The 121,589-nt window shown below is 38.8% G+C and overlaps 1 protein-coding gene across 3 annotated transcripts; it reads left to right on the top strand.

Annotated features, from left to right (window-relative positions):
* The first annotated feature begins 4,805 nt into the window (after positions 1–4,805).
* On the top strand, positions 4,806–118,308 carry lrfn5a (leucine rich repeat and fibronectin type III domain containing 5a). Of its 3 annotated transcripts, none has more exons than XM_034858399.1 (11): positions 4,806–5,784; positions 30,380–30,490; positions 59,504–59,614; positions 93,821–94,044; positions 96,493–96,621; positions 96,812–96,992; positions 97,651–97,806; positions 98,443–98,702; positions 100,184–100,651; positions 115,771–116,044; positions 116,817–118,308. In XM_034858399.1, the coding sequence occupies exons 4-11, from the start codon at positions 93,848–93,850 to the stop codon at positions 117,753–117,755; spliced, it is 2,604 nt and encodes an 867-aa protein (XP_034714290.1). In that variant the 5' UTR covers positions 4,806–5,784; positions 30,380–30,490; positions 59,504–59,614; positions 93,821–93,847; the 3' UTR covers positions 117,756–118,308. The 3 variants fall into 3 exon arrangements, with proteins under 3 accessions (XP_034714290.1, XP_034714291.1, XP_034714292.1); XM_034858401.1 differs by lacking the exon at positions 4,806–5,784 and adding an exon at positions 29,760–29,836; XM_034858400.1 differs by lacking the exon at positions 30,380–30,490.
* The last annotated feature ends 3,281 nt before the right edge of the window (positions 118,309–121,589 follow it).

Genomic DNA, 121,589 nt, shown 5'->3' with positions numbered 1-121,589 from the left:
CTTTTAAAAAAAAAAAAAAAAAAAAAAAAAACATTTTTCCTAGACATAAATAAGTAGTTTTTCTGCCTAAACCTAACCAAACTGCAACGTTAACCACATGCCACCGCTAGGGACATATTTATTATACAGGAAAGTCAAAACTGATCCTTGTTTAGGAAATGTTCCTCTGGGTTGTATTAGAGGGTAGGAACAAACAACCTATGTGGTCTTATGGGTTAGAAGACTTATTTCGTACTGAGCAATTCAAATATAAAAGGTTTCTATAGTGTGATTTACTTTGTGAGTTATGTTCTTTTATTATAATAGATAATATGTTGTTCAACATGCCAAATTACTTGAAAGTGTGTTTAGTTCAAGTGTAAGATTCATGTATGTGTTATAGTATATGCAGTCCAAAACTGTTACTGTTGATATTGTGTGCCTTCCTGCTTTACATGTCAATACATTTTAGAGATTTTAAAACACTAATACAACACTTGATCTCTACTGATGTTTATTTGTATAAGTCTTTAGCTTACTGAGTAGCTGAAAGGCCGGTATTGTTTCCCTGAACATTTCAGAGCAATTAGATGCCCTTAAGGTTATACCAGAGGCCATTACACCCCACAGAGGGAAAGAAGAATGTGTAGTTAATAGACGCAATGGAAATATTCCTGGATTGAGGGTTTAAGGCATTGCTGACTGCGTACTGTCCTGACCACTCATCTGTGCGCAAAAGGATTTCAGCCAATATGACCTGCTTCCGTCTGCAATAGCCATAACAGCTAATCAATAGTGTGATCCATGGTGACAGAAGACTGAAGCTTCAGCAGCTTATGTTGATACTGACAGCGCCTTTGTGCTTCCATCTTCAGCTTTGGCCTACAGTGGATAGACTTATGACACAGGTTTAGTGTTTTCAACTTCAGTGGCAGCCAATTCTACAAGAATAGTGTCTTACCCAATCAAATGCTCGCAAGTGAAGATAATATAAAATATTAGCTCTAAAGAGTCCGGGTTGACAACTGCAAATGTTTCGTAACATGTCCAGGCAATATTGGTAAAGCTTTATAAGATTCATCATGATGTTATAACAGGTGAAGAGTCTTCTAAAAGGCTGGTATGTTGAAGCAAATGTCTTGCAATGATGACATTGTAGAACGTTTTCACAACCTTACAGATCAGACCTTATCTTGAATCGGTTACTGGATGTCTACCTTTCTGCTCACGGATTCAAGTGTCACTGAGGAGGTTTCTACCCAACCATCCAATTATTTCAGTCTTACCCCTGTTTCCAACATGGTCCCTAGATGGTCAGACGATCAATGCACTGATCAGCACCAATGGAAGCCTACAGTTTTAGTGGCTTAGTGTATCAAGAGCACTCGTCAGTGACCGTTTGTGACACTGTGCTTGTTAAGGACAAGCCCCTTGTTATAACCGTATAAAATGTAGGTTTGAATGATTTTAGGTTTTTCAGAGAGGACATGATTGTCAACAAATCTCTAGTGATCTATTTGTGGAACCAAGACACCATTGCAAGGATCTCTTTCCACCGAAATGGGGTACATTCTAGAAAACTAGGGTTTGAGGATTAAGTATGTGCTGAGAGTCTATTTTAAAGTCAGCTATGGTCTGGAGAGGAATTTTGTGAGCCATGTCTGTCCCATACATTTCCCTCTAATAGGTCACTCCATGTGTGTGAACAGAATTCAAAGGGATAAGATGAACTCCTGGTATACATATTTCCCATATCTAACGTGATTTGTTGAAGCTCCTTGAAACACCATAGGTTTATTCTGACTTAGGATAGATGTCCCTTCCTCTGTTAGCTTCATCAGAGGATCAATTACTAAACTGACAACAATAACCAGTAACCAATAATCATAGTCCCTATTTTTCTAGACCATCTGGTGGCACTAGATGAAAAGTCATGGGACCACAAAAAGTCAGTAGGATGCATGCCTCTGGCAACCATGAATGTTGTACAAAATATCATCAAACTGAATTTAGTTTGACTCAATGGATGTAGACTGTTGTGATTAAATCTGCCATTGACCATTGGGATTGCTTTGGTCACTTCTTTCCTTGGCACTGTAAAACAATAAAAAAAGAAATAGCATTAATTGCTCCCAAATGTCCCTTAACCATAACAAAGTGGTGTGCTAGGAGTAATTATATAATTGAGACACAACTTGAAAAAAATTGATTTGGCTTTGCATTGTTAACCAATAGTCTATTGCCCACATTTGTAATGGATTAGCTAACAAATGAATAGTGATTACAGTATGGAGCTATCCTATCAGCCACCTGCCAATGTCTCATTGACTTTAACAGCTGTTAAGAGCTAATCTATAAACTGATTGGCAGCAGCCGTAGCCTGAAGGTTATTAGCCCAGGTTTATTGTCAAGACCAATCTTTCTGGGGTGTTAAGATAACACTGGCCACATGTTGCAGAACTACATTTAGCTTAAATAAGGCCACAAGTTTATAGAGAAATGAAAAGATGAAAGTTTAAAAAAAATAATAATTAGATATTCCCGAAACAGTTTATTGCGATCATTAGGACTGATATTGCCTTTAACAAGTATCGCACTCCTCTGTGATTTGGATATTGCACTAGTTCATATTGAGATTTTGATAAAATTGCGATAAATTGTGCAGCTCTAATGAGAAATTCCCTATCTTGAATATCAAATCGAGTCAATCCCATCAAAATACCACTTATCACAATTTTATTTAAGAGCCTTAAACTACTCCAGAATAATAGCTGTCTTTTATTTATAGTGTATTTGATAGCTATTGTTAGTCACTCTGCTATGTTGTGTTTGTTTTATTGAATCATTGATTGACTGGTGACAAACAGGCGGCTTACCAAAACATTAAAGGTAAATGCAAGACTCTGGGGGAGCTCGTCGGTCTGTGTTATCCAGTAACTGACAACAGAAAGGTTTACAATCACAAACAATAATTGTAAAGAGATCAAAATAATTGTGAATCACAAATGTATTTCACTTTCTAATTTAATGAGTTAGTGATTCAAAAATGCTCACTCAGCAATATCCTGCTTCGAATTTGAATGTATTTACGAAGCACTAGGATCATAGCTATTCCCTTTGCTAGGAAATATTTGTTTACTTTACCCTCCTGAACCAGGGACCCAAACCATAGACCTTCCAGTCTCAGCGTTAACAGACCACTAGTCAGGTTTATCAGTGACCTGCAAAAACTGCCTATCTCCATTTTTGTTTTTATGGCACTGAAAGCTGAACCTCAGATGTTAGCAGAGGAATCAGCTCAATAAACCCCTGTGAAGTCCTGAATCTGACATTGGTTCCAAACTTAACATAAAAAGAAATCCACCTTAAAAAAACTAAAAAAAAAAAATGTTAGACCATCAAACATCATTTGTGTTTCTTTAAATCGTTGCCTTTCATTATAATAATATAATATAAATATAAATGATTAAAAAAAAACTTAATTGAAAACAAAATAAAAGAATCTGTTGTACCTTTCATTTTAGCCATCTCATCATCATTTCATCAGAGAGAGAGAGAGAGAGAGAGAGAGAGAGAGAGAGAGAGAGAGAGAGAGAGAGAGAGAGAGAGAGACATTCTATTAGACTTCATCCTCTTTTACACAGAGAAACGTCATCTCAAAAACCAGATTAGAAATGGTTGAGAGGGGATTTGATATACAGCCTATCTGGTTTTACGGTAGTGTACAGTTCCAAAGGGGCCCGGAGAGGATGGCAACCGCACTTTCTTTTCAATGTCTAACACGCTCTAGTTTATCGACGATGTGCGTAATGAATGACAAACAGGGACTGCACAAAGAAGACTTAAAGCACACTCACTGACAACTGATAGGGTCGTTACTTTATATCAACATTCAAAAAGATGTTTAGTATGAGTTAAATGTGAGCCCATGGCCAGTCCAGCTGCACGCAGAGTGTATTTACAGTACCCATTACAGGGAGGAAGAGGGGTTTCAACAACTTCCATGCAGCAAGCTCAAAGTCGCAACAAGCGCGACAGGGTTATCAAGGTGCAGTCCGGAAATAAGTCGATTTCTGCTTCAAAATAAGGGCATAGGTAAGTATTACTCGAGATTATGAAGACTGTCCTATACAGTAAACCTACATGTTTATGTTTGGAAAGGCAGGTTAGGGTCATCACATCCACCTACCCTTGTATCTGTCTTGCTTGCTCGTTCTTTCTCTCTCTTCTATTGATGATGCATGCAGAAACAAAGCCTGTGGGCAGCTTGGATGGATCAGAGGCCTAATCTAGAAAGAAGGTGATCCCTAGGTGATAGTTTAATACAATTACTTAATGATCTAAGACATTGTCTTTTGAGTAATTTTGGTGACATGAGAGCTATAAACTGCCTTGACATCAGTTGTTTGATCAGAGGGTGTTACTTTTATAAGTTATTTCATTTGAACCAGTACATAGGTAGACATAGGCAAGGTATGTAAGGAATAGCATCAGAGTCCAATATGCACTTTTAAAATAAGTCAAACATGTTTTTGACACAAAATAAAGTGGTCCTACAATTAGATGGTATACAATTAATTTGTGGTGTTTGCATTGCAATGTAGTGGAGCATTTTCCTCAACATAATTGCAATTCAACACATTCCCACACACCCTTAGCCTGCAAACAGAGAACCAATCATGTGTCCCCTGATGTCACATTGGTGCAAATATAATGCATGATTATAGAGAAGTGGTGTCAAATATATGGGTTTTATTTTGAAATCTGCTTTAGGAAGTCTTACGCCACGATTTCATCAAACCTGACAGATGCCATGCCGGCTGCGCTCTACGGATTAACGGTGCGGGAGAAGCGACCGTTGCGGAGGATTGCGGATCAGCGGGACTCTACCGTTCAGATTTCAGTGTAAATCACCGGAACACAGCTTTTTCTGGGACGTTGGTCTTTATGTAAATGTATTAAATTCTATCGTATTCTATTATTTTCTTTTCTATTCAATCAAGCTCCTCCAGACTGCAGAGGAGACGCACAGAGTCGAGTAAACAGAGGGTAGGCGACGTAAGCAGAGACTCAGAGAGAGAGAGAGAGAGAGAGAGAGAGAGAAGCTCGCCACTGTGAAGTTGAAATCCAAAAAAATCCGTCATTGCAAAGGTGTAACGCGTCCAACAAAGCAGGAAAGCTACTATTGTGGATTTTTAGGAATGTTTGACAAACTCTGCCTAACCCGCCTAAATGTTTCACTGGAATAATTAGACTTTAGTGCCCATTTGCCTGGGATATTTTTTTTTTCCTTGTAGTGGAATTCTTCCAATTGCACCTGCACGAGGACAGCGACCGGTGGGAAAGGAGGAGGAAGGGAGAGGAGGCACTGCCGAGAAGAAGAGGAGAACAAAGATTAAAAAAAGAAGAGGCGGTTGAAGGGGAGGGGGGATCATTTCAGTTTCTTTCGGATAGGATTCTTCCCTCACCCCGCGGATGGAGGGATGAAACCGGGAGAAAAAGACGGGGAGAGAGAGAAAGAGAGAGGAGGGAGAAGAGGAGGATGTAGTCGTCAGGCGATGTGAGAATACAAAACGGACGCACCCCTCTGGAAGACAGGATTGAACTATAAACCTATACGGAATTTACCGCCAGCCAAAGGATATTACACACTCATCTCGATATATACACATATGGGGCATATTCTCTTATCTGGAACCTATCTGTGTGGAGTTACAACAAGAATCACCGCAACCGTTCAAATAATGGGATTTGAAAAGATAATTGCGCCCTGACACCCAGTGAACGAAGGACATCCGTAAAGAGGTAAAGTTTAAACTCGTTATGGTCTCTTTATACTTGCAAAATGACGGCTCAGTTTTCTTCTGCCCCTGTCTATCTTCATCTCTCTCTTTCTTCTAATGCTTTCTTTCTGACTGCGTCTATTGGAGCAGAGGAATGGTGATTGAAAAGGGACAGGGGTACAGTTATTTCTGGATTTCCTTGTAGACATTTAGTCTGGATGCTGAAATAGGGCGGGAGGGGGGCAGAGAGGTGGATTTGGATAACGTGAAGGGGCTGGAAAACCTGCACTGAGTACATTGCAAGGTCAAAAATGAGCTCGAGTTATAGAAGGTGTTTGTGTGTGTGTGTGTATGTGTGTGTGTGTATGAGTGAGAGAGTGAGTGAATGAGTGTGTGTGTCTGTGAGTGAGTGAGTGAGTAAGTGTGTGTGTGTGCGTGTGTCCGTGTGTGTGTGTGTGTTTGTCCGCGTGTGTGTGTGTGTGTGTGTGTGTGTGGGCGCCTTCGCGCCTGAGACCGTGGTTGGTGGACCCAGACGTAGGCTAGTTTCAGTAAGCTACATTTCAGCAGCTCTGCGCCCAGTTGTGTGTGTGTGTGTGTGTGTGTGTGTCTGTGTGTCTGTGTGCGCGCACGCACGTGCACGTGCACGGTGTGTCTTCAGCATTGGTACAGGACCATTTTAGCGGACTTTAAGATAGCTAAGGCACACACGCACGGAACACACACTTTGCACCTGTACCGAGAGAAAGAGAGAGAGAGAGAGAGAGAGGGGCAGATAGTGTAAAGACACTGTGCACGTGTGTTCCTGTTAGACTAAGGTTTTTATGGCACTCGACCCTGAGCATTTAGAATCCGCAAACATAGCCTATAAGGTGCATGTTTCTGTGCGTGCGCGTGCACAACTAAACCCTAGCCCCATTATCTTGTTGGCACAAAGCTAGGTGATGAGCTTTCCCTATCCGCCGCATGCTTTTTGCGCGTGTTATGTGCGTGCGTGTGCACGTGTGTTTTATGTGCTCGTGTAAGTCTCACGTCACTGTCAGTTTCAAATTATGACAGGTGCGTGTGCACGCGCGAGTCCTGACATTCAATAGCTTACTGGATATGTGACACCAATGAACAGAAAAGGATCCAGTACATTGCAGTTCAGTTTGACGTTACTGTTGTAAGAAGACAAAACACTGGTGCTTTATAGTGTGTTTCAGCAAGTGTTGGTCATGTTATCAACATTCACCTACACACTGACCATGAATGTGTGTAATTTGCTATTAATATTTGTGGGCATACTCAAATGTTGTAGTAAAGCATATTACTTTTAATTTGTGTTTTTCATTTCAAATGGCAAATTACACTTTATACATTTTTCTGCACAAACACTGTACTTTAACAATGTATGCTTTCTGTGCTTTGAAAGATTTTGTTGTCATGTGCTGTTCTATTTGTTGTCTTTGTGTTAGTGAAAGGATACTGCTATATTAACCTTATAGTGTATGTGAACTTGATTGTCTCTGCCTAGTATGTATGGTCAATTTCAATAGGGATCTAACTGTACTGTATATACTCTACATCGGTATTCGATAGTTGGAAGCTTTGATATTGGTTCCAGCCCACAGAGTGAAATTGTATCCCCCAAAAATAAAAGCCTTTCAGAAACGCAATCAAATGTATTGATTCTTTGTTTTAAGAATTTGGATTTGGGATTTTTTTAATTAAACATTTTGCTGTGACGTATGGTTTCTGAGTAGATAATACACAAAACATAGCAAGGGCTTAAGAAACATGGCACCCATCCCAATGAATGAAATAAAAAAATTGCAGGATATATTAGAATGTTGGCCATCTATGTATGATATTGCTGACTCTGTGAACTGACTTTACCGACTGTGCTGTGCCAAGTCCATTGGCCGTGTAGGTGACTTAAGAAGGTATTTGAAAATGAATGATGACTGTATGCACCATCACAGTCTTCCATCAAATCAAATAGCAGCTTAAAACGTGTGTTCCTGTACCTGCACTGAAAAGAATGACATCTACTTCTATACCAGTGGACATCAAAGAGTTCAATGGGAACCTCAGCAAATGAGAAGTTATTTAATTCAATCAAAATTGAAAGTGCAGTAAATCAGTAGAAATGATCTCAAATTACTAATAACCATTTCAATCAAACCTTTTCCGAATGAGGGCCCATTGAGTTTAAATTGTCTCTAATTTTGGACTGTGGCATGGCATGTTTTTATTCTTTCCTGTGGCTATCTTTTTCTAGATTGGCGTTGCATCAGTTTGTACCGGCACAGTGGCTCGCATTGATTGATCAATGCCATAAATTTATGCACACGAGCCACTCATGCTGGTGCTAATGGCCCGTGGATATGGAGGCATTATGCAAATGAGTCCCTGGCTCTCGAAAAAGAGTTTGGGTTACTGAGCGAGGGAGAGAAATTGGTGCTTTTCAGTCCATAATAGTTGTGTTTAGCCTCCTATTTATGTCTAAAAGGTGTGGTTTACTGTGCCATTAGGTTCAGGATGAATGGCAATGCAATTGTGTTACAGATCGTGATTTGAGTTCTTACCGGGAAATGTAAGACAGCAAAGAAAAAAAAGATAGTATTTAAAGCTACTCCTGGCTTTCACATAGTTTTGAGATTTAATTTGCTGTAGTGGCATCCGTGCCAAATTAATAGCTTTTTAAGTGTACTGAGCTTAGGGGTAAACATCTGGCCCAACGTTATATAATGATTATAGTGCTATTGATCAAGAAAGAGAAGTTCGTAGTCCATAATGACATGTTTAGTTGAGTCAGTAGCAATATGTCTTGGATCCTCTATTTTTTGGGTCTCTCGTGATTTTGTGTCTTTCTCTCTCTCCCCCACAACCCTCCAAAAAACTAAATAAAACAATGTAAGGACTTCTTCATAGGGGCAAGGGAGGGGAGGTTATTATACCTGTCTTTCTTCTTGCCCTTTGTTTATCTCTCTCTCTCTCTCTCTCTCTCAATCTCTCTCTCTCTCTCTCAATCTCTCGCAACTCTCTCTTGCTATATATATATATATATATATATATATATATTCTCTGTTTAGCTATCTGACAGAGGGGTGCAGGATCCAGCGAAGTGGGTGGTGGAGCTCTAATTCAATTTATTCTACTGCTCAAAGACAGACAGAGAGAGAGAGCAGAAAGAGCCAGAGAAAGAGAGAGAGAGAGGCACTGAGGGAGAGATATAGAAAAGGGATGAAGATCACAGATGTCAGGGAACATTTCCTATTAACAATGGCAAGGCAGGCCTTATAGGAAACTGCCCTGATGCTGTGACATCTGGATTGATCCTGTAGGTTGTATGTGTGTGTGTGTGTGTGTGTGTGTGTAGGTATTGTCTTTATCAACTTAAACAATATGTCTAGGGAGAAAACTAAGACAAACCCTCTTTTATTCCTCCAATACTCACTCATATGATTGACAACTCATGTCAGATGGCCTTAACTGAAGATATGTCCATGTCCAAGTTATCATTCCTTTCCAACGTTTAAGAAAGAATATGGTTGGGAAATGAGTTGCGAGATATGACCAGAACTGACAGTTTGACACTTCCACTGTGGTCACTAATGGTACCTCATAAACAGCAAATGCAAGCAAAACCTCAGTGTTGGTTGGGGTGGTGGCTTCAGCTATGGTCGGGCAATCCAACTATTGCCGCCACACCACTTACATCATCGTAGCTGTCTCTGTGATATCTCTGCGGGTATTAGGCCATTGGCGTACATTTTTATTTTTATTTTTGCTACAATGTATGACTAGGTTTGGGTACCTAACCACTGTGCTACTATGGCACAAGGTGCCTAAACAACCAGATTTTAGGTGCCTCATTTCAGTGCCACTTAAATGCCGGTGCTACCCTCTGATGCTCCGAAACTGATGTTAGAGGCAAAAGAAGCATTGCTGCACATGACGCTAGTTAAGATTACACTTGACAGCAGGTAACGTTAGCCTACCGTTAGCTAGCAGCTGGATTAAACATTAAAATGCTGACAGCTAACGTTAATCGGTGTAGAGTGTGACTGTATTTAATTTTAGAGGATTCTAACACCGGGACGTATCAGTCTGCTCTGCAGCTGCTGTCAGAGAAACAACACAGACAGTGTGTTCAAATGAAACTAGTAGCCTTAGCCTCTTGGTGCATTCAAAGTCATTGTAAAATACCCTTTTCCCAACTGGTGGTTGTTGTTTTTTAGCAATTTACGGGTGAAATAAGGTATTGTTACTATTATTAGAATATTAATGAATAATTTAGTTTTGACCAGATGGCCTTAGCAATAGACAGGCGTTCTTTAATGTTGCCGACTGTCTTTTTGTGCTCTTCTTTTGAGTATTTTAGTATTGCTTTTGCACCCATATCAGAAAAAACTCACACGATACCCAACCCTAGGTATGAGGTACCTTGATTTGACAAGTGTTTAATTTGCTGGATTGTCCAAAAACAGACATTTCTTTGTGGTTGTTTTAACCATTAACAATCTTTCATTTGAATGTCCAGAAAATCTCAAGATGCATATTAAATTACATAGTGTGCTGGCTTATTTTATCCATATTGCTCACCCCGTAGGCTACTCATTAAAAGGACTTCTATTAGGGGGTCAGCTTCACTGTGTCGGACCTTGTCTGTCTCTCAAATCGAACTTGCTAAATTAAAAGAGGAAATTCCACATCATCTATTTACAAATTGCAAAATACAGAAGCCTCAGCATTTACTTTGTTAATGTTTAACCCGTACATTTCACGATGTGACAAGTTAGCGTTAAAGGCATTTGAAGTAACATAAAGATATAAACAATATATTTCTTTGTGGAAATACAGAAAGTAGTGCTGTGTTGGCACTGCTGATAAAACACACTAACTCCAAATGAGTGGCCTTTGCCAAAGCAAATTAGTCTTTGGCTGGCTGGTAGTTCAAGTTGAGTTCCTGGCTAAATCCATTAATAAGTCATTAATCACATTAGAATAGATCTGTTTGTCGTTGTTTATGTTGATGTGGCATTTTCTTGAAAATTCAGCTCCTCTGCTGTGTAACTGCAGTTCCAACAATCATTTTTGTAAAACATGCTAAATCCATGAATTTGAAGGGGTTTGTGGTTTGATTTTCTCACCCACATGATCAACCGACACTACCCCTCCTCTCTTTTCACACCAGCTGCTTCAAAATCACCTGTGATGTGTCTAGCACTAGATCCTGTATGAACGTGTATGATGTGAGCATGAGAAGTTGGTTACATGACAGATGTGAGACATGTTGGGAGACGGATCACTGGGGATGAACGTGATGCAGACCAGCTTCTGGCTTATTGCCTTACAATCCCACTGCAACTTTCTGTCTATCTGTCTATATATCAAGTAATTGAGAAGCATAAATAAAGTGTATTCAGGATGGACTCAAATCCACGACTCAACAGACAACTTGCTTCACAAGATCTTTTGTATAAGTACAAGTACAATCTAAGCAAGAGTGTCCAAATCTTAAAACAAGAGCTTATCCAAAGGACAGGGACAGTTCAAAATCACTAGGCTAAGGTATCCAAAATCACTAGACAAAAAAGAAAAAAAAAGAAAAGAAAAGAAAAAAAAAACACGTGTTGGGGACAAACACTTTTGCGAGGTCTTGACTTTGTTTTGCGAGATATCAAGTTTTATTTGCAAGTTCTCGGAAACCCAACAAACAATAAGGCTAACCTAGCTAGCTAGCTAGCGTGTATCCAGCTAGCCAAAGTGAAGTGTGACAATGGACATTGTTGTTTCCTCCATGTCACCTCTGGCGCTCCGTAGTCATCTCATAAATCCCCTTAGATTAATCTTGTAACCCTTTTGGTGGACACTTGTTTAAGTCATTGCACATACTGTATGTGTACATACAGTATGTGTGTGTACAATGAACAGTTTCAAATTGAAGGTAGGAGAAATTTAAAGCAAAAATGGTATCTCACACTATGGGTTATTCTATGAAGTTTCTTTATCTTTTCATAAAATTTAGAACTGATGACGGAGGTAATCCTGACAGTCTAATAGCTCCATAATTATTAATTAAATATTTTTCTATGGAGGAAGGAATAATGGCTGCTTCGAGCGGTGGCTATCTCTGCCCTCATTAGGCTCTGCAATTTTGAATAGTTTTTGTGGTTGTAGCAGTATGCTAATAGGACATTTCATTTTTTCAGCTTTCATGGTCACTGGATGTTTTATGTTGTGTCTTATTTTATGTTCATGCCATTTGCTCTTACATTTGTTGGTTTTGTCTGATTGTAACTTCACACAGAATAAATCCCAGTTCTGCCCCTGTGCAACATCTGCACAGTGAAGTCTTAAAAGAACAGCTTTAACATCTGTATAAACTCTACGTAAGACGATGTCAGAGAGAAGAATTCTGATTCCAGCTTTCTAGCCCATACCTGACTTGACATGGGCTATCCAGTGAAGATATTACTGGTATAACCATTACCCACTAATTATAAATATTGCAACATAGTTTTCACCTAGGGATTCTGCCACCAGACCTGGCACTTAATCTATGATATTGGCCCACACTCAATAACACACTGCTTTAGATTACTCAATCCAACATTACAGTACTTACATAATAGTTCTTAATAAGCATCAGGTACACATGATTGTGTATGATAATAATAAAACTAATACTAATAATAAACTGCATTTCTGGGCTAACTCTAGGTGTGATTCTTTTTATATTTTCAGTCTATGTGTTTGGTTTTATCTCTTTGGAAAATACTCCTCCAGGCTATTTCCATAAATAACGGTGCATTCTCAACTTGTCACATTAAATAAGCGATAAAAACAATAAAGACCACCCCTGCCTTAAGAAGGCTTTCATATGTGCTTGTAACAGTTGGAGCATTAAGACAACGAACAAGGAGTAATGTTTAGTAGTGGATCGTTTCAATCATCAATCCGATACCCTCTATTTATTAGACACAAAATATATAGATTTCTCATGCCGACATTGGTCTCAATATAGGACTCCATTCAGTGGACAAGGTGATTATGGACAGTAAATGAGTACACTTAAATGCTCCATGGAAAATTGGTTACTGCAGCAGTAGAGGAAAGCCTATGTAATAGAGAAGCAGAAATACAGTGAAGATAACGTACAACAATTATATCAAGAGAATATACTGAAAATTTTACAATAGACAAAGTAAGATAAACTGAAACCATTCAAAGTTAACTTGTTTTCTCTTTTTAAATAACAAGAAAGTTTAAGGGCTGGCTTGCCTTAAGTGTGTTCAGCCGTTTTCAAATCCATATTGAGTGAACTGTGTTGAACGCAGAGCCATCGGGGCACCTTTTTTAGCACATGGACATTCTTCAATCAAAGCTTGAAAACAACACATGTAATACCAGTAAATGACTGCACTGTATCACTCCATTTTCCTCATATATATTTAATGATGCATGTTTATGATATAAGATTATTGAGCACCATGGAAAGCTACAGTATGAAGGTACAGTTGAAAGAAAAACATTTCCATGGACAGCGACACCATGCAGGTACAGCTAAAAATCAACATTTGAGCACCATGCACAGGTACTGTATGAAGATACAGTTTGAACTAGACATTCAGGACTGGAACAGTATACACGTACAACTTGAAGTATACGTATCAGAACCATGGACAGCGACTTCATGCAGTTACATCTTGATGTAGACATTTTCAGGACCATGGACAGCTACTGTATGCAGTTGCTGGTCCACCTCCTCTGGTTGAAACTATTTAACTTAGTGACATAAACTGTTCATTCGTTGTACTGCATGGCTAAAATGATACCCAGCGCATTTAATTGTTTGTGTTAAAAAGCACTGCCCTTGGGATAATTTCAGAATGGACATGTTGGTGCTACATTGCTGCAAATAATTTTCGCGATGCGGACGTGGATGATTCTGCATCAATGCAGTGACAGACAATAATTGATTGTTGTCTACTGTTGCTGCTTTTTTATTTAAAAATGGTTTTAGTTGGTGCTTGCCTCAGATCCAGCGGAAGTTGTTTTCAGCAGAAGATTATTTATTTCCGTCATCATCAACAACAATATAATTATGGGTCATGATGATGATCATTTCTGAACAACACTACCTGTAACTGGGCGTCTTTCTGTCAATCTGATTGGTACAGTTGTGTTGTGTTCTAATCACTAGGGCGAGCAGGTCATCAATGAAGAACAGTGTTGGTTTTTGAGCAGCAGAAGGACTGAAAACTGAATAGATTAAATGGTGCATTTAATTAAGAGGCTTGGGATCAGGAAGTCAGAGATCAGTCTTTGTCCATGCCAACAGAAGCTACATTTAGCCTAGCTTGTTAGCGCCTGCCATCTGTTCACACACACAGATTAACGCTACACGGCAGTCGCTAGCTGTGGGTACATTATCTGTCGGTTTTGTGTTTTTTTTTTTGTCAATAAGCAGTGTGTGACTCTTTGTGACGAAGACGCCTATTTCACCTCCACATGCATTGCGTCTAACCTTAATAAATGAGCTGGTGTGTGTCTCAATACACTCACCACTCACTAACTAGCAGCATGCCGCCAAAGTGTCTTTTATTTGTTATTTTCAGCTTTTTTATGTTATAGCTTTTCATTATTACAGCTATTGATGAACCCCATTATCGATTTATTTGTAACTGGTATGTGTCTTGTTCTAGGTGATTTTCTTTTTCTTTCTCCTCAGTGCTGTGATGGAGTTCACATTCCTTTTGTTCTAATGGAGGTCTTCTTGTAGTACTCGTTGACACTTTTCTGTCCTCTGCAATGTTCATTGTCAGTAAAGGCCTCAAATCACACTGTCTTAGTTTACTGTCATTCATTTGTTGTTTTAATAAGAAATGGTTATTCACTAACATTTACAATCACTACCATCACTCATGTTGTTTTGTTTCCTTTAAATGACAATTTAAATTCCAAGTCACACAGAATCAATAACACAGTTTTATGGTGTCTTTGCTTTTACATCAGTTCTACAGTAGGCTGTTTGCTCTGGTTAATTAAGGATCTGCTTTACAAGCAGGGATCACTCCAAATCATTGCATAACACTTAGCTATCTTTTACACAAATTACTATAAAAAGCAGACATCTAAGCCTAACTGTTGGCAGTATTTGTTCTAACCTGAGCTCAGCAAGCTGCTACTCACCAACAAACACCAATCTGACGGCTTGATATAATTGGCTGAAGGATATGAATGTGATTTGAAGCGGTTGCCAGTAAATTCAGGGAGTGTAAATGATACTCTTATGATATTAAGCAACCCAGTTAATTATTTTTTAATAAAAACAACCCACAGCTGGGGGACAGAACAATATGTATTGAGAAATTGAATTAGAGTGAATTTGAGCAGTTTTTTTTAGGATGAATTACATCTGAAATAAGTACTGAAACATACCTTTAGATAAGCGAATGCAATATCAAAGTAAAGAAATGTGGGTAGGTCCAGAGATTAAATACTTTCCGCCAGGCATTGAATACCAGCACTTGAAACCAATTCACTGCAATGATCCTGGTGGCGGTTTCCTTGGAAATCCTATTTTTGTGGCGCTATTACTGTCATTCCTTATGAGATGAGTATGTATCACATATCGCAGCCTGTGCGGAGGGGCTCCCTAGGCCTTTTTACTAATCCATCCATGTTCAATCGCTTGTTCCCTGTTGACCAGGTAACAGCAGATACATTATTTTGCTTAATGTGGTATACAGTGAATGGGAGTTTGAGCTTTGACTTGTTTTAGATTAGACCACATTGATCCTTTAAAATAATTTAAGATAATAATCATTGTTTGAAGAAGGTTGCTGTATAGATTAAATAACAGTTTTATTTCTTAGGGAGTGCAATTGAAAATGAAAAACTAAAGGTACCCTATGGCATTTTTATTTCAACACAATCACTTCAAATTAAGAATGGAATGCAATGAAATGTTAACGTGTATTTTTAAGTAAAGAGCAGTCGGCCAGGAAGATTGAGCTGAGTTGGAGGCCTGTAATCAGAAAGACCATTTGGTTTTATGAGCTGGTAATAATGAAAATGGTCTTTTATCAGGAGAATACCAACAATTGTTGTAAAAGCAGAGGAGGACGAATTAGAATGAGAGAATTAGTCACCAATCAATATAATTAATCCTTAACGTACTCGGGTAAACTGAGGTGTTTAATGCCAGGTGTGTCCAATCCTCTATTGGAACAGTGTGGGTTGTGTGTGTGTTTACGTGTGTCTACGTGTGTGTGTGTGTGTGTGTGTGTGTGTGTGTGCACCTGCCTGCCTTCCTATCTATAGCCTTATGGGATGTTTGTCCCAGCTATTGAGCTGTCATTTATAGAGTCAGATGTAGTCAGTTGCTTTTGTCCATATGCTCTATAATAGTGCCCGCTATTGTCTTCAAGCTCTGAGCCTTCCCTACTACTGTGCAAATAAAATGTTGCATTTGACTGGAGTGCCAACTACAAATAAGTAAATGTAGAGAGGAGTTTAGGCAACAGAAAGGGTAGCAAACATAGGTGTAGACGTTCAAGTCTTTCCCCACATTATAACAATAAGGTTCAGGTTGAAAATTGGCGGGCTGGCCCTTTAAGCCTGATATCATGACATACAGTCTGCTTATCTAGCACTAACAGCAGTATACTGTACGCTGCTTTGAAGAAACGGATGAATGCACCATGATTTATGGATAAGATACAGAGAGTAGTAGGGTGTGGATTCATAAAACAAAAAACCTTCTTAAAAGACACTGCGAGAGCTTCTCTGTGAGTCCCACAGACTGCAGAGTACAGCATGCACGCAAAACTTCTACTTATGTAGGCAAGTATCTGCCCACACACACAAAAACTCAGCAAGTGGGCCTTAAAAAGGATATTCAACATTAAAGCAACTTCCCTCTAGGAAATAAATCGAAAGCATGACTCAACCACCACACAATGAGTCAACATATTTACAAGACATGGATTATAGTGAGATATCCATTTCACAATACCTATTGTGTACCCATATATCTATACATGTATATATTGTATGTGTATATATATATATAATATATGTTTAAGATGGACAGTGTTACATTGTGGTAGAGATTATTTTCATTTAAAGAAAATTGCATATACAGTATATAAATTCACATACACATTTACATTATACAGTTTTAACTATAGGTTTGATGATGTGTACTTGTATTTCTTTATTTGTGGGGCTGGGGATCATTTCTTAACAACCCTGCGTTAGATATTGATGGAGGACTGGGTTTGCCTTCTATGCTTTGAAATATATCACTTGTCAACGTATGACCTCACCCTTGATCAAAAGCTGTTTACAACAGGAAACAGCAATTCCGGACCTTATCACTACTATTTTAACCGATTCCCAATCAGTTCTTGTTTAGAACTTGGCTTTGAGGGGGCCTCCCTACTCACGTCAGCTCTTCTCTCTAACTTTTCCAGTATGCTGATGCCTTTTGCGAGGTGTGGGCTTTACTGAGTCCAGGTATACTGCAACATGCAGTGAGTCACAGCCTGTGACCCAGTTGAGCAATGTTGCTCAGCATGACCTCATTCTGACTGCACAGTTAAAGAGATCCGATGCTAGTTCAGGTGTTTTTGTCAGGCACATTACTGGAATGCACTATTATTGCTCCAATTATTTTAGCTGGATTTAAAATGAAGTTCACTGTATTTTACTGTGCAATAAAAGCAATGTTGCTACTTTCAAGGTGAGCAATGTATATCATTAATACATTCAGTCATTTGGGTTAGCATTATTTGCTACATGATACAACAGTATATTAAGACTAATGCGTGGGATCGCCATTCCTGACAACTGACAGTAACCCCAGTGTGTGATCTTAGGTGATGTCCTTAATCCTGCATCAGAACACAAGTATAGCTGTGTGTGTGTGTGTGTGTGTCTGTGTGTGTGTGTGTAATTCACTTCCCGTTCCTCGCCTTAAAAGTTCAATTTATTTTTAACTTTATCGCGCATCCCTGTCCCTATTTTCACCTGAGTAACGTACATACATTGACATCCCATGGTATCATGAATGTAGCTTAACTGTAGCCAGCTCCTTTGTATTAATTAACAGTAACAAACATGCAAGAGAAGCTTCATGCTACAAAGCAGCGCCTGCTAGTTGTTTAAACCGCTACAGACCTCCATCGCAACTCGGTAGTATTGCATTTAGTAGATGTGTTGAGCCACTACAGGGCTCCGCAACACCCGCTCCAGTGCTCCACATGGCGCTCCATCAGGTCAGCCGCAGATGGTCGTTCAGTTTTCTCAGAATAGGTGTCTCTAAGTCAGGTACATAGCACCGCAAGCTGCCGGTCATTTCCAAGAAGATTAGGGTTAAGTAATCAAAACAAACTAATATTAGTCCCTGCCATGTTGTTTGTGTATCTCTTTGGCTAACATATGGGGGAAGGGCTGAGCCCATTCAGTACTGTAGGAGCCCAGAGGGGAGCATAGGCTGATTTGAAAAAGAAAACCAATTTAAAAGAAAACCAATTTTCATTAAATCAAGTCGTCGTAAACCACACATTTGAGTTAATCAAAAACATTTGATGCATCGCCCAGCCCTAGTGGTGTGATAAGCTTGTTAGCAGGGCTTTAGCCCAAAGGAATTATCCGATTATGCTTACAGTATCCAGGCAGGGTGTGTGTGTGGGTGGGGGCGGTGGAAGGAAATAGTGTGTATGATCATAAGGTTTGAACAGAAAGTAAATAAGTCCTTAAATATGTCTGGTACCAACTTAAATACAAGTTGGATTTGGTCCAAATATTTTAATAGTGATACATTTAGTAAATGTTAGCATGCTTACACGCTAAACTAAGATTTGAACTGCCAAACATCAGAATGATAGCGTCTTGTTTTGCTTATTGTGATCAACCTTTTCTCATAGTTGCCTGTGCAAAACAGACAGAGTTCCAAGACAATGTGAGTATTCTGTAAGCAACGCTATGATTAGTCCACTTTGTTTATATGGCAGTAATCCTTTTTGATCTGATCCCTTTTATCAGCTAACCTTGTACTACAGGAACCTGGGAAAGATATTGGCAACTAACAATGCCAGTAATCCTCGAGAACCAGCTTTAATCTTAATTACCACTGTTGAGTACCGACACCAGACTTTGTCATACATGCATGGATTAGATTTAAAACTATTTAGTCATTATGATTTTCCTCCTTTCCTGGTGTATCAACATGTGAGTGTTTGTAGAGAAAATTTGTCTTTGTAGTGGCACATTTATTTGGTGCCAGTAACAATCCCTAGCAAAATTCTGCACCCATTTCTTATCTTTCTCCTGTCTCCACTTTTCTTTATGATATGTGAGACGTGTTGTCTTTGCCTTTAGAAAACAAACCTTCACAGTGTGTTTCTTCTTGAGTGTGTTTGTGCATGCATGTGTTTGTGTGATCATTATGTCTTGATCTGAAGCCATCTGGGTTGGCTGGATCATTTGCATATCTGGCGTTAACCATTATAAATATTCATGACCAGGGTCTAAACTGGAATGCATATTCATTTTGCCTCCAGGACGTAGGCGGGTGGAGTGGCTGTGATTCCAATCAGCAGAACAGAAATTAAGTCAATCTTTTCTACGGTGGACAAGAACACTTGATGATTGTCGTAGGCCCCTTTGCAAGCTTGGCAAGCTCCAAATGTATAATATGGATTACTACATTTGCTTTAGTCATCTGGCGGCCATATTTGATGTACATCATACTTGGGAAACGTTGCCTGCAAGACACAGTCAGTTAGAAACAGAAACAAACTCAACTTGTCTTGGGACAAATAGATTCCAAGACCCTGTAAGTACTCTTTGAAATGAGGGCAAAGCTGCAGGGCAGACTCTTCACTAAAGTCCAATTCAGAAGCTGCAGCAGCAGGACTAGAAGATATAATGATGGCGTGGAGCCATTGTGTTAGCACGTGTGACCCTGTCAAACTAACTAGGCTGGATTCTTCATTTCTTTGTTAACAGCCTTAAATTGCCTGTTTGACAGTTTACTTGCTAAAGCTGTTGTTAGTTCATCTGAACTGTTAGAAATGCCACTGCAGCTGTTAGCTAGTGTATAAATGATCCAAATAGATCTAGTTGGTTAGGAAAAACATGTAACATGAGCTCAGAGACATTCAAAGTTGCTTTTATGTTTCATTCCTCTTTTCATTTCTCTTTTCTTTTTTCCGCAATTTGAGTCTATATTTATTTTGGTTTGATTAGCATGCAATGTGGCTGATGTGGTTCCATCTTTGATGGGTTGACTTCCTGATGACACTGTCCTGGAAAGTAGCCTCTCTCCTTGCACGACACACAAGTCCACAGCTATCAGCTGAGCATATGTCCGAGCCCGTCTCCAACACATACACCCGCAAGGTTGTTAGCTGTGTATCTGCCTGGAATAATCTGTGAGGGTAGCCAATTTAACCCAGCAGTCCTCATCGATATAGTGGCATGTGTCATGTAGCTCTCCGCTGTGAGCACCATCCGGCAGAGAGCCTAGCAGAAAAAGGTTTGCACTGGCAAGTAGCAGTTTGAACTAAGATCGTGTAGACTATTTTACTCTAACTATGGAAAAATAAATAAATAATTTTTTTAACAGTATTTTTTTTTGTGTTGAAATCACCCTATTGTCGGTTACCAGTTAAAGGGTTAATCATTAACATCCCTAGTTGCCTTTGATCAGAGGCCAACGATTCGATTCTTAACCGGTTATTGATGTACAATTTCTTTTTTATTACCATGCGGGATTTTTAAAAATGTATATATAAATCTGAGTTTGTTACATTTTTTATAGTATTTGTGACACACAAGATATAATGAAATGTTTTTGTATTCTGGTTTTTATTTTGTAGTCATTCCATGCACAGTGACACACAAATTAACCCAGGTATACTACACACTCACATAGACATGCTCCACAGAATGCAAAATGCTACAATTCACACTTTTCTATGTTTTACCACTGCATAATCCACACAAAATTGACATGAAAGCACACTCACCAAAGCACATGAACAAAAGACACACACACACACACACACACACACACACACACACACACACACACACATTTATTAGCATGCGGAACGTTTTTTATGCAATTATATGCTGTATGTGCCTCATTCCTGAGTGAGTAACTGTATGTTTTGAGCACAGAGAACTATATTTCGCAAGCAAATTACATTGCATTTTGAACAGGAATTAACACTCGCAAAAAATAATTTAGTTTGAGTAAACCTATTCCATGCTCAATAAATATATTTGCTTGTTTTTCTCTGCAGGCAGGTAGACACTGCTGTACTCTGGTCATGTCTCACTTGCTCTACACCTCTGCACTCTGCGTGCTCAACTCTTGACACACTTGCTCAAAATTTCACACTGTTACAAGTATGCCACAAAACAAACCAATCAGAGAACCAAAGGTCAACTCCTATTGGCTGTTCGTCTCCAATTAGATTGAAAGTAGCAGGACACATATCTACAGGAAAACAGTAATTGCCCAGCAATGGGTATTTCTGCTGTTAGCACTGGATACTTGGAAATATTGTGGAGCAGCTTAATTAATTAAAATAATAATTGAAATTTTGATTTATTAAAAAAACAATATATCTGTTGTTCAGTCTCACATTGCAAGACCAAACTTAGCTACAGGGCCGCGAGGCCTGTTCAGATGTTAGTTGGCTGCTGTACTAAATTAGTTAGCTAGATTGCTTGTGAAGGATGAGTCAAACTAACGATAATCACACAAGGAAATTTGAGTTAAACAAAACTACTGCATTATAGTACACACACATAATAAGACATGTCTGTGATATAAGTCAAAATATTGACCAAAATGTGTTTTTATCCCATAACGTTAGTTGAACCGCTCCACTGTAGTCATATCTATATACTATACCAGTATTCCTACCAACAGGTTTTGACTGAAAAAGATTTTTGTTGTTTTTGTTTTTCCTGCTACTTGCAATCTAAGTGGATAAAAACAGCCAATCAGAATTTACGTTTAATTCTCAGATTGGTTGGTTTTGTGGCTCACTTACTATAACTTATATATGAAAAGGTTGAGAGCGAGGTAGACATGTCCGGGGCGCAGCAGCATATAGCTGCACGCAGAGAAAGACTTGAAAATAAATGTATTGAACGGAATAGGTTTGTTTTGCAAGGGTTCATTTATGTTAAAAAAAAAAGCAATCTAATGGGCTTGCAAAATATAGTACTCAAAACATACAATTACTCAGTCAGGAATGAGGCACTTATATAACGCCATATTTTCAGATCAAAGAACCCCCTTAAAGAATAATCATGAATTATTCACTCCATCAGATAAGAGAGAGACAGAGAGGGAATGAGACATAGAGGGAGAAATGGAGAGAAAGTGATGGAGAACAAGTGTGGGTCACACAAAGAAAAAGACAAACGGATGGAATGATAAGAACAATAGGGTATGATATTGTATTAGCAGGAGAGATGACAGGGAAGGTCCTCAAGAGATTTTTGATAAAAGAACCAGCATACCGTCATAAACCATGTCTAAAAGTTGCCAGGGTGTAAAATATATTAAATAAACAACTCATACACCTTAAAAATATATAGCCAGTTGCTTTGGATATCAGTTTTTTTTTTTCTGACTTGAGTTTTTTTTTAATACCTAAAGTAAAAGGGGTTTATTCTGGGAAAATCTACCACCAGGTAGCAGCTTAGCTGCAGTATCTGTGCTGATTTCCACTCAGATAGGCTTTATCAGATCCAAGTATGGTACCTCTTTTGTGTGCTACTAGTAATGCGGTGATGCTGTTGTAATTCAGTAAAAGTAGACAATCCAGATGCCTTATCCAAAATGAGGAAACTAGTAACTTGTCATTTCAGGTGCTTTATCAGCTGCAAACAGTTGTTGTAATCTGTATAAGTGTTGCACTGGTTCTGTGGTGGGATTGAACACATCCAGTGCACTATTACTTTGACTTAAAGCTAAAAAATGATTGACATCAAACAATTACCAGGGCTAACTTTAAGCTAGCTGTTGATGGCCAGTAAATACCTCTAAACCACAAGATGGCTGCTTGTTAAACCACAGTGTTTTGTAATCTGTTACTACAAGTTAATTACAAAAAATGTGACATTTGGGTGGGTAGGCGTTGCAGGGTTTTAAAGTCACTTTTGATGAAACTGGGGCTGATTAACTTAAATGATGTGATTGATGATGTAACAATTATTAATGAATTAGTAAAGTCAATTTGTCAAGCAGTCATGTGATCTACATGTAGTGTCTTTTTACACTAGTCTGCTAGTTTTGGGTACGTTGTCAGATACATGCAAAAATGATAAAAAGTTTCTGGAAATACAGACCCAATGTTTTTGATGCTTTCTTTGGTGTTTCTTGGCCTTGCCTTTCTGTAACTTACATAACTCAATGCTTTTAAACTGAAGTTGTAGCTATGCTGATCTCTCACCTGTCAACTGACCAATTTTTAAATGAGTGATTCCAGAACCAGATTGAATTTGATCATTGATTCAGTAGTCCAGGATAGCGAGAGAAAAGTTGGTAGGTTGGTAAAGTGAGAATGAAAGGGCAAAAGAGGCTTTAAAAGACCCTGTAGGGAGTTTATTATCAGGTTTCCTAATCTTCATCCCTCAATCATCAGCGCCACAGCTGGCAGCCAAGGAGAGGTGGGCCCTACAGTAATAAAGTGGGGGTGATTTGCATTCATTTATGCCAGTTCTGTCCCTTGTTACATTAAACCTAATTCCTGCTGGGTTGACACAAAACCAAGTGTGGAATCAAGTAACAAAATGAGGTTTCTATTTATCGGGAGTGGGCTCTGTAGTCGATGATAATGGATTGGAAAATTTCACAGCAGGAGTGATCCGCTTGGTCCCTGTTCGGAACCATAAAGGACACAGATCCAAAGATGTTTCCACATTAGCTTTTTTATATTCTTTTGTTTAAAGAATTATTGAATCAGTCATAGTGAAACATTTCACTTCTGCCTGATACCTGTCATATAAAATATAGACATACATATTTATGGATACTATTCATTTTATAAAGGATATGCTTGCGTTATAACAAGAAATAGCTTGAAAAGTCACTTGTGCTACAGCTGCTGAAAAGTTGCAGTTGAAATGTTTGAAATAACTGGAAGACTGAAGCAGTTGAAGTTGTAGTTGAAGTGACTGTGGTGGAATTGCAATTACTGAGAGAAGTAGAAATTCCAGTTAAAATGGCAGTACTTAAAGAAGCTGGCAAACTGGCTTTAATATTATAGGGCTATGTCATGCAACAATTGAAGCCCGGAAGAATGTCTCTGAGTAGGAATACGGCTTTTCTGGTTAGGTTTTTACAGTGGTGGAGCCCGATAGATACTGCTGGACCAAGTCTTTCTGCAACCTGCCTGAGGTCAACTAAATGAACACTCTCAAAGTAAGAAACATGTTGAAAAAGGCAAAAGGTTCAAGACCGTGTACAGAAACAATCAGAGACTTCAATGGTAGAAGCTCGCTCGAGCCGTTCGCAGTTTTCCGTGTTACGTTTTTATGGTAACAGTGAGTTGGACCAATCAGAGATGTTACTGTTACGCTAAGGATTGTGGGTAGTTTAGTCTTTCTCTATAAGATTACAAATAAAACTTGTTCATACAAAGTTCATACAGACTTCTAGCTTCTACAGGGGCAGAAACCTTTGTTTCACAACCATGTACGTTCTATAAAAGTGATACACTTTTCTTAAGGTTAGTAAACAGTAAAAATCATCTTTGATTTACTTATTTTAAATAGCTGATAGTTATTTGTATTATCAAAAAAAATCAAAATCCGAGCGCTGCTTGCGCGGAGATGGCCTGAATTTGTGGCAGAGATGACAGAAGTTACAGATGGAGGCAATGTGCTGCGTAGCATTATATCTAAAAGGGCAAAAATTTAGCATGTCTACATGTGTGTCATGTTTCTCTCTCTGCCTGTGGGAGCTGGAGCAGAAAATACTCATGTCTACCAAAATTTGTCCCGGGTATGAATATCAATTCCTTTCCCACTGCAGACAACAGCCAGATATTAGTGGGTGTAAGCAGGGTTTCTTTACCTGTGAGAAATGTGTATTACTTTGTTGTTCACTTCTATTATCTTGAATAAGCTCATTGGATAACATTTTTATTAAAGAATTAAACATTGTACTATTTGCGTATGTGGAGAAGTTTAACTCTTAGATTAGATACCAGATATTGGATATCAGATGTCATATTAAACCAAACAATCGGAATCCAAAACCTCTTAATTAAAGTTATAGGACCTTTCTTGGTCCATGTACCGTTCAGTTTTCTAAGCACAAACGGCCATTTGCAAAAACAAAAAATGGTTTCAAATATCTAATTTTTCTTTTTTTTCCACCTTGACAAATTAAAAAATGTAATCTTTAAACTTTTTTTCCAATTTTCTGTTTTTATTCAGAGGATCACAAATTTTGAATCTCATGAAGTTGCGTCTGGCCTCCAATATTCAATACTGCAATGATAATCTCTCCCTTGTTCCGCCTAGCTACACCCCGCCCCCCATTGAGCACAGCAGCCAGACAAGGTGATGTGTCCTTTCCCTTCCTAGTGCATAATCAAGCCTGTCAAAATGTAGAGCACAAACGCTTAATGTCAGACAACGTCTGTAATAATAGGACTTTGTGTTAGATGTTTTGACAGTTTTCAGTGGTTATGAGGAGCAATATGAGAAAGAAAGTTGGTAATCATTGATCATTGTTTAGGTACATTAGGATGAACCACGGTAAGCTTTTTGTGCGTTTTAAAATGACTAATGCTGTTCGAAACCATAAGGCTTTCTTCTTCATAAAACGTCTTGGACATCATCACATTTTTATTCATTTACATTAGTAAGCTACAGAACAGCGTCAAAACATGATCTGCTCTAAGGAGAAAAAAAAGGAAGAATGCCCTGCACTTCTGGAAATGCACATTTCAAACCAAACTGACGCCCATGAGCCTGTGTATGTTGCAATCTGTGCAAAACTTGTATAATGACGAGATGCTCGCCCCACCGTTCAGTCCAAAGTTCGTCTGTAAGACATTTTGCCCGCAAGAATGACCAAAAATCTCAACAATATTGCAAATTATATTTTTGTAAATATTCAGCGTCAACATGACTGCCCCGAGTCTTCTTGATCGCCCACCTAAACCCATCAGACACACCCATGATGACAGCCAACCAATTGTTAGTAAGTAGGTGGAACGAGCGAGAGAATATCATTGCAGTATTGAATAATTGGAGCCCAGACGCAATTTTGTAAATTTTGGATCCTCTGAATAAAAACAGAAAATTTGGAAAAGAGGTTAAAAATCCAATTTTCTATTTCTCAAGGCGGAAAAAAAGGAAAGGTTGAATATTTGAACCCATTTTCTTTTTTTCCAAATATCTGTTTGTACTGTTCATGGACCTTTCATGATAGGTCTGATGCTGAAGTAGCTGACTGGATAGAATGGTGATGATACGCCAGCATGTGGCCATTTGTGTCAGCTGGAGCCCAGGGTGAAAAAGGAAAGGTCCTTACTGAATAATGTGACTGCATTTCTAATTTGTCTGCAAAACTGTGGGGAAGCCAGCTACTTGTTATCTGTTTGCAGCTGTTTCCCCAGAATGACAAGAACCCAGTGCAACACAGACTAGACACCTGGTCCCCCACACACACACAAACACACACACACACAAACACAAAAACACACATATACGCAAACACACATGTGTGCGATAGGCCTGCCTACCAGAGGCTATCTAGACAAGGTAATTGAGAAGATGTATCGATGGACAAAAGGACATAGAATAACAAGGTGAAAAAGAGAGAAAAGAAAATGTGAAAGAGAGAATAAGGTGCTAGTAAAGTGTGTGTGTGTGTGTGTGTGTGTGTGTGTGTGTGTGTGTGTGTTTGTGTTTATATGTGGGGCTGAGGGTCAGGGGGAGGTACAGACGTGAAGAGATGAGGAAACAAGAGAGTCAAAAGTGTGAAAGGATGACAGGAGTGGTGAAGTGATAGAGGAGAAGAAGTGGAGGGACAGTCACATGGGTTGGATGGAGAGATGGGTTTAGGAGGAGGAGCTTTACTGGAGAGGTCAAATTAGAAACTGTAACAGAGTGTATCATAGTACATCACTCAGGAAGAGGACAAAAAGGAACATATAGAGTATAAAAATAGAAGGGGAGAGAGAAGGTATGCAGGAACGACACAAAAGAAGAGAAGAGAAAGCACGGTGAGAGGCAGGAAGCACCATCAATGGACATGGAGGCGTTAGAGCAAAGGGGAAGTGCAAAATGTGTATTGGCTTTTTACTGCAAAATGAGATTAAGATTCACTTAAAGGAATAGTTTGACTTTGTGGGAAATACACTTATTAGCTTTCTTGCCAAGAAGTAGATGCAGTTGTGTAGTCTATGTGATACCCAAGTATACACAGTATACCCACTAAGAAAGCTCCAGGATTTCCATATAACCACTTAAAAAATGCCCAATGACATGCAGCAACATATTTTCCATTATATTTTTGATATATTATGAAATATCGTCTGTGTTTTTCTTCTTTGCATTGGATAAAAAAGGTATTTCCAGTGTGAAGTGGTGCATACAAATTTGTATCCGAATAAAGGAAAGTCGTTGATGCTCAAAACATCCCCAGACCCCCCCACTATGATATGTTCCCCTCACAGAGGGATGTTCGGGGCCAATACATACAGTACAGTATACCCACTACAATTAGACTATTTGTCCTTTAGACTACACCAATGGGTAAATGAGAAGCTAATAGTCACCTCTTGGCTCTAGTTATATCCAAAGATTGTTGTTGTTGTTGTTGTCTCATCTAACTCGTGCCACTTTTTGGCAAATAAACAAGTAAGTGCATTTTACAACATGTTGCAAAATTCCTTTAGCTTGTCATGTGCATATATTAATTTACAGTTAAAGAAAGAATAAAGTCAGTAAAATAATTAGATGAGTGTCCTCCCTTGACAGTCCACACTTCACTACCTTGTACATCCAACAACATGCTTTTTTTCTTTGGCACTTGTGGTTGACCCTATTCACAGAGTACTGTTCCTTTATTACATTGATGTGGCAACTGAAGTTTTGTTCTGCTGGTTGCTCCCAGTAATTGTCAGAAGTTTTACTTTAAAAAAATAAATAATACGCTGTTTAATTGCTTCATGCTTCATTCAAGTATGTCTTCACTCTGCTTCTTTTTCAGAGTGGAAATCTCTCTTATTCTCTCTCTCTCAAATCCTTTACTTCTTGCTCTGCAATAATCAACACTACAATGTCATATGTCTCAATTTTAAAGACATTAAGCACATACATCACACAAAAACACACAAACATATTAGCCTGACCGTTTAAATGCTGTTTGTATTGCTCAATTCAGTTCACAGTGGGCAAGCTGGGAGCAGCTTTACACACATCTCTAAATACCCTCACTGTGTGTGTGTGTGTGTGTGTGTGTGTGTGTGTGTGTGTGTGCGCGTGCCAGCGTGCGTGTGTGTGTCGCAGGAGTGATGCTAATGGGAACATAGCAATGGGTTAACTTTGCCAGTAATCCTCATAATGCTTCATTTGGCTTCTAATGACGTCAATAGACAGGCAGACAAAAAGACAGAGAACAAGAGTAAAGGACAGCTAGATAGTGTAATAGTGCTGCTGTTCTTTTGAGTTGATATCTTTCCTTATATGGAAGTGAGAGAGCATCATAAATACGAGAGACTGAGTGATGCCAATGATAGCCTGAGGACTGACTGTGAAGTAGCTCTGCTGTCATTCATACTTCCAACACACACATATGTGAGTGCACACACGTGTTAACACACTCACAAGCAAGGCAATTTGTTACCTCCCTTGTTAGAATAAATTATTAAATATGCCCCTGCCTGTTAATTTCATCATAATTTGGGTGGAATTCTGATAGAAAACAACACATTGTCTTCCCATAATTGTCTTCCAGATTTCCCATATGAACACACACACACACATACACACACACTCACATACACACATGCATTTGATAGGTCTACTGTAAATCTTGGCATTGAGCCCTGTATCCGTGTTTCTTGACAAAGCAGGGGCCCAACGGATCTCACCATAACATCAGCACACACACAGAGACACATGTACACAAACACGGGGGAAATATGGAAGTGAGGAGGCATAATTGAGATGTTTCAACATGAGACGGAGGGAATCGTTGCACGGTGGCACAAATCCAGACAAACAAACAATATACACTCATTCGCCTAATCTTGAGTCGTGTTGATAAAGAGATGGAAGCTTAACTCTCAGGGGCTTTTAGTGATTATAACCATAGGAAAATGCTTAGTTGATTTTTTTAATAATCACTATTTTTCAGCTTAATTAAAAACATGCAATTGTTCTTACATTTAGAAAATGTCTAGTGCTTTTCTGGCAAGTTATTTCTAATCAGTAAATGTTCTTTCAATCCCCGTATCCTAGGACAAATAAAATATCAAAGGGGCTCATCACTGATTTCACACATTACAGTAAGATCAGTTTATTATCCTGGGAAGTCATTGTCAACCTGTGAAAACAGTTGTTTAAGATCATTGGAGGAGCTTTGTCTGAGAAAACAACCCTGATGATGTAATCATTATCAGCTTTATTTCCTGCCTGCACTACAAATCGGATGTGTGGAGTTTAAAAGATATGACCATTGACAAGTCAGGGAGTTTGTACAGAAAGATTATTATTAGTTGCATTATAGGAATTTCACTGTAAGATCTATCATTTTGTAGCTTAACTTATTTACACATGACTTAAAAGTCAGGCTACTTCAAGCTCTGTTGTTATGATAGTGAACTTTTACTTTTACATCAGTTCATGCAATTATGGATCTGATGTTTGATGTTGCTGGAGTACCCCTTTACGGTCATATTGTTGTCATGTATGTGGTGTATAGATGGAGATTGATGCAAACTCGACTGGAAAAAGAAACAATACACTGCAGTGTATCAACTTTCTGAGCTATATTGATATTAGGATTCAAATTCTGTCTTCTTCCAGTAAGTCGTCTTCCCCAGTGACACAATTGTCTAACCCTAACCACAATGTGAATTGATTTTTTTGCACACACTACTGATTATGCTTTATTTTTCTCAATTCCATTTAATTTACTTTTTTAGAAATACTGTGTATGGCAATTCTACTCTGACATATGCAACCGTACATTTTATAGGAATGAATTACATATACTATTTTATTATAATTAAACTTTTATCACATTGGATAATGTTTTGGTATAGAACGGTTAAAACATAAAACAATAGTTTGTTTTAAAAAGATCTCACAGTTTCTGTCTGTAGCCATTCAATCATATCTTCAGACAAGATTCCGGATTTTGTGCTTAGTGTCAACATTATTTTTTCAATTGCCCATGTTTTTTCTGGTTCTTGCTCTTTACTGTATGTGCATGGCAACTTTGTTATTGTATATATTAGGATCATTTGATTTGGTTTAAGTTTGATTGTTGTTAAAGGTAAACACTTTTTGAGGTCAGAAAAAGTTCACGGTTACGGTTAATAAAAAAAGACAATTATTACTTGCAGGTTTGTGACGGGGGTCAATTTCTGCATGAAATCAGACATGCTTCACACTATCCACCACCCCTTCCTGCATTGTCACTGAAGGTTGGCACCGGACGTACAGTACATCCTGAGGTATGGATTTGTCCAATATAAATGTAATTCCTGACCCATTTTGCATATCCTTACAAACTCATGTTCTATTGGCAATCTCAAATGCACATTAACAACCTGATCATCTCATCTTCTTCCATTATGCTGCCATCAATAGAGGCCAGATTTCACACAACGTGCCAGTTGCCTATGAACGCCAAACTGGACCGAGCATGGGCTGAATAATAACATGTATTTCCTAGCCGTCGCTTCTCGCTGGACTGCAACTGCAGTTGTAAGATCATTTGTCATGTGTCCAAGAAAGGTGTTTGCTGAGTTCAGTGTTCTCGTACAGCATATTTGTGGCTTTCATTCATTCATCCATACTGGGAGCTTTCCAGTGCAACTAAACGTTTACACTATCCTGCCAATTGAGGAGTATGACCACACTTTGTTCAAATTTCTTGCTCTTGGAATTCTTAACAGTAGATTTTTGCTTCCAATTCTACACAGTTGAGGATTTTAAAGTGTATTTATTCCCTAAATAGACTCACATGAGATAAGTGATAAGTTCAAGTGATAAGTGAAAAAACAACAACAACTAGGTAGTAAAATTTAGCCTGGTCGTCCCAGACTCTGGTACATTTCATCTGGACAGAGAGTCTGGCAACTCTCCATGGACAAGGATTAACTTCCTTGAAGGCGGGTACTCTGTTGAAGTTCAAAATGATTGGATCTGCCCAGAGCCACTCTGGATCTACATAACCGATTACAAACGTTTAGTCGTGACGTCAGCTCAGCATCGCTAGCGTTCGCCTTAGCCAACGCCTTCACCACTAACGAGGCAAGCTAGAAAATCAAACTTCTCCCAAACCCCTTGGGGAGGTGGGCCACAACATCATGGCCACCAACAAAACTCACAAAAGATTGTTCTTGCATGGGATTTACTTTCTGGATATTCGGCAGCGTTACCACAACGGACCGATTGGCTTTACAACTCAAAACAACCTCAACATCCTCGTTCTCACCCACTCCCTCTGTTCGTTGATTGGACCGGCAAAGATTTGGCCATAGAAAACCCAAGAATATACCGTAAACCCAGACAGGTCTTGCAGGAAAATAAAAATTGAGCGGAAGTACGTAGGAGAGTGGAGCCAGGTTAATTAAAATATAGAACTTCAAAATGATCAGAGTAAATATCATTTTATCCTCTAAAAGGTAGAAAGTTCTGGTCCCTGGGTGGCCCCGGACCCTTTTTTTTGAGTCATAGTGATTGAGGCCACTACCCACAGATAAGGATGGGATAAATGAAGAGAAAAGAGAGCAATAACATGGTGTGTATGTAAGGTTGACAGGTGTTAGAGTTACCGGGTCATTACCACCAGAATCACCCAGTAATGACACACTGGTAGAAGTGGGAACACACCATTCCCCACTCTTGTTTCCTCTGTGTCTCTCTACCTTTCTTCCTCTCTCCCGATTTGACCTTGCGGCCATCAGTCAGTATGCAGCAGATCCATCACTGGTTGGAAACTGTGTGTGCACCATTGTCTTTGTGTGAAATAAGTAATTAGTTGTATACACTGGCAGTTGAGAGTGAGTGTGTGTGCGTGACTGCTTAAAAGTGTGTGTGTTCAGGTCTGTGCGTGATCAGTCTACAGGAAAGGTGTTGTGACATGGTTGCTCTTTGTGGCATGCTTGGTGGGCAGCAGCTTGTATGCTTGAATGAAGCGGAACACACACCCTTACACACACACACACACACACACACGCACACACAAATACGACCTGTCACTGTTGCATTAGAAGCTTTTAGAACTTCTTAGCAGAAGAATCTCCCCTGGTACTGTGAAAAGACATAAAACCATCAACAAACTCAGACCTGCATACACACACACACACACACACACACACACACACACACACACACACACACACACACACACACTGGAGGACAGAAGTAGATTTGCAGTTGGAAGATCAGGTTTCTGGTTTAAGGATCATGCTGCCTTCGGGCACAGGTTGCCAGAAATCTGTCTTCAGAATTAAAACCTCTCTCATGTATGTTTGCAATTGAAACTTAATTTACTGCATCATAGAGCTGCTACATTAGATGACTCCTACAACTCCTACCTGAAAGCTACTTGTGTTTTTTTACAAAATGTGGTGGGATCCACATGAGATAACAATGGTATGTAACAAGGAGGTTGGAAAAGAGGGTGTGCTTCAGGCTGAACTTGGATTTAAAATGTTTTAGTAGTTCTAACAATATCTTATATTACTGTACAGGACCTCTAGTAAATCTCCATCTTTAATGCTATATTTTTGGCGATTTTGACGATATCCATAGTTAGACTATAACCTTTAAAAATATGTTTTTAAATGTCTGAGTTACCTAATCACTGATACTAATAGTGGGAACAATGTTGAATGAATTATTTAGTTTCTTTAAAATATACAAAAGTATTCAAGTAAAAACAATTCAAAGACATACAAAATACTAATTAAACTAGTGGAGGTAAATTGTACTCATTGAGTAAACGTTCAGTTGTACACCTCTGATGTAATGTAAATTGTGCAGTGTACAAACCAGATGAAATACTAAGCATTGGGCTCTGTTCTGTAACATTTCACACAGCCATGTCCTTGTTGGAAGCAGTCCCGGAGCTGGGCTAGGGCAGTGTCAGGCCAGGTTTTGATAGTCCTCCTACTGGGACACAGTCCTTCTGTGTTGGATGTATGCTGGGATTAGGGTTGGGCGATGTCCCTTAAATTGGCAGTGGACAATGTTTACAGTAAAATGGGGGGGAGGGTAGATGTTGTTTTTTTTTGCTTATACCGTGGGCTAAGAGTTAACATAGAAACAAGGTGACATTTAAATGCCCTCTGTAAATAGACAGTATTACATGCTGCCGCTGGTAGGGGCAGTACATTACAACTTGACCTACTTTTACTTAACTACGGTGCCGTAAAGTGTAGACTCAATCAGATCTTGGTGATCCGCGTAACGACAGTACAGTGGAATGTTTACCTTTAACAGGGTGACAGTAATTACCTAATATGCCATCATTACTGAGATTAAACTACATTCTTGGTTTATTTGCCATGAATAACCCATTCAATAAACAGAAACATAACTCTGCACATAAACAGATGTGAAATTATTAGCTCACACATAAAATAGCCCCCTTGTGAATTAGCCTACTGTTGCTAACGTGCATTCATAATCCACGCACACAGTGGAATCCACAAAGTTGGTCCAATAAGGGGTAAAGGAAAGTGTGATAGCATTTCATTACACCGCTGTGTCCAAGCCGAGGCGCAGATCACGACCTTACCGCATGCTGATGCGTTACTAGTCCAGGTGGGCTGAGCTACTATACTGACAGGGAAAGATGGAGAGATTGTATCACTACACATAGGTTGCATGTAAGGGGGGGCAGTAGCTTCCAATTAAGTGGCAGCACAGTGCAAAGCCCGACGCAAAGGTCTTTGTTAGTTTAAGACTGACACAGTTGTCAATTTCTCGTCCACTAGGATGATATATCGTCCATCAGCACAACCCTAGCTGGGCTTAGGAGTAGTGGGATGTGATCCAACTGGTCCAGGTGAGGGAGAGGCGCAGTTCTGTTTTCTTTCTTGATGTTAGAGTATATATGGTCTAGTGCGTTCTTTCCTCTAGTAGCACAATCTTTATGTTGGAAATAGCTGGAGAGTACAGACTTTCACAAAGCATTTTCTATATTTTTTTAAATATTTATGGCGCTCTCTGTTTAACAGGGTTGATAGCACACTGAATTGATATTCCTAGAGCCTTTGTTCAACAAATTCAACTAATGTGTTTTAAAGGATTTTTAAAGGACTGTTACGTACTATTCCTATGACCTCAAAGAGTTTTTTATTGGAATACCACTTTGTATCTCTGTTATTGTTTCAAAGTACAGTAAATACAGATGCTCCACTACATTTAAGGTATACACATTACCTTCATGCACTCTATTAGTCATCGTTCTGTTATATTTACCGTTACTATAATTGCCACTGCTCATCATGTCATCCCATTACACCCACAGCTATAACTATTGTGAGTAATATTACTATAATTATTATTATTGTAGTTGCTGTGCTGCTCTCTGTTTCTTCTTCTCTCTCTCTCTCTCTCTCTCTCTCTCTCTCTCTCACTCACACCGGTCGAGGCAGATGGCCGCCCACCGAGACCAACGTTCTGTTAGAGATTTATGTATGTTAAAAAGAAGTTTTTCTTTGCCACACCAAATACATAGTCTTGTGGGAATTGTTGGGTCTGTAAATTCTAATGTCTTGTAGACCTACTATTGTAGACCTACTGTACTATCTGCAAAGTGTCATGAGATAACTTTTCTTATGATTTGACACAATAAATAAAATAAAATTTGATTGAAAATAGTAACCAAGTCAAGTGTTATTCACTATAAAGTCAAGATGTAGTTAAAAATACTATGCCGCTATGTTTGTGGCAGATCCATTATCAAGGTGGGAGGTAGGAATAGCTTTTTGTCACTTAATTTAACATGAAGAGAACCTGATTTAGTGGAAATTTGGGGGGAGCAAAATTGTGGTGAGCTGCCAAAGCTTAAACGTTCCCTGCCACACATAACCGTTTTTACTTGCATTTTTTTAAATATGTTAAATAAGTCCCTATGTGTTTCTGTTATTTTGTAAATGTGAAAATGATCTGCTTCTTCCTCTGTCAGCTCCGGCCACTGAAAAGAAATCAGAGGAGAAATCAGGAGAATTACAATAGCTGGTCAGTCTGACGTCATGTTGCCTGAGCTCAATACTATTCATGAGCTTGCCTAGTTGCGCTGGGTGAAGAATGCTGATAGCAAGGCTCTCATTGACTAGCTGTTAGCCAATCAGAGTCAAGCAGCTTAGCTCGTTGAATATTAATGAGAACTGGCACAAATTGAGCTAAGTCTTCCTGCAGGCTTACTATACCATGCTAGAATGGCTTGAAACAAGGTAACAAACTTTTTACCTCGACCGGAAGTCTTGTCACATTTAAATCTCGCGTGGAACGAGTGACTAACCATGTCTCCCATGTGACTAACAAACTGTAAATGTCTTTATTAGTGACAGCTAATTGCATTACATGGTATTCAATTTTTTCCATAATTTTGAACTGTTATATTTTAGAGAGGAGAGATGTTACAACATCTAACAGTTTGCTAGTGAAACATGGTGTGTCTGATAAAGATGCAGCCAAAGATTGTTTATGTGTGTATTTTTCTGTTTGTCTGTGTGTCAGAAAAAGAAATGAAAGTTGTGTGGGTGTGTGCATAAATGTTTCTTCATGTGGGAGAATGCGTGTCAGCAATGAGCGATTGCCTATTTGCCCGTAGAAAAAAAAAGGGCTAGACTGAGGAACCCAGTGTCTGTTTGTGCTCTTGTGCACTTAGCTATTCAGGAAGATAAGAAGTAGCTCCCTCCATGGCTAAAGCATGGAAACACTGTTTCATGTGCCATTTTAGCAGACAGATAGGGGTTTGTTAAATAATCTGCAGATTGACTAAGGTAGACCGGGCTCTCCCTGTTGTGTCTTTCTGAGAAAATGAGAATATGGATGAGCTATAAAGGGCACATGCTTGTGTGAGTTTGCACAAGCTTATTTTTATACGTTCAGACATAATTAAGAGTTCAGAGTAATTGTCAAGTGATTATTTAATAATATGCAATCATGCTGCCAGATTTTCACACAACATAGTTAGGAATTAGCTTTGACTATGATTTTGTGTTTAAGTTGCAGTGGGACTGTGTGTGTGTGTGTGTGTGTGTGTGTGTTTGTATCTTTGTGTGTATGTGTGTGTGTGTGTGTATTTATGTGTGTATGTGTGTTTGTGTACATGCGTGTTTGTCTGTGTGTGCAGCCGTGATAGCCAGTTAAGAAAGTGAAATTAATTTTACAGCGTACTAAGCTCTCTCAAATAGAAGTAGTTCACTTCATTTATTATTCCCATTAAATGTACTCCACGTGCAAGCACACTGTGGAGTTGGGGACTGTGTGTGTGTGTGTGTTTGTGTGTGTGTGAGCGTACATTATGTTGGTGTCTGTGGGCCTTTTTTTTGTTTGTAGCTTTAATATATCATCTCTGGGTTGACATTGCTAAAGACACTGCTCTAATTAATCACACACACATACACAAACACACACACACACACACACACACACACACACACACACACACACACACACACACACACACACACACACACACACACACACACACACACACACACACACACACACACACACACACACACACACACACAATGATCCCAAGCTGCAATTACTCCCCTGTTCTGCCAAAACAATGTCACCTTCTAATGTACTCAGAGGTAAAGATACCTGAACCGTAACCTTGAATTACAGGGTGTGTGTGTGTGTGTGTGTGTGTGTGTGTGTGTGTGTTTGTGCCTGTGCGTGTGTCATTTAGTGGGCCTACTTATTGTTAGTACTGTGAGCAAAAAATCCTTAACATGTGTTAAAAGATAAACAAAGCATAGCCAGTAAAAGTTATTCATAAGCTTTATTTTATTTAACTTAGAGCGCCCTACTTTATGTGAAGTAAGAATGCTTCTGTTGGCATGTTGCATTTGAATGTATAGTATAAAACACTCCATTCTTGCTTGTGCAAGGAGCGCTAGTTTGTGGGTCGTAGAGGGTAGGATTAAATGACCTATATCGTCGTAAGGTTCGGAGGACTTGTTGCCAGGACTAGATTCATTTTAGCCATATTCAACCAGATCTTACAATGTGTCTCAGATTTTACAATGAAAAATGTTTTTGTTTCTCTTTGATCCATCTTGTTGGATTTCTTGCAGACTACATACTCCTGCACACATAATAGTGACTAAACACATCATCCCACTTTTTCTCATCCAAAATAAATGTTCATCATTCATTCACCTTTTATTTTTTCACCTAGTACCAGAGGTGTCAAGTAACAAAGTCCAAATACTCACCAAACTGAGTAGAAATGTTCGGTGTCTATAATTTACATATTTACATTATTTTACAGCAAACTTTTTACTTCTACTTCTTCCATTTTTCACGCAATTATCTGTACCTTCTACTCCTTATATTTTAAAAATAGCCTTGTTACCTCTATTTCAGTTTGGCTTGTTTTCATTTCGGCTTGTCATTGTTCAAAAAAAGAAAAAAAAAATCTATCCAGATAGCTTGCACCATCTGGAGAGGGAATCTGTTGCCCTCACAGATTCCTGCAGCTAAGCTTGGATGTACATTTACATTCCAATAAAGGCTGTTGTTAACATGCCTCTGAAGTTCGACTTTTTGCACCATTACAATACTTCTAGGCAACTAGTCATCATGTCATCCACTCCATGAAACACATGTTAATGCACATTATGACACAATTATGGTTCTTTAATGTATTTGCATTGCACTAAAATGTGTTCATTTTCAATGGACATATATGGGGCTGAAACAGGTGCATCCCAAATTTTTTAACATTTTAATATGACATTAAAGTCATTATGGCCTTTATAAAAATGTTTTTTGGGGAGGTGGGGTAGTGCACTGTAGGCCTCTGTGGCGCAGCCTAAGCTTCTGTTCTTAATGGCATTTTTTCTCCTTACATTACTTTTACACTTTTGAAATCAGTATGTGGTAAGTTAGCGAGAGTGGCTAGGATGGTGGTAGGTAGGCAGAGTCAGACATTGTATGTTTCCAGAGTTGATTATTTATTTGCAGTGGTCTGCAGTCAATGGATAATCAAACAATCAAAACATACAACAATTACATATTCAAAAAAGTAGCAGCGCTAACAACAGGCATGTGATCATAGCAGCACAGCCTCACCTCCCTGTTTTTCTCTAGGAGCACAAATCCTTCCACTTATATAGGGTTGTCAATTCACACCCCTGTGCTTCAGTCCATCTCATCCTAGAGCAGGTTGATCTACTCCATGACATTAATACCTTACAATCTCTTAACCTATGGAACTTTGTTACCAGTTCCCTCCTATCTTACTGACTGCAAAACAGGTCAGGGTTATTCATGCCTTTTTTATATAATAACCAAAAACAACCAAAATAAACATTCCTGAACACAAGAAAACCCTCTACTTGGTTTGGCCCGGTGATGTCATCCATGACCACCCTATTCCTATAAAACAGGAACTACTTAGGCCGGCCCCTCCCCAAACAATTGTCCTGCATGGTGGAACTGAACAAAGGAACAAACAATTGTAAGTATCAATACAGGGAAACTTTAAACCGTGTTTAAACTTGTAATCTAATAAAATGGAACTGAGACTAAGATGACTGTGTGTTTACTTTACTAATGACCTGCATGGGACAAGGGGTGAGAAAACCCACTTCATCACACAGTACTTCAAAAAAAAAGCTTGAATGGATACTTCAGCTTCTACAGAAGTATTTTTTAACCCTTGTGTCTATACTTATACCTGAGAATTTAATGTAAAGACTCTTGACACCTCTGCCTAGTACAGTGTGCGATGCTTGTTTTCTGCTTTTGTTCTGTTTCTGAACTCATTAAATTATCGCCCCTGTCATGTCTCTAGTCAGCTATAGAGATTCCTTTGATACAGCTTCCACTGCATATCAACGGCATTCAGAAATTGAGTTTATTCACTGTTGCATGCTAATGTAAGAAACATTTGATTTGGTTAGAATGATAAGGTAATTAGATTTTGTGGGCAAGTATCAGCTTGACAGGGAAGGACTTCTATTATCACTCTACAGAAAAGAATACTGAGACAGAGTAGGGACGTTTTGTATCACAGAGATGGAAAACAAACTGACACCAATGACATAATGTGTAAGCAAATTTAATGTCCGCTAGACAACGAGATACACGGATAGAGAGGACAGTAGATAGTTACAAGTGGAATGCCTTTTGAACAGAGGCAAAGTCACTGTCACCGTCGCAAGCTTTCAGTGTCCGCCAGGATGACAGCCCGAGACTGAGAGCGAGCGAGAGAGCAAGGTAGAGCAAGTGTAATGTCATCGCAGAAAGTGAGAGAGGTAAAGGCTACGACCTGTGTATAGCTCACAGTGCCTGACACAATGACTGTTAACAATGTAATTACATCACTGTCTGGCAGACAGCCTAGCTCTGCCTAACCCAATATAATACAACCAGCTCGGTCAAAGTAAAGTCGTACAAGAAAAAGACAGAAAAGACACAAGCAGAAATCCCTGTACTGCCTGAACTAATACAGAACTAGACGTCTTGCTCCTCTGTGGGATCCGACAGTGAAGAAAAAAAAAGAATTATTTTTAGGTGAATATTTATATATTTCCAACCCAAAGCTGGGCTACAGAACTAGAAATTATCTTGATAGTAGTTTTTTTTTTTATGTTTTAAATATTAATTTTAGACTGGATACAGAGCTACATAATGCATGTTAAATGTGTGTTGTCTAACGCCACATAGTCAACACAGGATTAACCCACTAGGGAGGCCAGGGGCGAGGATTTGTCGTGGCTTTCCAAGTGACCCCATGTTTTGTAAACACACATTTATTCAGGTTCACCATGTAGATTTTGATGAAGAGCCAACCAGCCAGGTGCACAAAGTAATATCAATTCAGTTCCTGAAGTGAGGCCTTTGGCGTTACAGTTCATGTTGTGCTTTAATGACTATTCATATGTGGTCTTCTGGGCCGCTGAGGGTCTGGAGCCCAATGCTCGTTGCATTTTTTTCCCCATTTGGCTCTCCAGCCCTGATTGTGTCTTATATGAAAACCAAAAGTTTAGTAATTGACACAGCTTTCCCATGTTCTAACCTGGATCTAAACTACTCTTGTATCATGTCATAGATCATTCTCTTTCTCAGGGGTATTTTCTACCTTGTCAGATTCAACATCTGCTGTGGTTTTAATAAAAAAAATAATATATTAAACCGTTAAATCAGAAGAAATCATGTTATTTTCATGTAAAGTAAGTGCGCATTTCACATGCAATTAGTCAAACGGTGATTGTGCAATGTATTACTTTAATGAACCATGCAAAGTTCATATGTGAAAATTCTTAAAAATAAATAGTTTAGACAGTGTGTGTGGGTTATTTTGCTTGCAGTAGCTTGAGTGAAATAAAGGTTGGTTATTATCAATAGAGATGGTTACTAACATCACGGTTACCAGATGGTGGGTGCTACTGATCTTATGCAATACATATATAATAATAATAATAATAATAATAAATTGAATTTGTATAGCGCTTTTCCCGAGCTCAAAGCCGCTTAACAGAGTAGAGACAGTTATAAAAAAAAAAAAACTAAGGATAGGCAGAACAGAAAAGATGGGTCTTCAGACGGGACTGAAAAATGGTGAGGGACTCAGAGATGCGGATCTCATGGGGGAGGGAGTTCCACAGCCTTGGAGCTGCCCTGGAAAAGGCTCGGTCCCCAAAACTGCGGAGCTTTGACTTGGGGACAAAGAGGAGACCGGCTGTTGTGGATCTGAGGGCCCGTGAAGGTTGGTAGGGGGAGAGGAGGACAAAGTGAATATAGGTAGTGTGGGTCTGCATTATTATGTAATTTTAGTGGATGGATTAATGAGTAATCTCTCAGAGAATGTGTCATGCTGAGGTTTATGAGAGGCATGGTGGTCATGAGCTTAAAGGTGGCTCGTACGCAAGATGAACAAATATGGGATCAGGGGAATGCAACTGATGAATATTTGTGTGCACAAAATGGGCATTTAAAGCAGTGTAATGCTGAAGTATTATCCAAGACAATTTGTAGAAGTCTTCAGAAGCTGGTATCTCAAGATTTGTGTGCGATGAAGTTGAAAAGTTAAGACAATAGGAAGAAATCTTTGCCCCATATAGTGTGTCATGTTCACTAGAGGCGCATATGTTGCAACAGCGAGCATGTTAGAACATTTACATAATGCATCTGCATCAGCAATTCTGCATTTTTGGCAACACATTAATCGAAATTACAAAATGCACATACATAGTCATGTTTGTGTTGGTCTGTCAGTGTGTGTGTGTGTCTGTATACCTAATGTATTAATTAACATACTGCTCAAGAGGCAAGGCAAAACATGACCACGGCCAGCTGATAATATGTGCTGTATGCATTGAACCTTGAGAGGTTTTGGTCAAAAATCCTTCCCTTTACTGCATTGTATAGATTAAGTGGTATTTAATAATTATTTCAGAGCATCTTGCATTATGATGCATGGAAAAAAAACAATCTGAGTGGTAACTTTAGAAGTAGATCAGTTTTATGCATTTGTATGATGACTCTTTTAATTCAAACCCGTTGCTACTATAGCCACACTGTTTGTGTTTTCCCCCATAGGCTTGCAGTTGATATTGCACAACTAAACATATGAGTTATACATGGATGTTAATTAATTCCGAGGCTACCCACTCAGGCTGAACAGACCACTGATTTAACACCATATAGGAGTGGAAACAAATTTGACCTTAAAGCCGAACTTCCATAAGCTGTTCCTACATATTCAGCTCCAGTACGTAAACATAAACAAGTTGGTCTCCTCCTTACATAAATGTTCACAAATCTCAATCCAATTTCTTTCCGAGATGATTATGACTAAATGAGCTAATTCTGGGGTGTATTTTTCCCTCTAAGTATTCTGATGTGTATCCAGACGTTGGCTTAACAGGCGAGATGCAAATGTGTGTGGAAAAGCAGTCAGAAGCACTCTAACTGCTAATGAGACTTGTGAGTATTGATACACATCTCAAATGTTTGCAATGGATTTTGGCTGTAACGTTAGGCATTTTCCAATGCTCCATGTTTAGAAAACATGTTCCAACTAATGCCCAATAAATCACAGATTTGGTTGGGCTGCTTATGAATCAAATAATTGAGTTGAGATGGAAGCAATGAGTCAATATGTGAGAAATGTGTTTGTTTCTTGCTAGTTTTTGCTGTTGTTTTTTATGATCTTTTGATTATTGTTATCAGATATAGATTAACCTGGGAAAAAATGTGTTAGTTACTTAGTGAATAAATGGTAGGGTTGGGTACTTTTTTAGTTTCCAACCAAACTACTTGGTTACTACCGAGGACCGATTCCCTTTAAATCAAATGGTGCCAAATTGGGTTCTGTCTCTCTGCCATGTTGACAAAGAGCGGGGCTAAGCTCTGACACACACACACACACACACACACACACAAACACAAACACAAACACAAACACACACACACACACACACAAACACACACACAAACACAGGCACAGCTGTGGTGCGGACAGAGCGAAACATCGTTGACTTTGTTCTTTGTTAAAGTCACAGTGAGTCACGGCAATGGCCGGTAAAGCAGTTGCAAGTGTGGTTACACTTTTTCAAAACTCCCCGCAGACAGCGTAGCCTATATAATGGCGAGGCAACAGCGTCCCCTGCAAAGTTGCTGAACACTTACCGTCAAATGAATGTAAAAGACCTTACATTATTTTGCAGAAAATTTCATTTTTTAAATACAGATATTTCCTGTTACTTTGTTTGACTGTTTCTCCTTTTCATTTTCCCTCAGTTGTGTTCTTATATCAGCTGTTTATTACTGTTGTTCGGCTGGCTGTCTCTTTGTCATTCTTCTGTTGCTGTTGTTTGTTTGTTTGTCTTTCTTTTCTCTGTCCCCCTGTACCGCCCGGTGACAAATCATGAATAAATAATAAAACAGACAAAGGATTATATTAAAACTCTCTTGTTAAAGAAAAATCACTTTGGCACACCAAGGTGTTTAGCTCATCATACTGTATACCCGGCTGGAACCCACAAAGTAATAGAGACTTTAGTAAAGAATGAGAGTGACACGTATTATGACTGAGCTGAGTTGGAACATGACAAGGCAAATACGACACAGCCTGGTACTATTGGTCAGCTGATTTAGTCCCAGCACATCGTTTTCAATACAATTATTTCAAACGTTGTTATCTGCGACTGGAATCCGGACATTTCCATTGTGTGTTTGCAGGAGAAATGAAAATACAATTAGAAAACGTTTCGCAAAGGGCAAACTGTTGCTGTTTTGTTGGGAGTGAGTGCTGAGCCAAATGTATTTTTCCCCGGGGGGTGCCCGAAACATATAAACATTTCATGGCCTATTAGAACGGATGACCAAAATACCCCTACCTCCTGTATGTGTCTGTGTACTGGCTGTGAAAACAAATATCCCTGTTGAACAATAAATCTAGATCTAAAATGAGTGCCAAAGTAAATAATTATTGCCAAAAAAACACAAGACTAAGTGGGTTTTATTAAACATACTGTAAGTAGAGTCAGGCCACACACCTGCCACATACCCACACGTTTGGATCAGTACTTTTTAAAGCTACACTCTAGTGACAAAGTAATACAATCGACCATTGAGTTCATGCAGGACATGAAAGTCATACGCCCCTATAAATGATCATTCCTATCAGACACACACCAAGAGCAGCTTCTTGCACATCAGAACTGTCCTTTATGTGACTCCCTTCTCACTGACGCTGCTTCACTCACCCACTGCTGCTGCTGGCGACATTTTGCCTCCACCACCACAGCCTCCACTTTCCTAGTTCAAGTTCAAAATGGTCTTCAACGTCTTTCTTTTGGCACACTCTTTTTTTTACAAAGGGGTGGGGTGGAGGGGGGAGGGGGTGGGGTGGGACGTTCTACATTGTGCTCCCCTTTCAGCTCAGCATGCTGCTTGGCTGGTCCAGGGAGCCATCAAAGCCAAGCATAGCTGTATTTCCATTTGTTGCAATAAACGGTCAAATCTATGACCAGAGCGTTCCTGAGTGAACTACATTTGATTCACATTTACGATTATAGGCAGACTCAACAAACGTGTGCAATGTCCCTTTGCTACTACCTGTGTCCTTTTTATGCTGCCTTCATTCATACATTTTACACGGCCTATAACAGGGTTTTACGGGTTAGCTCACTTTACAATGGCCTTGCTTATTTATTTATTAATTTATTTGTTTAAAGCGTGTTTTTTCCTTGTGCCAGTTAACCTTGGTGAGAAGGGACACAAAATCAATAAAACATGAAGGGACTTGTCAGATGACACCAAGAAAGTAAATATAGACTCAACTTTAATTCACTTTTAAAAGTCACTGCTGTGACACTGTCTCCATCCTCTGTCTATCTTCCATTGACAATGTTACTGTTCTATCCATATGGTCATCCTTGTGTCATTTCCCTGTGGGTGCTCAGTTTTTTCTGAGTATCTAAGTATGTCACTCTGATGAAGTTCTCTCTTCTTTAGTTCTCTTTGTAAAATACTTAATTTACATTTTCTGTTTTCGAACAGCAACGGGAATTTGCCCGTTCTTTGAGATCGTTCTGCGGTTGCCTAGACATGTGACTGTTTTCATAGTCTTGCGTATTTCCAAATATGTATTCTCAGTTGCTTCTTTCTGACTGTCATGCCTGGAGAAAGTTTTCTTGCGTTATTTGTCCAGTTAGGTTGTCAAGTCGTCAGGTCCTATGCTTAAGATGAGATATTTAGTGTGTTGAGTGGAATTTTTACATTGACATTTGTATCTTTATCTTGGGACCTTGTAGCTGCATTACTGTGTGTGTGTGTGTGTGTGTGTGTGTGTGTGTGTGCGTGTGCGTGTGCGTGCGTCTGTGTGTGTGTGTGTGTGTGCGTGTGTGTGTGCACGCTACTTTACATGGGAATAAATACCCAAATACATACGCACACAAGCAAATGCACACACACACACAAACACCTGCACACACAGCACAGCACAGCACAAAACACTGCTGCAAAATATATTCTGGCCTATTTCTTAAAATAATGGAATGTGCAGTGTGTGTGTATGTGTACTTGTATGATGTCCTTTGAAGTCCACTGACATTTTGTTGAGAGATACATAATTATACACACACTCATACACGCACACACACCATGCGTGCATGTGTGTGTAGGCTGGCCAGTTTCATGGAGCTGCAGATCAAAGGCATTTTTGTCTCTGTGGTGGACTGTCTTCTCCTTCTTTCTTCTCCAACTATTTGCTATTTTTTCAAGGTTTGCAGAAATGATTTTGGCTGAGATCCAGTTCTGTCTTAGTAGCTAGGACCAGAGATATCTGATCACCCCAAACTGAAAATGAGTCTTTAAATTAAGGATGGTTGGACAGAGACATTTGGGTCAACTTAAGAGCTAATTATGAATGTTGTCTTGCTAGCTCGTAGAAGTATCCACAAATGCTGTTGGTTCTTTACTTAATTTATATTATCTTTATTTCTTAGTTCCAGGAATTGGTTTTAAAATAGTTAGGCAGTGTTTTAGCATGCAAAGAAAAATCACAAGTCTAATTAGTGTTGACAGAAGGTGACTCTGCGAAGTATGGAACAGTGCAAGTTCTATTACAGAATATTTTCATTATTAAACATCCACAGACGTTATGCCATGTGAAAAAAAAGGTACATTTGTGTGCAGGGTTAACATCTGTAAAAATGGATATATGAAAAAGAAAGTATTGCCAGAAGTGTTGCTGCAGCTATATTAGAGGTGTTAGGGGTGTCAGTCTTTCTCTATAATACCATTCAAATTTAATTTGTTATTTTTCAAATATTTTAATATTTAATGCTCATATGCAGCTTTTTCTAAATATGTACTACACTACTCATGCGTATGCATTGTCAATGCCACTGTAAGCATGTGGTTGTTGTTACACGTTCTGTCCACTAGAGGGACTTCAACCTCAGCCTGGCCTTGAAGGGGACCTACGTCAGGCGCATTGCATTTCTGGCATACCGCTCTCTGTTTACTATTGTTTTCCACCACACACACAGCAACAAACAGGAAACAACAGAGAACTCTGTAATGAAACATCTAACAAGTGTATTGAAGGGGCTCTGTTGTAAAGGCTAATGGTGCTCTGTTAGCACAATGACATCATGATAGAAAGCACAGCCAAACAATTTGTCATGAACTAGGTAACAATAGTGTTAGCCATGATGCTAATGGCATTGATAAGCCAAACAGTTCTGTCACTACTAGTTTAGTGAATTATAAGCAACCTGTTTCTTGCAGATTGTCACGTTACTGAGAATACAAATGTTAGAAGGAAATATAAGAAGTTTAAGCTTCTCTGACAACTGTAGGGAAGCTAACATTAATTTTAACGATCTCCATGAACCCTATCTTGTTGGTGTTTTCACTCACAATTTAATCATTTTTAACTGCACAAAAACACCTCCGTTTTAGGCTTCCAGTTCTACTGACGGGTTAATAAAAGCTTATCCACACCTGCCAGCCTATCAACATCAAGAGTTTATAGTGGCCATGGTATAAGTGCAGTTAATCCTTAGTTCTATTGTGTGGAAGTGCAGTTTCCTTTCATGATCACATCTCTCAAATGACCGAAGAAACAAGCCTGTATCTGGAGTCAGTTGGGCCAAACTAAATTTCCCTAACTACCTTCCCTTCCTCTTTTTTTCCCCTCAACCATCCTATTATAAAACATAAGCTCTCATTTTCTTTATGCAAACATCTGTAAACTTTCATTCAGCTCCTTCTTATGCTTGTCTTTCCTTTTTTTTGTGTTTTGCCATCTCCGGTAAAAATCATTGCTGGTGAAAAAGTATTTATTCTCCTGACATATCCAAATGCAGCTCAATGGATTTAACAGTCTGGAACAAATAACAGTATTATTCTGAGTGGATTACACTTAGCTGGACCACCTGTGTCATGAAATCAAAATGGCATTAATCCCAAATGAATTAAATAATTTAAAATGAAGTAAATAGATACAACTTTATTTAACAGCAGGAGATTAGGCCTGTGTTGATTTAGCAAGTGAACTGACGCAAAATACTGAACAGCTGTCTGGCATTACTGTTTGAAAAAAAGGGATGTTCCTGTCAGGAGAACCTCTTTAGAGTCTGAATTGCCAGTAAATCCCCAGACTACCTGGTAAAAGGACTGTGCTTGTGACCAGGCTGAATTGACTGGCTACAACTGCTGCTCTGATTCAACTATGCTTCACTTTGAAGACTAGCATTAAGTCACTCTTCGAAGGAGATATAAAACCGGCTGTGTGGCCAAGTCGTAGTCGGCCAACAGTAAATGTGCCAGATGAAAGTTTGGGGAAGGTACTATTAATATAATTAAATAATCCAGGTATTTGGTAATTGAAGATGTCACCTTAACAGCACAAGGTCACTATTTCTAATTTCCTAGAATGATTAACAAGAAAAATATTTGACATATTAATCGTCTGACTCCACCACAGATACATTCTGGGATAGATGTAATAAACAAAGCTCTGGCTTGTTAGCATTTTTTTTATACCAATCACAATCTTCTTTGGCAGTACTTAGCTCTGGACACAGCAACAGGGGCTATGTAAAATGGTCTCGGAAAGAAACTGGTTTTGGTGGAACACAGGAACAAGAAAGTGCCACATAAAATAGTAAATTAAGTCAACTGTTCACACAATACAGTAACGTGAGCTATTTAAATGAGCAGGATACATGGTTAAACTTCATTTGCTCTTACCAGTGTATTGCCATGTGCATTTCATCCACAGCAATCTTCACCATTCTGTCCCGTATACATATTCTTTGTACATCTTTACAATCATTCAATGAAAGAACCAAGCAGGCCGGCCTTGTTGCACAATCAAAACTAGCCATTTTCAGCATGTAGCTTGCTAGCCCGAAGGCTGTTAATGTTTCCCGTAGCAAAGGGATTTTGAGAACAAAAACACCCAGAAAATGGAAATGAAAAGGCAAAGCCAGTCTCAGGCTTTACCCTGGAAATGTGCTGCGGTTAATCTAGACCAGTGTTTCTCAAATGGGGTACAGGTACCCCTACGGGTACTTTGGAGTACTGCAATGTGAGATTTTTGCAACATATTAATTTAAAAATATGTCATGCATGTATTCTGTGATGCGTTATACTATAATAATGAATGAATTTGGTTATGGATTTCAAACATTTGAAGTGTAGCATATAAATGTTTTTCATCGACAAGGTTCATGTTTAGTAAATCTTTTACTGCCAGTGCTGTATTATACCTCTTTATATTAACTGTTTTCTTCCAAAAATGTTTTGCGCTGGTCAGGAGGTAGCTTACTTTGCCTAAAAAAACATTTGAAAAGCTTAAAAAACGATTGAAAAAGCTTGAGAACCTCAGATCTAGACCACACTCCCAGGCTTTTAAGCATGACCTTTCACAATTACGCATTAATTGGGAATACAACATTTTTTTATTTGATTAGTTTGTCCTTGTTGCTGATTCGGATGTTTCTCTGCAGTTTTTAGTGGTAAAGCTCTTCTTTATGCACATTGAAATCCACAGCAACTATGAATAGACATATGTTCAAATGATCCGCATTGATGTGTGGTGAGAGCTCAAAGCGAGGGATCCGAATGAAGCAGAGACCCAGGCATTTGGAATGTCTTATGATTCTGCTGAGTGGGAGGTTATTGTTCCAAAAAAATGAATATGTTTTGGAGAATGAGTTTACAAACCAGACATCTCAGCACTTGGCCAAGAAACTGTTGAGTCACTGGTATTGATCAATAATCCGACACCCTTTTACAGATTAATGTTGTCGCTCTGTGCATCTTTGAATGTAATGTGCATTGCTGTCTGTCAGCAAATTATCAAAAAACAAAAACAAAGCAATTACTCTCATGGGAGGATTTGACACGGGCAGATTTGTATTGTATTTCATTGGCAATTAGTCTTTCTTGCACCATTTAGCTAGTAACTCTTAATTAGTAATTAGTAATTCTGATCCATTATTTACTTTGAATGGGATTGGCATTACCTGCAAAACAAGGTAAGGCAAGGCAAGGCAGCTTTATTTGTACAGCACAGCCAGCAACAGGGCAATTCAAAGTGCTTTACATAAAAAGATTAAAATAATAAAAGTTACAGTGCAGTACAAGAAATGAAACATTAAAGAGCAGTTAAAAACAGTTAAACATATAAAAGCAGATACAATAGCAGATTTTAGGCTGCTAGTATGGGAGGGACAGTGTACAAGCCGCTGCCCCACACACGTTATCGGGGCACGATATTTTGTGGAAACCCAAACTTTGTTAATAAGGTAGGCCCGCTACACAGGCAGAACCATACGTCTTCACCAGCTCATGCATCACGTCTCCTGCAGGACCATGTGACTTTGTGCTCTGGTTACCCATAATTAAGGGTGGAAGTACTTCACTTTACACTACAATATAGTCGTCACTATAAGGCTTAGTTTAATCACGGCAAACTTCTCAAAATCTGAGAGGTCTGGGTGGTTCATAGTTCACTAGCAAATCAGAAATGTATTTTGGCCCTAAACCGTTTAGTGATTCATAAACCAGCAGAAGTATTTTGGTACTAGAGGGTTCGTCAACCTATTGACAGTACCAAACAAAGCACAAGAATTATTATTACATAAAAACTCAAGTGTAATGAAAGTTTAACCATGCAGTATTAAAGTAAAAACAAGAAAGATGATAGGAAAGCTATAGAGAGGTTTCTAAAAGTGGTTCACCAGTTTCTTAGCAACAGGTTTGGGTAATGGTAATACTGCCACCAAATGTTAATGGCTGAACTCTGCTCAGATCCACAGTTATCCCAATCCTTAAACCTGTCTGTAAAACGGAAGGATTCAGTAAAACACAAACCTTATTGTGCACAACAGCCACCGTGTTACTGAGGGGATTCTAAATGCATTTTCATTCAGAGGGATGAACCTGTCTTCTGAAAGTCCAACACTTTAATATATCATGAGTCAGTAAGGAAGGTGCTTCAGTGTCCAGAAAAGCCAAGGCATTATATATTATACATTTTTTATAACTTGTGATCTATAATCTGTGAAGAAGAAGCAAAAAAAGCTTGGTACAAGTCTTGCTTGTGGGTCAAGATCATTTTTATACTGTATGAGGCATACATCTCTGTCATCTGCTATAAAACTGAATAGAAATGAGAAAAAGAATTGCTGCATTCTTGACTCTTTCTTGACACTTTATTCACAGGCCCTTTGTGCCACAGGCCCATTGTGTTCCAAATCCTCCTCAGTGGGTTTTCAACTCAAGAAAAGCCAAAACATCAAAATATGTCAGAGGGTTTTCACTTTAATAGTACTTTATATCAAATATTCCGGGTTTTTGACCAAAAGGCATAGCAGCATTTTGTGGTGTTCATTGGCTTTTCAATGGGACACTGTGAAAGGCTCCAAAACCAGCAGGGTGGCCTTTTGCAGTGTATCTTTTTTTGCTGCGTCTGTTGGTGTGAAAGGAGCTTAAGTGGGGCTAAGTCACTAGCAATGGGATTTTAGAGGAAGCCCTACTTGCACTGAGCCATGTTTTATGTGTGTCTGTGCTGAATGTGCATCTGTGTAGGAGTGATGCTAAAGTTTGAAATGGCTTACTTTTTTGACATTCTTAAATTCCCCGCCTCTGTTATTTTTTCAAGCCATTTGTGGAAGGTAAAGTACTTACTTGGTGACTTAAGGAATATGCATGCCCCCTTTGTTGTGTAGTTAAAGAACAGGGTCTCCAAGTCATGCCAGTAATGTATACTTGTGTCTAAGAAGGTACGGCCACATGGCTTTGAATCTCCAGTTAGTGGACTGCCTTGATTACAATTGTTTCTCATCTGGAATATAATGTAGGATTATGTGCTTATAGGGGCTCTGGGACTATTCGTCTGCTATGGCAAGCTTCTGCTTAATACATACTCGGCTAGGCTTTAAGCTATACAAAGCCTAGCGACTAAAGGCTGTTACTGGCCTACGTAGGTCGTGGACACTGAGTCACAACCTGAACCTGCCTTTTGACATCTGTTTTACTGAATAAAAACTATTATTCAATATAAAAAATCATAATTTCTGTGTAAACAACATGGGTCCATGAATCAAACCCAACTGCAGTAGCCTAACTGCACTTAAACTGTGGAGTAAGTAAATTGTGGCTTTGTCTTGCTGCTCAGGCTGCAGTTACTCTACTTTGGCTTGGTAATGCATAGACTCCAGAGCCCTTACATTTACCACAATGTCTTTAACAGGGAGACAAGCTGGCTAGTCTTCAAGCTAAATGGACATGCTTTTTTCTGTAATTTCTAAATTTAAAAATATTAGCTTCAACAAACCTTCATCTCGGCAATTATACAGTATCAATAACTAAATAAGGCAGTAGATAAACTAAGTCATGATAGAAATAACATATATTGCTTTTAAGAAGTAGTTAGCTTAGCAGGATGGGTATACTGTATTTGGGTAAAACTGACTGCCTAAAAAGGTAAACAAGGTATACAATGAGTACATAAACACATTTCAGTATGTCACATAATTTGTCAGCCTGACACTTTAGTCTCTCTCTCTGTAGTTATTGTTCGGCCTTTGCAATGCAGTACACTCTGGTATAAATAATCTAACTGCACATAATCTTGTTCTTTCATCGTGCTTTCCTCCGTGGACCTGTGTGTTATATCTGTCATGTAGTTCGACAGACAGATAAGTAGAGATTTTCTTCTCATGCATGCACAAAGTACCTCCATTAACATCTCTCTCTACCTTTGGCTTATGCATCACCCTCATCAATTCCTCATGTTGCTTAAAGTGCAAATGTGATTCACCATTAGGAAACAGTAACATAAAATATAATGAGAAATGCAAGTTAGATATTTTGACTGGGGTTTTAAATCTCGACACATTCAACAAAAACTTTTGGGTTTTTACCATGACAGCACAGCTAAGGGGGTGGATAGAGTCAACCTGCAGTGAGGGATGATGGGAAGGGAGAGGGAGTTGGGTGGGCAGAGATGGATGGAAAGATAGATAGGAGGAGAGAGACAGACAGAGGAGGGGTGAGCAGCAGTAACAGAGATGGAGGGATAAGGTAAGAAAGAATGACAAATGCAGAGATGTTCCAGCTGGAGCCATCACACACACACACACACACACACACACACACCCACACACACACACACACACACACACACACACACACACACACACACACACACACACACACACACACACACGGTAAGTTGTCATCTGGTGTTTACATTTTTGCACAGAGCTATGTGATATAAAAAAAGCAAGATGAAAGGCTGTGAATGATAGAAAATGACTCTCAGATGTCAATGTCCCTGTTTTTTCCTTTCTTTTTTTCTCACTAAAGATGGGTGTCAGTAAAAAGCCAACTTGTTTTTCTAACGTGCAAAAGTGTACACACTTGTATCAGTGCATGTGTTTTAGTGCTACAATGATAAGTCAGTTTCTTTGTTTAAATAAATTTGGCGTGGTTTCAGTTGCACAGATGTGCTGCTTTTCCTGTTTATATGCGTTTACTTTTTTAGCCAATAGTTTGACTATTGGATGGATTGCCATGCAAGTTTGTGGAGACAGTGAATCCTATGACTTTGGTGATTCTGACCATCAGATAGACCTTTAATAGAAGTAAAAGGTTTCGTCAACGTTTGAATGGGTGCAGACCTAAGTGGTCTTTGTGAACTGTGGTGATTCTGTAACACTTACAGAAGTGTTAGTCACAGCCCTGGTAAAGTTTTGGTTAGACCAATGCACGGATTAGTTTGGTATTGAAAAATAGATTGACGCAATAGTGGTTGCATGGTGACCATAGCTGGTGAATAAGTTGAAATGAATAGCATTTGAAGGAAAAACAATGTCCATGTCATTTCTAGGTTTGCTCTAATGTAGTCAAGTTACAAAATAATGCAAATCCAGAGATGGTATCAGCTGCTAAATCCAAGTCAACGCACTACTTCTGCTATCTGTTTTCGCACAGTACACACCTCTGTAGTCTGACATGTAAATCAGCACTCAGCCAGTTACTGGCTTCCTGAGCTGCAATCAAACATAGCCTCAGCTGGTGTTTGTTGTTTTGTCTAATACTGATGTCATTGCTTAGGTGTGTGTGTGTGTGTGTGTGTGTGTGTATGATTTTGCGTGTGGGTATGTGTGTGTTTGTTCAAAGAGCATGTCAATGTCCTTTTCAATGTCAATGTATTGATGTAGCTCAAAAAGGTTATGACATATTTCCTCAACTCGAAATTAAAGCTAAAAAACTTGAAGATGTGTTTTTAATAGTGATTTGAAGTGGGGGCAGTTCTAATATAAAAGGGTAAGCTATTATGGGCAGCTGCAGCAAAGGCTGTAGCAGAATTACACCCAAATTTGCTCACTAAAAATCTGTGTTTCATATTCAGGGCACAGATTGTCTCACACACGCTGAGTGTAGCCTCCACTGATTGACCACGCCTCAGTTAAGTGCTCTGAGCTGTGTCAGAGTAACTGGAAGAGTAAATGTGTGGGAGCATCCACACTGTGCTCTGTTACTACTGAGAGGGTTTGACTCTAACATACCATGGCAACTAAACTTTGTCAATCTCTTGTATACAGTTAGCAACCTGCATTCTTTGGTCTGCAAAGATAGCACAAATGTGCATGTGTGAGATAAGCTGAGTCAGTGCAATCTTTATTGTTACTAAGGGAACACAGGGGTTTGCATCAGCAAATAATACAGGTGTAAAAATCATAAACAGTAAAAGAAATGGACAATGCGACCCCGTTGATTTCCACTGAGAGCAGTGAAGTCTATTAGAAGCACTTTGCTAGTGATGGCTTAGTGTTACCGCGCAACCTCAAACTGAGCTTGAAGATGTAGATGTTGCATGAGCGACCTGTCTGAAAATTGTAAGTCTTCTGGTAGTTGTGCCAAAAGAAATCTCAATAATTCCCAATCGTGCAAAGATGGAGAGCGTAGGTATATGTTTGGAGATAACATAGGCACAGGCTAATTAGTGTACATTAGTAATTAAACGTAAACAGCTAATATAAGTCGAAACTGTCAGTGAGCTTGTCCTGTACTATACAGTAATTTGTCTACTATGGTTATGACACAATTGCCTGCTACAGAGCCATAATGTGAGATAAAAGGTAATGGAGCCTTTTATGCATGGTTGTGTTTCTTTTGAGACAGACAATGGACAAATAGAGTCTTTAAATGCATCAAATGGAAAGTTATTTGCTGTGAAAGTGGCACCAAAATGAATGTTAGTCAATACAATGCTAACGACACTTGATGGCTTATTAGCATCAAGAGGGCTTCATGGGAAGTATGCTTTGTGAAGGCTGGCTTACCCCCTTTGTAAATATGGAGAATGTTAAAAAATAGTTATGAACACAATTTAATTAGCATCTTTATAGTCATTATAAAATGGCTTCCAGGCTAAGAGTAGTAGAACTGCAAAAGTAGTCAATAAAAACACTGTATTCAAATTTTGTCAATTCTGACCCATAAGCTTCAAGTATTAGATTCATTTTTTAGATATTTAGATTGACTGTTGCACTGTGCCGATTGTGTGTGTGTGAATAAGTAGGACCAATGTATGGAATTGTCAGCACAGATAATAACAATTCTCCAATTATAGAGGGAAAAAAGCCTCAAGATCAGATGGCATGTGACATTTGTTAACTCAGCCTGCATCAAAATCTGCTCTCCGCTAATTCTTTGCTTCATTATAGAGAATGAGTTAAATGCTTTTTCTTTTTCTAGTGTCTCTGTTAATATTTGAGATGCACCACCATATGTCTTAATTATTGTTTGTTTTGTTAGTTTGCAATGACATTTCCTAACAAACGTTATTTTTAAATCAAAATCAGACATTTTTCCTAAAAAAACATTGCAGTTCACTGTTGTTTTATCTAATACTCAAGTGTATCCAAACAAAAATCAGAAGAGAACAGCTTGTTCATATCAATATTCTGTGTGTTTTTTTTATTTAAGTAGACCTTTAAATTACTTTTTTTTTATACATCTGTTCCACTGGTAAATTTGGTAAATATCACAGAAGCACAGATCACAAACTCTGCCTGAAGTCTCATCTAGAAAAACTGGTTACGTGTGGTATTCACAAGGCAGCATTATTTAGTCTAGCCCCTGTTTGGTCAAAGGAAAAGACAATAGAGCAGAATGGAGTGAAGCTACTCTAAAGGTTTGGGAAGCTCAGAGGGGCCTTCGAAAAACTTTTAAATATGACCATTACTTATATTGCCTAATATGAATCAGTTCATTGCAGGTTCCCTTGTAGTTATCTGATGGATAGTGCCATATTTACAAGAGTCTACTAAACTCTCCTCTTGTTTTCTATGGATAAGCTTTGGAATGAATAGAAGGCAAAGTCATGAATTCCCATTTTACAGTATTGGATAGAACAGAAAGCTTAAGCTGTGAATATGCAGTGCAGTGCTGTGCACAGACAATTTCAAGCACACACTCACATAAATACAGATGCTGTTCTCCTCCTGCTTACTGACCTGTTTCAATAATTCAGAAGACTGACTTGCTGGCTGGCTGGCAACGGGTTCTATCCATGGCCTCGGTCAACCGTTAAACACAAACCCTCTAACACACACCCACTCATATAAGCGTAGTGTTGGTTATGCTTGGCAGTTTTGCATCTGTGCAGCTATACACATCAAATGAGCTGCAGAGATTTTAGGATATGACTTGTTCTCCATGTGTATGCACGTTTGTATGTGTGCCTACTGTGTGTTGCATTGATTGGCGTATGCATTCGGAACCCAGTGCCTCATGTATTGCAACGGTGATTGCTAATGGTGTTAGCTAATGACAGCTAATGGACCGTGTGCATGCTTGAGTGAGAGATCTGTTTTGCATTCCTTACAGCTTGTGTATGTGGTTGAGTGTCTGTGTTCCAGGTGTACAGGCCTTTTACTGTGTTATGAAATGAAAAATCAAAGTGCTTTCCACTTTTTTTTTTTATATGATGTTACTTGTGGTTGTAAAGTCTTTTGAAGTGTTGGAAGTCACCTTTGATGGCTGTTTCTGTTTGTTTAATGTCCCCCTACTGCATAAGTAGTGCAGAATGTGTCCATATCTGTTTTAACCATAGCACTGCTATTCTTGCTGTGCTTACTTGGTTACAAACACATTGCATTGCAAGGGTTGGCCATGGTTCCACCTGCTACCATCCCAGTAGGACCAAAGCGTGCATCGGGGCGCGGCCTAGCGTGGCTAATGCTAGCTGACCTGGGCACATGAGAAAGTCATGCTAGCATCTTGACTTCAAACACTTTAAATGGGTTTTCTTAGAATAATAACACATGTGTACCTTTCCTCACAGATCACTTTAATAAAGGGATCATATCTTAATACAAAATAGGCTACTCAAGCTGAGTAAAGTTATATTTAATTAAGCAAAACATGGTGCCATTTGGTAAGATATGTGCTACCATGCACCTTGTCTTACACCGTCACATCTTTATAACGCTTTGCATGATATCATGCTGTGATAATTGGGTGATACACATCCTCGATTTTGACAGCATGAAACAAATGTATGTTGCCAGTAGAGTCATACTGTCATAATAAAGAATAAATAAGCTGGCATTCCTGCGGCTGTGCAGCCTAGTTTTAGCTTTTTTCTTGTTTGGAGTTAGATAAGATATTGAATTATTGAAGGTGATTATTTTTAGGAGACATTAGTCTGTAGACAGAATTGTGATTGTTTTTTCATGTGGGGATTCATGTTGTTTCATGTGATGTTACTGTGGCATGTCACCCCAGGTTCCAGTGCTCATTAAAGGATGCATGCACTCTTGTAGAGTCCAGACCAAAACCAAAACAAAGTAAATGTAGTTTCATCTTGGGGATGCAGGCTCATTAAACTGCACGGATGGTCTTCAACCATTGGGAATCTACAAGAAACGGACCATTGACCCACACTTTATGTAATGATGATCTGGTGCAGCTTTAATGCTTTGTGCTGTTATGGGTTTCATCAAAGTTTAATGCTGCTGCTGCAATTGTTGGATTACTGAAGCACAAGTTTTATCGTGGCTGGCTCAAGACGTCTGTGGATACAAAAGCTTTTTTTTATAAAGGTAGACACACAATTGTTATACAGTAGTTCAAGCATAGACAGGTGAGATACAGTCTGTGAGATTTGATTTGTCTGTTAGTGTCTGTAAATAGCTGCTGCAACAAAGTATTGCATGGAGTTATATAATTGCCTTGGATTAGTTTCTGCTGCGCAGGCAAATTTGTTTCCACTTTTTGTTTTTATTCATGCTTCTTTCAGGGTCATATTAAGGCCGGAACACAAGTTAAAATCTTGAAGTAGTTCATAAAGAAACTCATTGGAGAAAGATAATGAATTTATTAAATCAATCATTCATTAATGTGTGTTATTTGGCTGCAAGGCATGTTTGCAAAAACAAAACTTAACGTACAAAGTCAGGCTGCTGAATACACTGTGTACAGTAGGTGCCTATCTCTGTTGCAAGTGCCAAACTGATGTGAAGCTCACAACCTTGCATACCGTACAGGGCGTGGTCTTGCATATTAACACCAGTCAATCACTTCTGCTACTTTTGGCAGATTTGCTGACAAAGAGGCTCTATTTCTCCACCGTATAGTTTTAGTTATGGCTTTTGCGTTTTGCCAAGGACATATTCAGAAAAGGGGAATTAATAAATCACAGATCTTGTCAATCTATCACTTCTGCAGCCATTCATCTGGTATTTTAAAGTTGTGTTGTCTGATAAGTCCAATAATTTGAAGGTTTTAAAATTCATTAATGTCAGTTAAGATCCTTATGGCAGATTTCATTATTGGCTCACTGTGATAGCTCTTTGTGTGTGTGTGTGTGTGTGTGTGTGTGTGTGTGTGTGTGTGTGTGTGTATGTGTGTGTGTGTGTGTGTGTGTGTGTGTGTGATCCTGCTGAAACTAGACACTATTGATGTGAGACCAATCTCTAACTCTCCTCTGTATCTATCTTCATCCTCTTCCATCTTTCTCTTTTTTACTTTCACATTCATCTCTCTTTTCCTCTTTCTCTACATCCCTACATCCTCCTGCTTTTTTGGTATCACCCCTCTCTGTCTTTAGCAGTTGCCAACCCCATGCATCCTCTCTTCACCCCTTTTCTGGTCACCCTCCTTTCCACTTTACTCTTTGCCCTAATTCTTTTCTTCGTTGCCTCATTTTGATCCTTCCCTCCATTCTTCCCTCCCTCCATCCCTACCTCCATCCTGCTGGCTCAGCTGGTATAGAAGCAGCCTTTGTTTCAGCTGTGTCCTCTATCCTTTGAAGGAGAAAAGGGAAGAAAAAAAAAGCGTAAGGGAGGGAGGGATATTAGGAAGACATGAAGCATGGACAGGAGAGGACAAAAATCTGAAGGGGAAAAATAGGAAGAAAAGATGGGTTAGAGGATGAATAGAAACAGGTGGAAGTGAAAATGGGAGAAGGATGAAGGAGGAGGAATAGCTTTAGATCAATGGCAAGTGTTGTTCAAGGCATTGACATCCAGTAGCAACAGCATTTGAGGCTTGTGTGTGTGTGTGTGTGTGTGTGTGTGTGTGTGTGTGTGTGTGTGTGTGTGTGTGTGTGTGTGTGTGCGTGTGTGTGTGTGTGGGTGTGTTGGTGTGGTTAGGCTATAGGACATGTGCTCACACCTCCACTTGGTTCAATGGTGCACAGTTGCAGCGCTTTTGTTCTCAGTTAAAGGCCAACCAAGCAGTTTATTAATAATTAGTTGCTTTGAACACAGTCATTGCCGGAGAATCCAGTACAGATGTACCCTATACTGTGCTGTGCATGTTAAAAAAAAGAAAAGGATATGCACTACAAATACACTATAAATGTCACAGGTTGTGTTGTGGAGACTAGGGCTGCACATTAATCGCAATTTTATTGAAATCGCAATATGGAGTAGTGCAATATCCAAATTGCAGCGGCGGCGGGATATAGCAGGTTTAGCACGGATCCTCGCAAAAATCACTTTATAAATGATTTTCATTTTTAGATTTTAATATTTTTCAATGAAAATGAGAATAACAATACAAAAATGATTATTCCCTCTAATATCATGAATCATACCGCATTCACAATATCAATCAAAATAGTTGCAGTTTGATAATTTACTCATATCGTGCAGCCCTAGTGGAGACACAGAAAGTGACTCACATCGTCAAAAGGTTGTTTTTATTTTGTATTAATTATTTCTTTCTGAATCCAATATTGAATACCTATGTTTCCTATGTTTCATCTTCTGTAGGGAGTGAAACCAGAAAGAAGATTTTGGACCTTTACCCTCATCCATGATGTTATAGCCGTGATAACATGTGAATCCTGAAGCAGAGTTTTATCCTCTTTTACATCTCTGAAGGTAAGGAATTTTTTGTGTGTTTTTTTATTGGACTTGCCTAAAGGTGTAGTTAGATGCGGAGTTGCTTTCTTACTGAGAGTTAGATTAGAAGGTTGATACCACTCTCAAATCTGTACGCTAATGCTAGCTGCTTCCCCTCTGTTTCCAGTTCTTATTCTATCCTTAATAATTGTGCTGTGTGACATTTTGGCTTTATCAGACTTTGTTTGCCTATGTAGTGGAAACCTGACTAGTTTTATTTTGTCCTTTTTGAGTTTGCCATGGAAATTGGACTAGCCCGGTTTTGCCCTGTAGTTGAAACCAGGCTGGCCCAGTCTGAACATGTCATTGAAACCAGATTCCGGAAATCAAGCTGGCCCACTTCAATAAGAACCAGACACGCTTCAGGTTGGCCCCATGGCATGATGGCACTTTCATCTTATCAAGACATCTTCACATGTGTCTCATGCTCATCTACTTTTTTAACTTCTCTTATCTTTCCACTAATGTTCTCCAGGCGGGAGTATGGTAGCGTGTCATCTTCATATAGCCTAGGCTTTCTCTGCCAGGAATCCACCTCTAACCCACGTTCCCCCTGAGACTCTGCTGCTGATCTGCACTCTCTCTCTTTTCCCTGGCCTGCTCTCCATTTCCTTTCTTTAGCTGTTAGATCTACACTTCTATCCTTGATACGTCCCTTTGGGATGTAGCTGATTGCTGAACTCAGCTAGAAAGAGGCAGGGGGAAGGGAAGGTGGAGCAAGTGGGGAGATAGAGAGGAATATTTAGAACAGACTGGGTGGGCAAATGAAGAGACATTCAAAACTTTATGAATGGATTAATTCAAGCAGAAATGAAGGTTGAGATACACTGTGTGTGTACGTGCGTGTGCGAGGCTGCGAGCTATACATTGTAACATCTCCTCAGGCACATGTGAATTTCATCCTGACCCTCACAAATCTCACACGTATGCATGTAACAGGTGTCTGCTTAGATATAATCATGGCTAAAGGTGGAAGATTTTCATAACACACTATCCAGTGCTCCTGGGTTTGGATGAACGCATGCATGTGTGTCAGGGTTCATTTTGGAAGCGATTCTCACAGGCCGACTGTAAAACTTTGAATGCAAACTTTCTTTTTATTTCTGTCCACCTGTCTTCTCTTTCTTTTCAGCACCTTTCAATCATCCTTCCTTGCGCCAACACCGAGGGTTAGAGAGGGCTCAGGTTGCTTAAGGGACAGAGAGGAGAGAGAGGGAGGGAGAGATGAGAGATCAAACAGCAGCCTCTGTTTGTTTTATCTTTTTTAATGAACAAAGTGCCACACATTTATATTTGCTTTGGAGTTCACTCAGAGGCCTATACACCAATGAGGGGATTCAACCCGCAACCCTCCAGCTTCTGAGAGCAACTTTAATTAATGCTCTCTTTAGAGCTGGATCACCCTTGTCTGTGTGTGTGTGTGTGTGTGTGCTTGTGTGTGTGTGTGCGTGTGTGTGTGTGTGTGTGTGTGTGTGTATGTGTGTGTGTGTGTGTGTGTGTGTGTGTGTGCGAAACCCTTAACTGCTCAGCAAAACAGATCAAAGTCAAGTCTCCCTCTGTCCCCTACTCACTTTGATGAATGTGGGCCTGGATGGATGGAGGAAAGGGAGGACAGATTAAAAGGGACAAGATGGAGAGAGGGATGAATGAATGACTGAAAGTACAAGGAGTTCAGAATGGATTGACGGATGTCGAGGTTGGAAAGAGTACGTGCAGTGGAAGTAGATGAATGAAGGAGTGGTTGAATGGCTTTGACCTTTCCATCACCCTCTTCAGAGTTGGCCTTATAAGGTGCAGATTAAGTCACATTTTCTCTCCCTTTTCCCTTTCGCCCCCTCTTCACTATTTCAAATCTTCCAGAGAACCATCATTTTCTTCTCTTTCCTCTAATGCTGTTTTAATAGTGTTCCCTCCCTGCTTCTCCTGTTTCTCTACTTCATCCTTCCACCTAACATTTCTTTTAGATTTTGCATTTTCCTTTTGTTCCTTAATATAATTCCCACATTTCTTCCCTTTGCAGCTTCATTCCTGTCATTTTCATATGTCTTGTTACATCCTTCTCTGGCAGTGTGTGTGTGTGTGTGTGTGTGTGTTGAGAGAGAGTGTTTGCTCTCTCTCTCAGACAGTTGAAAGCATGCCTGGATCCCTGGGGGAGTTTGGCAGCTGAGACCTGCCGAGGGCCAGCCAGGCCTGGGTCGCAAAGCTAACCTTTTCCCCCTGCTTTGCCTCTGGCCCTGTGGGATAACAGGTGTGAGCACGGGTGGGAAGAGCAGTCTCCTCTGCTCTCTGGAGATGAGAGGTAAAAGAGAAGAGAGGAAAGGGAGGAAGATAATTCATAAATAAAAATACATAAGACATACACTCTCAGGTATTCAGTCAGTCATGCTTAAAGCTGTCTCTCCCTCTGTTGAGTTTATGTGGAGTTGTTAGTCATGTTGAACAATTCCAAAGGACTATTTTCTTTCTTATTGTTTTCCCTTGGTCCCCAGCAGCAGACAACACACTTACACATCACTCCTAGAATGATACAGATACCGCATATAAGATGCACAAAAGAACAAAGATGTAATTTCATATGGCAATAGATGTGTGCAATACATTTTAAGAAAATAAAAACTGTTGACGCATGATTTGTCAAATGTTAGACTATTAACATTGTTTAAAGACATTGCACAGTTCACCAGGCAGCTAAGGAACAATATTGTATTTACTTCACAGTCAAAATATTTTTTTTGAGTTGGTGCAGAATAGTTACAGTACATGTACATAAACCTTAAAATGATAAGAAAAAACAAGACATCAGAAGAAATAAAATAATAACATACAAGACATGAAAAACATGGCAACTCATCCATGTCCAACACCAAAACACATTTTAAAAGACTATTTTACTTGAATAAAAATAGCTTTTTTCTTGAAAACCTTTCATAAGCCCCTCCAACTCTGCAAAACATGGCCAAATCCCCAGGAAAGACTCCATACAGGGAATCCGAATATGTATGTGCACGCTGATTTGCAAATAGCAAAAAGTAACTCATTATCAATGTCTCCCTGAAAAGTAGAGATTTCTTTTGTGACTTCTTAGAAGACAAATTTAAGATTTACTGATCCTAGCACACTAATACATTAGACAAATAAACTTAAACAGACACTGCTGCTCATTTTTGTCTTGTTTCTTCTATATTAGGGCAATTTCTTCTTGCTCATTTAAATTTGAAATCCAATAGTATTTCATCTTTCACAATGAAAGCCCTTCAGGAATTTGTTATCTTTTATATTGTTAGTGAGTTTCTGTCTCTATGACTACCTCATCACATTGCACAAAGTCATATTGTTTCTGACTTCCTCTCTGAAATCCTTGGCTGTTCTCTCCATCTCTCTGTTTTTCTCTCACCGTAGGCAGCACAGGAAATGGAGTGTGTAAAACAGGATGTGAGGGTAGCCATACTTGTTTATTTTATACTAAAAGCCCACAGCCTGGCTAGAAACCAGTGATCTATGACAAAAATGGACAGAGACAATGAGGATAGGGACACAGACAGAGGCTGGTTCTCTTTTCACTCTGTGGTTGTCATGCTTGTGAAGACATTTTGAGTTACAGAAAATTTGATTACTGCAGTACTGCCAATGAAATTCTGCTGAAATGTGTACAGAAATCACACAGTGAAGGGGAGCTTAATTACATAATGTCAAAACAAACATAGATGCAGAGAAGCAGATGAGATAATTCAACAAAATTAAGATATAATTACTCTCAGCAAGTGAAAGTTTTTAGTTTAATTTTAGGTTAAAGTCAAAAGTAATTTGCATACCGCTAGGGCTGAGCAATAGGCAGAAAATAAGACATCAAGACATTCTTGACCAAATACCTCGATATTGATATTGCGGCGATATTCTAGGGTTGACAATTGGTTCTTTAACAAAAACTCTTCACACTTAGATTAAAGATAAATAATCATCAGTAATATGAACATAACGTCTAAGTGGGGAAAAGTCACATATTAGAACAGCTAGAACAGTCTGGTAAGTTCAGAAAAGTACATCACTTAACTGTAATGCAGCCTTTAAAACCAGTCAAAGATAACACTTATGTCATATCCCGATATTAAGATATCCAAAATCTATCTGCGATGTCTAGTCTCAGATCACAATATCAATACAATCTCGATATATTGTCCAGCCTTACATGCCGCTGTCTATCATGTATAAACTGTGTTTATATCAGTTATTTATTGCTATGTAACAACTTGCTGGGATGTGATAGTATCCATCATAATTGGCATTGTCTTCTAAGACTACAGTATTCTACTTTTAATTGTGATTACACCCGGAAAATACCCCTCTCTGCCATAGTGAGTTCATGTGTAGAATACTGTGAATATAGTAATAATAAGGGAGGGAGGGTTTTTCTAGCGGTAGGGGTTGGTGATAATGTGTTTGCTTGTAAATCAATGTGTTTTGGGTTAATGGGTTAATCAAATATGCAATAGTTGGATGTTTGTTTTAGTGCTTAGTTTAACATTTTTTTATTCCTCTATTTATTATTTTATTTACTGTTTTTCATAAGATCAATGCTGGAGTAAAGTAACATACCACAGATTGTTTACAGACATGTCCTATTCTTAGTGGATTTTTCATTTATTTTCTATTACTTTATTTAGCATGATTGTAGAAGGTCCCATATAAAGATGCTGCTGTTGTACTGAGGCAGATCAGAAATTTCGGTTTACGGGATACAGAAACTAATAATATATTACATTTTTTATTATTATTATTATTATTATTATTATTATATACCTTTAAGCTTTTGTGTGTATGGCAGTTCAGTTCCATTTTCATTAAAGAAAAACCCTTATTGCTGGTGTTGTGGAAGTTCTCTGTACAGCAGGAGAGCAATATTTTTGAAGTGAGACTTTGTTGAAACAAAAATAAAGACAGCTGAGCAAAAGTACTGAGTTGGTCTTTGGTGGATTTTTTAATTATATTTCCCTAGAGAGAAGGGGACCTTGTTTGGAATCATGTCTGATCTTAGCAAAACAATTAATCTTACAATACAGACACGTTGGAGCCTTAAGACGCCTTTCTTCATCTGGCCCTCATGTCTTAACATTTTCTAATGGTCATTTATCTTTAGCTGCTAAAGACAACCTGTGCTTATGTATGTATGTCACATACAAATATAAAATATCCTGAATCTGCTTTCTTATTGATAAACATACAGTAGCTCGGGACTTCTTGGTTTTCAGACTACAGGGCACCAACTTTCAGTTGATAATTTAGGAACAGACAGCTGTGGCTTGAGGGAGGACACAAGTTGAATGAATTGCATGAAGTCATATAACACAAAAGCATAGTCATGCATAATATGATGATGATACATGAATATTATTGAAAGATATATGCAACCATGCTTAAATGTAATTTTGTTCCCCCATTGGAAATTGGTATCTATGTTCTCATCCTTGCATAAGAATATGGAGCAGTTTTGATGGTGTCATATGTTATAATGCTCCATCACATGTGTTAACTGTTACACAGTGAATATTGAACTTCATCTAAGCTTTAAAAAAAGAAAAAGAAATCGCAAAACAAATCATGTTCATAATATCTGGCAGAAAAAAACACAATTATACTTGTTCCACGTTCAGCTCTAATATCCATCTTTATCAGCGTTGAGACCTTAAGTGACTCAGCTGCCGCTGGTACACACCAACACACTAATGTATTTCTATGAGTATTTGAGGATGTTAATGTTTGTACACAGACACCTTGCTTTGGGTTAATTTGTTTTAATTTAATTAAATTCAATTTCATTTAAAGTATCAAATCATTACAAGAGTAATTGCAAAACACTTTACAGACAGAGTAGGTCTAGACCACACTATAATTTACAAAGACTCAGCAGTCCCAGTTATTCCCTCAAGAGCAGGCATTGAGTGCAGTGGCAAGGAAAAACTCCCTTTTAGGGAGAAACCTCAAACAGACCCAGGTTCTTGATAGGCGTCTGTCGGTGCTGGTCGGGGGTGTCGTGAACAGTGGCAATAAAAGTCATCATAAAGATAATGTATCACTAGAAATAGTAGTTGTAGTAGCAGGGCACTGCAGGGCATTACATGGTGTAGTAGGGAGTAGCATGCCACTGAAGGGCATAGCAGAACATAGGACAAAACATAGAACATAACATAGAACATAAATTAGAACAAAGGACATTGGAGGGCACTGCAGGGCATTGCAGGACATAGCAGGGCATAGCAAGACATAGGAGGGCACTGCAGGGCATAGCAGGACGTAGCAGGGCATATCAGGACATAGGAGGGCACTGCAGGACATAGCTGGGCACTGCAGGACATAGCAGGACATACCAGGGCACTGCAGATGTGTAGCAGGGCACTGCAGATGTGTAGCAGGGCACTGCAGATGTGTAGCAGGGCACTGGGCAGGACCACAGTGACAGCTGCAGCCATGATTTAGGTGCCATCCTAATCCAAGAAAAACTGCTACTAAATTAAACTGCTATCACGCAGCCATACAAGGAATGTGTTGGATTTACTTCCTGTTGTGCTTTATAATTTAGCCGTTTCATAAATGCACATCAAACTCTCTACATTTGTGTTCCCACAGCTGCTCTCATTTCCCTTTTAAAACTAATGTAGTCAGTCAGGTAGATTGCAGATGCTATTCTTCCTTCCTTAAATGCGTCTCTACCAACATGTCTGCCAATTTTTTATACCTTAAGTAGTCTCTGTTGTGCACTTTTTCTCATCGCTGTTTCTCCTCCTCTTCTTCCTGCTAAGAACATCTAATCTCTTCCCATTGTCTCTCAGCCATTTCCACTCTTTTTTGTCTTTCTCTCTAACTTACTTTTAATTGAACATCATAGTTTAACATTATAATGTCTCACTGTCTTTCTTTTTCTATCTCTTCATTATATGTCTTGGCTTGTTTAATCGATGTGAGTGTGTATACCTACCTTCCCCTTTGTCTCTAACCCTTGATGCAATCTCTCTTTTCGGTGGTAAAAATATATGCTCTAGGAGATTAACGGATAACCTTTGTGTTTTCTGAGTTCATTTTGTGGTTATTCTGCTCTAATTAAAGCAGAATTTTACCTTGGATACTGCATAATATCTTGCTTATTATTTGTAGTGTTTTAATTTTAGCTGCAGTGCACCATAATGGCTGAAAAGTAGAGCCCAACGATAAAGGATTTTTAAGGCCGATACCGATACGAATATTTGGTAATTTAAAAATCCAATATGCTGATATATATATTTTTTTAAATCCAGAAAAGCGTTACAAAACATAAACAAATTTCCCGAACATTAGCTATTTGTAGTAAATATTTGTCAAACCATTCTGAATTAGGTATTATAGTGATGCAGAGACGTTCAATCCTACACATCATATCCTACAGACTACTGAACAAATCTTTGTTTGGCATAGATTATTGCATAAATCAAACTATACTCACTCTTACAAATGCCTGAATTATGGTGTGTTGAATCTACTTTGGATCTGCCCTCTGAATTGTGCTGCCCCATGGTTGTATTACGCTGCCCCCCCTAACAATGTCCACGAAAGATGAGCAGTGATCAGTCAGTCTGTAGCGCTATGGCCACGTGAGTATCTGAAAACAACAGAGGCTGTACAAAATATATTTTGTATCTTAATTCCTAGTTAATATATTACAAAATTTAAATCATTTAAATGGCATATTACATGTATTCATTTAATAAGAATTTGTATTTTTGTAATTTAATTTTCTAAAAATGTAGTTATATTTAATAAATATTTGCACTTTTCTGTGTATTTCTTCTAATGCTTGTTTACTTTGTTCAAGTTTAAATAAAACAGTCCTACATTTTTGTATCTTATTTTCTGCATTTTCCTTAATAATCAGGTAAACTCATGATACCATTATATCGCAATGGCAATCTTAATCATAGTATTGTAAATTGCAATATAACTTTTTCTCCAAATTGTGCTGCCCTACTCGTATTTTCATTTCCTCGGCGTGGCTTACTAATGTTTGGTGTTAGATACATCTAGAATTTAAAAAAAATTGTTTTCATTGTACAGAATACAATGGAAATAGGAGAACTACTCCTGATTAGTCTAATAAGAAACATATGAAAAACATTGCAAAGACCAAAAACCATTACAGTAGGGAAAAAAGAGTCCAGTAATATAAATTAATTAATTTAAATTTTGCACTAGAATACTAGTTCGTATTGCACTAGGGTACATGTAAATTATTGCATTGCAATAACTAAAATGTCACTGGTATGAATCTATACATCGCACTAGCATAAGCTAAATTATTGCACTACAATTAATGTAATTATTGGTCAAAATTCAGTTTGCCCTTGAAAGTCATTCAATGCATGTCGGCAGTAAGTGTTATGGCCCAGGGTCTGGTGTTCTGTGCTTTGATTTACACCTGTAGTGCCTGCCAGAGGGCAACAGGTCAGTCATGTGGTGATGAGAAGAGTTGTTGTGTACTGTGTGTCAACTGGTGAAATGGCACAGAGTGCGCCTTTTAGCGTGTTCTGGGATGAAAGGAATTACATAGGTTTAGTGAACATAAAAGTGACTTACAGTACATAACCAAATGAATAAACACACAAACAGATGTACATATAAAAATGAGATTAGGTGGGTTTTTGCTTCACTGAATCCCTGATTTGTCCTTATTCTTCCTTCTTTTCTCACTTTTTTCTCTCTTCACCCATCTGCCCCACTATGCCTTTGTTAACTGCTGATGTATGTGGAACATTAAACAGGAAGTGCACTGCAGTTGTCCAAATATGGATGTAGATGGCTGTACTCAGTGGAGAAATATGCTGTCAAGTCCCTCAACAGGAAATGTTCTTCCTACGCCTTCTTAATTACTTGTGTGTGTGTGTGTGTGTGTGTGCGTGTCCGTGTGCGTGTGCGTGTGTGTGTGTTGAGGCTCCAGCTGTAACATCTCTGCATTTGCCATTCTTTCTTACCTTATCCCTCCGTCTCTCCATCTCTGTTTCTACAGACTATATGTCAGCATTCACCATCAGCAATGGTATAATGCTTAACGGTAAAGCAGATAAACATACACTATAGTACAATGATAAGAAGCAGTTTAAATTGTAATTAATTTAATTATTAAGCCATAAAATTAAGGTTAAATGGAAACATCTTAAAAATATTATCTTCATCACTTGGCTCATTGTATCCCTCTTTATGTATTGCAAAGCTGCGGCTCTGTTACTATGTGTATTGAGTCACATATTAATTCCAACATTTCTTCACAATTTGTTTGCAGTATGACTATCTCATCTGATAAACAAGCTAAACTGATGCAGTGGGTGGTAAGAGCCAAGAGATGAGATGTCAAGTTTTCAGTGGTAATTAGAGTTAATATCAAACTATTTGGTTTTGAAACAGCAAAGTGGGGCAGCTTGTAGAGTGTTTGCCTGTCAATCGGAAGGCTGGCGGTTTTATCCTCGGCCTGCAGTCCCATGTGTCCTTGGACGAGACACTGAACCCCAAGTTGCCCTGATGCTGTGCATCGGAGTGTAAATGTGTGTGATGAGAACCTTGCACGGCAGCCTTGGCCACAGTGTTTGAACGTGTGTGAATGGTTCCTGTAAAAGTGCTTTGAGTAGTAGCTTAGACTAGAAAAGTGCAATATAAATACAATCCATTTACATATGTCTCCCAGGAATAAAAATGAGGAAAAGAAAACTGCCCCAACAGCTCACTGTCGAGGAATAACTGTAGGTGTTCGTTTACCTTTGTTTTCTTAACAATGTCCTATGGCCACCGGAGAATCATAGTTTTTTCTCCTAGGGTAAGAAAGGTAACTTTCTGGAGTCCACCACCATGGGCATCGGCTTTTAGTGTTGACAGTCACGGGAAACTTCACTGTTAAACCTGGCAATTTGATCCTACCTAAGAAAATGTAGCTTACAGCTTGCCTCAAACTATTAGCTATTAATTTAAGCTATGTTTATTTTAAATACTCTAGTTAAGTTTACTTAAAATGTATTTACTTAATTTAGTAAGGTTAAAACAAAGCCAAAATACCAAGTACATTTAACTTGTTCTTTCATAGTCTTGCTAACTTAAATAAACTGAAATGGCAGAGGTATAGGAGTATTTTTGTACAGCTCAAGAACACCGATATGCTGGGCTACCCCTGGGCGGGCTTTATCCATGTCAGGAGATGTCACCAATTGGAGATGCATCACTGGCTCTACTGCACTTCCCCTGCCAATTTTCTCTTTGTTCTCCCACAAGCATAAGGCTAACCATAACCGCCTGAAGGCAACCACAATGGCCCATAGGGGACTACTCAAGCTCAGTCTTAGATGCCAGAGGCACCTTTGTAGCATGCACATTTACAGTAGATCCACTGTAACAGCCTGGACTGATTATGCCATGAGACCTAAGAGACAGAGACACAGCTTTAGTTCGATCTGACCACCAACCTTGTGACTCAGTGTGTCCCTGAGTCACATGTGTCTCTTCTTTCTGAACAACAGCTCAATCTAGGAATCCACCACTAGGCCCAGGAAAAGTGTACAGACTGCTGGTGGTGTATTTGGGGTGCAGAACAGAATGCTTCAGTAGTTTCAAAGACAGATGACCATGGACCTCTGTGGGTTGAGCCCTAATTAGTGGTCTAAGCCATTCAAACTCTGATATGCAATATATTCCAGGCGTAGACAGGAAGACGACCATGCACCAGAAGAAGGTTTGAGAATTCATAACATGAAACACTTCCCTTTACTGCAAACACTAACAGTCAGTGATCAAATCAGAATTTGAAAATATCCATCCTTTAGATTTATTACGACAACTGACAAACTTTCAATATTTGTGCAAAATGTGTGGCCTTAAATATCTAATAAGTTCCAATTAATTTACAGAAGTAGAAAAGCCATCCTTCTTGGAGATGTGAAAGTAGGGTTAGCCTGCCTGGTTCTGATGGGTACATTTTTCCAAAATTGTAAAAATTAGTAAAGTGAGTAAGTGACTAGCAAAATATTGTAATTACACTACAGTATGTAGTGGCAATTGCTGACCTCTCTCACACTTAGCATTACCACAGGTCATGTTTTTCATGCCAACTTACTGTGGGGACTCTAGTGGGGACTGATGTGTGTACACATGTGCTTCTATATGCTACAATCTGACATCAGGTTTGCCTGGATCACTCACTGTACATATAGACTAGAAAATATTGGAAAGATGGTCCCACATTGACATTCTGTATTTGTCTGAATGGAATAAAAACATGCAGGCTATCTGCCCTCAGTGGCAGATTCAGTTGTTGGACATCCCTCTGCTAAGCAATAGCTGTGCATTCAGGACCATGGAGAGCTCTTCCCTTCTACTAAATAGTCTTTGCCGTCTGTTCAGCTTCAGTTATAACAGTCATATGGCAGGGATCACAGATTAAGAATTGAAACTCAGCTTCTTTGCATAATATGGTGGTTGTAACGCTAAATCTTCAACTTAAGCACCATGAAAATAACTGTTCCATAACTTCACACATTTCAATTTTATTGAGTGTTTTAGCTTCTTTTTAGAGCAGGTGAATCCAGTTACTTGCTTGCAGAGACACAATGTCTCGGCAATTGTGGCCTTTTGAGGTCGACAGATGGAGATTTAAGCTCCAGTTGTATGGGCAGATACCCACAGCATTATTCTTCACTCCATTTCTAATTCAAACGTTATCCCCTCTCTTATCTCTCGGGGACCAGCCTCATGTCAGTACAGCTGATGATAACACTTGGTTGCCTTGTTGAACCAAAACAAAATCTATTATCTAGTCTACTAACTAAAAATCCCTTTTCAATCCCAGTCAATAGGGTTTGATTACATGTCTTTTCAAAGGAAATCACACAGCTTTGTTTAAGGAAAACACTATGGAAGAGCTGCTATTATTTCCTTATTCCGCTTCATAAAGTAAATTTAATGTAAATGAAACACAATTCCACACGGCCAATAAGGTTTAAAAAATCCCCCCCATAATTTGGGGTATGCCAGTTTATCAAATCGCTAACTATTCACATTATTATGATATCTGTGACACGTTTAAATAGAGTATTTATGAATAAACATTTCACAGAATTCACAGGGTGACTCTAATTTGGGAGCTTTTTCGAATTTACACACACACACACGCACACTCACACACACACACACACACACACACACACACACACACACACACACACACACAGACAGACACACACACATGTATCATCTTTCACAGTAGCCAGTGACAAGTGACAAGTAGTTTTTGATGGATAAATGTAGATCAGTCACACTCCTAGTTATTATAAAGCAATCAAACAGTGACGTGCAGGTATTTGTATGCAAGGGTCAATACACACACAATGTGGTTATTTATGTATGTTTGTATGTGTATACACACAGCTGCACACACATACAGTGGTGATCTCTATGTGACCTAGATACTGTGGTGATTAGCCAGTGGCTATTGATAAGTCTCTGACACATGAAAGGCAACATAGCACATGCTTCCTCTCGCTCTCTCTCTCACACAAACACAAACTTACACACATACACGCACGCAAACACTTGCGCGAGATGGATGGCATAAGACCTGGTTAAAACAAGCACTGTCAGACTTAACTAAACAGAATTTATGACATTACTATTGATGGAATTCATAAGTCAATGAAGGGGATATGGATGAAGTTTTCACTCAGAAGTCTAAAAGCAATTAAATTACTTAAATTCAGTATTTCCTAACTTTGTATTTAAATACTCCAAAATAGTTCAGTGTAAGTTTGGCAGCATACGGCTTTACTCTATAGTTCATGAAACTGTAATTTGAAACCTTTCTCCATTTATAGGTTTTGCAAAATATATGTTTGTGTTAATTAAAACTGGTTTAGTTGCATGGCCTGAAATGAATAATAAATGTCACTTCTAAAAAAAAAATTACATTGCATCCCACATAGGATGTAGTATCTCTCAAGACATTTTGGGCAGGGGTAAGATGCTGGTGTACATACAGTACATACAGTACAAAATCATGGCGCTTTAGTTCAGGTCATTGCTGTTACAGCAGAATTGTCATTAGACAAATCAATGCCAGTTGTGTAACTAGTTCAAGTCAATACTGTAATGCTTGCAAGCAACCTGGGGCCAATTGACCAGTGTAATAACTGCACAGTCTTTGCAGTTTGTCTTTGCCCATGTGAAATTGAAGCGGCAGGGGTTTCTTGAGTATCAACAGAGGTGTATGTTGATCCATCCTTTTCTATGCCCTTCAACATTCAGCTAAATAATTTATTATTAACCACACCCAGGGGTTAAATTGGACTGGGGCTGTCTTGGCTCAGCATACGCTTTTCTATGTCATCAGGGGATTCTTAACTTAGTACATCTTCAGCAATGCATATATTTCCCCACTTTTCTGTCTTAATAATTCAAACAATGACTAAAACACATTTTTTTTTAATCTGTAGAGAATACAGTCCTACATGAGGTGATGCAAGGACTTGAGAACATCAGAACTATCACATGGTTTCCGTTTTTCTGTCAATGGGCTTAGAAGCTATCCGGCAGATCAGCAACCTTAAAGTACGTGTCAATACACACGTTGTCTTCCCGGATAAGATCGCCCCGCTTCCTTTGCAGGCTAGTGGGCTTGCTACCAGTTACTCTTCAATGACCACTGACCAGCAAAGAAAACAGTCTACACCCTCTTACAACCGCGATGACTGCAGCTGATGGGACAACCGCATCACGTGGGACTGGCTGCTCCTAGATTTCCAAACCAACCATAATGGTGGCTCGTTCGGAATATGCTAAGATTTAGAAATCTGTTATTTTACAAAAATAGTTCACCAAAACCTGTTTAACAAAACATTTTAAGTAAGAAATAGGGTATGCATTTGCTGAATCTGTCTTTATTTTAGATCGACAAAGGTCAGTTTACAAGATTTTTGTCAGTTTTTGAGAGCCATACCGGCCGCTCCTCATTTGCATTAAGTTGGCTGGATTCAACTTTGTGCAAATTTGGAGCGGGCAGCCCGAAGCCCTGCTTCTCCAAAGTTTCTGCGACACAACTAAAATGCATTACATTACTGCTCCCATTGAAATGAATGGGAAGTGTTAAAATGACGCTGACAACGGACACCCACCTTTAGTCTAATTAGTGGAAAATACACCTTAACGCTGGTTGCCACCCGCCATAGACAGAAAAAGAAGTCAAAGTGAAACATAAATTCTAAACACCACTTGAGGTAGGCTTGAGATAAAGATTAAGTGCCAAGTTCACCAACATTTCAAGCAGCTGATTCTAAGTGCAAAGTATACACCATGATTATTTTCAGAATATTCCTTCTGTAAAATGTAACTGTTAGAGAAACATTATATATTTATAGCTGTCATTGTAATACCGTGAAACCATGATATTGTGTTATTACTGCTGAAGGTTATCATGCCATCAGTATCAATATCTCATACTGGCCTTTGCCTAGGTGCACTCTACTTTGAGGAAGTGCTACATTAACACTCTTTATTTACCATTATAAGTAAATTTATTCATGCACTTCTCCAGCAGTGCCCTGCCACTCATTCTACCAATTTGCCACACACCTGGGAGCTGCCTCAAACTGTCGAACCCTAGTCTGCTATTTTTAGCTGCTGAGGAGCGTCACTGGAGCATGGAAGGGCAGCTAAGGAGTCTTGCTTAAGGGAACCTTGGCTATGACTATAAACAGAGAAGAGTGCGGTTACTTGCAAATTCTTAAATTTATATTCAAAGACGACACAGCAGCCCGGTTTCAGGTGGCCTTTAAGGGAGAAGAAAGTACTGGAAAACAGCTCTTGACTTGTCCACAAGCCCCCTCTGTTCCCTTTAAAGTACTCTGACTATTTTTATAGTCTATGACACGATGGGACACAAGGAGCAAAGTAAACATGGAGAAAAAGGTTTATGCAAGTTTAATATTTTCCCCACATAGCTGATCTCTCTTACTCTCCACATCTCTTGCTGTGATTCACCTTTATTTATTTCTCTCTTGTCCTTTATTTTGCTCTGTGACGAAATGTCTTAAAAATGTATGGCTATTCTTCTTTTCTACTGTTTTTTTTTTTTTAAATACAGAATGCATTAAGGCATTTTTTGTGTGTGCGACTGTGTGTTAAATGTGCTGCCTATTAATAATGAAAGATTGTGTTCATCTTTGAATCCGTGTAAATTATTTAACCAAGTCCACATGCACACAAATACTGTACAACCCTACAACAGACATGCTGCTCATCACCACAGTACCTCTCTCTTTTTTTCCACCTCTCCCTCTCCTCTTTTGCTATGTGTCTCATTTCTCATTGAATACCGCCATTGGACATTACAAGGTCAAGACAGCTTATCTCAGGAAGTAAACATCTCAGTGTGCTGGCTCGGGACTAGTCATTTCATAGTCAAACTTCAGGTTCAAACTTCATCAAGTCTCCAGTACATCACTCACCTGGGTTCACCGAGGGAAAAGCTGTATAAAAAGACTTTATTTAGTAACTGTGATAACAGCATGGGGGGGGGAGGTCCACTGTTTATTTAAGCACAGAGTCTGGGTCTGTTCTTTATATTTTGGAAATGCATTTCCATTTATATTTTAGTTGGATGAGTTACTTTATTTAAATTTGTTATACTTTGCAAACATTGGTGCCCTGCTGTTTAAGATAACAATTTACATTAGAAGTTAAAAGTGTTTCTGAAGAGCATTTCTATGAATTCTTGCATGTTCAAGCATTTTCCAAACCAGCACTTGAGAACAAATGCAATATTATCTTTCCGCAGTGATGATGATACTGCGTTTAATGACTTATTTAACTGTCTGTAAGCAAGCTATGTATCCTGAATTCATAAATCACAAAGTCCATGTGTAGTGAGGGATACAAACAAATGTTTTTATGCCTATAATTCTGTCTGAAAATGAAGGTTAATGTGCAGCCAACAGCCACTTTTCGCTCTCTGCCTTTTATGATTCATGTTATCGGATGGGGGGAAATTTTAGAAAGTAGACTTGGATTGGTAGCTGCTGCTCCATGAAGGCAGACATGAATTGTGGATGTAATGTTATTATCATTTCTGTTTTAGACCTGTACTGTGTATAACCATGTGGTAAACATGTATTCCCCCAATATGATTTTTCTCTCTGTAGCATCATAAAGGCCAAAGTGTAGCTTTTTTAAAAAGAGTTGGGGAATGTATGCACTCTGCCTACAACATGTTAACATCCATCCTATTATTAGAAGGATGACCTCATACTCTTAAATTCAAACAAATTCTAAACACCCCTCGAGGTGGGATTGAGATAAGAATTAAGTGCCCAGTTCATCAACACTACAACTGTAAGAAGTGTAAAGTTCACACCATGATTCCTTTCAGAATATTCCTTCTGTAAAATAGTTAGACCTCTTCTTGATGGCTGTCAATGCTGATCTCTGACTATTGATTGGATCTGCCAATATTGGACCGACCAAAGGTGAATTACCATCCTTTATTCACAAAATAATGACTATAAACAAAGAAATAATGGTGGTCATTATTGAGTCATTTATGAATGAGAAGAAGGCGCCCTCACCAGAAACCTTTTTACAATTGGGAGAACAAGGCATAATGTTAATGTGCAATGTTATCCGCAGAAATTTGATTATAATGGCTGCTAATTTTATGGCTGTGTTAATTTAACCTCAAGAGATGTTCAATTCATTTATTTAAAGTTTAAAGGAAAATCATGTAGCATATGTTGGTAAAGAGCATAGGAAACAGTAAAGTTCATAATTTAAAGGCCTGGTATACCCGATCAGAACGGCATGTTTACCCTTTCTTTACGATGGCTGGCTTTGCACTTTGATTGTGGCTGTTTACTACTCCTTTTAACACTTTTGATTTCAAACATGGTCAGACATCATGCCTTGTGAATTTCAGATTAAGCATATTGAGTCTTAGTTGGTTACAGTAGCTAGTCAATATTTATTTCTCTGTCATGCCAACCATTTAACCCATACCACATGGGATTTCAAGATATTGCCATACATCAAACATGGAGACATCATCTGTTTACACATTTACAATACCAAAAGCAAAACATGACACACACTTCTTTATACTACTACAGAGGTTATTTTTTGTCAACCCCTAGGTTTTCCCCAAGTAACTAGCAAAATTAAATGTCTCATTTGCAAAGCCAACCCAGTATTATTATTCTCATTTAAAAGACTGATAAACAAAGTGTTTTGTGGTTCCCAGTAAAAATAAAACCAATGGATGCGCTGCCAACTAAACTGGAACAGAACAAACTTAGTGGTGTTGCAATTGAAAAGTGTTAATTCGCTAGTAAATACTTAATACCATTAGCCCTTAGCTATAAAAGAACAATCTGGAAAACCCCATGCAACTAACCTGGCTTTTAGGTGGCTGTCAGCTATAAGATGGCAGTTTGAAGAAAATAATGGTGCCATTTGGAAAAAAGCAAATGAGATATAACCTTATTCTGATTGGCTAAACAATGATTTTTATTCTAATTGCATGTAACATCTCCAACAGAGACCTCTAATAGGTGTCATTAGCAAGGATATAACAGTACTTTCCAGCAACAAACACACAGGGAATATCAATGAATGGCATAGATTGGGATCTTGAAGATAATGTAGTTTGCATCTGGTGCAACATTAACAACACAGGTGTTCACAGATGAACCTGGAATGCTTTGGGGAAAGTTAAGTCATCTCATATTTTGGGATCTAACTCAAGATGGCTATAATTAAATTGGTGTCTATTGTATTGAGGATTTATAGCATGAAATATGAGTTGGTAAAGTCTCAAATAACAAGATTGTTGTCCTTGTCTGTGCAAATTCAAAGTCTGTTTGGATCTTCTTTCAAAGTGGAAATCTAGTTAGATAGAAATAGATCATTAAAGTAATTCACATTCAAGGTAACATTCCAAACTAAAGGGGCTGTTGGGGATTGTCTAGTATGCTTGTTAGAGACTGTAGCTGTTTGATTGCCTCTGCACCAACACAGAAAAAAGTCAATAGCTGACATGTGAGGGGAAGAGAAAGCTGCTCCTCTTGTAAAAAATGTGGTTGCTGTGAGATTTTCCCAGTGAGATTTTGACTGTTTTATTCTTAATTGGTTGGAAGATGAAACGTGGCTGCTTCTTCGTTATCATTTCAACTGCGGTCTCTCTCTCCCCCTCGCTCCCTCACACACTTCCTACGATCTCTGTTGTCAAAGGCACCAGTGCAGTACAGTAGAAAATAGATGAGAGATAGACAGCCACGGAGATGAGAGAGACACACAGGCTATTTTCAGACACCACACAAAAACACACACACACACACACACACACACACACACACACACACACACACTCACACACACACATAAACCAATAATGTGTTATTAAAAGCTAATGCCATAATATGTTTGCAATGCCCTCCCACAATGCGCTGCTCTGTAGGCCAACCCCATTTACTGATCTGCATATAAACAAACAAAAACAAGATCTTGTGTGTGTGTGTGTGTGTGTGTGTGTGTGTGTGTTTGTATGCTGTTTTTTTGTGTATTCTTATGTAAGCATACAGCCTCCTCTTGCCTCGAGCGTGATGATGAAAACTGTCATCCTCCCACCTCTCTCTCTCTCTCCCGCTCTCTTTCTCAATCCATTCAAATCAAATGTGCTCCATTGGCATAACAGAGATATTTCTAGGCAAACATAACCTTTTCCGACACACTCAAATAGCTAATTAAATATGAATTTCAAATACATCAACAACAATGTACGCTTGAGGTTTGTTGCTGGAACAGTGTGACACAATGTCAGATGTTAAGATCCCCACACAGTTGAAGGATTGCAGAGTAGAGGCAAGTCCGTGAATGATCCTTCAGTCAGTCAATAGACACTGCGAGAGAAAAAGCTGCCTGTGGGTGAATGAACGCATATGGAAGTTGTTTAAACCACTTTGTTTGAAAAAGGACAACAGCTTAATCATACACTTGACTCATGAAAAAAGGACAAAAATGTACAAAAGAGCTTTATTGTTTCCTAAAATAAGCAGTGTGTTACACTATTCATAATACTTTTGCTTTAATCAAAAATAATATTGATGCCCTGTATTGTAATGCATTCAGCTGTGACAGTTATGGAAAGGCAAATACTCCCACTCAGTGAAACCTTTCTCACTACAGGTGTGTCCATTAGGCTCCTTCTTCAGAGCACTTATTTGGTCCAGCAACTTGTCACTTTTTCCAAATTGACCAATTACAGAAGAGGAGGTGCAATTTAAACTGGTCAATGGTATTTTTTACGACAGCCGACACAGTGGAAAAATACATAAATACAACAAATAGACACTGTGGGGAGATTGCCTGGGAACTGTACTGTATCGCAAAGCAAGATTTAAGTTAGCTTTTTTCTTCAGCCGATTTTTATCACGCTTTAGATTTGAAGTGGCGATAAGAGGCTGAGATAAAACGCTGTATGAAATAACTTTGTAATACGAGATCCCCTCAACTTTACCACATTTCTTCTGCAGTTTCAGGCCATTGTTTTGCCGTCTGACTACAATTTGGATCTCCCTGTTCTCATAGTGTTGTTTTCAGTCATAGCAGGCAGCCATTTTTGGAAAATAAATATTAATGTTGCTCTGAAACGGCTCCATGTGTAAAAAAGCAACTGGTAGGTAGGTACATTTGCAATTCAAGGTTAAAGGTGATAATATGCGAATGTTAACTTGGGGTCTGGGCATGCGATTGCCCAGGTCTCGCTCGCAACTGGCATAATGTATGGTCTAACATTCCAGAGGTTTCTGGGAATCCAGATCATCAGCAGATTCACATCAATTTCATACAAAGACATGAGAGACATAGGTCACCCCCGTGAAAATGCTTCACATGAAAATAATTAATAGTCCTTAATGCACGTATGCACTTTGCCCAATTAAATTAAGTCTTATGTCTGTCTGTATGTGTGTCTGTGTCTGTCTCCCTCCCATTTTTCCTCTCTGCGATTTTGTGGCCCTGGGACGCGTTCCTATGTCCCAGTATGTTATTTGTAACTGTTTTTGAATGTTATGTTTACATTCTTTTTCTGATCATAAAAATCAAAATGAAAATTGGATCACAAAAAAAAAAAAATCAGTTGATTATGAATGCAAATATTGTATTGTCTATACTAGTTGTATAGACAGCTATATATTAACTTTATAAAGTATTAATATGTCAATCAAATTGAGCGTGTACCATTGAGGCACCTTATCGCAGTGGCTGGGCTTTGAATCTTGCATAAGGCTCTTTGCTGAAGGTCTTACCCTCTCTTTCCCCTTTTCCTCTCTGTCACTATGTAAACAAAGCATAAAATGCCTTATAAGCAGCTAATGATGTATTTGTACTTTATGGCATTTCAAAAGTTTGCTTCAAACGTTCTCAACAGTTGAATGGAAAATGTGTATTCTCTTGTTCTTGTCTCTTTTACTGTCTCCATTGGTGTTACGCAATTATTACTAAGCAAGATCACGTAATGTAGACTGTGATCTTGCTTTGTCTACTGTATTTCACTCCATTACTGTCACTGTAGGTCTTTCATAAATTCTAATAGAAAGCTGTCTGACCCAATTCAGACTGTTTGAATAAAATATTTTAAATAAATATTAAATTTTACCCTAGATAGCCCATTATGAAAATAAATCATTTCTGAGTATCTTATTTCCATTAGTATTTTAGTATTTTTTTTTCCTGATCTCTCTCATTCCAAGTTATCCTTTTACATCAGCTTCCTACAGTTTATTTTCATATATCATGAATTTCACAATTTACTTTTTCTTAACTTCATTGTTTTTGCTTGACAACAATACAGTACATTCTGATTGTACATTACACATGCATTCTGATTAAGGCTATCATCCCTTATGGTTGTGCTTAATTTGTTCATAATTATACACTCATTTTGTCCCCACATGCATTTCAAACAGCAAAACATTGTTTGAACGCATACTTTTCCAAAATATATGGGAAGAGAAAAAAAACAAAGCAGCAAACAGTGTTTAAAGTCATTTACAGGTCAATAAACTAAAAGGACCATATTCACTACTAAAAGTTCTGTTTTCTAAACTAAACAGAATGTTCACTTTGAGGAATTACCCAATCAAAGCACATTAGCAGTTACTGCAACTTAAATTGAATGGCACATTGAAATGAATGTGAACCTATCATTGCTCTGAAATTTGGTGAAAAGTAATGCACGCATAATCCATATGATGTCAAGACTCAGAACTTAATAACATTAATGATATAGTGATATAATAGAGAATAATGGAACAACACACAAATGCCCAAACATAGTTTATCCTTTCCAAATAGTCTGTTCAGAATTTATCATGATACGATCTAAGTTCAAATACCTTGAGATTTTGTGAGGGTGTGTGAATGTGTGGGTACTAGTGGAAGCCTGTGTCTTGTGCGTGTGTGCATAAGCCGGGAAGATACAACATTGTGAAGCAGAGTATATCTGGCAGATTTGGTCTCAGTAGGAACTTGGACGCGGTTGTTTAAATCAAAATACTATATGTGCATGTTCGTGTTTGTATTTCTGTGCATCGGTATATTAAAAACACTAAATCCACACAGTGCTTTCCCTTGTGTAAATGTTGAGGAGAATTGATTGTAACGTCAGGATAGAATAATGGGATTTATTTTGTCCAAAACGTATCTCACCCTCTTCTTTATACTTCTTGCAGGGGATGTGTGCTGTTGCAGTTTGGATGACAGGGTGAAATATTTGGTGTCATTTTATCAACAGCAAACACTACTATGCCTGCCTCTTAGAGGATAAAAACGGCAGCCAAGAAAAATCAGCACTTGTTCATAATAAAAGCTCAGATTGTGTTTCACATTAAGAGAAGCTGCAGCCTGTGGTAGAAGTGAGGAAGAAAAAGGAAGCTTTGGCTTGTGCAGTGTAGTTTTATGGAAGACATTGTTGTACTGTGCAACTAACACCTCTTAAGGCATTTTCACACCTATTTGGTTTGCAGCAGTCATTTTAACCCTGGAGTGGTTTGTTTGGCTGTATGAGAGCTCTATTATCACTGAAGCAGACCTTGCTGAGAGGCTGGTGTGTCACTAAATTTCCAAAAAAGCTTTATTGGATTGAGAGTGTGATCCACTGCAGTGGCAGGACACACTGAGTGTTAGGGGTTAAATAAGCTGTGAACTTTTAATTAAGGACTCAGTGTGTCCCACACAATCAAAATAACACAATGTTTGCACCACACATTCAACACCACCCGCCTCATAAGGCTTTTCCTTATTAATTTCCTTTTTTACCAATATTAAAAACATGCATTTGTTGAGCTGCATTTGCTTTCCCTGCTCTCCTTCATCCCTCTGTCACTTTACACACACCCACATACACAACCCCTCCCCTCCATGCACACGGAATCTGTCTCCATGAAAACAGGGCCCCAACTTAGCAACTTTGTCGCTAGATATAGCGACTTTTCAGACCCCGTTAGTGACTTTTTTTCAAAAAAGCAACTAGCGACAAATCTGGCAACTTTCTGTAAAATAGTCACCAGGATTGTCCAGCGAGCATGCAAGGTATTCCTTTCCTGTGGTCGCCAAAACAATCACCTCTCTCTGAATCTTTTGTGTGAGGAGCAGCCCCTTCCCTCCTCTTTCTCCTCATGTGTGCCAGCACTGCACACAGTGCACAGGCAGGTAAAAGAGGGGAGGAGGGAGAGCGTGCGGGGGCCGGTATAGGTCCAAGAGACAGCGAGACATAATGAGGCCAGAAATATGCAAATGAGTGTATGATGTCATTCTCCCCCACCACAACAAATTGCTTTCTAATCTGTGTGAAACAAGGGTGACTCACTCCCTGATTTTTTCATAGCGCCTGTAAATCCCAGCATAAAATTCAGTTGTGCATCTTTATGTACTTGGCTGTGAAGCTCGATTCTCGATTTTTCTGTGTTCTGGCAAATTCGATCATTGAAGTGTTGTTTTTTCTATCTGTGTTTTCATCTGCAAATGGCCAGTGGACATGTTCCGATGAGAGTACAGACAATTGCTTTAACAACACACATTGAGTCCGTGCGTGTGTGTGTGTGTGTGTGTGAATTGTGCATGAATATGTGTGTCACAGCTCAGACAGACTGTTACTTCAAAAGTAAGCAGGAACTCTTTTACCACTTCTTACTCCTTTTCTTTTAGCTTGAGAAACCTTTTCAATTCAATGTGCTTGCTTCACGTTCTATCTAAAAGCACCATGGGGCTCAGTAGTTGCTAACTTCTTTGTGTGTTGCAGAACGCACAAAGTGTGAGAAAAGTGGTCTGTGAGCCAGGTACTGGTTAAGTTTAGCCAAAAGAAGTTGAATTTCTGTGACAGTTGAGGTTAGGCACCAAAAGTAATTCAATCAGGAGAGACATGTTTGCAGATATGCAATTGAGGTTTATTGTACAGCTCAATAAAATGTACCAAGTCTTTGGCGGTTAGACTCCATCGCTATAATATTTCGTATATACATAGCGGTAGAGACCCATCCGACCCCCAGATGGAATCTAGACACCGGCGGTGGCAACAAAGGAGCCCGAAGACCAGACCGAAGGAGGCTCCGGACCGGTCAGCTGGAGTAGATGACTGGAGGTGCAAGGGGGGGTGGAGGGTTGCACTCTTTGCTTGCAACAACAGCTGAATAGCACAGGGAGAAACATATTTTTTAAAGCAGGGTTGGGACCAAAATTTGTCTAGACAGTCCACTTTGGACAAAAGTGGTGGAACAACAGACTGAAATTGTTATTCCTTAAGCCATCCTGCTAGCGTGGAAAATTTCTTGCAGTAGTTATAACCCTGCACACTATGACAGAGACTCTGTGCTATCCGTGTGGAAGTATAGCTTACATTAACATGCAGTTGAATAGCTTAATGCTCTAAATTCTTACCATGGCCAATGGTCTTGTATTTGAATTGTACCATCAATGCTTGATCCATCTTAAAGCAATAAGCTGCGAAACCATTATACATCAGATACCTTGCAGCATCACGAATATATGCAATCATATTTAAAGTGAGGGATGCCGATAATAAGGTTATGGCATAGAAACTATCTTGTGAACAAAATATCATCTGATAGCCAGCAATGGATGCACTCCAACATGTTTGGAAATATGGTACTGTGATGTAATGGTGCGGATAGAGCGTTGTATACCAGATATTACACAGCACGTCATAAATCAGGCACTTAAAGTACTGCTGTTAGGCTCTCACGGCCAAGATCTCCTATTACAAGTCTTTATCTCGCTCCCTTTTTTCTTTTCTTTTACTGCTTCTCTTTCTTGCTCAGTCATACTCATAAGTGTGTTTATAACTGGATCTAAAATCAATACTGGTGGTATATGTGTGTGTCTGGTGTGTACTTTTGTGCAAAAGCATCAAACATGCATTCGTGTGTATGGTTTTAGGCGTGTGTCCATGCATGTGTGTGTTTTCTCATTCCACTGCTATCAGACTGACCTTCGCGGTGATTATCTCATATTCCTGGCAGCTCATGTACTCCTATATATCAACCAGCTGGCTGTTTCTGTTATTGATTGGTTTGATTTTATCCATTAAGTCCAATTCAGTCGTAAAGAGAAGAGTGGTGAATGGGAGGAGGCAGGTCAACGGATACCTTAGCCTTAATACAATAAAAACGTGCATGTGCAAAATGACTTCCAGGTCAATATGAGCAGGTGGATGCGTTGGAATTGACTATTCACTAAACCCCTCCCATGGACAGCTATTGTTGAAGGTACAGGCGCTGTGGGTCTGTCAGTTTGGACTTTTCTTGTGTGGATGGAGCTGTGGTAATATTGCTACTCTGCAATTAGAGTTTGTGGGGAGGTGTTTCTAGCTTTTAAACGTTTAGACCAAAACATAAGAGCAAAGGGTTAAGGAATGGATTCAAAGGCTTCTTTATCAGATCCAACTGTAAGCATGCCCAGCTGTCTAGCATACTAGCAGCAGTGGAAACAAGCGTTGATTCCAAATGCTTAGCTAAGCATTGTCCTCATAACAAAAGCTTTATATTTTTAATGTTTAACCCTCATGTTGTCCTCGGGTCAAATTGACCCGTTTTAGCAATGTTATTTTTAATTACCCAAAATAACATAACACAACGCTCAATGGCAAGTATAAATATCTACTTTCATTATTTTCAGGGTGTCTTAATTTTATATTCAATTTGATAGACTTGGAACAAATAATTGAAGTGGTTTTGAAATAGTATTGAGTAAAAGTTGACATATTCCAGTCTGTGATTATCCATCAACATACATTCCTTTCATTTTAGTCCAAATAATTCCTAATTTCTGCTTTTGTTACTCCAACATTAGGTATAATTTCCTATAAATGAGGTTTATTGACTGTAAAAAATAACTGTAAACCTAAAGTTAATAACTTAGTGTTAAGTAGTGTTGAGAACGTGAAAAAAGTGACAAACATTGAAAAAAAGCGTCAAAAGTGTTGAAAAAGGGACAAAAACGTAAGAAAAAGTTAAAAAGCATCAACAAAAGTTTGGATTTAAAATTACGACGGAAAGGCAACACAAGGGTTAAAACCGAAAAACAGGTTTGCATTATAATAAAATAACAGTCCAATCTTACAGGTGAGGATGCTGACTTATTTTGCAAGACATCTCCCTTCCTGAGTTTCACTCTCACAATGGAGACTTGTAATGGGAACCAGTGCCTTGTGGCCCAGCCTGGTTTCCTTATTGTAAAGGGTTGCCCAAATCAATAAACAATTGTTTAGATATTTCTGCATGGAACACGCAGCTCATGCTATCATTCAAGTAGTAATTAAATGCATATATAAATTCCTCTTTTTACAGTTCTCACTTAGTAACAGGTCAGCTTGAAACATGCTGGAGTCCGTATTTTTTCTACCAATCAATGGCGCTAACTTTAGCTCTATTAGCTCACCAGCTACAGCTGACAATATTTTCCAGCAGTTGTCTTTTTTAATTAGAAAAATTAGAAAACCTGAATAATTAAAAAACCTGCTTTTGTCACTGTGACATTAGAATTGTAAATCTGCCGGTTAGCATTTTTTATATTTTAAAGGCAATCTCTCATTTTGAATATTTTTTTTCAGACATCCTGCATGTGTGTGTGTGTCTGTATGACGTTTGTGCACACATAGAATGTATTTGGCTTCAGCTTGGAATGCAAAACACCCGTGCAGATGAGATTCAAGACTTTCTGTGGTAGGGATTCATTTTCCTTTAGCTGCATGTGTGTGGGCTTGTGTGTGGTTGGTTGCTCATTTGCCTATATATGATCAGGATTTTTAGAGCGTGTGTGTGTGTGTGTGTGTGTGTGTGCGTGTGTGTCTGTGTGTCTGTGTGTCTGTGCCTGTCTGTGTGTTAGTGTGTGGGTTTGTGCTTGGCCTTGCTCAGTGCAGCATTCTCAAAGTGCACTAATTGAATAAAGAGTAATTGTGATGTATTTAGGCAGCTGCTGACCCCTGTTGTTCAAGTGGGTAAAGCCATTAACTTAAGCGTAAGGTTTACTCCAGTGGACACACTGAAAAACAAAGCCAACAACTGGAAGCAAGAAAACAGGAAGCCAGCGGCTGGGTTAGTTAAGTGGCTTGGGCTTTGGTGCTTTTTTGTTATGCATTAGGTGCTGGTACAAACAACCAAGGTACAAGCTTGAAGGCACAGAAAAACACGTAAACTATTAATTTGCTCGAGAAAATGAATAACCAGCAGCTAAAAGGTTTTCCAGCAGCAACAGCCACGCCTACAAGCTTTGAATCAGGTGACTAAATGTACTTCCATTTTGCATGAGCTTTTCCTTCATTACCTCAAATCTGCTCTTAATGTGTGCTGTATTTGAAGTGCATCTCCTGTCCGTTGTGATGTGCATGTAAAAAGTTAAATCAACATTCTTTTAGTGTCCAAAATGCGTTAGGAAAAAAAAGTTATTTTTAAGTTGTTGTGCCATCTTAGTTTTTAAAAACAACCTTTTAATGAAAGGCTAAAAGTTAACTCATGATTGAGGAAACAGAAGTTGAGAAAACAGTCGAACAGCAACGACCATTTAGAAGCTGTTTTGTTGCTTGGAATCATAAGTTTGCCTAGTTGTCATGTAGTTTTACATGTTCAAATGTTCAGTTATCTGAGAACCTTCTGAAAACTAAGTGTATTAGCTGTTACTTTCCTAATTCTTCAATTGTTCCATCTGTCATAGACAGAACAGAAATCCTAACCATCTGTATATGCTATGCTAAAGTGACAACGCAGGTATTTTTTGTAATTTGAGTTGACTAATTCTCAACTTTGGAGATCCGCCTCTTTTGGTCCCAACACGGACTGTTTACCTGTTTACCTGCATGCAGCTAATGCCAGCTCAAACATGATTGGTCAATACTACTTGAACTAAAAACACAAACCAGGAAGTTGCTGATACCAAAATCTAGTCTCCTACAGATTCTTCATTTATGTGGAAATATCTGTTGATAGAGCTTTAACCTTAGTAAATGCCCTGCTGATAAGCAATGTTTAAATATGTGTGATCAAATACCCTAGAGAAACATGCACATGTATCTCCAATAATACAGTATAATCAACAGTCCTGTAAACTCTAACATCATAGTAGAGCACTGTTATACTACTACTACTAGTGTAGTAGCTCTACCGCTGTCAACACTCACATTTGTGTTTGTGTTTTGGTTCAACAGACTTTAAGCTTCATATCTTAAGTTCGTATTTTTATACATTTTATTTATCAGCACTGTAATCTATTTTGATGTTCCTCTTTTCTGTTGTTACAATTGGACAAATTATTATCTTATTATTTTGTGAGAATCTTATAACTACAAGTAACCAATATTAGGGAAATCTGTTTATATTTTGTTACACATTTTTGGATTTATTTTTAATATTTATCGGCCAATATGTCGGAATATTGGATTTTAAACAACCAAATATTTGTATCGATATCAGCGTTAAGAATCCTCAGTCGGGCTCTACATCAGAGTCAATACATTATCTTAATCATTGTATGCTATGTTCTATAATAGGCGATTGAACAGAGCAAATGCACTATATCAAATTAACTAACTGAGATGTACATTGGATTTTTCTCATATTACAACAATCTGCTGCAGGCTGCAGCAATCTGAAATACAGGGGAAATCTAAAGAAGAGTTTCCGAATGTGTACCACTATCCAAATACATGTACAGTAATCTAAAACAATGCTTAATGATGTTAGTTTCTGTGTCACTTAAATATTTAGTTCTGGGTTGAAGTTGGAGCGGTTTGAATAGTTTGTTGCAATAAACAATGTTGCTCTTCCTTCAAGATCCCGGCGCTCTGAGACTGCTGGAGAACCCTTCAACATATGACGTGTTTTCCTAACTCTGACATGACTAATCTATTTTAACAACACAAGTACCATAGTACACTACCTGACACTCCTCAACAAAGAGCCCTGCAAACCGCGGGATGACACTTTAGGTTGATGTGGTTTCCTACTTTTAAAGGCCATTCACATCATGTGGTGAAGATGCCGGCTAGCGCTCTTGACTCAATATAGTTCACCTGTCAGTCAGAAAAAGCTACTGTTCAGATCTTAGTTATAAATAGCACCAAGAAATACTGCCTCTAAACTGTCATCTAGTTGCCACCTTTATTTCCTCTTCAGTAACTTTAAAGTTCAATAAAAAGAAGTTATTTTACACTTTGTTACAATATATATTCTATCCTTGTTCCCACTTTTTGGTAGCCATTGAAGACTTATCTGCTATATGACCCAAACATGTGTTGAATTTATTGATGTGTTAAAGGTGCCTTGCCACACAAACCTTTTTTATTTGCTAATGTGAAAGTGAACTGCTACCTCCTCTGTCAGCTCCAGCCACTGAAAAGAAATAAGCAGAGAAATCAGGCGAATTACAAAAGCTGGTCAGTCTGACGTCATGTTGCCTGAGCTCATTACTATTCATGAGCTCGCCCAGTTGCGCTGGGTAAAGGATGCTGATATCCAGGCTCTCATTGGCTAAAAATCAAGGTGAGTCTTCTTGCAGGCTTTGTAACAAGGGAACTAAGACATTGTTTCCACAATTATTTTTTTTACAAAGTCCATGGTAGACATTACCACAAAGTAATGAAATATGTGTGGCAGGGTACCTTTAAAACAAGCCAAAGTTCAGTTGAAACACAGCAAAATGGAAACTAAACATGATGTATGTTAAACCTACTGTAGAAGGTAATTCAGAGAAATGCCATATAACAGCACTGGTTGTACATCTAGTAAATTGTCAAAAAAAAGGTTTTAGCTTTCTGATTTTCAAGTCCAGCTGACCATATTACTAACTGCTGAGGAAATAATTTTGAAACGCAATTCGAAGAATATACAGTCGTACCTATTTGCTTATCAGTAAAATACAAATTTAAGTGTTATATAGTACAACAGTTTGTCTCTACAGTCAGAACATTTACATGCACAAAATTTTCCAGTTTTTGCCTTGATTTAAAAAAAGACAATATCCAACTAAGCTGTTGACATGGCTAAAGAAAGTGAATATTCCACAAAAATTCAGTTTACATGTAGCTATGAAAAATTTGTTTTTTTTTAACCAGCAGCGCAGAGTTTTTGGACCGTGTGAGCACAGCGCCCCCCTTTTTTATTCCTTCAACCAGCTTCTCAAAAAAGTTGCCATAGCGATGTGTGTGCATATCCAAAACCCCGTTGATATCCAAGTCTTTTATAAGTTTTCAAAGTAACTGTATTTCTCCTTCTTATCGGATCCACAGCCCTGCAAACTGTTAATTGGTTGGTTTGTAGACAGCAACCATAGCCATGCATAACGCTGGCCATAAACCTGTGGTAAAAAACTCAATTGAGATGCACATTCCGATATGTGCTGTATACATATCCAAATAATGCCTCTAAAACCTGAATTATACCGTAATATCCCACATGTTTTAATCAGAAAATGCTGTATTTGGAAAAAGACCTTCAACCGGAATATGCTGTTTACATGACCTGTGTCAAATTTGGAATATTCAGAATAATAGTAAAATATCGGTGTGCATGTAAAAGTACTCAATGATGTGTTTTTACCGACTACTGCAGTATCAATTACTGTCAAATATAAGAACTGACAAGAACATTTTTTGTCATCAGTATCCCTCTTTCTGGAGTCATAATTACATTATTTTGACAGATACAATGATGTCTAGTAGCATTTAAGGGGATTATTACTTGACACAGCAACTGAGTTTAAAAGGTTACATTATTTATTTCTCAACAACAATGGATTAAGCCTGTCTTAAACCTTGAACCAAATCTACACAGCTTTTTACCTTAGCTCTCAGATGTAAATACATGGGGATTGGAACATAAGAAGTCAAAATAAACTGTATTTCTGATTTGTCTGAGCATTGCCATATAGAGTGTGCTATAAGACGTATGGCCTAGATGTAGCATTGGCTAATTGCATGAGAATTAAGTGTGAAAAAGCTGATCAAGAGACCGAAATGTTCAATCATAGCTTCTTGGCAGCTTCAAAAGAGTTTGAATGTGTGAATACATCCAAGATGTCGCTTTTTACTGCCAAGTCGTTTCGCTGGTTATCCCCATGAGATTTGAATGCGGCCTAAGATCAGTTTCAGTATATGGAGCGTGTGGAGAATCCATTTCAGCTGTCCGGGAAGCCAGTTGTTCATCAGTGCGCAAGCCAGGGGTGAAACTGGCTTTATCGGAGCCCTTTAGGGAACTGGTTCTGTCAGTGTGGAAGGCTTTCAAAGAAGTGGATAAAGCAGCCTGCACACATGTGTGAAACAGAATCGTATTTTACACACTGCTACAAACAGAGCTTAATTTGTCCTCCTTACCCGTAATCCCTTTGGTTAATTCACCATTCGATTTGATCCTAGTGGTCCTACATGTCACCTCAAGCTAAACCGAGTCCGTTACTTGTGTGTGTTTGTGGAAAGGCAATGTGTGAAATTGAGCTCAATTCCACCGTGACCTTTTTTTTCTTCATGTATAAGACAAGTGACATTTTCCCATACAGTGAATGTGGTTTGAGTGTCACGTATGAGCGTGGCAGCACGACGCCGGCATCATCTATCCTACCTTGTCTTTTCTCGCTAAATGAAATTCCGTCTCTCCTTTTTTACTTTCACAGCTCAGCACTCATTTTAATTAGCTTGCTCTCTGATCTCTCTTTTTTCCCTCTTCCTCTCTGATAAATTTCCCTCGTTTCCTTTTGCACGTCTCTGCCTCTCTCACTCATTCTCTCTCATTACCAGTCATTTCTCAGAGTAATTAATAAGCTGATATCTGCTTTTGTGTCAAAAGGGTCATGAGCTTTCTCCCTCTCTCTCTCTCGCACGTTCTCTCTGTGTGTAGCATGAGTCATCCAGCGCTCTATTTAGCTGCCGCGCTGTCTTTCTGCTCTTCTTTCTCTGCACCCAAGTAGAGGGGGAAAGAAAAGCAGCAATTGTATGACCTAAAAGGTGGCAGCAGATTTCAGCTCAGTTATTACACAGAAATGACCAAGCAAAATAGAGAGTGGGCCACACAGCTAGATTAGAGAAAGTTGAATGGCTTCTTAGTCAGACCTGGGTAATGATTTGATATAATATGAATATGGAGAATGCACAGTATATCAACCTGCAGTAGAGTTTTATCTCATTGACTTGATTCAGACAGCAACACGAAAACAAGTAATTTACCAAAACGGATACCGAATACTTTAAACATTTCTCTGTAATTGTCTTTGTATATTCATCATTGTAATTTCTCTTGTTGCTGGTGGGCAGTTTCAGTGCCAACATTTAAGGACCATAATGATGGTGATATTTTATATTTTTTCTTTTTGTAAACAAAAGACCAAAATGGCTACGTTATTACACTACTAAATCATTTCATTGTGTGAAACATGAACACATTTGTTTGAACAAACAATTTTTCATGACTCGCCAACTGAAGGTCGTTCGATTGATAGTGTTTAATTGAAATCTCAATCATTGGCAGATGATTTGTTACGATAAATAAAGCCATAAGTTAAAACTTGTTTTTTATTTTTATTTTGGCTAATGTAGCTTACTGAAAATGTTGCAATGCACAGCTTTTTTTAACTAGGGTTAGGTTTTGTGTGAGAAAGTTCCACTGAGTCAAAATGTCAACTGCTTTCATCCTCACCAAGCCTGTGTTGTGTCTGTGTATTAATGTGTGTGAGAGAGTGTGTGTATTTGCATTGTGATCCCTTTAATCCTGATTCACCCATGTCCTTCAAACCCAAATCAAGGTTGTCATTAATGAGCATTTTTTCTCTCTCACTGTCTTGCCCTGCTCTTTGTCACTCGCTCTAAACCTTTCCTTATTAACTACAAACACTGCTGCTTACTAATGATGGCTGAATGTGTGTGTGGTTGTGTGCGTCTGTGTGTATGGTAACACTGCTGAGCAATAAATTACTCTAATAGACATCTCCTCTGGTTTGATTAGCGATGCCTAACAGTTGGTGGTGATTCAACTCTTAAAGGCCTTAGGGTTCATCTAGTCATGTCTGCTCATTAAGATGTTTAACTTCATCAGAATCTGATTCACTCCAGTTGCCAAGTTTAATTCATGTTCAGGAGCCACTGATGTGTGCAAATACTTAAATTCTTGATTAGGATCGAAAACCTCCTGGTAAATTTCCAGGCAGGCCTCTCACACTGCAGCACACTCTTCACCACAAAAACTGATCAATGGCCAACAATATTGAAATCACAAGAATTTGACACAATTACTTGTTGACTTCTGGAAATATGTTGCAATTATTGAACTTAAAAAGCAGTGGAAAAGTTAAATAAATCAACATAAAACACCTATACCTGTGAAATTTGTCTTAAAACTTTAAAACTTTTCTTTTCATTCAGGTCACAAGAGAAAATAAGAGTTTACATGCAAAACATAATGAGCTAAATATTAATAATACGTTTTTCTTGATTGTACTGTTTTTCTGATCATTGGGAGCCAAAATCATAATCACGATTACATTTTACTTAATTTCACAGCATTTCCCTGTACAGTACCGTCTAATAACTATGTGCTTTAATGTAAATTACATTTTATAATATTATATTACTGGAGTGAATATGTTTTTGATCATGATATTTCAGTTAACCAGCAGATAGTTAAGCAAAGAGCACACTTCATAACCTTTTAATAGATTTTGCTAGTATTTAGTCAACCAAAGTTAAAAGGTCAAATGTAACGCCAAATCCTGTTACTATGTGGGATGCAGCTTGTTTGAGATAGTAAGTGGGAAGTTATAGTAATCTATTTCCATTCATTCTTTATTTAAAAAAAAAATTTTTACAAATTAGTTGTTACACAACCCGATTCAAAGTAACCTTTCCTGTTAGTTAACTTGCTAACTAGCTAACTTACCAAAAGGAACATTTCAAATACAAAGTGTTTTTGACAAATCAATGGAATTGTTAGTCAAATTAATGGATTATATCCACTTATGGTATGGTAAAAGGTTAGTTTTATCTGCTTATGGCATCGTAAAAAAAAAAGTGTTTCCATTTTAAGCTCATTTCCTGTAATTCTTATAAACTTTGTTTTAATTCCCATTGATTTTCACCTTGAATACTAACGGAGTGTTGCAACCCTATACTTAATGCATACTAACAGAATACACAACTTGTAAAGTGCCAGTCTTTCTCCATACTGCACTTATCATCCTAGCTTTAAACTTTCAATATAGCTCTCTGCATTCAGAGCTGCATGCAGTCGTGTTGATATAGAAGTAAGTGCAGTGTGCCATAAGTAGTCAATTAGTCTAGCCTGGTATGAGACAGTTATACCCAATAGAGTGAACACTGTTGAAGAGCGTGCGCAGTGTGAAAAACACAGGTTTTTATTTGTACTGCATACTAAAACCTTTGAAGAAACACTGGGAATATATTAAAAACCATGTCAATTAATAGGCCATAATCCCCAATAATTGAATTGGGTGAAGAAAGGCCTTTGTCTTGGCATTCCTTGCATTTTATTTCCAGAGTGGCTTATACAATATTTGCTCAATTCTTATTAAAAGAAAAATAGTCCAACATTATTAATGCCTCCATTTCTCTCTTGTTTCTGTCTCCGTATGTCTCAGGTGTCGTGTCCAGGTGGGGTGGTAACCATGGAGAGGCTGTGGCTGTGTGTGATGCTGGCAGTCGCCATGGCAGTGCGGGCACAGATCTGCCCGAAGCGCTGCGTATGTCAGATCCTGTCACCCAACCTGGCGACCCTCTGCGCCAAGAAAGGTCTACTGTTTGTACCGCCGAACATTGATAGGCATACAGTGGAGCTACGGCTGGCTGACAACTTTGTCACAAGGTAACGATCACAACAATAATACTACTATTTAGAGTACTATTATACCGCTGATACTGCAGACACTGCTTCTCTGGTTACTGCCTTACTAGGACAACTTTAAGTACAAATCTTGTGACAGTTGTAGTGCATGAAACCACGGCCTCATTCTTTTCAATCAGAACACTGCTTAGACAGTCTGGGTGCAGTGAGTGACGTCTAGCTGACAAAAATCATCAATATTGTATCAAAAGCAACAACAAAAACAAATCACTCTTAGAGCTAAAATGTGCGGACTCCCTTAAAACCTCCGGGCATTTCAAGCTGTCAGGTAAGATTAATTTGAAATCCTGCAGGGAAGTCAAGTCAAGTGCAGGCAGTACAAAGAGCAAATCTAAGTGTATCTTCTAACGCAATGATCGCAAAACATTAAAATGATCTGTGTTTAGAGTTACAGTGAGTTCTCCTGTAGGTTTAGTCTTAGTTTTTTGAGGGGTATTTTAGGCTATTATTTAACAGGACAGCTGAAGACATGAAAGGGGACAGCAAGGGGGAATGACATGCAACACAGGGCCAGGGGGGGAGTCGAACCTGCGGCCACTGCTTTAAGTAGTAAACTCCTATGTATGGGCACGCGATCTAGTCAGGTGAGCTAACCAGGCGTCCTAGTCTTGGGTTTAACGCAAAGATTAGATTAATAAACAACTCTTTAGGTTTGTAGGTGACAAGATGATCCAATGCGAGCGACGAGAACCTGCATCAGGTTTACAGCAATTAGTCACTTTAGAATATGGAATTTTAGAATATATAGAAGTTATCTATTAGTGATACTGTAAAATAAAAATGTTCTGCTTCTTCTGACTATTTTGTAACCCCTCGAACTAATGCTACTAGTGAAAAGCAACTGCAACCTAAGCTTCTACATCTAAAATTACTGTAAGTGAAGCACACTATACTGTAATTAATAGGATACTGTTACTACTAGCACTAAAACTGCTAATAATACTTACTGTCTGCTATAGTGATTTGTTAGGATTCCCCTTGATACACATTTCAGGTGCCCTATTCCCACAAAAGTGGTGCGTCTTGTCTACTCAAAATATGTTCACTAAATTCTGACAAATGTGAATAATTCTCCAAAATCAAAAGTGAAAACCTATTTGTGTCATGTTTTTTAAAATAAATTATAGTAGTAGTCTATCGTGGCTCTGAACTAACACTTTGATGAAGAAAACTCTTGAAGCCATAGATGGGTTAAATAAGATTGGTTACACTTTACTTGAAGGTATCTACATACTGTAAACGAGACATAACACTTTCATGAACGTGTCATAAACATTATAAACAAGTCATAAACCTTTATAATGTAACGCTTCTTTTAGTAAGTGTCATTCAGTTTTGTCATGACAAGTTATGGTTAGGATTAGAGTTGTTGTGTCATGACAATGTCCTGTGTTGATGGCAGTGTCATGTCACTCTTCAAGTAAGGTGTTACCATAAGATCTCTTATGGTAACATAATAGAACTGAGACACGTCTCTGCACAGAAGGAACGGATATCTTACTCAAAACCCTCCAGTCTTATACAGAGGCATTACCTCATATTATCGCTCCATCATGTGGATGTCATTAAGCAACATACCAAAAACATGTCCTAATATGGTAAAATATTCTTATCACACCATATCGATTTCCAATACCATTCTTATTCCTAAGAGGAAAAGTTATCACAGTATACAATGTTTCTTTATTATGATATTATTTCTTCGCTGACATTTAATCATTAACAATCAATGTATAATACTTGAAGAGCTAAGTATGCCAGTCCTTGGAAAGTTCAGTATGTGTGTGGGGGAATTACCTTTTTTTTCTCAAAGCTGGAAACAGACCCACTGATCTATGATGTCATCAGGAGAGAAAGCCTGGAGCCTCTCCGGCAAAGAAGAATAAGTTGCTGAGTTTTTGGACAGAGCGGCATCGCCCAGGGTCCTTTTATGAAAATACAAGCTCATTTTCTGCCGGCACTACAATAAAATAAAAGTCATTTAGGCGTGGGAAAAAGCATATTCTTTAAGGCCCCCTGAGTAAGTCATAGTCGGTTCAAAGTCAATGGAGCAGCTCAAGGCTGTCTCCTGATAGCATTGCAGTTTAGAGCCTTGGTTCTCTGGTTTGCAGCCTTTGGAGAGAGTTGTTCACACACACAAACACACACACACAATTATTGAATGAGCTGCACTGGATGAAAGGAATAATATTTGTGAGTTCTGATAACTTACACATATGAAAGAATGTTCCCATTAAAAAAACTCAATCACTATTGGAAATGAAGGGTGCTCTGATAGTAACATTGAGAACTGGAATTGGTGGTGGTACTCAAAACTGTTGCTTGAGCAGATCTAGTGCTGGAGGGACATCTTGTGATATATTTAAATAGGCTCTTGTCTAATTGAACTGTGCTTATCTGTTTCCACAGTGTGAAGAGGAAAGATTTTGCAAATATGACACGGCTGGTGGACCTAACATTATCCAGAAACACCATCTCCTACATCACACCTCATGCCTTTGCTGATTTGGAAAACCTTAGAGCTCTACACCTCAACAGGTCTGGATTTGCATATCGCTGTAGACTGATATGTGGTTGTGATATCATGGAATAAATTGATTAATACAAGATGTGAGGTGTTTTTTCCAAATTTAGAGGGTTATTTCTGTTTCATCAATCTCAATCTCTCTCTTCTTTCCTCTCTCTTTCTCTCTTTCTCTCTCTCTCTCTCTCTCTCTCTCTCTCTCAGTAACCGGCTGACGAGGATAGGAAATGACACATTTTGCGGGATGTCGAAGCTTCACCACCTGATTTTGAACAACAATCAGCTGATGCTGATCCACCAGGGAGCATTCAACGACCTGCTGGCACTGGAAGAACTGGACCTCAGTTACAATAACCTGGACACTATTCCTTGGGAGGCCATCCAGGTTAGGATCTCTTTCAACTACAGCAGCCTTTCAAACATGTCTGTCTGGAGGCCTTCCAGAAAAATGCAATCCCAAGCACAATTAAATGGCCCCAAAACCTTTTTGGCCATTTATTTGAAATTCAAATTAAGAGATCTTAAGGGCTGTTGGGAGCAGAGGGAATTATGTGGACTATCTATTAAGATTCACTTAAGCTTAATTCTTAAGCATTTTAAGTGCAAACAGTTTCAATTTTACCAGTGCTCTTTGTCAGCCACCATTGTCCATGTAATACAAATGTCAGTGCCTCTGTGGATCAGCTTAATAGCATGCTTTGCCACTTACGATAACTGACTAGTTGTATTCAAATTTGATAAAAATGTGCTGTATTAGGTTCCTTGATCAGCCACATGATGGCTTTGTTGTTTTCAGTTCAGCTTTACATTTACAACATTGACATGTCAACATTGTAATTCAGCTTTAACATTTCTATCACCACTGTACATCAATGCATGAGAGAGAAAGGGACTGTGGCAATAATCAGGGCTTTGCTTTCTGGAAAGGCTAAAGAAATATTATTAAAACTTTTCTTCATATCCCTACATTTTTTAACTCCTCCATTTACTCTTTTTCAAAATAATAAAAATGTTCTCTGTCCTCTTTTCTGTTATTCCTGCAGAAAATGATTAGCCTCCATACATTGAGTTTAGACCACAATATGCTGGACTTCATTCCAGAGGGAACATTTTCTCTGCTGCAGAAACTCAACCGGCTGGACGTCACCTCTAATAAACTCCTAAAGCTGCCGCCAGATCCACTTTTTCAACGAGCACAGGTATTCTTAGAGGATTTATTCCCACCAATATAAAAACACAACATAAAAAATGCATGTTGAAACCCAACCAGGCACTTCATCTAACTTGCAATTTCTTGTGTGTAGGTGAACTGAATTCAAACTACAGTAAATGGTTGATTTGCACATTGTGCAGTAGTTGCCCTTTGTACCTAACTGTTTAAACAACTGACATATCACATATTACATTTTCATGTGTTTTTGCGCCCCCTCATAACTCAAGAAAACTTTTTTTAAACTTTGTTTCTTTTAGTATTGACGTTACCAGTTTATTTAAATTGGTGTAATTTACCTAGAAACTCCTAACTGCCTGGTTCAAAAGGTCATACTGCCCTTAAGGAAATAATGATATACTCGCCCTTAATAATAATAAAAATGTGATGTCGGGCCACTATAAATGTATAGTGGCACAATGGGACAACTTACATATTAAATCAGTGTAAATCTGTTAAAAATCTTCTTAAAATGTATGGGTATTTAAACTAAATTTCTAATCATATTTCATGTTTCTTGGCCCTGGTGATTTATGCAATCCCTCATCCAATTGCAGGAAGAAGGAGGCTATTGGTTAGAGAAGGGAATATTTTTTTAATTGCAATCATTGTGTCACACTACTAGGTCCTGGCGACATCAGGGATCATGACCTCCACGTCTTTTGCATTATCATTCGGTGGAAACCCTCTCCACTGCAACTGTGAGTTACTGTGGCTGCGAAGGCTAAACAGAGAGGACGACCTGGAGACATGCGCTTCACCCCAACACCTCTCTGGTCGATACTTCTGGTCCATCCCTGAGGAAGAGTTTCTCTGCGAACCTCCACTCATCACCAGATACTCCCATGAGATGCGGGTGCTTGAGGGGCAGAGAGTTATACTCAGGTATCAGTTTTTAACTGAGATACATAATAGATAGTGTAAATACATGCAGAAATGGAAAAGATAAACAACATTTCCTCATTATCCTAAAACCACTAACACGTACACACACAGTCACACACTGTCTGTTTTCATTCGTGTAGTTGTGCATTATGTTTACAAGCCATTCAAGAATACATGAAATGCCCGACTGTTCAATGAAGCAGAAGACAGGGACATCACACTACAATTTTAAGAAGGATGAATCTAAATCAAGAAGAGGTCTGTGAGACGATGATTACTTCATTTGCATATATATTGGTTATACACTTCAAATCATGATAGATGTTATGTTTTTAGATATGGAATTATGGGGAGAAAAAAAGGGTGAAGAAAATCAATGAGATACCATTATGATCTTTCCTTTATTGTGTCCTCTCTTCAGGTCCATGTATAAGGTATAATTCGAAATTATCAGTGGTCAACCCGCCTAACATTTCTCATCTTTTGTAGTATGTTTTTTTAACACATTCAACTGCAGTGGTACATGGTTTGTGTTTAAGATACCCTTTTTCTCTGGTTATGACATGGTGATAGTTTACCCGGCCTTTATTTTACAATTTTCAAGTAATTCCTCTGAAATACATGCCTTGGGGTTGCTTTTTGTCCCTTTTCAAAGGGGACCTGTGTCAAACTCCCCGGTGAGGCAATAAAAAGTATTATTTGGAGTGCTGTCCTAATTACATTTATATATTATTTTCCCTTTTATTTCCCACAATAACTCAGTTTATGTCATGACAGACCCATGTTTGAGGAATGCGTACAGTCCACGGAAAAATCCCTTACATGAGCTCTCTTGAGATATTTTGGTCTTGCACCAATTTCAATTCGGTAATGAAACTACACAAGAGATAATAATACAAAATCTGTATGAAAAAGAATAAAATAGGCTGTTGGTGGTTTCTGACCAGTATTTATTTTATTAGTCTGACTTACCTGAAGTACATTGCTGGGATAAAGCCTGAAGGTTGTGATTGGTTCAAAGAAATACAAGTTATTTTTCTCAATCCCAGAATAATGTAGATAAGCGTGAAGCCAGACACCCCATGCTGACACACAGCTGTGGCGCTAGGTCTGGCAATACAAGACTAGTGTTAATTGATAATGAAAATAATCATTAGTTGCAGCCCCAAACTAATTACTGAACCAATACTACAAGTAGCAGTATTCTTCTTTCCTTGTACCTACTTATTTGTCCCAGTACATGCCCAATATGTATACATAACACTGTAATTCAAAAGCTAAAGCGTATTCTAACTTAAAATAATGTGCTCTGCTGATACAGTAGATCATGTTACGCCTCTTTTCCCACCCACTCAAGTCCCAGGTGGAAGGTGGAGATAGTCCCGAAACCGCCATGAAGCAATGCTCTGCTTGTACTGTACAGTTGACCCCCATTATGTCTTGTTTCTAATAGATTCAACTTTACTGTTTTTCTTTTAAAGGTGTAAGGCAAGAGGTGACCCAGAGCCAGCAATCCACTGGATCTCTCCCGAGGGCAAACTGGTGTCTAACTCCTCCAGAACGTTGGTCTACAACAACGGGACCCTGGACATCCTCATCAGTACGGTGAAAGACACTGGCTCCTTCAGCTGCATCTCCTCCAACCCTGCCGGTGAAGCCCACCAAACAATAGACCTGGTTATTATAAAACTCCCCCACATCTCCAACAACACCAACAACATCCAGGAGCCCGACCCGGGATCGTCAGACATTTCCACGTCAACCCGAGGCGGAGCCAACGGGAGCAACGTGACGGGTGACGTTAAGGGTGGGGTGGATAAGAGGGTTGTAACGGCCGAGGCCACGTCATCAACAGCGCTGATCAAGTTCAACTTCCAGAGGAACATTCCAGGCATAAGGATGTTCCAGATACAATACAATGGGAGCCAAGATGACTCACTGGTTTACAGGTAAGACAACAACGTTCATCACAGTAGAGTCAGACAGTACGCAATGAAAACTGAACCATGATATGGCTGATTGGGAGGTAGAGAATTACTCAAGTCTGAGCTGTGTGGATTGGATTACAGTAGATTAAATGCAATTTTAATGATCTTGTTTGGATCCTTTTGCTAAGAGGCCTACGAGTTGGCCACCAGTACGCTACTGGGGCACGACAATGCTTTGATCCTGTAAATGAAAGACTACAATAATAAATAAATAAGTACAGCACAGATAAGTTACCAAAAGGAAATGGCAAATTCAAATACAAAAAAAGGCGTTCATATGATTAAATGTGTGTACAATTCAGTATGAGTTACATTTGCATAACTTCATGAACATAGCAAATGTTTCCCTGTCAACAAAACAGAAATGGTGGTAATGTTAATGATTAGCAATTTTTTCATCGGGGAATACAGTATGTACAGACTATTGGTCATGGCATATATACATACACACAGAGATGATACATGAATGGACAGCAAAGGAACCCTGATAAACTGCGACATGATAAAGTTCAGGATCCTCAGGGAAACCGGGCAAAGTAATGCAGCTCGCTCTATGCTGCCGACTCACCGGAGACACCCTTGACAGGGAGGGCTTTGCGAGTCCCTCTTGACTTTTGCCATTTGCTCACGGTTACACGGATTAGATGGAGCTCGCAGGGAATGATTGCTGTTTGAGCTAAATATTTACACCAGTGAAATGGGGGAGAGGAAATGAACAAACACACACAGCTCTCATAGGGGAAATCTGCCATTATTATCTGCCTTTCATACGACTAATCCCTGTACATCAGTATGCAACATCATCCGCAGCGGGGGGAGTATTGAGATTGACCGTATGGGTCATGATAATGACAATACTTTTGTTTTTTAAGAATTTATTTTTTCACCACAAGCTATGAGTTTGTAATCTTTGGTCTCTTACAGTCTTTATCTCTTCGTGACTTCACCTACTTTATATACTTTATATCATTTATATGACTAAAAAACACAGATCATTTGCAGAGGAATCTGATGGTATTATCTGCCATGCATATTATTCCTAATCTCTGTACATAATTCATCAGCACTTAAGTACATTCAGAGAATGCATCATTGAGAGACGGCGCCGATAGGATTTAGAGCTGTCTGTCTTGCAAAGATAGCATCATCACTTTTCACATCAAGATAGCTGCTTTTCCTCTTTTTATCTCTCTCTTTTTCTGCTCCTCTCTCTTTTATTCACAAGCATTTTGTCAGATTGTCTTCTGACAAAAGGCTGCGTTTATACTTTCAGCCCCAGACTTTAAAATACTTGTGTGATAGCATTATGTTAGTAGTGCATTACGGCTACAAAAACAAAAAGCTTCCTGTGGGGGCATGGAGGAGGAGTAATTTGACAGCCTTTTACCACCCACACTGATCCTTGCTCTGTCTGTCACATCACTCAAAGTCTTTCTTTCTTCCTGTCTTTTCATCCTCCCCTCTTCCTCTGGCTCTCCCTTCCTTTCTTCTTTTCAGCGCTGATGTCATTTGTGTTATCTTTCAGCTCTCTTGTCTTAAGAATAGCAGATTGATTTCCATTCCACACCTCTGCTGTCACAAAGCAGCAACCCATTGATTCAGTTTTTTCATTACCCAAACAGGGAAAAGGAAATAAAAAAAGCGGGACAACGTAAAAAGTCTAGTGGAAAACACAGGGGAACAACATAGGGCAGAGATGGCAAGAGTATGAGGGAAAGTGAGGGACGGATGAGGGAAGAGTGGTGCTATTGTCACAGACATGGCACTTACTTTTCAGGTTCAATAACATCTTATTTATTTCTGCGGCACATTGACATTTCTGCGCTTGCCTCCTCACCTGCTCAACATAATGCCCTTGAGTGAAGTTGTCTGTTTCCTTCATACTGTGAGTTCAGCTCTCTGCATAAACAGATGGATAAGTGAGTGATAGTTTAAAGCTTTTACAAGCACATCCGCCCGGTTATGTTAAAGTCCTGGAACACATCCAAACTACAATAGTTGTAACACTTGATTCTATGTTGATCACTGTAGGGAAACCACTCCTTCCACTGGGAAGTCAGGGTCAGCTGCAGAACTGCACTCCTGGAGCTGACAGGGATTCAGTGTTTTGATCAAGAACACTTGAGACAGGTAGATGTGTAATCCTGCTTAAGTATTGTATTTCTAATTTGAAGGCAGGCCTACTGCCCAGTCGGTCACACAGAAACCCCCCTCACAACAGAAGAGTCACAGCAATCTGATTTAAATAGTCAATAGTTAGATAAGGATGGCTATTTTGCTTGTGATTTCATTTATTAAGACTGAAGCATGGCTGATGAATAATTGTTTATATCAAAATAGCTATTTGAGAAGTGCAATTTTCAGATCCGCAATTGTTATTTATTATTACAAAATTAGCAGAGTGGCAAGTCTTTTTCCACATTAACAATCTAGGCGATTGTTTATGACTTTAGTCTTCAAGCTTAAGACTGTGAGTCTGTGAAGTTAAAGAAAACTGTAGCGTTAGCTAATTGCTATCTCAATTAGGGGTCATCAGTCAGGTATCAAACCACTGTAAGAAATGACTAACGATAAGTTTGTCCTTTCGTAACTTGCCAGTAATGCAGCTATTATAAATAATCACAACAGCAAGTGTCTTGATTAACTTTGATTATAGATAAAGTTTATCACTAATGTCATATCTTAAATTAACATTTATTTCAAAAACTAGCCAAATTTATTTCAAAGTTGACTTTTATATGACTGACTGATTTGAACCCTTGGGGGACCTCCACAACATTAACTGCATATTTCTTTTTCTCATTCTGTTCTATTCATTTAGAGTCAAAACAATTACGCTTGATAAAACCCAATTGTTTTAAACTATGGCCAGTAGTTTAATTTACGGGAAATAGTATCTGAAGTTCTTTCCTCAAATTGTTCAGAAGTAATTCAAAGTCCTTAGACTAACTGCACAAAATTTACTGCTTGCCCTGCCTTAGCCATCAAGAAAAAGTGAAATGGCAATTTCCGGGGACCCCGTCTGTCAAGGCACTAATCCAGAGCGCTAAAACTCTGTAATCATTGTACCTTTACATTTTTGGGACCTATTATTATTATTATTATTATTATTATTATTATGTATTACTGTACATGGCTACCAAAACAAAACAAAAATTTCGCTAATCATCCATCAACAGAGCGATTTTAAAACCTTGGGTGTCTATTGGTCTCTTTTCTTTTCCTTCTTGAATGGAAACTGTAAGGAATTATATTGAGCCACCCAGACAGATCTTATCTAAGCCTCAGATGTTAACCCCTTACATGTATTTCAGGGTCAGGTCAGGGAAAGGCTTATGTCACCTAAATAACATGCCAACCTTTTACAGATGACGGCGGATGCAGTCTTTCCTTTGCACCTCCCTGGTTTTATTGAACAATTCACAGCCATGTCGATGTTGATAATAAAACTCACAGCCAGCATCGACAGCGACGACCATAAAGCTGCCACAAAGTAGATTGTGCTCTTAGTCAGACGTAAAGCCAATTATTGCATGTAATTAGTGGTTTGGATGAATGCAATGCAATTTTGGCATTAAGAAAGAATGAATTGACAAATAAAAGGGTGAATAGATGTATTGTTTAGTCAATGAATGGACTAAACAATGACCATTGTAAAAAAAAAAAGGCTGTTCAAATATGAGTGCCTTGAACAGAGACATAAAGATAGAGTTGCTTTCTAATAACGTATTTTACATAATGTATGCATACATTTATTTATTTTAATAATAAGGCATTGCTTGGTTAAGGATCTTTATTTGAACATGTTGGTCACAAATTTTCATGTGACCCCTTCGTACAAAGCTGTATTATTGTGCTCCCTTATCTCATGGTGCATGTGATTGTTTTTTGCTTCTCACATAGGTTTACTGGATTGTATTACATAAGACGAAAGCATTTTTTGTATTTCCTGTTTTTTCAACCATCTTGCAACCCCTTGTAAGAGTCCCATTTCCCAGGTTGGGAACCACTGGTCTAAGTGGTTTTTCAAAGTCAATTCAATTCAATTTCAATTCAGTTTTAGTGTCAAATATAACAGAAGATAACTCAGGACACTTTACACTGTAGGTCTTGACCATACTCCTTTTTACAGAGACCCAACAATTCTACCCAGGAGCAATTGCACTCAATGTTATAAAAGTTAGCCAACAACAACCTTATTACTTCTTGTGGCCTGTGACATCACAATGGGTACAAATAGCAATGCAGATTAAGACTAGACAATTTCCTGTGCAGATATTGACTTGGGACTATATTGGGTAGAAGCACAGCCAAAGCATTGCTACATGGGTGCAGAGATCACGCAGTACCTTAAACCCCCCATCTTCCATCAACATACCCGGCGGGAATAATTGGCTATTTTTCCTTAAGTAGGCAGTGAGTGGCGATGAACATTGGGGATTTAGTTAAAAACGAAGAGGATGTCTTTTCAGACAGTCAAGATCCAGAAGCATACTTCTACAAACCAGAGTTTTCGGAAGAGGAGCTGCTTGGAAAAGGAACAAGTGGAGGAGGAGGTTGCAATCATTCAAAAGGCCGAGGACATGAAGCATCCTGCAGTCCTTGACTTTTTTTTAGTCTGATAAAGTCAACTGCGAAAAACACTGAATGGACCCAATAGCCAGCCGTCCACAGAGTAAGTGTTTACTGTAAACATGACGCATGATTAATTTTTGGGATAGATCAACCCATATTAGACCTGTACTCACACAGAGCTGCTTCGTGATATCCCGGCGCCATGTAGCAGTGTTTCAGCTGTAGTTAGATTGTTGTTGTTTTTTGTTAGCTAAGTTTTATTTAAAACACGCTAACTGGCAACAAAGGATTTTATTCACTACAATAAGCTAAGAAGCGGCGACGCGAAAACAACGCACTGAGACAAAAATGCGTTGGCAATCCTATCTACAGCCAGGGGAGACCGTGATGAGCCCTATTCCTTTTACCAACACATTCTCACCCTCAACTCGTCAACACTGACACTTGGTCAGGACATCTTGGAGTAACTTTTTAATGCTCTGAGTATCCTTTTGGCATCATTTTTCAACTTGCAGCGTAAATCACTTAGTTAGGGTAAGGAAACAATCCTGTGTGGGGTTAAACTATGTGTGTTTAAAGGACACATGGGACAAAAACGAGCCATGAATCACTGTGTACAGATGACGACCATAAGGAGTAGGGATTATTGGCCATGTATCAGCATTTTGTTATCCAGTTTCACTAGTCTGAGTTAATGTCCCACCCACAATCCAACTATGTGTATTAAGTTGAAAGTTTCTAATTTATTAAATAATCGCTTAAAGCATTTAAACAAAGTTTTGTGTTGGAGTTTGATACATTCCAAAACCTTAATTTTGACTTAAAGATTTATATTTTTACTATAAACGCATATTGGTTCCAAAAATCTATTATTGGTTTCATTACTTACTTCCTCCTATTCCTAATACGGAGCATCTTGTTTCATAAGGAGGGACAATGTTGTCAGCTAGGAGCTAAACCAGATTAGATTTTAAAACGAATCAATAAAATACAGAAATTTTGTTTGCCATCCAAACTCTAGAGAAATGACAAATGTAAGGCCTAGATAAAATGTAGTTCATCCAACCTGGGACGCAAACTCCAATTTTACATTTCATTTCTTAAGAAAACGCACACACACACACACACACACACACACACACACACACACACACAGACACACACGCGCGCGCGCGCGCGCGCGTACACACACACACACACACATTCAGTCCTCATCTGCCCTGCCTGTTGTTTGGTTTTGTTATGTTTATTCGGCAGTTGTTTTCCACTCCAGCAGATCCATCGAGCTACAGGGGCTGGTTGCCATTTTGCCAAAAAAACTACACATCAAGCAAATTGTGTGGCAAGCTTTTTTATGAGGCTACACAACAGGGGATGGGGGATGAATCCAGGCTTTTAAAAAGGCTTACTCTCCCCCTCTCTCACTTACTAGCATGAAGTAGATTATTTTTTCCTTTGGTTCCTGCGGCCCAGGTATTACACCTTGCTCAGCTGTGCTTAAGGCGTGACAAAACACTCGCCTTTATCCCGCTATAATGTTCCAATACTGATTTTATAGCACCATAAACATTTTGTGGGCCTAACCTAAAAGTGTTGTTTTCTGTGTAAGTAAGTAGTTCGAGGAGTTGTAAACAGGGACAAGTAGTATAGAGGGAGCTATCATAGCAGTAAGGATGATTCTGAAGGGAAGAAGGGGTGTTAAATGGTGGCAAAGGAAGGAAGGAGGTATTGCAGGAGAAAAACAGAACATAAAGAAGATTTACTATATGACCCAGTTCAATATGAGGGGAATTAAAATGGGTGAAAATGGAAAAGAAAAAGAAAAAGGGAGAAATGACAAAAAGAAGAACATAAAGTGGGAAGAACATATAGCCGAAAGGAAGGAATGAAGGAAATGAGAGTGGCAAGATGAATGGAGAGGAGGATAAATGTAGAAGACTTATAAATGGGTAAAAAAGAGATTGGAAGAAAATTTTCCCAAGAAAAGGAATGAAGAAGGAGGAAGAAATGTAAACAGTTTAGACGAAAGGATTAATACAATAAGGGTAAGATGAAGGGTAATTATAGGAAGAAGGGTGGGAAGATACAATAAAGATGGGAAGAAAATGATCTTTATGAAAGCAAAGAAGGAATTAGAAAGGTAGAAAAATTAAAAACATAATAAGAGAAATAACAGGAAAACAAAATATTGCATCGGTGACTAAAAACAACAGAATTTAAAGCAAGCAAAAATCGATAAAGGAAGAAATGACAGTATGGAGGTAGAAAGTATGGAAGGAACCAACCACAGCGTTAAAGAAAAATGTAGATGACTCAGCTAAACTGAAGGAATGTAGCTGAGCTGGGCAGATGGAGGTCTACACCCAGCTGCAGATGTTGCTGAAACGTCTTCCCCACTTCCGGGACAGCTTTGGTTGCACTGCACTTTGACACGCACTCTGCTATGCTTGTTCAGACTGAGATCAGCAGTAGTGAGTGCAGAATTAGGAATTAACAAAAATTAAGATCCCAGAATAGTCATCACATCTGACAAATAATTTCATGCATTAATGGCAAAGTGTGCATGCCATTAAATAACCAAAGTTAGAATTTGTTTGTAACCATATTCAAATTAACTGATAAGGTAAAACTAAAAAACTAAAAAACTCTGATGATCTTGCCATTTATGTCAATTGATAAGAGAGGAGTATTACTAATAAGGACAGCAAATCAAAGGCTGGCGATAATTAAATTTCAGGTAACGTTTCTCCAATCTGTCATTTAAATTAAGTGTGTTTTATTGGGAATTATACTATTACAACTGTAATTACATTACTAATTTGTAAAAGTGGGCATTAGTGGGGAAAGAAGTATCCTAATCTCCTGAGTCCTACTCCATTGCTGCATTAACACAACTGTGGAGTCATTACTTGGCCACTAGCTGCAGTGGGTGGCTAATATTCAGTGTTTTAGCAACTGCTCTTTGAGTCGGACTCTGAACAGGGTTTAATGAATAAACATTCATGATGAGGTGTTAGCAAAGCCCACCTGGCCTGGGCTCAAAATCCCTGTTCCACCTCTGACTACAAGCTGTGTGGGTGCTTGTTAACCATTAGCTCTGGCATCAGGGGCATTATGCATGGTAAAACAGAGATAAGAAGCTAGCTTCTGCTATGTTTCTGTCTGCCTGAGGAACTCAGACCTATTAGCATGGCAGTGTGCCATCTGCTGTGTAAGCCACATTAGCTCTGAGGTCAACAGTAATGGGGCAGGAGTTGAACTACCATTAATCCTCTTCTCTTTGTGCTTAGAAAACTGTTATTCTTGACTGTATTGATTACACTCGTGTGACTTCTGATTGTTGAGAAAATGAACAGGGAAAAAATATTTTCAAAAGAAATGAATCGTGAAATGTCATGTTGCCAATTACTGTTTGCATTTTATAATAGCGAAATGAAGCATGTGAGCGTATGAGAGCAACACGTGTTTAAAAAGTGCAGTGCAAAGAAAAGTTTGTTAAAACCCATAACTGCTTCTGCATGCTATTTTGTTGGCTTATCTGACAACATTTTCCATGTTTCCGGCTATCTTAGTTAGACTAGCTTGCATTGCGGTAGCATGGGAGGCTTTAGCCAGAAGCACTGAATACCATTTTCTAAAATAATTGGACAACCTATTTTTAGATATCTGTGACCCACATTTTGGTTCCATCCCAGTTTGGGCAACACTGCTGTAAAATTTTACAATGTTTTTCTGTTCAAACACTTTTTAATTGAGACTGGGTAGTGGTAATATACTATAAGAGCACACTGATATTTTCACCATTTAATTTAATGTGTACTTTTAATCCAAGTTTTAACAGCTGAAACCGCTGTATCGTCATGGGGTTTGGTGTGTTATGTTATTTTTTAACATAAGTAGATGTTAGGCTATAATGAAAATATCATTGTTGCTTTAAGTTTTGTACAAAATAATTGTTTGTTTTTGTTTTTGTTGGGGATTATGGGGAAAACAATCTATTGCGCTTGCTTTCAGTTAGACAACATAAGTTGCTCAGTTGTCATTGAAATGTAGACATTTAGATATATATATATATATATTTCTGGGCATGTAAATTCTCAACAATGTTGGCTTTAAATACAATAAAGTTCAAAGCTCATTCTTGACTTTAGAAAAAGCAGTCGACAAAACTATCTCAACACAAGGGGTTTTTCACTGTAACAGTACGCCTAACTATCATGGAATATTAGATTTTTGGAGTAATGTATGAAATTTGCTTAGAAAATAACCTAATGCAGATTTCTTACTTAATATTTACAAATGTTAAGGTGTGTGTTGAAGATACAACATGCAGTTTACAGTACAATTAAAACAGTAAATCAATCACTTTGATTACTAATATTTTGTAGTAGATTTCTGTTAACTTCCCTCTGACTCAAACTAAACAAATGAGATATAATCAGTGATGGGAAGAGCGGTGTCATAAATAACAGTGTTGCTAATGGTGTTACTTCGTACAGTAACGAGTAATCTAATTGATTACTCTTCCCATCTTAATAATGCCGTACCGTTACTGACAAAAAATGTGGCGCATTACTGTACTTGAAACTGCTAACCTGGTTAGTGGGCAGTGCAGGAGACAAACGCATAAATGCTGACGATTGGCTGAGGTTGAGTAAAATTCCATGGTAAGCCAATCGGAGGTAGAGGTATAGTTGGGTGGGTGTTCGAAAGCACGCATAGTCGGACACACAACGAACAACACAAGTCAGTCAATGAGAGACAGGTACAGCAAGCACAGACGAGGGGCAATAAATATCAAAGGTACCAAAACATCTATTGTGTTATTTGTATCAATCCACTATATGAACATAATATCTACATATATGGCATTTGATTGGAGGCTGTCTCACTTTGTCCCAAAGCAACAGTAAAATAGTTTAGATTTGTGAACATTGTTTCTGTTAATAATGTATTGTACTAAGTGTCCATTTCATTACAATATTTACATGTATCTTACATAATTGATCATGCACAGGGTTGGAGGTGGGGTTACATTTGAGCATTTAAAAATTACGTGAAAGTGACGCAATAGTTATTTTCTCAGATAGAACAGGACGTTTAGAAATTCCCAAGTGAAACAAAGTTACTACAGTTACTACACAGTCATCAGGTCAAAAACTCCACAAAGTAAATAAAAATGAAAGTTAGATTGCCAACATTCTCTTTCACAACTCCACAGCATCCACTCCTCTTATATAAATCCCCCAGTGGCTAAATGAAACCCCTAATGAGCTAGCCCAGAGTGCTGAATAGAATTTAAAAACATTGGAAGATGCTGTCACACATGGTCTGAATAGGCTGTGCTGCTAGAGGAGCCACTGCCTGCATCTGAGTTATTGGAAGCCCTGGCCTCTTATCGTGTGGCTCCAGCTCGACCTGGAAGCCCTCGCCTTGTGTGTTGAATCATTGCTTTGAAAGCCCCCAACCCCCCCCCCCCCCTCCTCCTGGAATAATGCGTGTTTGTGGCCTGTGGGCTTTGTCCAATATTTAATCAAGTGAAATGGCCTGAAATAGAACAATCTGGTATCATAGTTCACTGTTCTGTGTGTGGAGGCAATCATTTGTCTTGAGTCAAAAAGATGAGAGTGACTAATGGAGAACGCATTGTCCTCCTGGCTTTGTCCCGGCTGAAGTGAGGAAAAGCTAGAGTTGATTAACTCGCACACAAACATAAGCACTCTTACATCTGTGCACGTGCATACACAACAACGTGATGATTGTTGGCAGAGTGCCAGACACAGTGACAGCCACTGGGAAGAGGAAAATATTACTGTAATGGACTCACACACACGTGCATTTACACATACACACACACACACACACACACACACACACACACACACACACACACGTTTTTTCACATGCTGTTGCAACAACTATTACCGTTAGAAGAACTACAACACCAGATCTAGCTAGACCAGAAACAAAACAACAGGCACGCCACACACAGTTGTTTGGGCTTGCGAGCCGGCCAGAGAGTAGTAACGTTTATAGTAGAGTAGTTATGTTTTGAGTGGATGGCGAGTATGAGACGCCAAAATGGATGACAATGAGATTCTGTATGGAAAGTGTAGAAATGGTTCCATTGACCAGACCAAAGGGATCTGTGTGTTTTGTCGTTGTGAACTGAGCTATCATCCACGAGCACGTCCAGTCTGAAATACCACTTGATGGCCAAGCAGCTGATGATAATGTTATGTGTGAAATGAAACACTACAGTAGGCTATGCAGTTGTTGTTTTCAATAAAAAATCCACTTTATCCATGTTGATAAGAGCATTAAAATGAGAAAAACTAGTGGGGCAATAATAAATCAAGGGACATTTAGAATATAAAAATGTGCGATTAATCACAATTACTACTATAATCACTCATATCTATATAGATATGTATATATCTATATATATATAGATATATAAATATGCTGCAGACACATGTAGACATAGAGACATAAGTACACAAATGCATACTCATAGTGGAGCATGCACAAGAAATTGTTGATTGAAAGTGTAATGAAACCACACACACACACACACACACACACACAGGCGCCCTGGGCTGAAGGCTTGGCAGTGCAGAGTAGATAGATTAGTGTAATAGTCTCGGCCAAGGCAATCATCTGCCCACTGTAGGGCTTCAAATACTGGCAGCAAGATCCAGCTCAGACACAAAGAAATTAGCCACAATGAATGAGTCAGTTTGGATGAGTTCACAATGCTAACGGCTCACACAGTCTAGAAATGATCATATGCAAGTAAAAAAGAAAATCCACTGATTTGCATAAAAATGTATTTTGTGAAATCAGCATGCATCGGAACAGGGTCCAAACACAGCAAAAACCTTATCAATATATGTTCCTTGTATCTATGAATTATAAATGATGACAGCTTGGCTTACACGTTGACAGTGAAAACTAGCTATGCAATGTGAGTGTCATTGGCCGGAGTATCCGGTTAGATGGATTTTGTTTGGAAACTCTTTTGGGCTGTTGTCCAGGAGTCGAGTAGCTAAGGGTTTCTTGGAAGAGAGTTTCTGAGGTGGAGTTCAGAGAGAATGTCATGTATCCAAATCCTCATGGAAAGTACATAATTACTGCCCAATTCTTCAACATGCAGTGTTTTTGGAATTAAACACAGTTTGGGTTTTTTGACTAACTGTTTTTAAATGATACAAACATTTTCTATGTGCTGCTCACTATGTTTCTATAGTGAGAAGAGGTGACATACTTATTATTCTTGTTTGCAATATTAACTTCAATACAATATTTAAAACATATTATAACACTAAGGTTATGACTTTTCATCACCGCCCAAAGAAAATAATTTATCTCCAAATTTGGCGGCTTTTGGTCAAGTGTTCCTTCATTATGTTAGAAAATGATTCTACTTCTTTAGATAGATACATCATTAAAAACTGGCATATTGGCATAGCTGAATGAGGCTTTGTCACAAAACTGAATACAATTTAGTTTTTCTTAGTTCAAAAGAAAATATTCTTTTGGAGATACATCACAGGACAGTAACATTCTGCTTTTAAACAGTAAATAATACGTTTTGTTGTGGCTACTCAACAGTGAGTCAATCATATTTTCAGAAAGAGATGATATCAGTATAACATTATAGAAAGGTCAGTCTCTGCATCCGTAGAAGCGCTCCAGATAATGTGGAGAGAATTGTCTGCTAGTTGTTTATCAAATGTGCGACTGCAGCAGTCAGAGATGGAGAGAGTAGGTGGAAATTCATAACATACATTAGGATCACCTTAGACACAAACCTGAGAAAACACCAACATGGCATTATCAGCCAGTAGCGCCAGATTACTGCCGTGAAACCAGAGCACGTTGTCTCGATGTCTGTTTCACTTAAATTTCAAATAGTTTGCATTATGATAACTTGCTGCAGAGAGAGTTGTAATGCCCCCTGTGTTCCATATTTACAGTTGTAAAGACCAAGATTTTTTTTGTCTTGTTTTTTTGTATCTTTTTATCTTGTTTTCTAAAAAATACCCCACTTGCCCCATCCTGGCCGGTCCTCTTACTTTGAGCGCTTTTCCTCTGGGAGGGCCTGGGAGCCAGAGGGTTCTGCACAGTATTTTAGCTCCTCCTAGGACTGCATTCTTCTGGAAAGAGATCTCAGATGTTGTTCCTCAGATTTGCTGTAGTCACTGTCCCAGTTTTAGGGTTACAGCCCTGAGGACTCCAATTACCACAGGAACCTCTGTTGCCTTCACTTTCCACATGTATTTTATATCCTGTGAAATCAAGTAATCTTAATAACTTAACTTTGCAAAGTTTTCATTAGATATCATACAGACTAATGTTTGAGAATGTATGTATGTGTGTGTGTGTGTGTGTGTGTGTGTGTGTGTGTGTGTGTGTGTGTGTGTGTGTGTGTGTGTGTGTGTGTATGTATATACATACCTATACTGTCCGACTCATTGATGAATCATTAGGTGCAGACATACTAGTTCAGAAAATGTTCTGGAAATTCACTGACTATTTATAACTAAATAATCGCATATTCCAGTAATTGGTATTACTCTCGTAAACTGTGCTCTCTTTTTCAGAGCGTGACAGCGTTTAAGCTGGCAAATAAAAAAGACGAACTCACACATAAAAAAAACGTTGCAGATACATTATTTTGCACAAAGATTTTGAACATGTTGCAGCAAGTTTTCCTCTCTAGTGATGAACACATCAAGAGAAGCAAAGTGGAGAACACTCATGGTCACCCAGCGTTCAGAGGGTTGGATTAGTATTCAGGGGGTTATATAGATGCTCACACACACACTCCTACAGCCTTGTGCTCTTATTTCATCGAGGGCACAATAATGACCTACCGCTACATTTATTCCCTAGCTCTTTATACTTACCATTAAACCTCAACATGTCTCCCAAGCTTCTCTTAACTTGAGCTCCAAACCAGATACTTAACCTGGCCAAAACAGCCCACTCAGTGCGCACGGGTCCGCGAGCTGTGAACTAGCTCTTTGGTTTTAATAAGGAATTTCATCTGCATTTTAATGAGGAAATCCAGGAAAGCTGACAAGCCCTTTAAGAAGAACTGAAGGACAAACGTGCATATCCTCTAGTCAATGTTACAAGTGTTCAGTGAAGAATTACCAACTTTACTGAAAGTGGCAACACGTTGTATTTGTCTTAAAGAATGTCCAGATGGATTCAGCGTGTCTAGAAACTGTTTACTTTGAATGTTTTATTGTGAAACCAGAAGAAAATAAAATATTTTGGAAAGGAAGAAAGGAAGGGCATCTATCCTGATCCATGCAATAATAAATCATCTAATTGGTCTCCTGTTCTAATGATAACTTTTGGGTTTTTGTTTTTGATGATGCAGCACCAGGCTACAGCCGAGCTGACTGCATTCATTCTTTATCATTTCCTTTCTTCCTTCACTATTGACTATTTCATTCATGTATTTTATTCTATTATATTTATTTCTACATTCCTCTTCTTCCAACAATATACTGTTGTCTAGGTTATCTAGGTCAACAATATACAGGTTGTCCAGAAAGATTGTTTTTACTATTATCACAAGTCCTGTGTCACCTGAACCCTAATGTCAGAGACAAATTTATTTAACACTTGTACTCCAATGACAATGAATGTAGAATTTCAAAGAGTTGGTAAGCAGCTTTTATCACCACTTTTTTGTTGACAATGGCTCAAATGATTATGTGTTTGTGAAAGTTGTTTTTTTTGTAGTGACAAACCCACAGTTAATCTTAACACATCTTAGCTTTTCAGCATCTGTTGTTTTAGTTGTACAGCAATTTTACTGTTTTTATTCAATCTCATCATGCTTTTGATATGAAAATTGTTTCTAGACGCAGCTCTTTTCAGCAACTACATGTTAAAAATCCATTGCACACCTCCCTGTGATTAGACAGCTGAAGAGCCAGATATTTTCCTCAGGAGTTAGTAGAGACCACATTTCCACAGTATGCTTGGATCTTAATCATGCCATAGCATTTTACCTGAACATGATAATAATAATTTGTTGTTAGTATACACATTACACACAGCCCTGAATTAAACACACATGGAGCTTCGGTGCCTTGCTCAAGAGCACCTTGGCAGTGCCCAGGAGGTAAACTGGCACCTCTCCACCTTCACCACTATACTTTTGTCCGTTTAGGAACTTGAACCCTCCGTTTCCCTACCCAGCTCCCTGCTGCCACCCCCAATTGCTGACCCAAGTGCACATTCTTGACATAAGTACCACTTAAATGCCTCCTGTCAGACTGCATACAGCAGTATGGGTTGAGGAAATGCAGTACACATCAGTCTAACATGATTGTTCCAAACCTCACCAGTGCATTCCTGTACTTATTGTGTATTGTATGTTGTTCTTCCTCAAAGTACGTCTAGTCTGCTTATGGTCTCAAACACTAAACATTTGTATTTTCTGTCTCTCCCTTCTTCTCTGACTCTCTCCTTTGCCACAGAATGATCCCCCCATCAAGCAAAAACTTCCTGGTCAACAACCTGGCAGCAGGGACCCAGTACGACCTCTGCGTGCTGGCCATTTACGATGATGTCATCACCTCTCTGACAGCAACACGTGTGGTCGGCTGTGTGCAGTTCCACACCGAGTCTGAGTACATGCGGTGTCATTTTATGCAGTCTCAGTTCCTCGGCGGGACTATGATTATCATCATCGGAGGGATAATAGTGGCTTCAGTGCTCGTTTTCATCATCATCCTGATGATACGGTACAAGGTGGGTCCCTGTCCGTCTCGCTTAATCCACTCTGTCCAAAAAGGAATAAGAGGAGAGAGCCTGTCATTATGTGGGACGATTGGCATCATTAACATGGTGGCCTTTTGCTAGCCCGGTCTGCTTCTTATGAAGTGAACAGACACTTTGAGCATTTAAGATGCAGTATATCATAGCATGCAACCAAATTCCAAGATATGTAGAAATAAGAATATATTATTTCAATTTCCAAATAGTAAGTCTTTTTTTAAGGTTTTTTCTTCTGTGCATTCAACTTATTTTGCACAGTGATATTGAAGGGTATGTGCTAAAAGTGACTGGCTGAAATCAAAGTGGGGATGTTAACATTTTACTCTAGAACCACTACGCTAGGATATAAATCTATACAGTACTGTCGATAAGTGCATTGTATGACATGGTATTTAAAACAAAACTAATTACATCCCAGAAACAAAGCTAATCTAAAAATCTAAACTGGCAAGATTGAAGTTTAGGTTTATTTTTGTGGTAGATATTTGTTATTTTTGCAGCTTACATAATTCTTGATTTGTTTTCCATATCTCTAAATCACTTTTGGGGCCTAATTTAATTTAAGCTTAAAAGATTGTTTAAGCTCAACATAAATAGTGTCTTGGTTTAAGGTATTATATAAAATACAAAATAATTTTTTGTGTGGCATTTTTCCCAGCCCAACATGAAAATATTCATATGCAAACGTTTTAGTATGGAAAAAGAATAATCACCACCTCATTGCTTTCATCTGTTTTTTCCTCAGGTGTGTAACCCTGGTGAGGGTGGTAAAGGTGTTTCATTGTCGATGACCAACGTTCACTCACAGACCAATGGGCAACAGTCGCAGGGATGCACTGTGACTCCAAGCTCCTCTAAACACGGCTCAATCGGATTAGACGACCTCTCAGGAGGCACAAAGAAAAGGAGTGGAGCAGGAGGAGGAAGAGGAGGGGGTAAGGATACGATGACTCAGTCGTCCGACTCATCCCTGCCTGATTGCTCCACGACTACGTCAATTCTCAGCCAGCCTTGGGCAGCCAAAAGCCCAACAGCTGGAGCCGAGGAATGGGAGAAAGCGGGTGAAGAGAGAGCTCAAGCTGACAACTTGTCGCCCACCGGCACCGGCGGTTCACTAAGCAAGCCAAAGCGGAAGCCCACTCCAAGTAAGCCAGGCTCGGCTTGCTCCAACACCTCGGCTACACCAGAAAACCTCCCCTCCCCTCGTCCTCCTTCCTCCTCCTTCTCTACCGCCTCCCCTGCTCTCCCCCCTTCCTCCACTCTGGAGAATCTGAACACTAACCGCAACAACTCCACCTCTCTTAACCAAACCCCACCTCCCTTTGTCCCTTCCTTTTTCTCCAGCCCTCTCGCCACCCCAAGCCCCGTCCCCGCCATCCGTTTTAGAGAGACACCCATCCTGCGCAGGGCTCCTCGCGCAGGTACCTCATCCTCCGCCAAGTACCAGACTCTCCCTGTGGAGGAGGCAGGGAGGAGCAGGGGGAGGAGGAGGTACTCGCTTAGTGAAGGTGGCTCAAAGACTCACTCGTCACATCAGGGAGCAGGAGGAGCCCCCAAAATAGGGCGCATTATGCGGGACAAAAGGAGCCAATCAATGAGCGGGATCCTACTCCCAAAAGACGGGGATGGCGACTCAGACAAGGGCCGGTGCGAGTCGGACTGGATCTTAGAAAGCACAGTTTGAACTGGAATGAGACAGCAACCATAAAACAAACTTTGGTTTATCCATTTTTGTTTATGTAATGCATAAGTGTGTGTGTGTGTGTGTGTCTTATTTTGAATGTGTCTAGAATGGTGTATGAGTGAAAACTAATGTGTGTTTGTGACATATGAAACAGTGTGTATTGCGAATTAGGATGTGCGTTTTTTGGTGTGTACTGTATGTGTGTGTCTTCACGTTTGAACCTTTCTTTATAAATGTGTGAGAGGGTGATTTTGTGTTTTGGGTGAAAGCGTGAACATAACTTCAATTTTTCAGCCTGTTTTTTTTGTCATAATTTTTGTCCACAATTCTTTGTATTCAGTTTACAGTTTATTTCACGTTGAATGTTTTCTATCTCTTTTTTCAGTCTGTCATTCAGCGAGTATCTCGCCTTGTCTCGTAGCGTCCTCAAGTTGTCTCGGTTTCACTTTATAGCACAAAATAAAACAAGACAATGGGCTTGCCACGTTATTTTCGGATTCACACTCACTTGATCTGAAAATACCACGAAACCGGAACTATTACAGGTAAAAAGTGGAAAATAAAAATAATGCAAGAACTGCAAAGCACACCATTACTACGTCCACAAGCCCATAGGAAGTGTGTATCAATACTGCGGCAAGAGAATAGCAGTTGGTGCCTTCTTTTGCAACAGACCCTCCAACAGATGATATAACTGGATTTAGGACTCCACCAGACTCTCTGAACGAGGGATTAGGACAGAGGGGACAAACAAAAAGGAAGAGAGAGATTTCACACATAGCCTTTCTTACCTACTGAGGAGTACAGATGTTTCTTGACATATAGACGGACAATAACTGAGACAAAAAGTAAGAAACAGGTGAAGACTTTAATGGAACTCTTATGAAATTGATATTTTTTAAAGGGAAGAATAAAACAAAACAAAAAAAAGAACATGAAAACCCTGTGAGCTTTTCACATGACATTGCATTACAGCCTGTTGGTCACAAGCTCCAGGTAAGCTTCTGTACAGAAAAAGACAACATGTACTGTGTTGTTATGTTGTGTAAAATAAAAAGGGATAAAATGAAAATGTGTGTTTTATGTTTTATTCTCTCAAAGAGAAATGCTATTTTCTTGATCTTTGCATATTTAGCGAGGATGAGCTTCTAACTGTTCTGATTAGTTTGCTGTTTTCTACCACAAAAGACAATAGTAATGCTAGGTCACAGTTGCTTTTCATCAGGCGTCTATGTTTATGGCATCAATTGTTCTTCCCCTTATTGCAGCATTTCATTTGGAAAAAAAAGACTTGTGGTAGTTTTTAATTAAAATGCTTAAAGGTTCACATTTATATTCACCTTTTTTGATGTAATGTATCAGTGTTTTGCTATAAACAATAGACACACTGGCGGGTAGCTTAATACATAACAACACACCATACGTTTTTTTTTTTATTCATCAACAACGAACCATGTGGGCTTAAAGCAATGAAAAACACCACAAAGCCGGCTTTCATAGACCTTCAGCATCGAGGCGACCTGAGGGCCACAGGCAGTATGGGTGAAGTCACTATCCGTTAACATCAATGCAGGGAATTGATTAACTTTACAATTAAATCACTGTAAATTGTTTGACATGAAACAGTTCTGACAGGCAATTGCAAATGGATGTTGTCACTTTAATAATCAGACATTGCTGTTTTAATGAAGTAAATTATGATGGTGAATAATTGCTGACCTCTGTGTGCAATATTTCCACATTAATTCTGTGTTTTTTTGCTGCGGTGGGCACTCGCTATTAGGTCCTAAGGTTAAATTATTAATAATGAAGTCAATAAAACAGACATACGTCTCCTATCCTGACAAAGTTACTTAATTAAAGAGAGTGAGATACAAACTCGAGCTCCTCTGGGATTAAAACCAAAATTACCCCCACTGCTGCACACCTATCTCATTCAGGTTCTCTCCCGGGTTTTAAATAACAATAGCTGAGGACGCAAGCAGACATCAGGTGAATATTTAAACAGGAACCAGAGTCGCTAGAGAGTCATACGATAGGATCAGAGAGGAAACAATTGTCCTAGTTTAATTTGTGTAAAAAGCCCTTTGCCACTGCTGTCCAGCTGTCCATTAGAGCCCCAAAGCAAGCTCACACATTCTCTCTCTAAAACTGTGTTAGTAGTTTCCTGGTACGCGCCTCCTTCACTGACCTTCTAATGTGTTTCTTAAGCTGTAAATGCTTAATGGTAAGAGGCTTTGGAGAAGACAATCCCTTTCCATATCTTTTTTTCCCCTAATTTTTTTTAACTTTTTAACCCACCCTCCCTCTTTCTCCCTCTCTCCATCTTTCACTTTCTCTCAGTTATCATTGTAATGTATTTTACCAATTTAGCAGCAGCTTTTGTGAAGTGAAAGATAGTTTGTGAAGAAGAGGCTCAAAGTAGGCTGTAGCATTTACACTGCATTTCCACCAAAAACACTTCTGCCACATCAATGAGGTGCAACATGAATTAATTAAGTTTTTTTAAGGGTCCAGACTCCAGATGTCCAGATGATCCATGACTGGGAAACCTAGCAGAGCTCACTAATGGAGGCCACCGGATCAAGCCCAGCAGAAGTTTGAGTCAGCTGGTGGTAGCAGGTCGTGGGAGGCACAAGGTCCCTTAGAGACAGGAAACTGAAACTGAGTTAAAGCTGTGAGTTAAATACACACAAATGTGTTTGTTACAAGAATGTAAGAAACACTTTGAAAGACTAAATGAAATATTTAGAAAATGCATGAGTGAGGACGATGGACAAGAGCAGAAAAGCTTTTTTACACGACTACAGTTTTAATTTTCCTAATTAAAAACTTTGCGACGCCATCCAGAATATTTTTAAAGCCTTAACAAAACCTTAATCTTGAGAATGTGTGTGAAGTCTGACATCTATTGGTGAAAAACACTAGCCATCTGCTCCTGGCTGGTCTTTGGCTCTAGGAGAAATCCCCATCTGTTGCAAAATAAAGGCCCAGACACACCAGCATTTAACACGGACAATTAATTTCAATGGAATTATTGCAATCTGTGGTTGACCTCACATACAAAGCCCGGAAGTGTCATTGCTCTGCGCAGCTGAGTGGAAATAGACCCATGTCTTGGGAATGGAAGAAGACTTGCAAAGTAACGCAAAACATATTGCGAGGGAACGCAGTATATTGCGAGAGAAAGCAAAACATATTTCAAGGTAATGCACGCCTTATTGCAATGGAATGCAAAATATTGCGAGGTAACGCAAAAGTCGTCCCCTATAAGAATCTTGCTGTGACCCTTCCGGGGCTCTGTACTCACAGGAGCGATGGGGCATGACTCTTTTTTTCCAAGTTCATCTTTGGTAAACCTTTACATATTATTTTACTCTTTTTATGCTGTGTTGGTCATCTGACTGTTAGAGATGTAGCTAGAGAGCTTAGGAACTTTAGTAACTTATTATATATAAAACATACTGTACAATCCTTAAATCAAATGCCAAGGGAAGAAAGTAAGTGAGTGTAGTACAGATAATGAAGCTCAGAAAGTTATTGTAGTTGCCTAGCTTTCAGCTATTTTATAAGCTTCACTAGTTTACCAACTGGAAAATACATATTTACTACTCTGAATTGCTAGTTAAAATGTGTAAGAACATACAGTTGAAGTGGAAAGTGTTCTAACTAATATGAATGTCTTAAAAAGGTCATAGTATAGTTTGTTGAAAAAATTTCTGATAGGTTATATTATAACATAACAAAAAAGTCATGGCATAGCATGTTGAAAACGTCATAGTAATGTAATATGTCAAAACAAGGTCATAAAAAGTAATAGTATAGCATTACAAA

This window comes from Etheostoma cragini, chromosome 20, assembly GCF_013103735.1.
Source record: "Etheostoma cragini isolate CJK2018 chromosome 20, CSU_Ecrag_1.0, whole genome shotgun sequence".
Taxonomy (NCBI): Eukaryota; Metazoa; Chordata; class Actinopteri; order Perciformes; family Percidae; genus Etheostoma; species Etheostoma cragini.
The sequence above is the reverse complement of the archived record's forward strand: the minus strand, read 5'-3'. Positions and strand labels throughout refer to the sequence as shown.

What these genes read in the sequence shown, in the direction of transcription:
- lrfn5a (XM_034858400.1), top strand. Translation starts at nt 93,848, where the DNA reads ATGGAGAGGCTGTGGCTGTGTGTGATGCTGGCAGTCGCCATGGCAGTG. An exon ending in CACTTTTTCAACGAGCACAG is followed by an intron (nt 97,807 to 98,442) that starts GTATTCTTAGAG and finishes TCACACTACTAG; the next exon opens with GTCCTGGCGACATCAGGGAT. An exon ending in TCCTGATGATACGGTACAAG is followed by an intron (nt 116,045 to 116,816) that starts GTGGGTCCCTGT and finishes TTTTTTCCTCAG; the next exon opens with GTGTGTAACCCTGGTGAGGG.